Raw genomic sequence first — 144179 nt, 5'->3', positions numbered from 1 at the left:
ATTTTTGAGGATTTGAAAAAAATTCAAAAAACATGGGTTATAGCCCATCGTTTTTTTAATTTTTGAAAAATATGTTATCCTCGTTTTTCATCATTTTTGAACATGGGCTATAGCCCCTACCGTACGGAATACTATAGCACGCCGTTTTTCATCATTTTTGAGGATTTGAAAAAAAATCCAAAATTCAAAAACATGGGTTATAGCCCATCGTTTTTTGAATTTTTGAAAAAAATGTTATCCTCGTTTTTCATAATCTTTTAACATGGGCTATAGCCCCTACCGTACGGCATACTATAGCACGCCGTTTTTCATCATTTTTGAGGATTTGAAAAAAAATAAAAAATTCAAAAACATGGGTTATAGCCCATCGTTTTTTTTAATTTTTGAAAAAAATGTTATCCTCGTTTTTCATCATTTTTGAACATGGGCTATAGCCCCTACCGTACGGCATACTATAGCACGCCGTTTTTCATCATTTGTAAGGATTTTTAAGGATTTGAAAAAAAATTGAAAATTCAAAAAACATGGGTTATAGCCCATCGTGTTTTGAATAAAAAAAGAAATTACCTAGTTTTTCATCATTTTTGATGATCTTCACCAGTATAAATGACCTTGACCAGTATGCGGTCCGTGACGATGGCCTTTTGCTTCTCCTTGATTTTCACCTTTTTCACAATGATAAAGAATCGCGCACTATAGCGCGCCGCTCAAATACAACACATTGAGCAGGGCACTGCAGGGAGTTGAACCCCGTTCCGGTAAACCAGAAGTCCGACACCAGTGCCTTAGTTTTTGTGTTGTTGTTCATTTACAGGTCCAGGTGTGCATACGCATGTGCGCCTGTGCGTGTGTAGGTGTGTGCATGTGTGTGTGCACGCTTCAATGACCACTGTTGGACCTCATGGGGATCAAGGACCTCAGGGAGCCACCCATAATTCACAACGGTCACAGTGTACTCTGTTGCACCACAACTGGTAGCCAACAGTCGTAACCAACACCGCCACCGACCCACAGGAGCATACCATCGCACAGTGGTATCAGACCAACCACAATCAGTCAGCCCTCAAACCAAACCCTTCGACCTAGAAGAACTCGAAACTGCAATGGGAAAGTTGAAACCCGGAAAAGCAGCAGGGATTGATGACATACTGGCAGAAATTATACAGCACCTGGGACCTAACGCAAAGACCTGGCTCGTGGGGATGCTGAATACATGCATGGCACAGAAAACCATCCCTTCTGTCTGGAGAAAGGCCAAAGTGGTTGCAATCCCCAAACCTGGCAAAAATCCATCATCCCCAAAGAGCTACCGACCCATTTCCCTCCTCTGCATCACCTACAAGAGAGGCTGCTACTCCAACGCCTCATGCCACTCATAGACACCAAGCTGACTAAAGACCAAGCTGGTTTCTGTCCCGGCCGCTCCTGTGCTGGACAGAGCTCAACCTCACCCAACACATTGAGGATGGGTTTGAGGGAAAACAAATAACTGGAGCAGCAACTGGAGGGCGAAGCAAGCACGCAGGCAGCTTGTGCCTGCCTGCGTGCCTGCGTGCCTTCCTGCCTGCCTTCCTCATGTGGAAGCTGCATAGTTGAGTTTGTGTGTGTCTTTCTTTTTCTGTCTTTCTTTCTTAGGACGAAGATCAAAGTAGACGCCGTTGGAAGGCTCAACACAAGCCGATGCCCCTAGAGATCCATCCCAAAGCTTCCCTCAGGGAGCCCAGCAAGCCAGCTAGCCAGCAAGCCCGCCCAGTCAGCCAACGCAGCCAGCCAGCACCGCCAGTCAGCCAGTGTAGAAAGTCAGGCTGCCAAGCCCGCGCACATCAGCCGTTGCAGTCAACCATTGTAGCCATACCAGCCTTGCTCAGTCAGCTCAGCCAGGCCTCTCTCGAGGCCTGGCTCTCTGTCTGCCTGGCCCGGTCTGCCCCGCCCTGTCTTGCAGCAACAGAACCAGCCTTGCTGGCAAGCCACCCAGCTCAGAATACGAGCTCAGCAAGCCAGCACAGCTGGCAAGCACGCAGTTAGTCTAAACCAGTTTCAGACAGGCAGGCCAGGGCAGACAGACAGGAAGACCGAGGCGCCTAGGCAGGCAGACAGGCCAGGAAGGCAACAAAGTGCAGGCAGGGGGACTATCCGGCCTAAGGCTGCGCTGCAAGGGTTGGAGCCTGGCTTGCTCCTGCTGGTCTGGGCTGAGTGGCTGTGGCTGCACAGTAAGGCTGCAGTAACCTAGTCTGGGCTTGTTGCTGCACTGGCTTGCTCAGCTCGCATTCTGAGCTGGCTGGCTTGCCAGAAAGGCTGGTTCTGTTGCTGCAAGGCAGGGCAGAGCAGACCAGGCCAGGCAGACAGAGAGCCAGGCCTCGAGAGAGGCCTGGCTGAGCTGACTGAGCAAGGCTGGTATGGCTGCAATGGCTGACTGCAAGGGCTGATATGCTCTGGCTTGGCAGCCTGACTTTCTACACTGGCTGACTGGTGGAGCTGACTGGCTGCGTTGGCTGACTGGGCGGGCTTGCTGGCTAGCTGGCTTGCTGTGCTCCCTGAGGGAAGCTTTGGGTTGGATCTCTAGGGGCATCGGCTTGTGTTGAGCCTTCCAACGGCGTCTACCTTGATCTCTGTCCTAAGAAAGAAAGACAGAAAAAGAAAGACACACACAAACCCAACTATGCAGCTTCCACCTGAGGAACCGAGACGTGAAAAAAGAACTGAGCATCACTTGGGATGGTCACAAACTCTCCAACCATACCCACCCCATGTATCTTGGAGTTAAACTGGACAGGACACTCTTCTTCAAAAAACACCTGGAGAACACAAAAGCCACGGTCAACACCCACAATAACATCCTGTGAAAACTAGTGAACTCCAAGTGGGGGTCAGACCCACAAACAATCCGTGCAACTGCCATGGCCCTGTCTTTCTCTACAGCAGAGTATGCCTGCTCAAGCTGGAGCCGATCACGTCACACCAAATTGGTCGACACAGCCCTAAATTACACCTGTCGCATCATCATGGGATGCGTCAAGTCAAGCACGGGACAGGCACCTGTCCCGTGCCTTTATGCGCTAGCCGGCACCTCCCCCCGCACATCAGACGACAAGATCGTGCAAGATGAATGGAGAACACAGGAGATAGACAGTGAAGTTGGGGATGAACGAAGGAAAGTCTGGAATGAAATGATAGAGAACACCTCACACACACATAGTTTGGTTGGTCTGATACCACTGTGCGATGGTATTCTATGTGGGTCGGTGGTTGTTGGTCACGACTGTTGGCCACCAGTTGTGACCAACACCGCCACCGACCCACAGGAGAATACCATCGCACAGTGGTATCAGACCAACCTTAATCAGCAAGCCCTCAAACCAAACCCTTCGACCTAGAAGAACTCGAAACTGCAATGGGAAAGTTGAAACCCGGAAAAGAAGCAGGGATTGATGACATACTGGCAGAAATGATACAGCACCTGGGACCTAACGCAAAGACCTGGCTCGTGGGGATGCTGAATACATGCATGGCACAGAAAAACCATCCCTTCTGTCTGGAGAAAGGCCAAAGTGGTTGCAATATCCAAACCTGGCAAAGACCCATCATCCCCAAAGAGCTACCGACCCATTTCCCTCCTCTGCATCACCTACAAGAGAGGCTGCTACTCCAACACCTCATGCCACTCATAGATACCAAGCTGACTAAAGACCAAGCTGGTTTCCGTCCCGGCCGCTCCTGTGCTGGACAGAGCTCAACCTCACCCAACACATTGAGGATGGGTTTGAGGGAAAACAAATAACTGGAGCAGCATTCAGAGATCTCTCTGCTGCCTACGACACTGTCCAACACTGCACAATGGTCAGGAAAAGCCTCCTCAACAACAGGCGCTTCTATGTCCAGTTAAATGACCAGAGGAGTAAATGGAAAGCCCAAAAGAACGGCCTCCCACAAGGTAGCGTGCTCGCCCCCCTCCTTTTCAATATCTACACAAACGACCAGCCACTACCCAATGCCTAATGCCAGCGTTTCATCTACGCCGACGACCTCTGCATTACCACCCAACAAGCAGACTTCCAGAAGATTGAGTCTGTCCTTGAAAGTGCCCTCCAAGAAATGTCAAGCTACTACAATACAACCACCTGAAACCCAACCCATCAAAAACCCAACTATGCAGCTTCCACCTGAGGAACTGAGGCGCAAAAAAAGAACTGAGCATCACAAACTCTCAAACCATACCTACCCCATGTATCTTGGAGTTACACTGGACAGGACACTCTTCTTCAAAAAACACCTGGAGAACACAAAAGCCACGGTCAACACCCACAATAACATCCTGTGAAAACTAGTGAACTGGGGCGCAGACCCACAAACAATCCGTGCAACTGCCATGGCCATGTCTTTCTCTACAGCAGAGTATGCCTGCTCAAGCTGGAGCCGATCACGTCACACCAAATTGGTCGACACAGCCCTAAATGACACCTGTCGCATCATCACGGGATGCGTCAAGACAACACCTGTCCCGTGCCTTTATGCGCTAGCCGGCACCTCCCCCCGCACATCAGACGACTGTGTATCGCTCAAGATGAATGGAGAACACAGGAGATAGACAGTGAAGTTGGGGATGAACGAAGGAAAGTCTGGAATGAAATGATAGAGAACACCTCACAAACACATAGTTTCCTTTCATGGCTGTTTACATTCGAGGGTCGCCGGTCCTCTCGAACGGAACAGTTTAACGTCATGCCCAGGACGAAAAGATATAGAGAACACCAACATGACAAATAACAGGAGGAAGGCATGAGCCACAATCCACCGTCTTGGCAAAGACCACACCACCCATAATTCACAACTGTCACAGCAAACTCTATTGCATCACAACTGGTGTAGAAATTGGATGGAGCCCGCACACGACCAAATCGTGAAAAACAACATACTATAGTATGCCCTCCGTGACCATGGACTTTAGCCTTTCGCTTTTCTGCGATTTAACCTTTTTTGAAATCCTCAACAATAATGAAGAATCGCGCACTATAGCGTGCCACTTAAGGACCTTGACCAATATCAATGACCTTGAGCAGTGTAATTGACTTTCAGTAAGACTAGTAAATGACCTTGACCAGTATAAATGACCTTGACAAGTACAAATGACCTTGACCAGTATAAATGACCTTCACCAGTATAAATGACGTGACCAGTATATGACTGTGACCAGTATAAATTACCTTCATGAGACTAGTAAATGACCTTGACCAGTATAAATGACCTTCATAAGACTAGTAAATGATCTTCACCAGTATAAATGACCGTGACCAGTATGCAGTCCGTGACCATGGACTATAGCCTTTTGCTTTTCCTTGATTTTCACCTTTTTTTTAAATCCTCAACAATGATGAAGAATCGCGCACTATAGAGCGTCGCAGTCCCTCCCCCTTTCAGAACGACGAGTGGCCCAGGAAATGAAATGCAATGCATTTCTCCCATAGGATTTTCTTTAAGTATTTGTTTAAAGACGGTTACGCCGCGGACAAAGCCAACTCGGATCGTGACAAATCATGACAATGAACACAATGTTTTGGGCCGATCAAATAATTTATAAGAAGAAAAACAAAACAAATAGTGTTGTCTCCTGCCTTTATTTTCTTATTTCTAATGATTTGATCGGCCCAAAATATTGTGTTCATTGTCATGATTTGTCACGATCCGAGTTGGCTTTGTCCGCGGCGTTTCATTTCCTGGGCCACTCGTCGTTCTGAAAGGGGAGGGACTGCGATGCTCTATAGCGCGCCGCTCAATGACCTGAGACCATGGACCAATGAACCATGTAAATACAACACATTGAGCAGGGCACTGCAGGGAGTTGAACCCCGTTCCGGTAAACCAGAAGTCCGACACCAGTGCCTTAGTTTTTGTGTTGTTGTTCATTTACAGGTCCAGGTGTGCGCCTGTGCGTGTGTAGGTGTGTGCATGTGTGTGTGCACGCTTCAATGACCACTGTTGGACCTCATGGGGATCAAGGACCTCAGGGAGCCACCCATAATTCACAACGGTCACAGTGAATGAGTGAACTCTGTTGCATCACAACTGGTGGCCAACAGTCGTAACCAACACCGCCGCCGACCCACAGGAGAATACCAGACCAACCACAATCAGTCAGCCCTCAAACCAAACCCTTCGACCTAGAAGAACTCGAAACTGCAATGGGAAAGTTGAAACCCGGAAAAGCAGCAGGGATTGATGACATACTGGCAGAAATTATACAGCACCTGGAACCTAACGCAAAGACCTGGCTCGTGGGGATGCTGAATACATGCATGGCACAGAAAACCATCCCTTCTGTCTGGAGAAAGGCCAAAGTGGTTGCAATCCCCAAACCTGGCAAAGACCCATCATCCCCAAAGAGCTACCGACCCATTTCCCTCCTCTGCATCACCTACAAGAGAGGCTGCTACTCCAACGCTTCATGCCACTCATAGACACCAAGCTGACTAAAGACCAAGCTGGTTTCCGTACCAGCCGCTCCTGTGCTGGACAGAGCTCAACCTCAACCAACACATTGAGGATGGGTTTGAGGGAAAACAAATAACTGGAGCAGCATTCAGAGATCTCTCTGCTGCCTACGACACTGTCCAACACTGCACAATGGTCAGGAAAAGCCTCCTCAACAACAGGAGCTTCTATGTCCAGTTAAATGACCAGAGGAGTAAATGGAAAGCCCAAAAGAACAGCCTCCCACAAGGTAGCGTGCTCGCCCCCCTCCTTTTAAATATATACACAAACGACCAGCCACTACCCAATGCTTAATGCCAGCGTTTCATCTACGGCGACGACCTCTGCATTACGACCCCACAAGCAGACTTCCAGAAGATTGAGTCTGTCCTTGAAAGTGCCCTCCAAGAAATGTCAAGCTACTACAATACAACCACCTGAAACCCAACCCATCAAAAACCCAACTATGCAGCTTCCACCTGAGGAACCGAGACGGGGAAAAAGAACTGAGCGTCACTTGGGATGGTCACAAACTCTCCAACCATACCCACCCCATGTAACTTGGAGTTACACTGGACAGGACACTCTCCTTTAAAAAATATCTGGAGAACACAAAAGCCAAGGTCAACACCCACACCCGTGAAATAAATGTTTACACACCTCATTCAAGTTGCAGGCAGGCTAGCTGTCTACCTTGATCTCCGTCCTAAGAAAGAAAGACAGAAAAAGAAACACACACATTTAGAACGACTTAAACCCTCTATATTTAATAAAACAATTCTGGACAGGAATCCTGTATTGCAGGGGTGCCCAAATTTACATTGTGATCTACCAGTAGATCACAAAGGCTGTGCAGGTAGACCACATGGCATGCCCCTGTATATAATCTATCACTTGAATTAAGGTGACTTGATTGATTGACATAAAAAGGCCTGTCAGCTCAAATATTGCACACAAACATCAGTAGCATTACAAAGTTATTGTGACAGTAATAATTGCTATAGTGTGTGTTCAGTAACAGTGTTAAGTAACAGGAATATGGCCCAGGCCGTAGCGTAACGGTCTGGGCACCGGACTGGTAATCCAGTCGCAGTGTGCCGCGGGTTCGACTCCCGGACCCGACACGGCCTTTACTGCATGTCATCCCCCCATCTCTCTCCCGTTTCCTGTCAGCCTACTGTCTGTCCCTTCAAAAATCAATAAAAGGCGTAAGCCGCAAAAAAAAAAAAAAAAAAAAAAAAGTAACAGGAATATTCCTGTCTCTCCAGCTCTTTAATAAATAGAAAGGTTTTTTTTTAAAGAATCAGGTATGTGACACATTTTCAGCCAATCAGGAGAAAGTAGCTATTTATGAGCTTAATGTTCCAGTTCTATTTGTGTCTGTTACATTACAATTCCACTTGTTTAATCTGTATCCTGACTGCGTTCCTGATTGGATAAAATTGCAGTTTCAGAAAAAGCTTTTTCTGTTTAACAAAAAGCTGGAGGGACCGGGAGACCTCTGTTACTGAACAAACACTATAGCAATGATTACTGTCACAATATAGAGCTATTTAACACTGTTACTGAACACACACTCTAGCAATGATTACTGTCACACTATAGAATTATTTAACACTGTTACTGAACACACACTCTATAGCAATGATTACTGTCACACTATAGAGCTATTTAACACTGTTACTGAACACACTCTATAGCAATGATTACTGTCACACTATAGAGCTATTTAACACTGTTACTGAACACACACTCTAGCAATGATTACTGTCACACTATAGAATTATTTATCACTGTTACTGAACACACACTCTATAGCAATGATTACTGTCACACTATAGAGCTATTTAACACTGTTACTGAACACACACTCTATAGCAATGATTACTGTCACACTATAGAGCTATTTAACACTGTTACTGAACACACTCTAGCAATGATTACTGTCACACTATAGAATTATTTAACACTGTTACTGAACACACACTCTATAGAGTCTATAGTAATGATTACTGTCACACTATAGAGCTATTTAACACTGCTACTGAACACACACTCTATAGCAATGATTACTGTCACAATACAGAGCAATTTAATTTAGGTAAACAAATGTACTCCAATAGTAGATCTTTACACTCTCAATAGTTTAATTGTTGTTAAGCATCTGCTTCATTTCCCAAAAAAACCCACAATCAGAGAATGTAGAAGATTGCTTTTAATCCTTTGTTTGTACCATGTTGATGTTTTGTATGTATTACTGTAGGAGAGCGGTTAGTGACTGTGCCTTATTAACATGCGTGATCGTTTCCCGCCAATTTCAAAGAATGTTTGTTTGCTTCCCGAAGATTTACCAGAATGTTTGTGCTTTTACCAACCAAACAATACTCTTTTCACCTCTAGTCGATTATTTATTCAGCATTTGAGCCACACCACCATTTGAGGCCATATAATATATGAATAGAGAGAAGGCACCCAGAGGAAACCCTGAGGTGAAATGGACATAGTGGCCGAATGAAGGTATTGCAGCCTGGCCCCAAACATGAACGCGCTGGTCCGCATCAGTGTGCACGTTCACAACGGCAGCGCGTTCATGTGTTTGGGGCCAATCCATCCCAGAATGCTCTGTTCCTACTGTGTTGTGTTTATATATGTTACTACAACTTTATAAAACGCTGATCCAGTAGCCGAATGGTTACAGTCAATGGTTTGAGTAGCCCCTTTCGGGACCCTACATAAAGCTTTTCTGAAATTTGGACGAGTTTTATGTTGGGTCCCTGGTCATGACTATATTTTCGTATGGGAATTCCGGAACGCGGAAGTAAACATGCTCTCTAAGATCCAATCTGCGGCGTGTGACGGCTTTTTTTTGCTTGAGTTATTCTGAATTCGGGAACTTTAAGTACCTATACTTCCCGCTGCGAATATCTCCTGTGGCGCGGAAGCCGTTAAGTATTTTTAATCTTTGTTTGACCGATTTGGTCGCTTTATTTCTTCTTGTTTGTTTACCGTTTATTGTACCGCCTCCCGGTGTGCGGTTGGCTTGTGCGGCTACATCCCTGCCCTGCTCTGTCATAGCTATAGCGCCACTAGCTAGCCAGATAGGCGGTACAATGAGGTGTCAATAAACAAGGAAGGAAGAGAAGAATCAAAGCGACCAAATCGGTCAAACAAAGATTAAAAATACTTAACGGCTTCCGCGCCACAGGAGATATTCGCAGCGGCACGTATGGGTACTTATACTTCACATATTCAGAAACACTCACACGAAAACATTTCGTCAAAGAGCGCAGTCAGGCCATAAACACGGTGTTTATGTTTTATGTAGTCTGCGTACCAGGTGGCACTGTACTGATGCAACAGGACGCAATGCTCTGTGTCGTCAAAAGTCAGAAACTTCAGTAGCATTTGGGTTCTGCTTGGAGGGCTATGGTTTGAGAACATCGGGGCCCGGGTTCTCCTCCCAGTCGAAGATAGCCCTCCAAGCAGAACCCAAATGCTACTGAAGTTTCTGACATTTTGACGACCCAGATAGCATTGGGTCCTGTTGCACTACTACCATGCCACCTGGTACACAGCCATTCTTAAACATAAACAACATGTTTAGCGCCTCTCCGCGCTCGGTGACGACATATTTCAGTGTGAGGCTTTCTGAATATGTAAAGTATAAGTACCCATACATCCCGCTGCGAATATCTCCTGTGGCGTGGAAGCCGTTAAGTATTTTTAATATATGTTTGCCCGATTTGGAAGCTTGGATTCTTCTCTTCCTTCCTTGTTTATTGACACCTCATTGTACCGCCTATCTGGCTAGCTAGTGGCGCTATAGCTATGACACAGCAGATCAGAGGCAGGGACATAGCCGCACAAGCCAACCGCACACCGGGAGGCGGTACAATAAACGGTAAACAAACAAGAAGAAATAAAGCGACCAAATCGGTCAAACAAAGATTAAAAATACTTAACGGCTTCCGCGCCACAGGAGATATTCGCAGCGGGATGTATAGGTACTTAAAGTTACCGAATTCAGAATAACAAAGGCAAAAAAATGCCGTCACATGGCGCAGCTTCTATTTTAGAGAGAATGATTACTTCCGCGTTCTGGAATTTCCATACGAAAATATAGTTCTGACCAGGGACCCAACATAAAACTCATCAAAATTTCAGAAAAGCTTTATGTAGGATCCCGAGAGGGACTAAGTCGAAGACTGAGTTTGTTTTCTTCTTAACAAACAAACAATGTTTTTGCATCCAGTCGAGGTCCTTTATTCATTCAGTATCTGAGCCACGGACCACCATTTTGAGGCTCAAATACAGAATGAATAATGGACCTCGTCCAAGGAAGCAAACTCTCAGTCCTCGATGGCCGGGGACCAGAACCCGGGCCTTTTGTTTACTAACCACCGACAGTAACCATTCGACTACTGGAACACGGTTTCACAGAGTAGTACACACATAATATATAAACATCGCAATTAAGTAACATAAGTGATAACATGTTTGAACAACAACAACGTTAAGTATTAAATAACAGTTCATTGTTTACCTGCTGCGGACAGATGCGTGATGTGGCACTATCAAACAAACACTGACCAAACCCCCCTCCACGCGTCTGTGCCGTATTTGAGGGGGGGTTACTTCCTTCCGGTGTGAGGCCACGCCCGCGAGTTTTTTGCCGCGATTGTCTTGTAGTCATGCATATTGTAGTCCTCCTACGTTACATCCGGGTCCCGCCCGCTTCTCATTGTAAATACTAAATAGCTACATATCAACATATGGACGCGTGAATCCTTTTTTTCTTTTCTTTTTTACAATAACGTTATTTTTCAGAAAGGAAGCCATTGAGGGTTAAAATGGGTCTTAATGCTTCCAACTCGAGTAGAATTATTAATGTAACGGTAAAGTGTCACTGATGTCCATAAGCCGTTGATACGCTGTCCAAGAGAGGGACGGCGTATCAACGTCGTATGCACGGCGTGTCAGCGTAGTTCATTTTCAGTTCACTTTCAACTGTCTAGTCTGTCTGAAATCTCTTAAAACGGTCCAAAACAGTCCGACGTTAATATTATACGCCGTCCAAGTGGTTCGCCTCCCGGCCGAGGCTATATCTATGACAGAGTGTTTCTTTCTACATTGATTCCATAATTGCATTTTTGATCCTTTAACTAAACTCATTAAAATAAATTGAGTATTTACTATTTTTCCCACCACGTGGAATCAAACCAATGATCTCTCACACTTAAAGACGGGAGACCACTGTTAATGAGAGTTCAACGTCAAGGTTTAAGTTAAATGTTATCTATTTCTTTGCCTAACAACAACGTAACTATACAGGCTAAAACGACAGAAACATCTGCCATCTGAACACTGGCCACCTCTTGTACAGGGACTCGGAGTGGTAGGCCTACATAAGAAATGCATTTATTTTGATCCCTGAGATTAAATCTGGTGAACATAGAAGAACATATTGTCTAGTCACAAGGGGGCGCTCTGTACCAAGACGATCTGACTACGAGTATAAAAACTGGAAGAAATTAATGCGCGTGCGTGTGTGTTCGGGTCCTGCTGATGACCAGGAGGAGTAAGGACATTCATCCATGTTGGGCAGGTGAGAAGGAGGCAGCAGCCATGGCGTCACATTCACACAGCTGTAATAAAGCTGTGAATGTGTCAATGTGACACCAATGCCTACACAGTACACACTGGTCATACTGGCTGTAATATTTATGACATCAGGGATCTGCATATATGGGATTAACTGCGACAGGGTCTCCACTGATCTCCAGAGCCTGCTGATCTCCATCCCTGATGATGTCACATGATGTCACGAGACCTGGGCACCATGTATGGTGCACACGGGAAATGCACTATTCCATAGTTATAACTGCGACCTTCGTTTTTTTTTGTATATATATTAGTCCAAATATCATGCAAATCAGTACACGTGATCTTTATAGTCATGTGACACAAGACGGATCCGTTTGATCCATCTATGAGCACTCTAACAATTAATGCACTGACCTGGTGGAGGTCTGTGCTCCGAAGAGCACTTTTTCTAGTTTTTAGTTGATGTTCTAGTTGTTAGTTAACTTAAAATTACAATTATTCATAACGACCCATGGTGAACAAATGTTGCATTACGAAGCAAAAATGAACTCATCTTGAAAGTACATTCAGTGTCAATTTATTTTTCTACAGCCAGAAAAATAGAAAAAAGTAAAACAAAGAACATTCATAACTTGTGTAATTTCTCATGCTTGCACATGTACAGTACGTCTCGATCGGATACAAAGTGTCTTTGAATTTAACATATCGCCACAGTATATTTACAAAAATAACATTAAAACCGCAGTCTCTTTAAAGCCGATCTTTTGAAACATTCATAAAAATAAAGCTTTCTCTGGCACATTTGCTCAAAATGCTCCTATTTACAGTGAAAGACAGAGATGAGTCCTGTCAAGCTACAGCACAGGAATACAGCCGTAGGACACCATGTTGCTTTGCATTCGAATTCGAAGTTTCAGATATTTTATGTCCGTTATGCTTAAACATAAAATGAGGGAAGAAAAAGTAGACAATAGAATCCTAATCATCTTTCAATATAGGAGAAATGAAACTCCTGAACTAGCATATTTCTTGGCTGACAGAGACTTTATATTGTTAAGTCACTTAAATATAATAATCCACTTGCCTTTACAATGTTTGTGTCACAAAATGATTTCAAAATGTATTTATTACTGACTATTTCTTGAACTCGAATAACCCAACGCATAATTGTATTTATTTTGTTTTATTTTATTTGTTATTTATATTGTTTTTGTTATCTGTGCTTAAATTATTATTTTTGTATCCTGTTTATATCATATGTCTGTATGTATGTTTGTTTTTGTATGTCTGTACTACTAAATTATTAATGTTATTTTTTATATTGTTTTGATGATGACGATAACTGGGGGGAGGGATGGGGTGAGGGAGAAAAAAAAAATGGTATGTTCAAACTGTACTAAATTGTTGAAAAACCTATTACCAATAAACATATATTTAAAAAAAAATGTATTTATTGGAGGAATCTGAAGTGGAACATAAGATTCTAGGATTTTCTGTATAGATGTGAAGAAAAACCTTTTGATCAGTTGGGTTTCATGTCACGAGGTACATAGAATGCTCTGGATATAGATATCTAAATGTTTGCAGTATTTTACTTCATATTTGCCCATTGACTGGTTTTAAAATAAAACCAGATTAAACAGTCTTATATTTTGGCTGTCTGATACAAAGCTACTATGGGATGAGAAACTTAATAAATAAACGAGAATAAATAATTATGACTGATTTAAAAGAAAAATACAGTCCAAAATGAATTACTGGTCTAACTCATGCGGTTCTGAGCAGCAGGAAATAAATGTTTCTGAAAAGAGTATTGTGCAGGAAATCTAAATTAACAAACAGATGAAAACATATTTCTCAGTATTTCAACATTCAATGTTCTTCAAAAAGAAAATCCAAAAAGAACATACAAATACAGTAAATGCACTTTGGAATCATTTTTGGCACAACTAAAACCTTGTTTAGTGTGAGGACAAGCAAAAGGCACAAATAAGTAAATATTGAGCAAGATTGCTTCAATGTTGCTGGCTAAAAGATGAACAACATTGATGAAATTACCATATTCTGTATGAAGAAAAATTATAAATGTATTTTCAAGGAAGGTTGGGTTCTCACCAAGCACTGAGACATTGTCAGTTTCCCTGACTGTGATGATACAGTAGGAGGTCAATCAATGTAGAATGTTTACCTTGGTATGAGTCATGCTACAAAGAGTAGTTTGGCACTGCTGAAAAGCAAATGACAGAGCAGCATGATACAGGAACACAACCCAATACACCAAGGACCTATTTTATCATTAAAAGTCCTCCAACAGATCAATTCAGCAGGGCAGATGAACTGAGGAGAATGTGCCTCTGTATCTATTTATGAGAGTGTGTGTGTGTGTGTCTGAGCAGAACATTGAAACAAAAACAGTTCTAGTCAGACAGCCGATGCTCCAGTGTAGGAGCTTCACTTCCACTTAGGCATCTAGCTCTTTGGTTTCCAAGCCTTTATAGTGCATCAGCGGTGGGCGGCTCTGCGACTCTCAGACTGGCCTTGCGCAGCCTAGAGCTGTGATCCCCGCTTCGAACCCAAGATTCTCCCACTGTGTCTCCAGTTCTGGTGACGCATCCTCCCTCTCACTCTGTCAGGTTATCCTCTCTGCAGGCATCTTGACCAGAGGAGACAGGATGAACAAACAGCAAATTAGGACACAAGAAAGGCAAGCCACATGACAAAACACAGCTGTGGTTATCACTGCTTAAGGGAGGAGGAGTTGGGCTGGTTGTGGTTGATGTGTCACATTTCAGTCACATCACAGGTTATGTTTCCTTTGATGAGGTTATGGCCCAAGCGTACAGCAATCAATCTCAGACATGGCAATGATTCAGTAGTGACATTGAGTGAATCTCTGACATCATTCAGTTACAAGCAGGTTGACACAATAAATCAGGTTGTCAATGACAAAACACAAGCACGATGACAACCTTCTGAGACAGGGTTCATAATCATCATACACATGAAACATGTTAATCTGTCATGACATGCACAGTAGTACCAGTAGCAGGCAGATGCTTAGCACATGTATTTCAAAGCTCAGAGCAGACTTTTTTTTCTCCTTTTCTTTATTGAGTAACCAAATATGTGTACCTTTTTTCTCCCCACTTTAGTCATTATGCCAATTATTTCCTCCCCCCCCCCCCCCCACACACACACACACACACTTGTGTTGTCACTTGTTGCTATACCCTACTAATTCACCTGTCAGTGAGGAGCCCCAAACGGGAGGACATAGCACCTCAGTCCTACTCCAGTAACTCCACCCACCCAACAACACTCTCCACTGACAGGTGACACCCCCAGCCAGTTGGAGTACATTCGGTGACAAATATCCCCCTCCCTGCCGGGCTTCCCTCCCGAGAACACGGGCCAATTTTGTTCGTACAGACGCTTGACAAAGCTGGATGCGCCGCAGTGGATTCGAAACGTTGTGGTGGGCAGCCAGGCACTTTACCACATGCGTCACCCGAGCGCCTAGCTGTCTCCACTCTCCACCTTGATTTATCAAAATGAAAGGAGTCTATTCTACACTACATCACACTGCTGGCATCTAGCAGGGCAATCAGACAGACTGGCAACAGCCTCACACCAGGTGGTTGACCAGAGCCAGGGCAAAATGCCCGTTTCCTACCTGATACAGGTTTTACAGTGCAGGGTGGGGGAGAAGAGCTCAGAGTCCAGGAGGGGAGGGTGAGTGTGGGGTTAGCAATGCTGGGCATCTATACCTGCTGGGCTGAGAACCAGAGCCTGAAGGATGTCCGACAGGGAGATGATACCCTCGATACTGGAACGTTCATCTACTACCACCAACCTATGGACCTAGAGACAGACAGACACACACACACACACACACACAATGAAGCCCCCCCTCAATATATATATTTTAAAGCATTTTTAAGCATTCAGCTGTTGAATGTTCTCCAGTGTCCAACCTGTAGTGCTGTACATAGATTTCATACACACCATTTGACAAATAATTTAATCCTGTGGGTGCAATTAAAAGTTGTCAAATCAATGTTCTACTACATGAAAGGTGGGCAACCACCTCTTTTTGATCGACCAGGTGATTAGACTGGACTTATATTTGGGGGTTTCATTTCATACTGGAATCCATACTTTGGAATACCTGCTTTGATTATTTTATAGCCATTGCAATATATGTATTATGTGATGTTAAACATAACGTAATAACTTTATTTTATAATGTTGAATTTTAACACCACAGTCTTTTGTAATGTTGAATGTATATGCCATCGTAGGTATTTTAAAATGTGCATCAATTATTTCTTCAGTACAGTTTGACATTCTTTAACCAGAATTCATCTTACCTAAATTATTGTCTTATTCTTTAAGTTTAGGTTAGGTTTCTGATTAAATTACCAATTTATTATTCCATGCTTGTATCATTATAATTGGCAGCGACCTACAAGCTCGCGCTACGAGCTTGTAGGTCCGCTATTTTTGAAAAATCGAAATTTTCAGAAAACTGTCAGGATGTAGGAAGACAAGAAGTGATCTTGCACCCTAAAAGGTTGCCCATGTCTACTTGACAGGTGAAGGTGGAGGAGAGTAAACCATGCTCTTGGAAACCTTTGCTTCCACTTCACATTACCTTCGCGTCAATCAACCTAATCTGCCTGCCCTGGTGAATGATGTACTGTACAATTTCGAAACCACCGCCATACATGGTTTGGTAAGAAAATGTGCGGTAAATTGACAAATGTCATAGCTGGAGGGTTATGCAAGGGTGCTCTCACTTCAGCTCTAACTATCCGGTCCACTATTGTCTCCAGTGTCTCCAGCTTATGGCACTTCATGACTCCCTCGAAGTACTGCAGCGATGCTTCAGAGCCTTTGTGACGGTAATGTCCAGGTTGTTGTACGTCTTCTCAGCAGCCAGGTTCTACACACACACACACACACACACACACACACACACACACACACACACACACACACACACACACACACACACACACACACACACACACACACACACACACACACACACACACACACACACAGTTTAACTGACATCAACTACACTAAAGTAAAAAAATGTATAAAACATTTTACACTGATTACACTCAGTTTGAGCAGAACATAAAACATAGACTTACTATGACGTCAAATTTGGAGTAAATATCCACAACTTTGCCTGCAAGGAGAAAATATATTTGGGCACAGGAAAAGTGTCAAGAGTGCATTCATCTTATGTCATACACACTGTGTATAATCATACATAGAGCTTCAACATGCAAGAGTTCTTGTATGTACCCGATTCATCAACCACAGGCAGAGCAGACACCCTCCTCTCCACAAAGATATTTAGGGCTTTGATGATGGGCGTGTCAGGGTGGATGAAAGCAATATTGTTGTATGTACCGATCCCCAGTTCGCCAAGGGTTTGTTTCATGAAAGCTGTTTGGGCATTTCACACACCTGGGAACATATGCACAACAATTGGAAGTAAACCATCATTGTGCAGTTACTTGCCTAAACCTGCAGACATTCTAGTCATGGCCCCAATGAACACTAGGTGGCAGCAGATATGACATGAATGAGAGGCAAAAGCACAATTCATTTTCATACAATTCCAGGATTGACCAGAACAATTTAACCACATTAACCCTGTAGTTCCTATTTTGAATGTTCAGAAACGTTCCAAGATATTTTCTCTCTCTCTCTCTCTCTCTCATCTCTCTCTCTCTCTCTCCTCTCTCTCTCCTCTCTCTCTCTCTCTCTCTCTCTCTCTCTCTCTCTCTCTCTCTCTCTCTCTCTCTCTCTCTCTCTCTCTCTCTCTCTCTCTCTCTCTCTCTCTCTCTCTCTCTCTCTCTCTCTCTCTCTCTCTCTCTCTCTCTCTCTCTCTCTCTCTCTCTCTCTCTCTCTAAGATAATGAAACAGATTAAAGGGCTTAAGTAGTTAATCATCTATCATAGTATTGAATACCATGTGGCTTAAACACTAATGAATCAATAACTCCGGAACTCACAAAGAGCTGCAGGAACTTGAGGATCCTCTTGTGTGTGAGAATATAAAGTGCGTTTCCTGTGACAGGGTCGATGACAGGCAGTCGGTGGATTTTGTTTTTGATGAGAGTGTATACCGCTTCAAAAAGACTACAAAAACGAAAACAGAGCCGTTAATGACCAAATACACAGTCAGACGCACACGTCAAAAACAGAGAATTAATTAATTATCTACGACGATCAAACAATGTACCTTGCATCAGGTGATATGTTCACAAGAGGCTTAAATGTCGCTTGCAGGTAAACCTCTGTGGAGTATCAGAAGGGAGAGAATGGATTCAATTCTGTGTACATTGTATAAAAACAGCACTGAAAACCGTCACAGAATGCGAAACAAACAGCAAAACAGGCAATACACCACTATAAACAAGCTTCTAACCTCTCCATGTCTCAAGCTTATGTTCCTCTAACTCGTATATTTGCACCTGCGAACAAGAGACGCCAATCAGTTCAGAAAGCACACAGATCCTCGATGGGATAAGCAAGTCTCATGCAGACATCAGCTCCTCTTAGGGAGACCTACCATTGGTGACTTGTAGTATCTGTGTAGTATGATGATGAAGTCTGTGATTGTCAGCATTCCTGAAATAGGTTGCACAGTCAACAAGCCTTGCAATACACAATCCACTACATTTGTTAAGTTTGAGACCAGCCAGTGTCCACTAATTTAAATAGCCCATCTACAAGCTCACACCATGTCACGATGTAACGTTGTTGTGAGCTCGTACATCTATTTTTCATAAATACGTAAAAATGTGTCAGGAATGCCAGGTTAAAAAATACTGGCAGGTTAGAGTAAATAAGACATGCTTCCTGTCTCAACGTCACACACACACACACACACACACACACACACACACACACACACACACACACACACACACACACACACACACACACACACACACACACACACACACACACACACACACACACACACACACACACACACTTCACTTCACTTCACTTTGTCTTTCCACAGCTTTTGAGTGTTTTGTATCAATATAAGTGCATCACCCTATAGCTTTCAATATTAAGCACGGGCTGACTTGCATTAAATCTTGGCCAGACACATCATGACTCAGCCAATCCAGAACACATCATCATGAGTCATGACGCCAGTGGGCATCAATATATTGTTATATATATTATTTTACATTTTAACCCATTAAAACCAGAAAAGCATCTGTTTTTTTTTTATATTAAAAAATAGCAGATATACAGGCTTGAAAATCTTGAAAGTGTGAGAACTACTGATTTAGAAGGCATTTGTAGAATGCCTTAATGGGTTAATGAGTTCTTAATGGGTCAAATGCCCAGACACTATAGATTATATAATTCAAACCTGATTATTGGGAACCAATTAAGGTTCTTATGAAACACCATGCTTTGTTGACTGGTGTCCCCCAGGGGTCTACTATAGTTGGTCCCCTCCTTTTCCCCAGTCTTTGCCGGAAAAGAATAATCTACAAGCCAGATCGTGTAGATCTGCTACTTTTACTGATAATTTCCCCTATCATGACAACCTCAGAATAGGGATTCTGGGGTTCGTATGGTTAATGAAACTGATAGATAGAAATTGGTAGAATATCTTTGTTATTTTCCTTGAATATAAGTAATAACTTCTTCAGATAGGCTATAGGTCATTGAATGAGTAACAGATATCTTAACCTTTCAATAGTTATTGCAGTGCCTAATGGCGCATGGAAATACTAAATGACTTTAGCTCAAAACAACGTTATACGCCACAGGCAAAAAAACAACTCTTGCAGGTTCAAAACACATTCAGGCCCGTTTCAGAGAAGCACAATAGCACTTTGCAACTGATGCACCCTTTTAATTCTCTACACAATAGTTATAATTCCTTGAGGCATTCATTAAGACATGCAGAGAATTAATAGGCATTTGTGACATTTTCCTTATCTGCTTAATAGTTTTCAGGGCGCTTACCCACAAAGCTTTGTTTCTCTGTATCCCATAGTGGAGCTGCACGTACACCGTTGGCTACCAAAGCAAAGAATGCTTTCTTACCTATCAAGGACATTGACAAAAACAATTACTAAAGAGCTTAAATGGAAACGGCTGAATAAAGATTTAGCAGTTTTTTCAATATCCCCCAATTATTGGCATGTTTGTTGTACAGTATAATGTGTTTTTGATCAATGGGGCGCTGTTGTGCCAGAAACAGAGAGAGAGAGTGCTGCACTGTTGCCTGCTAATGAGAGAGAGAGAGAGAGAGAGAGAGAGAGAGGGAGGGAGAGCGAGTTGCACACTCAGTTCACAGTGGTGGATTTTTAATTCCTGGTGGATTTGTTTTGACCTTAGCATTTCCCTTTCGTTCAGATAAGGCTGGATGTAGTGAGTACACATCAAAGAGCTTAAACAGCCCCAAGATTACTGGTTAACAGCCTTATGCCAATTTCACAACCATCTTAAAACAAAATTCTCCATGGCCATTGTGGCCAAATGCTACAGAATTCCTGTGGAACATTAACTTCACTTTATGGCACAGTGGGAAATGTCAATATCACATACTGAATACTGAAACTGCCCACTATGCATAACATTGTGTTTGTGTCTACGTTCACTTGTTCACAAAGGTGTGCTCATCAGTGTGTGTGCTCATCAGCGTGTGTGTGTGTGTGTGTGTGTGTGTGTGTGTGTGTGTGCATGTGTCATCAGAAACAGTGAGAGTGTACAGCTGCACAAGAAGGGATCAGCACTTACTTGCAGTGCCGTGTCAAACACAACCAGCTTTGAGCTAGTGGGGACAATGTCGTAGCACTTGTGCGACTTCATAAAGCGCATGTAAATATCACTCTCCGGTTCAGCAGCTGCAAGGAACAGCAGGAGAGAGAAAAACATTTAGAAGAAGAGGGAGTGAACCGACAGCTCCTGTGATGCTGGATTTCCTCCCAGAGTCTATACTACTATAGAACCATTACTTGCACCACTCAGGGCCACTTAAAGAGTAAATGGCTGCTCCACCTGACAGAGTCAGACTAGCACTCGAAACAACCATAAAGCACCTGCAATGGAGGCATGTCGAAAACATGACAGACAGAATATGATCTGGACCTATAGGGGTTGTAAACTTGAATTCATAGTGTGTATAGATGCCAACAAAGTTTATATTTAATATATTAAACAAACATATAAATGCTGCACTGTAATAATAATAATGCATAGGTGCATATAGGCACATGCCAGCATTTAAGTTGGTCCAAAATAGCCTACTCTCAGTCATAGGACAAAATATATAATTTTGTTTAACCATTTGCTATTATGAAAAGAGTGCCTGTTGGAATGCTGCAGGAAGTGCGACTTTCACTGCATAGTGCATTGCATTGCATTAAGACATCTGTTGTGGTTCAATGTGTAAACATTTACTCGTAAAAGGTCGCTCACGATAGACATTTAAAAGATCAATAGGCTACAATATAGTAATACGATGACAGACAATGAACGGACGAAGTGCACTGTAGAGGGAATCCCTCGATTTGTGACAGAATGCTGCCATGACAGAGGATGGATCCCCTGGCTGATCTCACTGGAGAGGATTTTGCAGACGTGCGCTGCATTAATAATGGGGCTCTTTAAAACAGGTCTGATCCGTTTTTAAACCCATCGAAATGTAGCTATTTGGCTATTCTGCATCTGTTGTCATACGCTTATCCAGACATGAGTCATGTGGGACAATAATAGATCAGAGCCATCTAGCAGTGAAAGGAAACTCGAGTAAAAATAGAAAATTGCCCTATAGAAATAAATAATGCACTTACCATCATCGTCTAATTCAAGTTTCTCCAGCATGCCTTCGAATAAACCGTAGACCTGCAATAGGAAGCAGAAGTTTCAGTCAGTCAGTCAGTCACTCAGGGGGACCTCGTCTGCCTGTAGCAAAGACCTCACGACGCGCACGCTTTGAACGCACGACAAAGTTTGCTGTAAATTATAAGCAGGGTGCAGCGACTTTCCCCAACGTCCACTCCCTCTAGTCTCCCACACAGCAGCGCAAGCCCCCAATATACCGTCACCACGTCCCACGTGCGGTCTTCTTCAATGCGACGCACTTCACTCACGTGGAAGCGATAGAAATTGATTGTCTATACAAACCTTGCCGCTGTGAACTTTATTGCTACAAAATGTATTAGGGCGATGCACAGCACACCCCCACAACACCAAGTGGATCGGTCCAAAATCCATTTGCTGCAGTGTGGGCCCGCAACCATGCCTACACACTGGTCATACTAACAACTACAGAGGTGTGTGTTGTGGGTCTGTGGGAGCGTAATGTTTCAGTAAGAAAACAATCCAGTTCATAAACACGATCCAGCAATGTTCTGCATCTCCCAGCGTATTTGGCTGTAAGTTATACGCATTGGGAGAAATAATATTATCCCCGTTTTGTCACAGAGGCTGACTGGCATGTAACCGACTGAGAGAGAACGCAGCCACCATCATGCGCTGCCTGCGCTGAGTAAAGACACACCCCTCCATGCAGAACCAGCTAGGTCGCTTCACCATATTAGGACATTCCTTGTTACCTAGTAGTAGCAACAAGCTACACACACATCCTGTACACATGTACAGTGTACATCCATGATGATACCTTCATCATGGTTTTTCCAACAGGAGGAAAACTATTATGCAGTATATTTAAATAGTACTAGGCCTATGAAGTGACGTAGAAGACTGTCCAGCTTAAACAACAAACACCCATCTCATTTCCCCTATAGTTTATTATACAAAAGAAGTAGGCCTGAGCACAACAAAAACAGCTAAACAAAAAAACATGCCGAGTCATCTTGTGTCGTTTCTTGTTCGCATACAAAACCAGCATTCATGTTGAAACCTTTTTTCTGTGCCTGGCCTTTATTTCATGAACCCACAGTATATATACATAAAGTATATAACGTCTTATAAGCCTCCTCTGGGATTCCCCATTGTTGCCATGAGTCACCCAGACAATGGTGACACAGCACTTATCCAGCCAGAAGTACTGCACCTTCAAAAATCTTTCATTGCTGCATCACAGTTGGGATACATCCTGCCCTGCTGTCACAGGGAACACCCCCAACATGCACACCGTACATAGCTTTAAGTAAGGGTAACTTAATTAATCCACTGGATTGGATTTAAAATTATAGCAGTTTATCGAGTGAGACCTGTATTTATTGTGGAATGCAGGGAGGGTTTTAGAGAACATCCTTCTATGAAGAGGGAAAAGAGAGAGAGAGATTGAGAGCGAGAGAGAGAGACGCATGGCTCCCATACACAGCCTTGAGTGTAAGTATCAACAAAAAGACGAGGTTGGTGATGAAATATTGATTTGCCCTTTCAGGGCACGATTGCTCAAAGTGAGCAGTCTGAGACCAGAGTTGACGCAATCATTCTTCATGAGACCACACGTCACCACAGTACATTGCACAGTAATTGCTTGGACAGCACACATATAGTATCACATAGCCCTGAAACATGACTGTCCTAATCCTGACAGTCATGACGCAACTGAAGCCAGTTCATACGCGATCGCTACATTTACACAGAAAACGTGTACATAAACAATCAGATTTCAAATATAAAGTCCGGTGCCACGGGTGTTAGGACTTTGCTGGGACAGCGATTATCATTGCTGCATCCCACGTTGTTTAATAAAAATCACACCTGTGTGAACCGAGTGGTGCAACTCCCCTCTCTCTCCCCCCCCCCCCCCCTCCTCCTCTCTCTCTCTCTCTCTCTCGCATTAGCAGGCAACAGTACAGCACTATCTCTCTCTCTGTTTGGCACAACAGTGTCCCTACTGGTACTAATAGTCATACTCGTGCTCATACATAGGTGAACACATACATAGGTGAACAACATGGACATTGCTGTTCTTTGGAGTGGTACTTTTCTCAAACGGGGTTCATTTTGAAAATTCACAGTTGCACACTGGGAGCGAACTCGCCTATTAGTCTGTATTGGCAGTGCGTTAAGTGTGCCAATGGCAAAAAAAACAGCTTGGATAAAAATGCCTTTTATTAAACAATGCGGGATGCAGCAATGCTACATCGCTGTCCCAGTACATTTGTGTACCCACGTGGTGAGTACTGTATATTTGAAATCTGAATGTTTATGTACAGTATGAGCGTCATGTGAACCATGGCTAAGTATCACACAGCTCCCCAGCTGCAGAGATGCATTCTAAACAATATCATTGCTGATGAAGAAGTCTCAAAGCCAAATAAAATGCAACCTAGATCTAGGGCTGATTCAGCTAATTTTATTGAGGGCAATGCAGAAACAATATTTTCACACACTGTTTAGAGTCTAAACTTTAGACAGACAGATGTTGTGAATACGCTCTTGTTGACAACTTGACACACAATTGGAAAAGCATCAGATCTCAAATCAAAAGAATTATAGCCACATTCAGCCTTTGGTTTCCCCAAAATTCACATTATTGTGAGTAATTATTCAGAATAAAGTAGCACATGACATCTTGGATGATGAAATTGTTATTAATAATAGCCATTTCAACAGTTGCACTGCCTGTGTAAATTTGATAAACTATTAGCCTCGGAGACCACAGGCAAATAAACCAGTAAAAGGCGGTTACAAAGATGAGAGTAGAGCATATGACTCACGTGTTGTGAGGTAGTGTTGGCTGGGACAGGGCGAGGGCTGGTGGAGGGAATAGGGGGTTTGGCAGAGGGGAGGCTGAGTTGCTGTCCTGTGTCGGGGGGAGACGAGAGCGAGCGAGAACGGGAGCGAGAAGAGGAATCCAGGCGTTGGAGGGCAGGTGCACTCTGCTGGGCCTCCAGGGCGAACAGAGGGGTGCTGCTGGGGGCCTGGGTGGGCGTGGTGGGAGTAGAGGTGAGTCCAGAGGCTGTGGAAAGATGAAGATCAAGGATGAGTTGCAAAAGTTAGCACGTTCTTCTCTTCTCTTAACTTCAGATGGTCAAACTTGCAGCTTTCGACTTCTGCATTAGCCTTCAAACTGGTGCGGCTCATTATGTTCAACTGAACTAAATCAGTGTACTGTGAAAGGTAACTGAAATTGGCTCGTTTGGAAAAACCTTTACTGTAGTCTGTGTACTGTATTGTGTACAAACATTATTTTCCTCTCTTGCGCATGATCTGCATCTATGCCCCTCCAGTCTGCGAACAACAGGCAATTATTGGTGTATTAAAACCAACCAGGTCTAGTGAACAGCTGTCTATGAAACAGGACCTCGTGCAGGCTCTGGCAGTGTCAGGTTGAGGGCGCCAGACACATGACAGCCCTCACATGCCCCTAAGCATGAACGTCATGGCGTTACGCAGGGTGACATGAGATACTCCCGCCCCCCATATCAGTCTGTGAGAGATCACAATCCTGATCTGCATGTGTTTCAAAAACACAATGCTGTTTGAGCAAAGGGAGTCTACGAGCCTGAGGCGCGTGCCTCAAGCCTGAAACGGCTAGTCCGGTACATCACAGGAAGAGGGGACAGTTCTGCAACAGTTGCAGAAGGAAAAGACGCTGGAGAAGCTCAGACAATTCAAGCCTTAAGTAATTTATTTTTATATTAGCACCTAAATAAAAGGCTTGAATTGTCCGAGCTGCTCCAAACAATACCATTTGTACTGTTAATGTGCCTACGGGAACACTGTAAGGTAGTGTTCACTGGTTCAACATATAGTCTGGGGACTGTCAGGGGTTCCCCAGCTAAATGATTGATAGTTACCAAATGGACCCTGATGGGTCTGTAACTCCAAAAGCGCATAAATGGAACCAATGCCATATGGATCACTATGGGTCCATTTAGTTCCATTTGTACACTCCCAGAGTTAAATAACACTGATGGTCACATGAATGGTCATAAAAGAAGCTAGTGAATTCGTAATGGTATAACTAACACTTAACTCGTCTGCAGGTTCCAGAATTCTAAACCATAATATTTAAAATCCTCCATTGGGTCAACACACTTAGTTTCCTAATAGGTCACACATTAGTACAGTAATACTAAGTACAGTATTAAGTAAGTCTAGACAGTTCACTGGCTGTGCCCAAAGTGGGCCTCATTTGATCCTTGTGTGCAGTGGACCTTGAGTTATTAGGCCTAACTTTATTCTAAAAATGTGCAGTAGCAGTTACTGCAGTCCCTGCTGCTCTCTTTTCAATTTTTTGTTTTACACCTTGGTAAAACATCCATTCTTTTTGGGTCCAAACCTTCCAATATGCAAATGCAAATGACTTCAAGGGTAAAGTTGACATTATAGTAATCTCTACGTTACCCATTTGGCTTGTATTCTTGACAACAAACTGACAGGTGAAAAAATGGCATCAAAAGCTGTTAAAAGAAAAGTCTGACTAACGGGATGTCGGACTAATGCACGTCAGACTAATGTGTGCCCCCTTGAAACAATCCCTTAAAAAATGTGGATCACTGGCGTCTTTCAAAACCATATACTGTATGGGGAGACTGAAAGGGAAGATAAGTACAGTTTCCAATAGAAAGGAATTAAGTGTCATTCAGTACTGCCTATGAATATTGTTTTTTTTCTCCTTTGCACAGTGTGTTTGTATGTTGTTGATATGTATAATTGTGTTATTTTTATGCTATGTTGATTGAATACATACGACCACAATGGAAACAAGTCCCCACGACTTGTTTCCGTTATGCTTTTAGCCTAAATGTCTGACTGTACCTCTGCGGTTTACATTTTTGATTAATACAGTATTCAATCAATCTCTCTAAATTCTATTGTTCTTTGAAATGACAATGGAGTCTGTAGTTTCAGCTACAAACAGCATTTTCATAAAGGAGGACTAATGTGATTGTGAACAGTGATTTGTCTCGCATCGTGGAAGCTTGTTCGCGACTCTCGAGTCTCCACTCTCCACTATCTCTTGACATTTAGCTGGCTCATACCAGCCCTCTTTGGCCTGCTTTGCTTCTGCCGTGTTGCCTTCTTATTTTAGCCACGCTGTTGTGGCACATTCCACAGTAGATAACCTCCACCCCCCCCACCCCGGCCGCCCTCAGCTTGGTGGGGGCAAAATGGGGCAGGCTAGAAATGGCAGGGTAACAGGAAAAGGATGCATCTTCAATATACCCATATAATCAACTTGCTTCATGAGTGGTAATCAGATATCTAGTGCATACCGTATATACTGTACATAGAGAAATACAACACTCTGTATGACGTATTAAGGCAGAGCATTGAAAGCCTGTCCAACAACATACCAATGTACTGTACATAGGTTGAGCAGATGCATTGAATATCTGTGCAAGGCAAGTATAAAGGGCACCCCTGAATAATGATTAGTGTCTCTCCTGTGTAACACTGGCATATTTGGTTCAATCCCAAACAAGCAGAGCTAGTCTAGAGCGGCAAATCATGCCAAGGACCTCCAAATAATTATAAACAATAACATTATTGTTCATCTACAAGCTGACAATGCATTGCATCGTGATGCGTTTTGAGCTTGTAGATCTGCTATTTTTGAGAACCTTGGAAAATATTTTGACAATGACATGCCCAAAATGAGGATGAAAGCGGTATACTAGCGCAATAGTATTCATGAATTTGAATTTAAATTAAATGTTCTTTAATGTCCCCCTCGTTTTCAATTGACCCCCCCCCCCCTTGGCAAACCCTGTTGGCCCCCCAAATGATGTAGATTCTATCTAGACTAGGGTTGTGCTGCCGTGTGACGACTGGGTACTCCCCTGAGGAGCATCAGGGCTGAGGGTGTTGTCAGCCACGTGGGGGCTGTAATGACTCCGAGAGCAACGTGATCCTCGCTGGTTGACGTCAGAGCAATAGCCACCGCATATCCTCCAGGGTAGACATCGCTGGCCAAGTGTGTGTTTATAGGTGTCGTTTGTGGCTTTGCAGCAATGAGCAGCACGACCTGCCATGACCCCAATTAGTAACTTAAGAATATCAATGCCATTTCCTACTATCCAATATTATACAACAGGTCATTTCAATGAAGCAATCTGATTTAGTTGAAATGCTTCGAACGAGCATGATGGAACCGCTAATTAAAACATACAAATCAGCTGTGCTGTGTCTCGCTGCTCTCCCAGAGAGGGTTGCTAGGCTACCTAGGCGACATTTCCGGTCGTGGTAGCTACATCTGTCATTAAATAATTATTTAGCGAATATCTTAGTTATAATGAAATTGAGTTGACGTGTTTTTTGAGGGGCACTAGCCCCTCCTATGCTCAGCTTTCCAGGTCTGTGTGAACACAAACATTAGCTGATGAGTGGCTGATCGCCCCATAGCGATGATTTGATTGGCTGAGCAAAGTACATATTGAAGATAAAAGTGAGGGCGGAAAAGTGAAGACAGCAAACGTGATTGGCCGGAATGACATTTGTGATGATTTGATTGGCTGAGCACGGAATGTGATGTATGATGATAAGAGCGCCCCATAACGGGTGTGATTTCTTTTAAAGGGTAACTGTTGTATAATTGCAATATTACACTCGAGCGTCGTGCTTTACAGTCATTAAACGGCACGTCTGCGCTGCCTACGGAACTTGCCTATCTGCTCGTTCCAGCTGCAACCCAGGCGTGCAATGACGCTAAAGCACACCCTCTCGCGTAATATTGCTTAATTGACTTCCTGTGAAGAGAAAGCGTCTTCCTAGAAACTAGGTATAATTTCTTTATTTCATAAAAGGACAGGGCTTAAATGTATTTGGAATACATATTTCAATAACCTTTGAGTATTTATCATTTCTATTTCACTTTTGAGAATGAAATTAATCAATTTTGGGCGGGAACCCCTTTTGGTGTTTTAACTAAGCATTACGTTATAGTTTAGCTATTGGAAATCTTTTGAATATAATATATATTCTTTCAGGAGACTTTTTTATTTATTTCGACGTCAGGCCTAAATGGGTTAAAATGTAGTTTTAAAATTAATCTATACGACTGGTTCTCAATGTGGGGTCTGGGGGGGGGGACCCTCGGGGGTCCTTGAAGGGCTTCCATGGTATGGGAACTGCAACGGCCTCAAACGGAAAGCCCTACAGAGAGAGAGAGAGAGAGAGAGCGGTGCAGATGGCCCGGTGCATCGTGGGAGGTGAGCTAGCTTCCCTCCCTCCAGGAATGATGTGAGAAATCAAGGCTCAGTGAATCGTTAAGGACACTCACCACCCCGTCCACAATCTGTTCTACCTTTGTATCAGGAGATGCATAGTGCATACCACCAGATTCCTGGACCGTTATCTCCTGGCTAGCAACCGAATGTTGTGCCGAGCCGGTCAGGTGGCCCTGACAACAGTTCTTATTAAAACTCACCTTTTCTCTCTGTCTTTTAATGCCATCTGATTTTAATTGGTTACATATTCTTGTTGTTTATGTCTCTTCCTTGTACAGTATACAGTACGTCCTGTCTTATCTGTTTTTCTTTTTTTCATTTGCTTGATGAAATTTTACCATGTTTACTTTTTCTACTGTAAAGCACTTTGGTCAATTTCAGTTGTGTGTGAAATGTGCTATATAAATATTGATTTGATTTCTGTATAGTATAGACGTTAGAGGTGCTCTGCTGCTGCTGTATTCAAACATCATTATGTTTACAATGACATGCCTGATATATGCGGCTAAATTATGCCTCACCTGCACATGAGCCTACTGTACAGCCTACACACACACAAAGGTCTATGTTCTCCATCTTTTACTATTATATTGCTGCACCTTGTGTATATACTGTTACTGTATCTGCTCGGAAACCTTGTATCTTCATACTTCAACTTACACGTAGATTTTTTTAAATTAAGGCCTTACTTCATTATACAAGAGTGCCATATTGAAGTAGTGAAAATAGTCCATCTACAAGCTAGCTCGTATTTTATTTTAAAAACTATTTAAAAAAAGTAAAAGAAATACTTGACAAAAGTTATAAATGACTTGACAAAATAATTTTAGTTTCCACTCGACAGCAACAATATTTTATTCAGCTGCTATTTTAACTGCCTCATACGTAAATTATATATATCTGACCTACTTGTAAGTACAGTATACCTGACCTGTTCTCTTGTTCCTCTTTTCCATTTCTATTCCCTTTCCTGAAAACTAGAAATTATGGGAGCTTGACTGCTTGACTGCTTCAGATGGGGATGATAACATGGGGGTCTGTGGCCTAGGTCTACTCTACATGTCACCTATATGTTACCTTCAGATGGGGATGATAACATGGGGGTCTGTGGCCTAGGTCTACTCTACATGTCACCTATATGTTACCTTCAGATGGGGATGATAACATGGGGGTCTGTGGCCTAGGTCTACTCTACATGTCACCTATATGTTACCTTCAGATGGGGATGATAACATGGGGGTCTGTGGCCTAGGTCTACTCTACATGTCACCTATATGCACCCAGATGTCAACATTGACAGACACAGTGTCAATCCATCCTTTTCTCTTCTCTTCTATGTTACCACAGAACAGTTTACCTTTCTTTCAAAAACTGCCCCTCCAGAGCATGGAAGAGCAATAGTGGACGATGGGAAAAGAAGCACTGTCACCATGGGCACTCCCTTTTTTCTAGACCAGCTTTACAAGGGAAGCTGTTATAATTTTTGAGTGGTGCAAGTGCAACCACTCCAAGGAACAGCAATGTCCATGTTCACCTATGTGTTGTTTTATATTTTAGGGGCAAGTATTTTGTAATACATTTTGATTTATTTTGCCCATCTCTGCTAACATACAGTATAAGGGTGAATTTGAAATAATTGATTTAATGTATTAAATAAAATAAGAGCTACAACTGATGCAACCCATTGTGAGTGAGCTTGGTATTTTTGTATGACACCGCCGTACGACATAGTATTAAAAAAAAAGCTTAAGTGGTTAATCAGACTAATCAAATAAGTCAAGTTTATTGATGTATTAAAAAATGCCGTGATTTTATTCCACCCTAAAACATGATCATCAGGTCTTATTGTTATATAAGGAGGTATAATCTTTTCAAAAAAGTGTACAGTATTTGTTGTAAAATGTTGTTTTTATGTGGGCACGCCCACCAGTTCATTAAGTATGCCTGGTTTGCCTGGTGGGTGGTGATGGATGGTGATCCACCTGAACTGAAGCCGCACCCACAGCTGTAGTTGTATGATAAAGGGGGAGGGGTTAGGGGAGGGGCTGATAGTGTGATGTCACTATATTACTGTTTATTTCATTGGCCCGTTTGACTGTCAAGGGTTCAGCCTCCAGGAAGAAGAAACGACTCCAGGGTGTCTAAAGAAGTACTGTCACCTCATAGACACATAGGAAAAATAAAAAAATTGTGGCACAAAGACTCGGATGATTAAATTAATCGCAAAAGTAATGAATAGAATCCCTCTCTCTCTCTCTAGGACTAGGTCCTCCTCAGACGAGCCTTCCATCATCGCTTCTAGTCATCCCGGTTCTCCATACATCTGGCCAGTTCGTTATGAATAGAATAGTCTCAAAGAAAATAATAATGCAGTGACTCCTTATGCAGTAAATACGTCTTTCTAGATGGGTACACACTACACAGTGTTCTCCCTGGCCTGTACTGTAACATAAGACCATTTTTTGTGTTCTTTCTTGATACTCATACTGTATCACAGAGCCCTATATAACACCACGCCTGGAACTGTCATGGAGTAATCTTGGCGACGAGGGTTCAAGGACTGGTGGGCCAAGCTGAAGGTGTCATAATGATAAAATACAACACTATGCCTTGTATGTCTTTATTTTTATTTATTTTAATTTTTTATCCAACGATTTTGTAACCCAGTTTTCTTTCCACCCAGTGCCAATTATCTAATCCTGGGTGCTACACTTCCTCTGCCAACCTGGGGGGGCAGCGGACTGACCTCATGCCTTCTTCTATGCATGAGGAGTCCAAGCTGCTTCTTTTCACCTGACAGAGGGGAATTTCCCCGGCCGGACGTAGCGCGTGGAAGGGACACGTTATTCCGACCAGTTCCTTTCCCCTCCATCAGGCGCCCCGGCTGGCCAGGGGGAGGTAGTTTTAGAGACCAGGATTACGGCATGTTTTTGTGAGGGTATCTACCCTAGGGGACACGGGGAGAACATGCAAACTCCACACAGAAAGGCCCTATCGCCAACCCCCGCCTCGGGTATGGGCACTGATGACGCGGAGGAGGGAACACGCCGCCAGTGCCCACAGCGTCCCCAGCGGGAATCGAACCCAGGACCTTCTAGCTGTGAGGCGACAGCACTACCAACTGTGCCACCGTGCCCCTTGTATGTCTTTATGATGAACAGCACATACTGCACCACATGGCCGTACATCACTGTGACAGCACTCTGGCCCCTCACCTTAGAGTATATAAGTATATATACTTAGAGTATATAAGTATATATACTCTAAGCCCCTCACGCACTCACTGGACGTCAGCCAGGGTCTGAATCAGGAACTGTGAAGTTCATGGTTCACGCTTTGAGTCGAGTGGTTGATTGGTGTCACATTGAGGGTGTTACCGTTAACTCGTGAATTTGATTGATTTCTTTCTGTGAAAGGTTATATGGTGTAGTGGGTGAGAGAAGGGGGTGGGTTGGATGGGGCCAGGGGGGGGGGGGTTAAATTATTTCTACATTTATGATTAAAATGTTTAGCTTTTAAATATTGTGGACGCCAGGAAGAGTATATGGTGCATTTATATAGCATCTTTACTAAGATGACCACTGCTGTCATGACATGTGTTATGTCTGAGTTGCCCTGATGAGGCTCAGATGTGTGCTGTCTATTTGAATGAAGTTTGACGTTTTCAAAATAGAGCAGCTATTCCAAAGGGACTGAGTGATGTGGGCCAGGAACAATGACAATGGATTAACACTTTATCCGTGCAGAGTGGCACATCTATGTACGTATACAGTATAAATCTTTTGCTGATATATTCCATAATAAAACTACAGTATTAATTAAATAGACTGCATGTAGCACTGAGCTGTACTGTATGTGTCATAGATATAAATGTAGAAAATCTACTACCTCTGGCCAGTGGCCACAGCTAATGCTTCTCAGAGCTCTTCCAATTTGCCCTTTGTCCTTCAAATGCACAGTATGTGAATGCATTGCATGCGTTTGTGAAACAAGAGACAGTTCAACAAAGTGCCCAGTACCCGAACTATGAGCACCTCAGGCCACTGGTAAAGCCCGATTTATATTTGGTTAGCCGATCTACAAGCTCACAACACACCGCGCTGCGACACGCTGTGCGCTTGTAGATCGTCTATTTTCGGTGCAAGACACTGGCACACAACTAAGTATAAACCAGGTGTCACATTCCTCAGCGCCCTCAAATACTGTATATACACTGCTTATAGTTTTACCTGCTTCCTTTCTTCACCAGATTAACGGGGAAGAGGGCGGTCTGTAGGTGATAAATCTGCACTTTCTACAAGGTCCCAACACGCAGTGAGGCTCAACTTTAAAATCTGTGTCTTGCACTAATGAATACTACATTAAATCAATCTGTGCCCATTCTCTCAATATGCCCAGACCGTCCACGAACAGAAGGTGTCCTCAGAAAGCCTCGCTGCATGTAACTAGATGTGCCTAAAGGCGCATAATGAATATTATGGGAGTTTTTATGGTCGTGTACTGTAGAGATCTGAATTATGTGAAAATAGGTCACTGGATGTAGTCACATGGACCTTGTGCAGTAGTCAGAGGACAGTTTTACTGTGGATAATAAGCAACACAGTAAAATCCAGGATGTTAATATAACTAACTTCAGAGTGTCAGAGTTAAATGAACACTCCAGATTTTGCACACAGGCATCATGTGAACTAAGAGCGCAGGACATTACCCGACAGACAAGAGGTTTCAGACTGATGTCTCCCTCCAAGCCCATCTTGCTCCTTGCGCTTCTTGCTCCTCCTCAGGCTGCCAAACCTCTTCATGGAAAGTAGCGGCTTGCAGATTCAAAACTTAATTTGACCATGACCGTCCGGGGTCACAACAGGGGCTCAGTGATGGCCCAAAACAGAGAGTCAAACGAGAGTTATTCCATCTGTCCCGAGTTTACACAACAAGGCGAATCGAGGAAACTTAGCTGACACAGCTGTATCCTAACCAAGGTGAGCACAGATTGCAATCGTTTGGGGTTTGTGGACAGGGCTGGTCCTGTCGGGGCGTCGGTCCTCTTCAGTTCAACGGACAGAGAAGACGGTCTGACGTTTTCTTCTGGCTTCATATACAGTAGCAGCTAAAACAATCTGAACAATCTTCCATGAAGAGGGTCATTGATTCAGATAACGTCTTTCTTCAAGCCGGTAATCCTAGTTAGGAACAGACAATGATAAATTACAGTGCGTCACAAAATGCAGTCCAAGTTTACTTATCCAAAGTCCTACAGAGCCAAGGAGGACCATGCAATGTGCGATGTCTGTATCAGCTCATACGCAGCTCGATTGAGAAGGCATGGAAGCTGGAAATTCTACACGTCCTCTGTGAAAGGTCCCTCTCTCCAGTGATGCAAATAACACCATGAGAGAACCTCCCACCCACTGCCCCCCCCCCCCCTCCCTCCCTCCCCCCCAAGAGCGTTGCTCGAACTATAGTGGCGTCAGTGCTGTAAATTGTCAGGTGCAGCTGTGGGCGGTGTCTCTTTAATATAGCAAGCATGTCGGCAGCCTGTAAAAGGAGGCCAGCCTGTGACAGATGGCCAACGATTGGCTCTGCCATGTCCAGCGCCCCCATGCTGCCCTCCCCTCCTCTGACGGAGCAAAATCAGCACAGGGCACATCTGTCTCATTTTGTCTTCACAAAAGAGTAACACAGCAAGTGAGCCGCCCTCAGGATCATAAATCCTAAATCTCTCTAAGATCCAAATCTCCATAAGCACGAACGAGTCTAGAGAGCTCTGGCAGAACAGTCAGATGAATTACAAACAGCCGCGAACATTGTGGTGTTTCTCTGTACGCCAGTTTTAAGAGTCAACCATCTCCATGTTGTAACTTTGAGAGCCTGACCTTTAATATCGCTGAGAGCAGGCCACCTTGGCTGGCAGCAGGGGGGGCATCCCAGATCCTGTCAGCTGATCCGAAGGCTTCCATTATTCAATACCAATACCCCTTCTCAGCAGATCACCCACTTAGAGGTTGCAGTATCGAATATATGTCCAGTGCTGGTCTCACCTGACATGTTATGCAACTACTGTACTCAGTCAGGATGTCAGTGAGGTGTCCAACACCCCGTCCAATTGTTTTCCTAGTAAAATGTATTTGCATAATTCTGTAGCGCTGAAGATGCAAATTAGTACATCTAAGCTGGGGTGTATTCAGACACTACAAAGTATTTTTAGGTTGGAATAAAACATACTTGAACATTTACGATGGACATAAAAGCAAATGCTCAACCTGCATTAGTACTTTGCACATGATTCTGCCCTTTTAAGGATTGTTTTCTTTGAGCTGGGGAAATCAAAGCGGCCCAGTTCTTTTATTTACTGACAACATACAGTGGCAACAGAGAAACAGAGAAACAGAGAGAGAGACAGAGAGACAGAGAGAGAGAGAGAGAGAGAGAGAGAGGCCATGAAAGAGCTGCAGATGTCTACAGCAGTGAGAGACTGACAATATCCAGTCAGGCAATGATGTTTGGTAAATGCATATTTAGCATAGCTGTAAATAGGATACATCATATATATCAATCAATCTGATCATATTTGCATACATACAGATAACAGTATGTGTACATTTTGCCCTCATGCCTTTATAAGTCAATGTAACATAATAATAATATATACACCTAAAATAATGATTTAGAGGTCCTTTTGATCAACAGCGACGTCAGTTTGTATAATTATTATTAGATTTGTTTGAACTGCAAGTGCATGTGAGATCCATCAGCATCAACATGGTAATTAGCACACCCTGGTGGTGAAAGTGGGAGGCCTCCCAAAACAATCAAAGCTCATAACATTCAAAGATGTGATACAGAAACAACAAAATGTCTGTATCCTTAACCACCACAACACGGAAGGTATGACGCAATACTTCACTTATGTCAGCCATTCCCTCTGATCCTAGAAATCAGCCTATATTCCAGTGGAGTCCTGGGAAATTGGGTGAATGTAGATATATGTGGTGTGCGGGCTCCATTCATCATCTGCTGAAGTATCTTTAGCCCAGGACCCAGCCTGTCCATGTGCATATTCTACGTCCGCCCTGAATGTAGATAATGTGTCGGTGAATGTGTTTTGGTGCATTTTAGCATTAGTTACCATCAATGACCATTTCCAGAGGAAACAAAAGCATGCCCAGCCCACTTCTGTGGACTGGACCTGGCAGTGTTCCACCAATTGCTGCCAAGCCGACCCTCTGCGAGGAAGCAGAGAAGAATGTGTGTGTGTGTGTGTGTGTGTGTGTGTGTGTGTTTTGATTTGTGAGCCAAGGAATATGACTAACCTTTTAGGTGTCTCAATCTCCTTCCTGCAGTAGTGTTTCCATGCAAGTGTATTAGGCCCATGATTATAGAGTGCATAAGAGCTATTATAGAAATTAGTTTGCTCTTTGCCATAACACAGAACATTATTCCTGCTAAATACCTTTTCATTAAGAGGGCTTACTTTCTCTCCCATTTTCTTCACAGTTGTGCACGCTACACATTCTCATTATGATATCTCTGGGGCATAATTTTATTAAGCTGATGTGAAAAGCTGTTATAGCAGGATCAGTGCTTCTAGTCGGCCAGGGCACGTAACTTTGCAGTGCACGACCCAAATCCACAAATGCTGAACTAAACTATATATTGTTGAAAAAAACAATATGCAAGTGCAAGTGAGTTCTGTAGTGTGGAAGTATACACTTTTCATGCCTTACTGTCTGAGAAACTTAATGTACAAATGTATGTGTCGGCTCAATGAGTCTCACAACTGTATAATTATGCTGCTATGTAACCCCAGCTTCAGTAGCACTAGGTCTGCTTTTTGGAAGCACTGGTATGAATGTTTATTGTAAAATGTATGTTTTTATGGGTTAGGGGTGTTTCTTTTCTGTAGTGTTTTATGTTATGTTATGTTTTTATTGGACCCTGAACTACAGGAAGTTGTTGACACAAAGTACACCACATGACAAGTAGTTAAGTCAATCCTGCAATAATGTAGGATCTGGTCATGACTACACAGATGTAAAGGAGCAACTTGGACACTCAGGCATGAAGGAAGCATGAGTTCAAGTCCGTTGCTCTCCCCTGCTCTCCCCTTGTCCCCCATATATGGAGACTAGGTTGGTGGAGGGTGTGTATAGCCCAGGATCACATTAGATGATTGACACAGGGGTGAAAAATGGGTTACAAAATCGTGGGATAAAATGTATATATATATATATATATATATATAAAAAATGACTACACAGATCGAATGTTGTTTCCTGGGTGACACTCGGTGGTAGCATTTTTGTTGACTGTGTCTGATCGAATTGTGCTTTGTTTTAGTTTCGCTGCAGGTGCAAATAATAAAAATAAAGTAAATAAATAAATAAAGTAAGTAAATATGATGGAGAGAGAGAGAGAGAGAGAGAGAGAGAGAGAGAGAGAGAGAGCCATGAGACTAACCTGCAAAAATGCATCCAAGAACATGTCAAGTCACATTGTTGGGAAAAGGAACACCCCCAAATAGATTTCTTGTTGCTTTGGTTACCACATACTGTAGTTTGTTGCCTCACTTCAGTCCTGAAAAGGGTTTTTGTTCTACCATCAAACAATGACTAGCTCATAGGAAATGTACACAGTGCTAATGAGAATGGCTGATGACTGACTTTTCAATTTTTTGTATGCATCGAGCATAGTGTTGTCTTCCTTATTTTTGTTGACATTTTTAAAATGCAATTAGTTTCACATAAACATCTTCAGGGTGCAAGACATTCTAAACGGTGTGTGTAATAATAGGGGCTTACCTTTCCGGGCTCTAGAAAAGAGCTTGATGCTAGCCGGCGTTGAGCCTGATGAATTGCGGAAGATACCACTGAAACTTAGCCGGCGGGGGGACTTGGGTGGGGAGTCCTGCTGGGAGGGATACGGGAAGATGCTTTTGGGTGAGCCTGGACTGGTCTTGGATTGCACCGGGGCAGACATGGGACAAGATGGCACGCTTGTGCTGGCAGGAGGACTCCTTGTGAAAATGGCTTTGTTGGGGCTGCTGGAACGGACACAGGGCCCTCCCTGAGAGAGAGAAGAAAGAGGCAGTTTAATTTCATTGCAATCCTGTAAATGGTTCAAATTAGGGGTGTAACGATATAGTAACTGCATCGAAAACATCGATTTTAATTTCAAGAATCGAAGTATATCGAAATGAAAACAGTTTCGTATCGTAGTTTGCAATGGAAATAATCGTTATCGAATTATTTTGCTATGCAATTAATCGATTGTGCGTGGTATTTGGCAATTTCTTGAAGAAAAATGAAAAATAGGGGTTTAAAATAAAAAAATAATGTCAATGTATTTTAAATAGTTACTGTATCGTTTTCAAATCATTGAATCGTATCGTATCGGATCGCCATAATGAACCAATATCGTCCATGTATCGTATCGTCAACCATGTATCGTGATACGTTTCGTATCGCTGTTAAAAAGTATTGTTACACCCCTAGTTCAAATACAAAGCCAAAGTGTTCCTATAGTGTTGTACTATGAGACAGAGAGGGAATACAGAAGTTGGGAAATATAGGGAATATTCAAACATAAAACCTACACTGAATTATCAATCACGGAGGTTTATCTTTAAATGATTGACTGGGCAGCAATAACTGCATGTTCTCTGCGGTCACTTCTCCTTCTCATCACATTAGTTCACGAGACCTCATGCAAACAACAACAGCACTACAAAATTAGTATCACATGCACAGCTGCCTGCTACAGGGCAAATTGATGATGTTCAGAATCTTGTGGTTGCCGTTAAACAGAAGACACAAACCTGCATAGAAATATCTCCATCATTTCAGCTGTATCTGTCTACAGCACAAGAGTGTAGCATGTATAACTAGATAAAGTGCCCCTATGGGCACAGGTCTCTACCAGGCCAGGTCAGGTTGTGGCCTCCTGGTGGCGCTATAATAGGCCAATGTGAAAAGGATGCCATTTCTTCTTATGCCTTGGATGGCAATTGGATGATGTGTTTTGCAAAAATCCACCTGTTGGTGGTGCTATAACAGGCCAATGTGAAAAGGGTGGGATATATTCACGTAAATGGCACGCTGAGTTCATGTTCTTTTGAGGCTTTTTGTTACAACGAGCCGATCCGTCTTGAACACATGACTATAGAGATATCTGGAGGAGTCACAGCAAAAAAAAGTGTTTTCCTCCTGGTGGCGTTATAACAGGTCGTTCTGGAAAGTTGGGACAGAGGTTCGCCGTTGGCATCCAGGGAGTGTGCGTGCAAAATTTGGCATCGACTGGGTTAACGGTGCCAGAGATTAGCTGGTAACAGACGGAAGGACGGACGGAGAGTGCAAAACATACTCTCTCCCCATGCCTTCGGCCTGGTGGAGAAAATAAATAATGCATTTTGATTCAAGGGCATACAGAATGGCCTAATCTCAGATAGAGGTTAATAACCACAGCACAGGACTCCCTTATCATATGCATGATAAATAGAAGAAATCGGGGACAATGAATCAGCACTTCTCTAATTAAATAATAGCAGCAAAATATACAACAGTGTGACGCAGATCATGTTTACGATCTTGACCTTCCTCGGTATCACATCAAAATACTCAGAACCTCCCACTCGTTCCATGCACAGCAACCAAAACAAAACATGATAGCAAGGACAGCCAATCTATCTCGCTAGAGACAACATGAGCTTCCTCCAACTAGTGACTAATACCTACAGCGCCAACATTTTAACTGTTTGTGAAGGTAATGCAAGAGTGAACAGCGAAGGAACACAGTGATCCACCATATACAGAAATAGCATTTACAGAAAACACAGTAAAATGTACTTGGAGTGTTTTGATAACAGAATATGTGGACATGAGCCTGTATAATCAGCAATATGTACAAAATAGGAGATAAAGCTACATAGTGACATGGGAGGCAAAGACAACTATTACTGCTCTCTAAGGAAACAAACAACAGGTAGCCTACGCTACATCTCTAAGCTTCACCATAGTCCTCAAGCCAAAATGAGGTACAGTCAATGTTTTCATCTAGAGTCTAGACTCCTCTGCAAATGGCTCAGGGTAGTATTAGCTTGAACTTAAATACCTACATGTATACAATCAGGGGCTCCACCCAGAAATAATTATGTTAAATTCTGGCAACCGTTTCTGTCCTATTTTGAGGTATTTTCTATGGCTCCCCTCTTTCCCCCATTTTATCCCAGTTATAGTTGATTCTCTTTCTCTCCATCTATTCTACAGTTTTTGGTTTTTGACATTTCATTTTATTTGTGTATGTTGAGTACTGGTCTCTGCTGTTTTGTATAGTTTGTCTGTGTTTATTTGTATAGTTGTTGAAAATTAAATAAAAATATTTGAATAATTATAGGGGAGTATTTGCTTAAGGCTGGCACAACTCCATGCAGACATTTCTTTTGAACCAATCCAATGGCAAATGTGTGGGAGTGAAAGCACACGCCCATCCCCTCTATTTGCCAACAACACACTCGTCCTTCCCTCTCCCTCCTATTGTGCAAGAGCGTGTCAAGGCAAGTGAGACACATGACAATGCAAAGCACTCTTTCTATGTACCATCAACCTTGAAATACTGTAAATATTTCTATTGTAGACAAAACTTTGTCTTCATTTATGACATTTGCCACCAAGTCAGATTAGATTAGAGGCAGTAGTAGAAAGAGGATGCTGTTTTCGCTGCCCTTGCATGGATCAATTTCCTGTACATGATCCGACCAAGTGCCAGGCACACAGAGGCAGAACGCTGCAGTCTGCTCTTCAGGGTTGGTCGTGAAGACAAAACATGTCTGTTATGTCACTTGCTGAACACCATAAATGAACCAATAAAATGTTTTCAAATCGGAGACACTAGAGCGTATAGTGTATTATGTAATGGAAGAAGTATAACTCACCCAAATATTGAAAAAAGATATATATAAAAAGAAAAAAATATATAATTTATTTATTTATATATATTAATTGACCTGAAACACACTTTACCTTCTGAGCGCCATCTTTGGTTGAATCACTGGTCTGACTGTCCACTTGTGGGGACGTAAATGCACTGAAGTCCTGAACATAGAAGAGGATTAGGAGTAGTTTAAAATATTATTATTTGAGCAAACTGACAAACATATTCATGGTGGTGAGCATATACGTAGGCCTAATGTATATTCTACAGTACAGATGTACTGTATATGTAGGGGCTTAAATCTCAACAACAAATCTAACGAAGAGGCGTGTAATCACAGGATTAATCCCCAACTGGATCCCAGCTGAGAAGCGAGTTTGAGTCAAATCTAAAAGGAAAAAGTGTGCTTGCCAGCCTGCCTGGCAGCCCCACCATTTTGCTGATTTGGGTGAAAGGCAACCCAGCCTGCTCAAGGTTTCCAGTGTTTGAAAGAAGAGAAACATGTCGAACCACACCTGAAGCATGAAGAAGATGCGGCAGGACACGACCTTGCCTTACCTTCCTCATACCAAACAGGTTATTCATTCCACCTACAGAGTAACAGAAACACAGACAGTGCAGTGGGGCTGTACTGTAGGCTGTAGATCTGTCTGTGCCATTTTTTTTGGGTTGTTCTTGGATGCAATCCATAAATACATACATGCCTATGAGCTAAAGCTACGTTACGTACATGAATGTAACAAACATCTGCAGTGAAGACTGAACATTTAAGTAGGTACTCTTGTAGCCCAAGGGATGATTTGTAGATTCAATGCAGCATGAGGGCACATGGCACAACAAGTACATAGCCTCAAATACATGTCTGCATTATGTAACGAATGATGATTTGTGGATGGGACAGTCAGGGGCAAGGTTAATGTAAGAGAAGACAGACTAATGAAATTTGCAGTCTCCCCCTAGAACCAGAACCACTACACATAATGAATGATGACTCATATTTTTTTTGGTTTGGAGCCCTGCTCCTGCCAAATGTATTTCTGACTATACTTTTCCAGTTTTCCACCAACATTTCTAAACAATGTTACATTTCTTCTCAAACCTCCATTTACATTTTTAAGCTTATATTTCTTCAAGTTTTCCACGTCTTGTTGCAATGAAGAACAAGAGACAATGAATTAATTTCCACTAGTGGGGAAAAGTAGTGTGGTTTTAAATGTAAATAAAATAATCCATAAAGTTTTATGGACATCAATGTAGGGCAAGGGCATCATGGACACTGCCTGCACGGGCCATATTAAAGCACCAATGCCAATATATTTAAAGCAGGGGTTATCTACAGTCAATATGAGTTAGAGTACACATACAGTAAATTCATTTTCTTATCGTCAGACTCATTATTATAATTAATACTAGTAGGCTATCATATATAATAATCATTATAATGTCAAATCACAATTTCAATCAATGCAAACGACATTATCTGAAAGACACGGAGCTGTCACTCTTGCACGCTTCAGTCGCGCGTGCGTGTGAAGAACATGATGTGTGGAGGAATAAAAATAAACTTGAAAGCTGCACGCCCTCCTCCTGCAATCTACAATAACACACACAAGCACACATAATACTACTCAAACCATGCGTCATGATGCGTGCGATCTATGACAATTATAAGTCAAACACTTCACCAACTCACGGGCATGTTTATCCGCAGACTTCTCTTTTTCTTCGGCATTTTCTTTGAGCTGTCCTTACTGGACTCCATCACCGTACTTCCCATTTTCTTCCTGGATGATGGTCCAGTTTTCTACAAAACGAGCGACAAATAAAACGCGCTTTGCGCAAGAAAGAGCGATGTTACTGTTATGATGATGGTCGAGGTTTACAATCCAAGTGGCACCTCTGATTCAGTTTCCTCTGCTGATCCACGGCCACCAGGAAGTAGGCTTGGCCACCGTCAGCAAACACCCATGAAACATCATACACACACCGCACGCACACGCGCGCGAGCATATACACACACATACACACACACACACCCGCGCAGTCGCGCGCGCGCGCCCACACACACACGCACACACACACACACACACACACGCAAGGTAACAAGGTAAGGCAACAACTCGTAACAGCACCTATAGATGTCGCTATAACGCTGCTTGGGCCAAGATCCAATGGTAAATCTCACATATCGGATTCGGTACATCTGGGTATGATAACTCTTCTGACTCTATATCTGGGTGGGCAAATAATTATATTCTAGTTGTGATTTGTTTCCCTAGATTAAGTTTTGATATGATAGTAAGTAGACCTTCCTTCATTTTCCTCTCCAAGCCACGAGACCTACTATAATTTGTCGAATTACATTATTACACACAGGCCTATGTACAGTATGTAAAGTATTCTTTAGTTACTCATGACACCATCACGACACTGACCTCATTAAACCTGGATAGCCATACATGGAGAAGACTGGATCAAGATCTGCATATATGGAGCCGGCCAGCAACTCTACATCTGACCACAAACCTTAAACCCTTAGATCTCCATATATGGAGCTGACCTGTTCTGACATTCCATATGTTGATACTTCCTCACCTCCAAGTGGAGGAGGTGCTGATAGTAGGCAAGATATGATAAGCAAACCAGAGAAGAACTCCATCCATCCCTCTTCAACTGCTTCTCCGTAGTCTGGTCGCAGGGGTAACAGCTCCACCAGAGCTCCAGACATTCCTCTCCAGAGCCACATTAGTAACTTCCTCCTGGGAGATCCCGAGGCGTTCCAAGGCCAGTGAGTCGATGTAATCCCTCCATCTGCGCTTTGGTCTGGCCCGGGGTCTCCTCCCAGTGGGACGTGCACCGAGGACCTCCCTATAGGGAGACGCCGAGAGGCATCCTAACCAGATGTCCGAACCACCTAAGCTGGCTCATTTCCAGGCGAAGAAGCAACGTCTCTACTCCGAGTCTCTCTCGCGTGACTGAACTTCTCACCCTGTCTCTAAGGGAGATGCCAGCTTGTATTCGCAACCTTACCAAATAACTTCCCTCAGAAAGGGACCGGGATATATATATAATTTATAAATTATTTATTACAAAAATAGGAAATAAATTAATGTTACAATAAATTAATTACAATTACATATATTATATTTTTTAAATTGTCACTGAAGTCCTGCAGTTTACAATTACATAGGCCTATATTATATTTTTTAAATTGTCACTGAAGTCCTGCAGTTTGGGACTAGGCCTATCCACAGCTGGGGTGAGAATGTTGTGGTCTTCACATCTGATTGTTGCCAGACAACTCATGCCATGGCCACTCAGAATCCAGCAGATATCCTCTTCACTGGACTGGAGGAGCCATATGGTACTGGGGTCATGTCAATAAACTACCCCGTCTGACAAAGTTCCTTAAAAAAAAAACATGAAAAAGAAGAAGAAGAAAATAACTGATGCTATCCAAGATGCCATCATGTGTGTTGAGCAAAGTTCCCTGGACTGTTTGGCCTATAATGATCATGTATCCCTGTCATCATGGCTACAATGTTGTGCAAGATGGTGATGACAGTGGCACACTCTAGCATAAGCCACAGTCATTGCAGCGTAATGGTCATTAATCCTTTCCCATTTATTTATTAACATTTGGGCAATATTACATTACTGTCTATATGTTCCAGTAATAACCATACAGGTAGGCCTATATGTGCAACTTCCATCATATACTATATAAGATTGAATTAAATAGCATTATCAGGTAAGTCTCAATAACTGTAATACATATTTGTAGAAATGTGGTCACAAGAACATCTTTATAACGGATTTAGAAGTTATACAAAAGTTGTGTGTATAGCATGCCACTTTTTATAACACAAAATAAATAAATAATAATAAAGTAAAATACCATAACCTTAACTGAACTGTGGTGGATAACTGTGGTTTGTCCAGTAGGTGTCTCCAGTGGGTAGTGAGTAGAGATGCTGATATTTCACATTTCCGGACCCAAAGACTATAAATCATGGATTAAATATAGTTATAAAAACAGTATCACATCCAACCATCTAAAGCATAAGTTAATCTTTGGCACCGTTTGAATGTAAGCTCTATGCCAGTATATTTTAATTGATTAAATACAAGGAAATGGGCTCCACAAGATAATTAACCTTAAAGCAATGCATGCATACAAATCTTTACTTTACAAGGAAAGTTCTAGACAGGATGAATAAATTAAGCTTTGGAGAAATTACTCTAATTTAACTATAAGAAACTTGAAATGAAGAATGTTTTGCACACAGCATAAGATGTAAAATAGTTTATTTTTGTAAATGTTTCTAAATTCAATTCCACAAACTCCAAACCTCATATTACTCTGTACACTTCAAAAGGCATTTTTCAAAAAAACATTTCAGACTACTTTACAGGACCAAGAAAAATGTAGCACAAACACACTGGCAGGATGATGTACTATCATACAAGAGAAGAAAAATATCCAAGAAACAATTTTGTTACAACCATTCATTGAGAAAATATATACAATTGAGTCTTCAGAAAGTTAAAAAAATACATGCCATATACATTACAAGTTCTAAGACTGTCTCCAAAATTTTACAGTCAACTTGAAATTGTGCACGCAAAACTCTTCCATTTCTAAGCATGTGACTTGTGAAGTGTCAGTATATGAAAGATGTTTGATAAAGTACAATGCCATTCTCCATCTAAAAAGGTAGCACCACCCACTGTTCCAAATTCCCACATGATTCTTCTTTGCACATTAGTTTCGTCTAACTGGCAAATCATTAGACGTTTGCACCTATTTGTCATTTTATTATTCCCCCCCCCCCCCCCCCCCCACCCCCCCAATGTAAAAACAAACAAACAAACAAACAAATGGGAAACATGGTGGTGGTTCCTATGCCTACTGGTGTTAAAAAGTTAAAAGCAGTTTTGGGTGGCTTAAAACCTAATTCACAGTTCTTTAAATCAAACCTGATTAACAGCAAAACAGATCAGAGTAATATCCTACCATCTGAAGAGTTCGTTTGATTCTGTAACCGATAACTCGTTACCACGTTAGTCAACAAAAATATTTCTTTTTGAGTGGTCAAAGTACGTGTAAGTCACAAAACACTACGCTACAATACCTTACTTTTCATACAACAAAAATACTTTGTGAATTATTGTGGTTATTTTACAAATTCTGTACAGAATAATCATAATATATACTCTCAAACTCAAATCATAATGTCCATCTTAAATAAATTTCAACAACAGAACAAAAAAAACAAAAACAATTTAAAACACCCAAACATCACGAAGGTTAAGGTAGTATTTGGTCGGTTATTCCTATAATTTTCTGTATGTACATTTTGTACAAAAGTAACAGCATGTCTTCAATCTTCAAAAACAATAGCAGTCTAGCCTTCTTTAACTGTCTCATCATTTTGAGAATAAAATTCATTCACTCAGTAATAAATACAAAACGTCCTCTCGAATTCCACACAAATCACATGACAGAAACCTATGATAAAACTGACTCATGGAATCAAGTATCTTAAAAGTTTTTTTTTGTGTGTGTTTGTTTCTTTTTTAGTGCAAGTTAATATTCCCTTCGCGGTATTCATTGCTGTACATTCCCCATTCAGTGATGTCTACATTGAGTCATACGGTATACATTGACGGCATGAAACAAAAGGGCCTGCCCTTAGTAAGCAATAAGGCCGCACACTGCACAGTGCTCTCTCCCATCATTCGCTGGTGGATTTTGCGCCTTATGTATACCCAACAACACACGGATACATATAGACAGACAGAGGACATCCAATAATACAGAGCCTCTCACATAATTATGGCACGAGTCACATCCTGCTACTGCCCTGCGTATTATTATCTATTCCTCCACCCATCCCTCTCTCTCTCTCTCTCTCTCTCTCAACTAGCCAACATGGGATTTCATTCACCTGTCTAAGGGATCAGGCCTTCTGCTCATTCATATAATTACTTAAAAGTGTGAAATGCTCATCTCTGTACAGAGATCAGGGCATCCACACAGTATGGCAAGAATGCATTTGTGGTTTTTATTCCGATGTTTTAGTTTTGCTCAGTTGATCCACTTTCTGCATTCAGGAGCTCCACAGTGGCAGGCCATCTTGTGCTGACCGTCCACAGTGTCAAACTGGTAGTCAAAGCACAGCTGCAAAACAGGGCAAAAGGCAACGTGAGCATGAATGTAAACCGTGTACAGAACAAGTAAATATTTTGATTGATGGACAAGCAACCCACCTCCTCTCCTTTCTCAATCCTGCGATTGCAACTGATGATGATTTTGTAACCCCTTTCGAACGTCACCACCTCAGCGACACAGTTTGGGGCACAAGAGTGGTTGATATACCTTTGTAACGGAACCACATCAGGACATGGCATGATTACACTTCATTCATTATGATTCATCAGACTCATAACATTATACATATCATTGAGATGCTGTCAGGTTATAGCCTGAGATTTTTCACAATGTCTACTGTCAATCACAAATAAGAGTAACAAGTGAAATCCTACACTACCTTGCTAGCCCCCCTGTTCGAGTGGCATCAACGACATGTTCGCTGTCAATCCGAAACATGAACACACCTCGATTCTGTAAGGGAGTGAATAAATATTAATAAGCTGAATCTTTAACTAAAGACTAATATATATATATATATATATATATATATATTAAAAAAAGGATAACATACCTGAGATCTATAGAGCTTTTCTTTACTGATGGCAACCTCATTGCGGAGGACAGTTCCATTGTACTCGATCATCATGGTTTGTTTTTCAATGTCCTTAGCAGAAAACAGCCCCAGGCCCTGTGAACAAACAACACATTGAGTTAGTTCATTCAGTCTACAGGAACCTTATTAGAACCGGTCTCACATGTAGGACAAAACTCACATGGATGCGGGATCGGCCGAGATAGACATTGGCTCTCCACTCGCTCTTCATCCAACGATACTGGGAGGACCTGGGATGCACTACCGGAGGCTTGCTGTGAGGGGCGCCACCTTCTCCTTGAGCCACATTCTGGTTGGACTTGGCGCTGTTGTTGGTAACAGCCTGGGGCTGCGGCCTGTTTTAACAAAGGAAGACGTTTGAGTGATCAGCCATCCTGGAGTCCAATCTTGCAACGGTAACGTTATGTACACGTATACAAGGGTCATCTTAGAGTTACCTTATCACTAGTGCTCTGGAGGGGTTGTTGATTCGTGGTTGGGAGCGGGCACTGCCAGCAGGATTGAACATGAGAGGCAACTCCATCAGAGGGTTGCGTCCATAGCGGAAGGAGTACTGCTCACATGCTTCCACTCCAGGGAGCTGGAACGGAACGGGGCAAGGTTATATTCTACAGCCTCGATAAGAACCTGGCAAATCATTCTACCGATTTTATTTCAATTTTTTAGATGTTTTCTGCATTTCCGCTTTATTTCGACACACAGTGAGCAGAGAGACAGAACATGCAGGAGAGAGATAGAGAGAGGGGGGATGACATGCAGCAAAGAGCCTCAGGGCGTATTCTAACCCAGGCCAGCTGCAGGAAGGATTTAGCCTAATTTACAGTACTAGACCGGCTCCCAACTCGAGAACGATGGACGTCCAAAACGATGCAAGTCGGAAATGCATGCTCCATCTACAGTAGTTACACAATACCTGTTGAACCCGTGTTAGCCACAATACTACGAGGTCTAATATCCGATTTTGTACTGTACAAGATGGATAGCATGTAGACATTTTACAATCAAATGGATGCCATCAAAGTAAAACATAGTCGTAACTAGCGTGACACTGGATAGCCTTTGCTCTGTTGAAACTGCAGCCCAAACAGAACACATCTACTGTACAAGCCAACAACGCCTCGCATCGCAGCCCTTTATTAGCCATTAGGGCAGGATCTATAATAAGATCAATAAGACCAGGGACGTGCAGAGAGTGTTGGAGAGGCAGGGGCTGAAATCCCGTAAGAGGGCACGTTTGGACAAAAATAGTGAAAATAGCAGATCTACAAGCTCACAACACGTTGCACTGCAACATGTTGAGCTTGTAGATCAGCTATTTTCAGGGCGCAACCCAGCACTTTTTATCTACTGGAGATGCAGTGTACGACAGATTTTGAAACTGCGTTCAAGTTCAGGAGACTTCGGGAAAAAAAGCAATTCTTCTGAATGCTGCCTGTATGCGGTATGGCATGGAAAGGAGTGGCATTTGCATTTCTTTCACCATAGTAAATGCTGCATTCATGGTCTGGAAAGGGCAGTTGTGTTTTACAGACGGGTAAAAGGGCAGGGGCTCAAGCCCCCTTTGAGGTCTGTGTGTGAACGTGCCTGAATAAGACGGCACTGAGGACCCTAGCTGGAGCACTCAGTCTTTTTTCCCCTTTTTTATGTAATTTCTTTTATGGAGGGACAGACAGTAGGTTGACAGGAAATGGGGAGAGAGATGGGGGGAAGACATGCAGTAAAGGGTCGAACCCGCTGCACACTGCCAGACTGGACTACCAGCCAAGGTGCCTGGACCGCTGAACCACGGCCCAGGCCCATACAGTCATTTTGACTATGGACCTCATGGTACTCTAGAACCTCAGCTCAGTGGCATTAAAAACAAAGCTACAGACCTCTCAAAACAAACCATTACTAGATCTCACTCCCCAGCTCACTTTACTAGGCTGGGACAAAGTACAGGATCTTGCAATGGGCCTTACTCCGGGGATCAGTGCCCATGTTATCTGTCAAAGTACTTCACTAAAGTGAGAAACGGCCATGGACAACACCAGAAGGAGCTCCACTGATCTCGTACCGATCTCGTACGGTATTGATGATAATTTGTATTGAACATACCGCACACTGCTTACTAGTTAACCGTCTTCCTGCCATTGCCGAAGCCCTTCGGCAATTGAAGCATTAATTTGATATTAACGCTTGCTGCCATTGCCGAAGCCCTTCGGCAATTGCCCTTTATTAGTGCATATGATTGATCAAGCCATAATGCTACTCACGTTAGCCGGTTAGCTAGCACTGTTGTTAGCACTGCACTGGATCGTTCATATTAATTCACCGTCGCCATAAGAATCCATTCTATCCGTTTCTTTCAATCGCCTGTATCTCCTATTCCTTGTCCCAGATGGCATTTTTGGTCAAAACAGCGTTTCTTTGACGGCACGAGCCGACGTTGTGGAGTGCAAAAATGTACCGGCATTTTTCGATCATGTAAACAAAGGTTGTCTTGGCAACGTAAAGCTGGCAGGGATAAGCTCACTTCCGGTTGAGGCAAAATGTGGCTTTTCAAAATAAGAGCTCAAATTAAAAAAATGCTGGCATGAATTAGGTCCTAATTTCTCAATAAATGGCAGCAGTAAAAGGGTTAATTCAAATTTGACGTTTTCTATAAAATCACAAAAAAGCAGATACAAACCGATTCAGTGATTTTGGTGACAGCGGAGACTGTGAGCCCAAAAAGGTCCTCTCCTTTTAGGTACACAGGGAAAAGTTGTAGAGTGCCGGTTTCAGATCTTTTCTCAGCAACTGGGCCGAGAACTTTATCCCATACTCCTAGTGGCACAATAAAAACAAGCAAGAATGTTATAAACCATATCATCTGATTAGATTGCTGGGATACATGGACGAATGACATTATTTAATTGACGGAAGGAGTGATCGATCGGAGGCATACCTTTAGCAGTATGGTCAGTCAGTAGCAGTTCTTGGTAGCCCTGTTCAATGACCCGGATGCTGAACTCTGGCCGATCGTCCCTTTCCTCCACAGAGCACACGTAGCGGCAGCGCCGGTTGCCATGGCGCATGCTCCAGTAGATTCGACAGGCCTCGTAGCCAACTGGGAAGATGGTGGTGGCCGAGTGGAAGGCGGCCATCTGCTGGGGTGTGAGTTGTCCGATGGCGTGCAGCACCAGGCTGCCCACGCGCAGGGTGTAGCCCAGCTCGGGCTGCCGTATGGCGGCCGCCATCTGACGCACCTCGTCCCTCTGGACGTAGACGCGGCGAAAGACAGCGAAGCAGCGCAGCTCGTGGTCCAGTGCCTGGCCGGTGGCGCCGCGGGGCCTGTGGGCGTGACACAGCATGGTTTTGTCCTTGAAGAAAGTGCAGTGAGCCTGCAGGGCGCAGGTGAAGTGGTAGACGTTGGTGCAACGCAGGCGGTGGCAGCCGCTGGTGGCGCCCATCTGCTGGCAGTAGGCGCAGCGGACCGACTGGCCGCGTCGCAGCGCCATCTCCACGTTGATGAGGGCGCCCGCCTGGGTCTCGTACACCTCGGTGGACCACAGGGCACAGTTGAGGTGGACCCACACGTCCAGGTCGAGGTTGAGGAGCCTGGCGGGGCCGTCCGTGATGCCGTCTCCCAGCTGGTGGCAGAAGCAGCAGCGCCGCTGGTCGCGGAGCGAGGCGGCCGGCCGGAGGGAGGCGCCCAGCTTCTTCAGGAGCTCGTCGACCTTATCGTCGTCCGGGAGGAGGGAGCTCCCCCTGTGCACCACCACTTGGATCGTCCACTTCCTCCAGCGCAGGCCCTTGTGTCTCTTCCCCTGGTGCCAGCCGTCGTGGTGGGCCCTCGGCCGGGTCTTCAACTTCACTGTTACTTTGATGGTGTCAGTTTTGGTCTCTGTCTTTGGTGTCACGCCGGCCGTGGGGAAGGGGATGGGAGGGGTGGAGGGGGGAGACTGCTTGGGCTGGAGCTGGGCCAGGCAATGGACGTCCAGAGAGGACATGTTGTTGCTGTACTGGTGCTGGGCTTTGGAGAGGCTCTCCTTCTCCTCAGAGTCTGGCAGAAGGGTCAACGTTTCCTGGAAAGACCGGATGAGAACATGATGTACAACAACAGACACAAAACTATTATATTCTCTGCCTGTTTAGATTGTCATGTTAATGCAAGGTACGCTATCATACAAACCTTAGATTCTGTATTTGATCCGGTTTGTGAGGATGAAGACGGGGAAGAGGAATAGAGAAGGAAGCAGCTGTGACTGCAAAAGACCAAGTTCCCCTCGGAATTCAACTGACCTTCAGCCTCCTGGAGAGAAGTTGGAGTCGCAGTATGAGGAGATACGATAAATGATTCAGTAATGAATTAAAGTCTGATCAACATGCCCCACTGAAGTTAAATTGGAATAGAAATGTAGTTATGAAATAAACATCAAAAGGCTACGGTATTCAAATAAGCGAGGCATTCCCAGTCAGAGAGGGGGGGGGGCACACTGTTTAACCCACTAATTGCCCTGGGCGGGATTGCACTTCAACGGGGAGGATTTGCATAATCAGAGGATATGTGTTACTATGCGTATGTGGGCGTGTCTGTGGTTGAGTGTGGACATAAAGTATAGATGTGTAAGCGCGCGCGCGCGCGCGCGCGCGCGCGCGCGTGCGTGTGTGTGTGTGTGTGTGTGTGTGCGTGCGTGGACCTCCAGGCTGAATGTGGATTAATGTAACCTTTGAAGTGAGGTCTGGGCCTCTGGTCATGACCCGTCTATACAGTGAGGTCTGGGCCCGTCTGGGAATAGCTACCACTATTATAAGCCATGGCCTACAAGCATGCCCGTCTGCCTTAGACGGCTTTCAATGATACATTTCATAATGATTCAGACATAACCATTAACTAACCTGTTGGGGATGGTTATGAATTTATGTAATATGGGAGGTACTGGACAGAAATGTCAGTGTTTACATAATTACTCATTAGGTTTGCAGGATGTTTCCTTTTTTTTCTTGTCTGGATTAAGGTGGTTTAAGATCACGTACACATTAACCCATTTCCACCGAGACCGATTCTACAAAATGTCTTCTACATCATGACAGTTTTCTGAAAAACCCATGTTTCTAGGTCAGTGGTTCTCAAACATTTTCATGTCAAGAACCCCCAAAAATATATGAAATTGGCGGCCGACTCCCATCTGAAAATATTTTGTTCCAGGGACCCCCCCAGAAGCAAAGATTTTAGTTAAAAACGTTCACTCTGAAAGAATATGTTCAAAGATTTGCACAAAAAGGACTGCCAACCTGACCATGTCTTTTTACTGCTAAAGATTCTTCACAGTAAACATTACGAGAAATATAAGTCGTAGTCATGCATTTTGGAATTGAATTACAGTGTTTGTCCCACACTCCTCCTGATGTTGTAATGCAACTCTGTTATGCTTCAAAGCCTTGAAGTGATCAAGTCTTCCCAGGATGGCATAAGAAGAGGAACCATGGATACTAGACATGCCAAACTATGCATCTGGAGATCACTAACAGTACCTGTTTGTGGGCAGGGATGTCTTTGGTGGATTTCTGCACTCCATTTCCAAGAACCACCACCTTGCAGTGACAGCACCACTTAGGCTTGGTTCCTGGGCTTCCCGGGGTTTTGTGTTCAGATCCTCTGACAACTGAGGCTGGAACAGACACACAATTTAGAACAATTTAAATTAGAGTCTAGACACAACCAACTACTCATGTATGCCCTAGAAGCACGCCCATTAGGATCATCGGTCATGTTTTTCTACAATGTCATGAATTCAACAAAGACTGACGGATGAAGATAAGGGGGACAGTGTTTCACAACATGCAATGTCACAATGATTTTACTCACAGTATGTTCAATAGTAAAACCAAACAAAAATTGGTTTGGAAGATAAGCACCCAATTAAATACCTAAAAGTATCTATGCTAGAGCTGGATAATAGAAACAAATGCCTGCATCCGTACGGCCATGATGAGGTGTCCACTTTCTCATCTATAAAAAGGTGCCCACATTCATTATACCCTGTGCCTGATGTGCTTGACAGTTTGTGAGCCTATGTGCTCCAAGGATCATTACTCTGTTTCATTAGCTGAGAGGATCACCGTCTGGAATCAATGAGGATGCCTGTCAGCACCTGGCTAGAGCCAGACACAGCCTTTAAGCCCCAGATGGATAATGATGTGCAAGACAAGACAGCCATTTGTAAACATTGTTAAAAGAGCTAATTACATCTAAGTATGGCTGTGAAGGACACCATTGCATATTGAGCCTTAGCGTTTTGAGGGAGATCTATTTTTATTCAGGTTATACGGGTAGCTCAGTCGGTAGAGCTCTCGCCTTTTAGACCACAAGTTCATGGGTTCGATCCCGGGCAACCGCCGACTCAGCGTATGAGTAGCACAGCTTGGTGCAGCGAGTCGTGTGGGGAGTACTGGGAGCTGATGGTAGGTGTGGGCACTCCACCTCGGCCGATACAGACAATAAGGCCACCCCCGACCTACTAGTGTTTTGTGGGAGATCTACTTTTATTCAGGTTATACAATATGTGACCAAATTTGACTGAGGGACTGCCATTGGATTTTTTTGAATTTTCGCTTTTTCATGTCATGTGAAAGCAGGGAATCATAGCTTCAAATGTACATATTGGTTGTTCAGTTTGACCCACCAGTTTTGGAGATATGGCTTATAGAGTAATGTCTTGCAGAAAACAGCGAGTTGAGAAAACAGGCTTGAAAGGTTCACTTCTGTGGTCTCTAACATTACACCTACACTTAGCTACATGTTTAAGCCTTTATTTCATATTTACATGTCGATTTCAGCTCTGACACTTATTTCAGACATGCTCTAGTATGTGAAGAGTCTGCCTGTGCTATTAACTACCGTAATTTCCGGACTATATCCGCTACTTTTTTCCCATGCTTTGAACCCTGCGGCCTATACAACGGTGCGGCTAATCTATGGATGTTTACAGCTAACGGCCACTAGGGGACCTTCTAAATCTATCTCTATGGCCGGTCCACACAACACCTGCGGTTTATAGTCCAGTGCGGATTGTATATGTACACATTTGTTTTCTTCCCTAAATTTAGCTGGTGTGGCTTATAATCAGGTGCGCTTTATAGTCCGGAAATTACGGTAATAATAAAAAAATAAAAGGTTTCTCCTCTGGTGAAAAGCTGGTATTTGCGCGATGGCAGGCTCTCATTCAAATCTGGTCCCAATGATCTCACCTGGGCCCTCGGGTTGGAAACGGAGGGGCTGCTGGTGGTGCTGCTGCATAACGCTCTGTGCTGCTCCGCCGGGCCTCATCAGCTGGCCGTGGCCGCCGTGTGCAGCTCCGCCGTCAGCGCGGCCCTGGAAGAGCATCGGGGAGCGATGGTCCAGGCCCACCCTCAGCCCGCTGAGCATGGCCAGGGGACCCCTGTCTGGGGTGCTGCTGACCTCGTAGCTGCTAGGGATCTTCACACAGAGGAGGTCGGAGATGGCTGCCACCACACCTGTGATGTTCTGAAACCAAGCCACATGAAGAGTCTTAGTCTCGCACTAAAAAACATATAGGGTTGTGATGTGAATTTTATATTATCGATCGTCACCACTAGGTAATTGAATCGATCGGGATAATCGTCTCGTCTTGTGGGGGTAGGTGAAAGACAAAATCACGTGAAGTGGGGGGCGCTCTTATCATCATTCATCATCACATTCCATCCAATCACAATTGGCGTCCTCACTTTTTATCCTCAATATGTACATTGCTCAGTCAATCAAATAATCGCTATGGGGTGCTCAACCAATCAAATCATCGCTATGGGGTATACACAAACACACAACGCTGGGTATAGAAGGGAATAGCGCTCCTCAAAAATTTAATCAAATGAATGATGTCGTGTCGTAACTGGTGACCCACTGGACCATAGAGAGGGGCTGGAATTAAATTATTAATTAATTGAATTAGAGTAAACAAAGTTATGTCAGCTGCCTCTGTGGACATATTGCGGCAGAGTCGACACATAATCCCATGTTTGATGACAGAAATCCTCAAGTGTTGGGCACATGCAGTTGAAGGAGTTCAGACATGGAATAATGGAAGCCTAGCCCCGCTAGTCAAGTAAGGCTAGCTGGTAGCGTAGCCCCTTTAGCTAATAACCGGTAGGCTAACGTCATGAAGGGTACCGGCTATGTGCAAGATTCCTGGAGACAGAATGGACAGTCATAGAAGGACAGTTCAGAGAATGTCAGGACATCAAGGATGCCATGGATATTTATAGGAACTGTAGATTATTTTGAAAAAGAATATATTTTTGAAAAACATTAACAAATGCAGATTATGACCGATTCTTTGTGTATTGATGACTGTCAATCACAATAGACTACATGTAAAAGCGTAAAGAATTTGAGTTCTCTCACCTCAGCTGCTTGTGGCCTCAGAGTGATGGCCACAGACACCAGGCCCTGTTTGGAATCATTAGAACTGAAGGGAGAGCCGAAGAACATTCCAGAAGGCTCCGTCTTCACGTCCTGCAACTTGATCTCTGACCCTGCAGTAGTAGGGAGGACATTAGTATAATAGATAAGGGTACTGAATAGGATTAATAATCTGCCATTTAGATGTCATGTCATACTGGGCCAAGTATGACGGAAGAGAAAAAGGTCTTCTGTGTAGGCCTGTCCCGATTACAAATTTAAGTTGATGATTAATTGTAATTGTGATTAACGATTTAATTGTGGGTTTTTTGCATTGAACATTGGAACATTACAATTTGTATTTCTGTTTGACTTTTAGGCTTCGTACTCACAAATTAACAGGGCAGATATTGACAAATAACTTAAAAATACAAAGAAATCACTGACACATTGAATATTTTTGTATAATTGTTTTTCTTTCCCAAAAATGTACAAAATAGCGGAAATAGTTGATCTACAAGCTTACAACACGTCAGCTTGTATATCTCTAAATTATCTGAAAATGTTTGAAAATGTATGGACATTTTAACATGGAAACGATTGACGATTATGCAAAAATAATTGCGATTATCTAAAATAATTGAGATTAGGCGATTATGTGATAATTGTGAATAGTGTGTGTGGGGTGTAACGATACATTTTAAAGGGATTGTGACATAAAAAAAAAGGTTTTGGAATTGTTCTTATTTTTTTTAGGTTTTCTAATCTCAATTGCACCCAAAAAACATGAACTTTTAACATTCAGTAGATTTTCTGTGATCTGAGGTTTTCTGGCTCAAACAGGTGCTCTGATTTGCCGGCAGTAAGTGACATAACTTACTGCAAATCCCATATATGTCAATGGGATTTGCCAGCAGATGTCACTGTTTCAATGTGTTGCCTGTTTTCATTGTAGCTCAATAGGCCCAAAAAACCCCAAAGAAAACTTCAGACCACAGAAAATCCACTGAATGTTCAAAGTTCAGGGTTTTTTGGGTGTAATTGAGGTCATAAAACCTAAAATAAAAAATAAAAATAAAAATAAATGAAAATGAATGTCATAAAACCTTTAACAGCGATAATGATACATATCACGACACATGGTCGAGGATTCGATACATGGACGATATTGGTTCATTGGTTCGATTCGATAGCGATTATTTCCCTTGCAAAACGATACGATACAAAGTCAAACGATAGGATATTTGCTGTTTCCATATGGATATTACTACATTGTTACACCCTAGTGTGTATTGTACCTTTCCCACCAGGTGCAGGGAGCATGGGGAGGATGGGAGACAGGCAGGGGGAGCGGGGCTCCTCCTTCACCCGCGACAGGTCTGGGTAGCGACTTATCTCCATGCCGACCACACTTTCGGGAGACGAGGATGGGACAAAGCTGTCTGGTGTTTCCCTGTCTTTGCAAGGCTCCTGCCCCCTGTTACTGTTAAAGCCAAGACAGACAATTTATGATGACTTTCAACATTATCGCTTACACATTTGTTGGAGTGCTAATGTTGGATTCGATGATTTACCCTCACTGGTGACTGTGATATTGTACTTGAAAATAGCCGATCCACAATGCTTTATTTGCACTGTAAATTGGATATTTTTGCCAATATATTCACCTATTAACGCATAATGTTTGCTTATTATGACATGCCCAGAATAGGGATGCTAGGGTTCATGTAGTTGAGCGATGTTGTGACAGCCAACTGTACAAACACAGCTGTAAATCACTAGCAGCATCAGGCAGCGTTACCTGAGCTCTTCCTGGTTGTTGTGAGGGGGGGTGGGAAGTGAGGCTGGAACGTCCACCGTTTTGGGTCCCTGGGCGATAGCTCGGGCCAGCAGGTCTTCCTCGGTCCTGAATGGGACATGGAGCGGCTTCGGAACAAGGCCTTTGGAAACTGGTGTGGAAGAGGAGCACATTCAAAAGTTATTTTTCCCACCTCGTGGCATTGCACAGTGCACACAGTGAATTATAACATGCCTTAAACTGCACACTGCAAACTTCTAGAACATCTTTTGACGAGCGGAGTGTCAGGATTTTCACCTCACTCAATGTTCTAAAATGTCAGGGGTTTACATATTTGGGAAATGGAAAGGGGAATTGGAATTCTAAAACATGAAAGATATATTTATTCATCCGTCACAAAAACGTAGCCTCACTCTCTCTCTCTCTCTCCCTGAATGCTCACCTATGACAGCGGCTTTGCCTGCCAGCTCTTCCGTTGTGGCAAAACCGTTGATCATCTTCTGTCGGTTCACAGGTGGCGGAGTGGGAGGGAGAGATGCCGGTGGTGTGGGCGGGTTGCTCAGGTTACTCTGCTGTGAGAGGCCAGACACAATATGATCAAAACAGAGGGTTAGCGGACATCCAGTTCGTTGCTGGTGCTGGACACAAAGTGACGTTTCAAAAGAATAAAAAGCCACACAACAGCATTGCTAAGTTTTAGTTTACTTTAGGAAAAAAAATACATTGTACGTTTCGGCCACAGTTGGCCTTCATGTCATCACACCATGCTGCTGCTACTGTTGCTTCCCTTGAGAGTCAATGGTATGAACGAGACTCACCTTGTAGGTCAGCTGGGAATAATAGTCAGAGACTCCGTCTAGCGACGCACTGCCAAAGTTCCCAGACAGAAGGCTCTCTCCGTTCAGCTGTCCACTGCCATAGGGAGCGAAATGGGCAAAGTTGACCGCGATGAGTGGCTCCATTAGGGGAAGCAGGGAGAGCTGCTATAGTGGGGGGGAGAGAGAGAGAGAGAGAAAGTGTCATATAGTGTCAGCGACACAAGTCTGCAAAGTAAAAGCCCAATTAAAGTGTTAGGGAATGTTCAAGCTTCAACTGTCTAAAGCAGTCGTTCTCAAACATTGGCATGGGGGGGGGGAATTGTGCAAGTCACTTTCATAAGAGGATATGCGTGTAAAACATTATCCAACATTACGTTACATTGCGAGCTTGTATCTTCTTTTTGAGGGTAACTCCTCCTATGCTCAGATGTGTGTCTGTGTGTACCCCATAGCGATGATTTGATAGGCTGAGCATGTGTGTTCCCCATAGTGATGATTTGATAGGCTGAGCATGTGTGTAACTCATAGCGATGATTTGATTGGCTGAGCATGTGTGTTCCCCATAGCCATGATTTGATTGGCTGAGCATGTGTGTTCCCCATAGCGATGATTTGATAGGCTGAGCATGTGTGTACCCCATAGCGATGATTTGATTGGCTGAGCATGTGTGTTCCCCATAGCGATGATTTGATTGGCTGAGCATGTGTGTTCCCCATAGCAATGATTTGATTGGCTGAGCACGGAATGTGATGTATGATTATGTATGATAAGAGCGCCCCTCACGTCACATGAGTGTGATTCTTTTTATGAATACCATAGCCGAAGTATAAAATAGGGTTCAAGTTAAGCAATTTATCTTTAATCATACTGTGTTAGATGTGATGTACATTCTATTACAGTACACCTCTGAGGGAAAGTGATGCTGCTAAAACCAAAAGGGGGGGGCGGGGGAGGGATCTTAAATCAATAACCAGCCCACAGGAGGGTTAGCATAATGATAATTCTCCTTCCATTCTCCTGAAGAATAATAAACGCTACTAATGCCTGGGTGCTTAAGTGTCACCCGGCAATATCATTTTCAAGTACATAATTGCTGTAATATGCTTACGATACATGAAATAGTGCCTTCACGCCCAGTGGAAACAGTGTTGTAATTCAGCTCTAATTAGCACTGCAATCGACTGAAGGCGGCGTGATGATTCCATGCAAGGCTCTCCTATAATGAAGGACGTCCCCCCGGCTTCTTTTGAGGTGCTAAAAGGATTACGGTGGTGTGTCTCCCCTCCACTGTCAACGGGGATAAGATCACGACGTCACATTTCACCTACCTGTTTAATCTGGGTCATTATGGTGTCGGTGCCAGAGTGCATCAGATGCTTCTCATCCCCTTCCTTTTTCCTCTTCTTATACCTGGAGGCTGGCTTCTCCCCACCTTTGGGCGCTCTTTTGTTCCTCCCTTTCTTCTTTTCCTGCTCGGGAAGCAGAGGTCCCGGGAAGTCAGCCATGCCATCAGAGTACGCCTGTGGGTGAGAGGGAAGACGTCACTTCCTATTTTAAGTCTGCTCAGTCAAGAGCATATCCTAAAACATAGTTGTCTTTGAGCAGTAACATTATTATCAGAGAAACCGGCATTTTGGAAGCTATTAGAGTGACTCAGCTATGACTCATAGCAGTGTAACCCTGTGATATACATCCAATTTGAGTCACTTTGGTGCGGCTACGGCCCATGCTGTCAATCACTTTCAGCTGTAAGCTTTCATGAAAATGCAGACTCACCCCATTGCTGTCCATGGAGCACTGCCTCAGCAGGGCCTTGCAGTCTATTGCCTCTTCCTCCTCGGAGCGCATGCTCTCGTCTGACCTCTGGTGAGGCAGTCCCTGTGGAGGCGTGCTCTTGTTCTTCAGGAGGTGTTTCAGGAGTTCGTTGCCGGCCTCACCCTTGCCGGGAGGACTCTGCCCTGTGGGGAAGGGGGACATGCCCCCTTTGCTGCCCTCTTCTTTCACAGAGCCAAATTCAGAGCTCACGTGGCTGTCCCTGGGCCCGCCGTGGCACTCACTGGCCTCGATGTGCTCCAGTTTGATGTTGCTGAGGATCCGCTCTTGTTCCAGTGCCTGGGCCCTCGCCGCCTCTGAGGGGAGACCTGGCTGTGACCCATGGCCACCAGACAGCTGCCTCTCCAGCTCAGAGTGGCTGGGAGTTGAAGAGCCCTGCAGGAGCGGGGATCTGGAAAGGTCCTGGTCTCCGAAGAGATGGGTGTTCCTAGTCGGCGTGGAGGACGTGTCCGATACGCACGGCGTGAGAGGAGCGGTGAGGTCAGAATGCGGCGTAGAGGGCGTCTTGACCGAATCTGCGTCGTCGTCTTTCTTCTTTTTGCGATTTCTCTTCTTTTTCCCTTTCTCGTCCGGGATTATGTTGGAGTAGAGCTGAATTAGAGACTGTCCTGATCCGGGGAAGTTGGAGGGCAGAGGTGTGGAAGCCTCACCCCCAAATGCAGGACAGTCACCTGCCATCTGAGGCATCATTCCTGGCCCGCTGAACCGACGATTCCTCGGTTGACCCTGTGGAAAGTTATCAGGCCCAAAACCAGGCCCCATGTCCTGGGGCATCATCCCATTGCCCATCATGGCCCTCCTGTCACCTTGCATAAATGTCCCTGGAGGAGAGCCCATGCCCTGCTGCTGGGGAAACATTGGACCAAGTTGTTGCTGCGGAGGCCGCTGAGGCTGCATGAAGTCCTGAGGCAGATCGGCATTAAAAAATGGCATCTGAGAGAGTGGCCCGTCCGGCCCCACCATGCCTTGCTGCTCCATCTCCATGCGCTGTTTGAGTGCCTTCTGTCGCTCCACCTCTTGCATCAGCTGCACCCGCTGCCTCTCCTGCTGCTCCCTCAGCCTCTCCCGCCTCTCGCGTTCCTGGAAACCCTCGCTGAACGGGTTGTTGTCGTCAAACTTCAGACCCGACTGCGCAGGTTTTACGCCTCCGCCCGGTGGAGCCTGTGGTGGTTGGGGTTCCACTGGCATTTGGGGGTGCGGAGGTAGGTTTCCTATTGGCATCTGATGAGGCTGGCCCGGATTGCCCAAGGGCACCTGCGGTGGCATGATGGGCGGCATGCGAGGACCCGGCATGGGTATGCCGGGGCCCGCCATGGGCATCCCGGGGCCGGCCATGGGCATGGGAGCTCCGGGGTGCCAGCCTGGCGGTGCACTGGGCATGCGCGGAGGGGCATTTGGCTGTCCTGGGTGAAGTTGCATTTGCATCATTGGGTTCATAGAGGGTTGCAGCATTGGTCGTCCACCGGGCACCATGCCAGCAGGACCACCTGGGACCATGGCAGCAGGACCCCCTGGGACCATGCCAGCAGGACCCCCTGGGACCATGCCCGCAGGACCACCTGGCACCATGCCAGGAGGACCCCCTGGCACCATGCCAGCAGGACCCCCTGGCACCATGCCAGCAGGACCAGCTGGGACCATGCCAGCAGGACCAGCTGGGACCATGCCAGCGGGACCCTGTATAGGTGGCATCCCGGGCATCATGGGTGGCATGTTGTTTTGCTGCTGTTTGACTCTGTACTCCTCAATCAGCTCAGCGTGCTCCTTCTGCTGTTTACGGATCTAACACCACAGAGACGAAACATATAATTAGGATGTAATTCAACGCACTTGATTGCAGAGCCTAGCAGCTGCTGTATATAGTCAAACATTCTTTTCCATTTAAATCAAATAAACAGAGTTGCGATGCTAGGTTCACCGTTTACCCGGTATCCTAATTTATTTGTAGCGCTACTACATTGCTCTCTATGCACTCTACTTGATTTGTCCATTTGCCCTGTTTGTTTGGTTCTGATCTCGTCCCTCTTGACAAGAGCGTCTACAAAATGCCTAAATTGTATGACAAGACACCTACACGTACTTCACAGAGGAAAGATGTATAAAAGATGACGTCTATTCAAAGCTAAAGCTAAGGTGAGATGACTTTGTCCTAGCTCGGGGGCAGCCAGCCACCCTGCACGCTTCAGAGAGTTTGACTTCTGACAGGCCAAGCGTTTACCTGCTCCAGTTGTTTCTGCACTACACCCTGCTGCTCCGTGACATGTTTGAGCTGCTCGGCGTCCTCCTCTGGGAACTCCCGTCCGGCCTTCTTCGCCGTCCTCTGCTTGGCTGACAGGGCCTTCTTGGATTTCCTGTGAGCTCCGATCTTCTCTTCCAGAAACTTCTGCTGCATCTGAAGTAGTTGCTGCGTTTCCTGGAGCCACTCCTCGTACTGAGCCCTCTGAGCGTTGTCTAAAAAATAAGAGACAAAGGCTCCTTTGTTATTGAGCTTGACAGTATAAAAGAAAATGAAGAAACATTCAGACATCACCAGCCCTGACATATGGTACTTAAAACTAAAAAAGGAGAGGGGGGAAAAAAGAGCTAAGGAGGCACATAATTGAAGGACTTACTGACAAAACCGGGTCCAAAGTTAGGAGGATTGGGCCTCGATACTTGTGTCAGTTTGCCATCCTGTGTTTAAAAGTGGACACAAGTTGTTAGATGCTGTGTTCATTCTTCTTGTGATTTGGTGTATATGAAAATGTAATAACATGCAGGTGGACAAAGGCTTTAATTACCTGTCCAACCACTTGTGGGGGTAGGGGAGCACTTTCAGGACATGGTGCTACAGGACCTTGAGGAGGAAACCTGTGAAAAGACACAAAAGCTCACTTTAAAAGGGCATTTCTTTGTACTGTACAGCTCATTCAACACTCCAAAACAAACGGTTTTTAAACATGTATTAGATCACACAATGAGGAAATGTTGCTGTTCCGTTTTGTTGTTTTATTGTTTATTGCTTTGATTCTTTTTGTATTATGTTGTACTATATCTCTACAGTATTTCTACAGTTAGAATAGGCTATCTTTTAATACTCTTGTGTTGTCCTGTTTTCATAAATTCACTGTTTTTAGTAATACTGTGCATGATCATTACACTAGAGGTTCCATTAACGGGCAGCTTGCGTTACCTCGCCCCAAAATATAAATTTCGAAAGAGATCATTTATTTATAGATCATTGTCACTTTGGAATAACCTGCCTCAAAACCTCTGTTGCATTTACAGTAAATTAACATTTAAAAAGCATCTAAAATTCCATTTGATACAGTAAAGTGTTTTGTGTTTTTCCGCTCTCACTTGTAATTTTAGCAATTTCTATTTGCTTTCATCCGAACTAATGTGTGTTGAATACTGACAAATGTGTACTTGTAATTGTATGTGTACTGGAATGTTTATTCTTATGTGGACCCCAGGAAGACTTAATAGAATATCAAATCAAATCAAAATCAATCAAATCGACGACACTGCAAATGAGGGAAACCTCAATGTCTCTCGAGAATAAATAAAGGTTTGAATGAATGAATGAATGAAACGATGCTATTATTGAAACTAGCTGAATCATGCAGTAGAGCAGTATAGCAGTGGACTTGGTTGTCTGGACCCACTGAAAAACCGGCCATTAATCTTTCCCCATAGAGATTTACAAAAAGCCTAGAATCCAGCCATCCAGGACCCAGGTGTGTCAAGAGCATAAAACCTTTGATTCTATATAACCTGCAAGTCCATAGTCTGCTACACCATATAAACACACAACCAAACACCAATAATGTATTTTACCTGTTCATGACCATTGGTGTCATTCCCATGTTGTTCTGGACCATTACTTTATTGATGCCTTTCAGTGCAACCATCTTGGCCTTCATAATCGGGTCAGTGATGGCATCAAAGTCTGCAATTGACAAAAGAAAATGTACAGTGGCTTTTCAGAGAGAATTACTGATGATAATGTGCCAATTGTGCTGCGTTTACATTACATTTTAAAGGAGAATTCCATGCTAGAATGCTTTCTTATCTTTCTTTGTAGTTACGTCCCCACCAAAGAGGTCCAGGTGTTTTTTTGTGCAAAAACTCCTTATTGGCTATTTTCCCTACCATAAGCCCTCAATGAATTGCATTGCATTGAATGGGAATTGTATGGGGCTATGGGGTGTTATGCTAGTTTGCTTATTTCCATCGATAGAAGTAGTAAAGTGTGCCGCTTGGGATATTATTTACATTATGAAGAGAGGATATATACAAAGAAATTATAATTTTGAGCGATGGAAATAAGCGAATTAGCACAACACCCCATAGCCCCATTCAATTCCCATTCAATTCATTTAGGGCTTATGGTAGGGGAAATAGCCAATAAGGAGCTTTTGCACAAAATAACACCTGGACCTCTTTGGTGGGGACGTAACAACTACAAAGAAAGGTAAGAAAGCCTTTAGTATGGAATTCTCCTTTAACACAAACACTTCACATTACGACTGGCCGATAATAACCAGAATCACTATTATTGCTCACTATTATTATCCCATTTTGGGCGGGAATCCCTTTTGGTGTTAGCATTATGATATGCTTTAGCTATTGAAAAATAGCAGATCTACAAGCTCATAGCGCGCCACTCACGAGCTTGTAGGTCTGCTATTTTTTTTAAATCGAAGAACGACTGACATAGAAATATAGCTTTTTCAGAAAACTGTCAGGATGTAGAAGACATTTTTAGAATCTGATCACAGGTCAAAATGGGTTATTCACTATTATCGCTCTGAGTATCAGCATAAAATGTACCGATGTTGGGGAAGAAGGAGTCACTGGAGCGCTGTCGTATCATGGCCTGCATCTGTCTCTGCTGCTGCTGCTCCTGTCTCTCCTGGTCCAGGAGGTCCTGTAAGAGCAGCGGCTGCTCCTCCAGGAGCAGCGGCCGGTGCAGTTGGCCCTGCTGGCTCATGGCCGAGTTCAGCATGGCCTGCTGTGCTTGGGTCAGAGGGCCCTGGTCCACTCCGGGGGAGGACAGCCCCAGCTGATGTTCCGACACAAACCCGGCCATCGGCGCTTCCCCCGAGGCGGCGGTGGCGGGGTCGGCTGTGGCTTGGCCCATTGCGTGTCCGGAGGAATGCTGAGCGTCAATGGCCTGGTTCTGCTGGGGCATGAGGTTGTTGCCCTGAGTGACAGATTCACCCATTGGGTTTAATAAGTGGTCTTCCGGCTGCTGCTTAATGAGTAAACTAGAGAGGACCGGGGTGGAGTCAGGTAACGCTCCCTGCTGGTTGGCAGTTATGTTGCTTCCGGCCGCTCGCTGGTCTGTCACCTCTGCAGCATTCTGACCATCTTTTGCCTCGGTTTTGATCTCCAGCCTGGGTACCACAGGAGCCGAGCCATAACACCCGCTATGTTCTTGTTTGACTTCAGAAGAGTGCTCATCTGAGTCCTCTGACTTTGCCATTACCGACATTGAAGTAGACGAGCTCCCAGAGTTTGTGTGTTTCTTCTCAGACAGAGCCTTCTGGATGTCTGTGGTATCGTTGTTATCGTCCATCGGGTCACTCAGATCCAACTCCTCGTTGAACAGGTCTTTCTTGATGTCATCGAGGTCAGGGTCCGTGTAGGCAATGATGTCGAACTTGCCAGATGTAAGGAAGTCATCGAGGTGTAGGTCGTTCGTTTCCAGGTCTAAGTCTTTGCCATCCTCTGCATCCAGATTAAGGTTATCCAAGTCAGCATCAACCAAGTCTTTCACCTCTACGTCCTCCAGATCTTTGACTGCAGACTCCTCCGTGTCCAGTTTCTCTTCCACGCCCTCACAACCCGACTCAGAGTGCCCTGTAGAGGGAGTATGCAGCATCATTGATGCCATATGGGACTCACTTGTAACTGGCTGACTCATCGATCTCATCAGTAGAGATTGTTTAGGCATGTTGCTCCCTGGTATTTGGGGCTGTTGGTGTAAATTGTCCATGCTGGCCGACAGGTGGAGCTGGTTGCCCATTGGGTCCATCATCCGTTGCGCTTGGTTGGAAGGAAACCTAAACTCGGGTCCACCCATGAAGCCAGGGGGGGGTCTATGTGCCAGCATGTTGGGGTCCATGTTGTTCCCTTGCATACCACCGGGGGCGAAGGGCATGCGAAGCCTGTTCTCTGCAGCCCTGTGCCGTAGCTCGATGAAAGGCTGGCCCATTATGTTGTGCTGCTGCACGGGCATCCCGCGAGGAGGGAAGTGCTGCGGCAGCCCAGCGGGGTTCCCTCCCATAGGCCGGGCCATGTCCATAGGCATGGGCCGTCTCATCTGAAGGGGGACATCTTGCATCGGATGAGGACCTCGAGCAAAGAATTCCTGGCTGCCATGTGGTACTGGACCACTGGGTGGAAATGCAAACCTGAAAGTAAATAAAAAAGTATGATTATTTCTTAAAGGGCTGGGTATTCACAAAGATCTTCTGATTCGATCTGATTTGATTCAATATATACACACTGCAATAGACAAGCGGTGTGTGTGTGTCCATCTGCGGTGTGGACACTAAAATAAAAACTATGCCCAGTTCAAAAGGTGACACGGACAAGTGAAGAATGCGTCTGGCGTGCCTGCAAGGTTCAAATGTCCAGGTATGTGCATCATTCGTGCATGAGAGCGATTTAGCTTTGAAGTAGAAGTCAATATTCTTCTTATACAAACTAAAATTCTTCATATTCAAGCTATCACAGGGTGAATATATGATAGGAAAGTAATTATTTGGTTTAACTACTCCTTCAATCAGCATGAGGAATGAGTGAATTTCTTTATCCATAATCGATCTGACACCCTTCATCTACGCTCTCCATATGCCTACCTTTTATTAGCTAACCACTCATAATAAATTGTCTGCTGCCCCACATTTATCAAGGTCCATGATAAATGGCACTAATACAAGACCGTCTTACTACAACTTTCCATTTGAAACAACGTTTGACAAGGCAGAGGATGTAAGTTAATTGAAGACCCCCCTGTGGGCATTACTGAAGACTGTGGAGCCACTGCAAATGGCCCCTGATGATGTAATAGAAAACTGTTCGCACTGAATAATTGGCCATGGCGCATGGGTAAACACTTAGCCGGCTGACCAATGGCATAATGTCAGTAAGTCAACAGACTTTCACATTTATAGGGCTGGCATGGCATCTGCTCTTGCAGTCCAGCCTTCCTTTGTACAACGAAACATGATTACGGTACACAAAAGATCTTTAGTATTCGATAAATCAATCTCAATCTTATTAATTTGAAAGTTTATTCTCTTACCCAGCCCGATTCTCTATTACATAAACAGTAGCTCATTCAAAATGTGTTACCTAAAAGAAGTGAATTAATATGAGAACAAAATGACCAACCTTGGCCCCTGATGTCTCAGTGCAGGGTCTCCAGGATGAGGAGCCCTGGAATTGGGCCCCTCGATAGGGAAAGGGCCACGTTGGTCACCAGGGAAAGGCCCAGGGAACCTCATGGGGCCCCTCATGGGTCCCTGTCCAGGATAGGGTGGAGGGGGCCTACTGAACATGTCACTCTGCTGCCCAGGGCCCTCCTGGGGCCAGGGCCGAGGTGTTCCTGGGGCCATGCCACTGGCGGGGTCCTGGGGGAGTCTCTCCTGGCGGAGGACGCTCCTCTGTTGTTGCTGCTTCAGGAGCAGCTCTCGAATTCGCTGCCGCTACAAGATGCAAAGCGACGTGTCAATTTGTAAGTGCAAGCAATTTATCGAAAGCTTGTTGAAAAACTGCAATACATTATTATTATTATTGTGTTTTCCCCTACAATAAAACCTAATTTATAATGAATGTTTCTTTTCTTACAACTTGATTAATGCACTTTTTTTAATTTTCAAATTTGACTGCTGGAAAATCGACTGCTGGACTAAACAATACTATGACGGCTCAATATACACTATGTAAACTTAAAAGGACCCCTGGCTAATGAGCCAAATATTATTTAATTCGTTATAATTGACCACTATAAGTATAAATGTAAATTTAAAAACACCTTAAATATTTGACAAATAGTCAAGTTGACGATGTTATTTGTCCATGTGCCGTCCAGCCCTATGGAATGTTATTAGCATGTCCTAATGAAAACAATATAATACCTCCGACGGTCAATATGAACATGAAAACAATGATCTTGCTGCGATCAGTCCGAACAAGCAAGTTGAACACAAAATGCAACGTGCACGTACCTGTCTGAGTCTTTCCTCGCTGTCAGCCAAGGGAACACTCTGAACCTCAGAGGACGGGCCTGGCATCGAGGGGTTGTTTGACAACTGGCCAGGGTCTTGCAGGGCATTGCCGCCGTTACCCATGCCCGACTGATCCTTCATTTCCATTTTCTCAGCCGCCTGCGGCCGAGGTGTCATGGGGGCCTGTTCATAAGGGTCATGGACTGGCGTCTGATTGGGTCTCCTGGAAGGAGACTGCGTAAATCCATCTTCTGGCATGCCAGGGTGTTTTGGTGTCTGTGAGCCGGTATGAGGGTAGGGCTCCTGTAGCCTGACTTGAGGTGGAGAGAATGGATCCTGGTTCCCCATTGGCCCTGGTCTCGGCCCTTGCCTGTTGAGTCCATCGGGCCCCATACCGGGCCTGGGGGTCCCTGGCGGCTGGGCATAGGGATCGTTGAGCATCGGTCTGGGAGCCCCTGGTTGAAACATGTCACCACTCCCTGGCCTCTGTGACCCGGAAGCATTGCTATATGGGTCCATGGGCACCCTTTGGCTACCTGGAGACTTGGAGAACCTTTCACCAACAGCTGGCCGCGGGGTGTTGGGTTGCTGGGCGTAGGGGTCCACCGAGTGGGACGGTGACATTCTTTGACCACCGTGAGAGGGATGACTGAACTGATTCATGACACCGGGGCGAGGAGTCGAAGGGGCCTGCGAGTAAGGGTCTGAAGAGGGACTAGGGGTGTTCGACTGCTGTCCGTAGTTGTCATGTGGGCGCGGGGTGCCGGGCGGTCGGGCATAGGTCTCAAAGAACGGCCGTGATTGGCTACTTGCCTCATTCATGGGCCGAGGGGTTCCGGGAGCTTGAGCGTAGGGGTCCGAGGCAGGCTTGGTGGGTCCAGAAGGTTGGGCGAAGGGGTCATAGGTATAGTGGTCAGGTCTTGGGGTAGAAGGTGCGTGAGCATAAGGATTTCTGGACATCTGTGTCATTGGTCCTGGCTGAGCGAATGGGTTGCCCTGAGGGTGATGCTGGCCCATTCTGGGAGGACTGGTGAAGCTGTCATTCCCAGACGGCCTAGGGGTGTGAGGCTGCTGAGCGTAGGGGTCATTCTGTTGACTCTGGGAGAACCTGTCAGTGCCATGCGGCCCTGGTCGGTTAAAGGGGTCCTGAGCCTGGGGAGGGGGCATGGGGGTTTTAAAAAGAGGGACCGAGCCGGACTCGTTGCTACCAGGGATAGGAGCTAGTAAAGGCCGAGAGTAAGGGTCAGACAGGATCATTCTGTTCTGAGCCATGCGCTGATAGACTTCGTTTCTGATCATAGGTCTAGAGTAAGGGTCTCTATTCGGGGAACCCATTGGAGGTCTCCCCTGGGCAGCTTGACTCGACCGGGGGGGGCCCATGGGTTTCAAGAAAGGGTCCATCTCACCAACTGGTCTCGGGGTGTCGGGAGGCTTGGCATAAGGGTCACTGCTCATGGATGTGGGTGAGCCAAAGGACTCATGAGCAGGAGAAGGTCTCCCTCGGTCCTGTTGCTCCATCATGGAGGTGGGAGATTTGCCAGACTCCATAGATATTCTGCGACATGCATTCGGCACTAGAGCCGGCGGTCTTGGCGTGCCCACCATTTTAGCATACGGGTCCCATGGTGAGGAGGGTCTCGAGCCGGAGGAACCAGGGGAGAAGACCTGAGGGGACTGGGGCTGGGAGGAGAGGCCTGATGGAGGTGGAGGAGGGGGCCGCAAGAACACATCCTCGGGGGGCCCTGAAGTGGGAGTCCCAGGAAGCTGTGGCCTGGCGAAGCCCTCCTTGCCTCCTGTCCCAGCATGTCCCATGGGGGACATGCTGCCATTGCTAGGCTGGGAGGCGGGGCTCTGGTTCCCACTGTTGTTGCCGTCTCCATCAGACAAGCTGCCTGACTGCTGTTGCAGCTGGAGCTGCTCATTCTTTACTTGCTCCAGTTTCTGTGTGGCTTCAATCTTCGCCTGCTGTTTGCTCTTCTGCCGCATTTGCTGGTGAAGGACCACAATGAAAAGGAGGTAGGTATTAGACTTCAAAAGGAATGCAAACAATGCTTTCAGTCCAACATCCTAACCAGACAAACTGGACAGACTATGTAGGGGACGGTGCAGTTGTCTCTGGGGGGGGCCTTTCTGAAGCACCTTTCTGTCGTCTTAACACTAGCAAACCTGCCGCTGCATTCCCTGACTTCACTACATACTCTCTTACCTGTCTAAACTTCCACTCTTGTTCATGCTCTGACTCTTTGGGTTTCAAAGGGTCCTTAAAGAGCAGTTCTGTGTCTAGTGGTATGTTGGGGTCAAACACCTCAGGGGTCTGCTGCTGTGGTGGGTGCCTCTTGACCGTCTCGTTGGACATCTGGACTTTGTTGATGCGCAGGGCAGCTCGGTTATCCCTTGCCTTTTGCTGCAGAACAAAATTATAGATGCACACAAAGGCAATACAGAAACACATCCCACGCACACACACACACACACAGGCACGCCACAGAAACAAGAGGAAGGCAGACACAAAAAAAAGATTATCAGTCGGGGCCGGCCAAAGTCACCTTAGGAAGAACTAAAGCAGGGTAGATTTAATCAAGAATAAGTCTTTAAAACATGGCTACTGCCAGATAAAATTACTTCTCTCGTGAACTTAATTACAGAGACCGCAGTGAGCTCTAACACTGAGCACTGCTTCCTCTTTTAATTGGTTCATCTGTAAAAAGCTGGATTTCAGATTGCATTGGCAAGAGGCAAGGGGGCCAGTCTGCCTTTTGCATAATAATAAAGTGGCAGGATAAACACCAGTCACAGTTTGAGGTTTGTTATGTTTCTAGTTAATTCAGACTTGGAGATGACAAGCAATCTCAGACATATTATAATGATCTTACTTACCACATATGGGGCCCTGTCTTGTGAACTTGCTTTCCTCCATAGTTTAGCAATTTGCTTGACTCTTGTAGACCAGTCTGTTGAGAAAAAAAAGAAGAAGGGTTGTCAAGGCCAACAGAGAAGTCTTTATGAAGAAAAGTGTCTAATCTTGTGTAATAGCACAGCAGATATGCTTGGAATAATACTCAAGCATCGTCAAAAAGGAAAAACTGTATGATCTGGAACATGGAATGAAAATGTAGATTTTAGGGGGCCTATCTGGGTAAAAAACAATTAACTCACCAGGGAATTCTTCCTTGAGATTGGGGAAGTTGACGTTGGTATACAGGACTGGTGCTACGGTTGCAAGCTCTCCCAGAGTTTCCTCCTTTTCCCATTTCAGTGTACTTCTCTGGGCATTGGACATGGCTTCGGTCTCCCCCTCGGCTAGAGAACCAGGAGGGGTGGGGCCTGAGCCATGGGTGGGAGAGGGCCATGGACTGACCTGATTGAACTTCCTGTCCCTGCAAAAGATGAGGAGTCCAACTTTTATGTTCTGCTGAAATCACTATGCTCAGCAAAACTTAAATCTGAGGGAAATGCAGCATACATCATTTCATTATTATATAATAATTTACAAGAACACAGAGGTGGAATTACCTTGGATTGTCAGTGAAAGGCATACGGTGGAGGGGGGAGAAATTTTCTGAGATGCATGGCCCTGCTCCTGAATTCGGAGTGAACCGTTGGTTTTGTCCCATCATGCCGTTAGGCATTCTTGGAAACATGGGATTCCCTACAAGAAAGAAACAGATTTACAGCTTGAGCATCGGTTTATGCTTCACACCTTTGTTTGTTTGGCCCATGTTTTGGTCAGTAGGTGGCGTGCATTGTTTGCCCCATGTTTTCGTCGGTGTGCGTATGCACTACTATACAGTGGCAGCACACCGCATACAGTACACAGAACTCACCAGTCGCCAAGTAGCAAGGAGGACACTTCACCTGTGTTTTTTCTACAGTCTTTTCCATGCCATACCGTGACAGTTGTGGCATGAACAAAAAATAATTTGCATTGTGGAAGACGCAAGCATCGTGTCCTTCAACGCTTGACACATGATCAGTATTTCAATTCCTTTTTTAGTGGGGAAACTCTTTAGTTTGATATAAAAACAACTCAAGATGTCTGTGGAATTTAATATAAGTCATATTGTATAGCTATTGAGATAATTGGCATTTTATCAAGGTATGTTCATATCTCATATTAATATGAATGGTAATTACAATTTTACCTATCAGAATTTACCTTTCGGGAAAGTGGGCATGGCCTTTGGGCAAGTGGGCATGACCTTTGGGCAAGTAGAACATGACCTATACTAACATGACCTATGCCTCTATGTATATGCGTGCACGCGTCCGCACACGGGGCTCATCTGTGCGGCGTGTTGTGCCAAATATAGCATAGCTTTTCTGTTTGGTCAATTCATATGTAGCCATGTGCAAGATTACGCTACCTAAAAACTGTTGTAATAGTAGGCTACTTCTTCATAAGGATGGAAAAGGAGGACCCCCCCTTCCGTTTTTTTTAATATATTTTTGGGGGCTTATTGCCTATATTGATATATGTAGTAGGTAGAAGGGAAACGGGGAGAGAGATGGGGGGGTAGACACACAGTAAAGTTCGTCGGGATCGGGACTCGAACCCAAATAAACATCTAGTGGACATTCCTCACCTATGCTCGTCTGACTCTGAACAAACCATTTAACGCCTCCAAAGTCTCAGTAGCTAGTAGTAGTTTGTGTCCGGATCACTTAACAGTACCTTATATAACATGACCTTCCCAAAGTGTCAATAGCAACTGTAAGGGCCAAATGACCACTAATGTCAAACACAGTTATGTAACCTTGGGGTGGCGCTGTTGTTAACATAAGCGTCAAGTTCACGGGCATGGTGAGGGAGGATTGAACCGGAAGGACAAATGGCTTTGACCGCAGGTACGTCAGCACATTCAAATACTGGGAGGCGAAATGTTTGTCAGGGTATAGTCTGACAATATCTGTTTCTGTAATCTATTCTAATTATACTTTTTGCTTCTGAAATTGCAGATCTGATGCTGTACCTGTACTCACTGAATGGTGGAATAAAATGTCAAACGCATGAAGAGCTTGCATGTGTGTGTTATTGATGCTGACACACACACAGTGAACCAACAGTACGGCATTAGCATAGCGTGTCAGCCAGGTCCAGCTACGGATCAATCCAAGAGAGATCCGTATGAGACGGAGGCTCTAATAGCAACAATATTAAAACTGATCAAGTTTAATCAAAACCTGATTATCATGATTAATTGTGCAGCCCTACCCCGGCACTGATGGACAGTTTTACCTGTGTTGGGGTGAGGCATGCTGGTGCCTGGTGTTGCAGAGAGGGACCCTGGGCCATGGGGGTGAGGCACCTGCGGTGGTGGGTGGTTGGTGCTGGGGCTCAGGACTGCTGTGAAGAGATCTTCTACATCCTTACCCTCCAACTCTGCAAAAGACGATCAATTAAGTCAGCACCAGATCATTATAGATCGATTTTCCCCTTCATCTAGGGCAGTGATTCCCAAACTCTTTAGCTCGAGACCCAAGAACCCAATCTAGTGAAAATAGCCAATTTAATATTTTCACTACTTCTTATTAGTTTTCAAATTTATGGAAATTAACTATGAACTTTATTTTTATTGTTTATGTTTTGAAACAATAATTAAGGAATAATAATAATTAGGAAACAAAAAATAAGGGGACCCATAACAAAGTGTCTGCGACACACAAATGGGTGCCGACCCAGTGTTTGCGAACCACTGATCTAGGGTGTAACTATACAGATGGAAAGTACAGATGATTTAACTGTACCGGTAATTGCAGGCCATTAGGGAAAAAATGTGAAATAGATGGTTAGATTTTATATAGGGTTAAAAAAAAAGAAACAAGGTAAGATTTGGCATTTTATTTCCATAATGGACTTAAATTTGTAGTCAAAAGCTGAGCCATACTATGGGTGGGAATCACCAGGGACCTCATAATTCAATTGTATCACGACTCTTGGGCCACAATTGGATTACAATTTTTGTGATCGTGTTGAGATTTATTACAATCTATTTATACATTTAAGCCGGGAACAAGTTGTGCATGCACATTTCGGCCGCAGATCAGTTGGGCAAGTCCTAGACCGTGACGCATGCAGAGTACGCAGAAGTGCTTTGGGAATTGTCGGTGTGATACGTCTTGACTGTCTTAATCTTAACCTCTGCGTTTGTTTTTGTTGCTTTCGCCTTTATTTTATAGAGGGACAGACAGTAGGCTCACAGGAAATGGGGGCAAGAGATGGGGGAGTGACATGCAGTAAAGGCCGTCGGGATCGGGAGTCGAACCCGCGGCACACTGCCAGACTCGGGCTACCGGCCAAGGTGCCTGGACCACTGAGCCACGGCCCAGGCCTAACCTCTGCATTTTCAACTTAACGCGTCACCCCGCCCACAGCGGGGCTTTCACAACCCAGCGGCTCGAGAATATACACGGACAGCGGATACACAACAACAACACGGAACAACACAACACAACCCGGCCCAGCACGGAAAGCACAGTGGGCACAGATAAAGTGTGTGTGTGTGTGTCTCTCACTCGGATCGCACTGCGACACAGATTTGTGGCGTTAGATCGAGACCCGGTCGAGCTTCTAGTTTGTATACATTTCAGATCATTGTTTCGGGATCAAAGTTAGGTGACCACACCAAGATGGACAAGTACCGGGGCACCAGCTTGAGATCACTAGTCACCAAGACAGCTAACCGGATGATCCTCCACCGTCTTCGACCCTCTACTGAGATACTCACTGAATGGCTTTCACCCTGAGTGCACAACAGTCGGGCAGATAGTGGCTCTGAGGAGTGTTAACACTTTCCAGTACACAGGAGGTAGAAAGTGTCAGCGTCGTTCACATTGATTTCCAAAAAGCTTGACACATACACTCATGAACATTCTCCGGGCCTGTGGTGTTTCTGAGATGATGATGCAGATGATTGTGGAAAGCTGTGGTCTTGACTTTAACCAATATTCAGACCATGCGGTTGTCCTACTTTCTCTTTATCGTGGCAATGGACCATGCCCTGAGACTGTCAGTCACAGGGAGGAGACACTGGAGTTCATGCTGGTCCCATGGCAGACTAAGCAAGGACATTGCCCTAATCTCGGACACAGCAGAGAAAGGGAGGGAACTGGAGTGCAGGATCTGCCTCAAGCTCAATGCCAAGAAAACAACACTAATGGCATTTAACACAAAGGACAGAACGATTGCTACTGTCAGGTAGCAAACGAGGTAGACGAGGACTTGGTCCCTGGTCTAAGTCGCCCTCGACAGAACTGGAACTGAAGGTCCAGAGCGCACGTTCCTGGAATTCCTTGTATGGAATGCCGAAATCTGAGATGGGATTCATCTCAAGAGGCGGCAGTTTCTGGCTCAGTAGAATCAGTACTGCTGTACGGGGCAGAGTCATGGATGCTCACAGTACAGCAGGGGAGGGCCCTTTTCCAGGTACGCAACCTGGCACCTGGCAATTGGGCAGACCATATCAGAAACCTGGACCTTTACAGAGGCCTCTCGCAGGATAAAGACAAGGTTATGGAGAGAAGGATGAGGGTGGCTAGGCACTGTGTCACACACCTGGAACTGGTGACGAGCAAACTGAAACTGGGGGAACCAGGAGGAGGTTAAAGAGGCACACCACCTACGTAGACACACTGCCGTGTGACAGAGGAGCTAGCAACACTGCAGAGCGTCAGACATTTATGCTGGATAGGATTTAACGTGAGAAAGATCCAACATGGATCAAAACGTTGCATTCTTTCTTTTATCAGAGCATTTAAAATGAGTTGCAAGGCCTTCCTTTGAATTGTTCTTCTGTACTTTGCAGTTTGGCTCAGCATAAGGGAAAGACATATGTCATATAACAATACGGTTTTAGGGCAGTACATGCTCTTTGCGTTTCACAAGATCAGATGAAAATGCAAAATGTTGATAGAAAAGCATTAAAACACAAACCTGGAATTTTGTAGAGTTTGCTGAGAATTGATTCTGAAACAAGCAATGAAAGGAATGGGAGAGACAGAACAGATCATTATTAAGTAATCATCATGTAATTCATAGTAACTCATCAAAGGGCAAGCCAGTGGGATTTTCAGCACTTCAAGATGATTTGATAAGTGCCTTGTCCCAGACTAACCATCAGTGACCATCTTGTCCAGCTCTGGGCTGAGGATGCCGTCCAGAGGTTCCTCTTGGAGGCCACGAGGTGTTCGTCGGCCAGAATGAGACTGGTGAAGCACTGGGGATCCGTCTCCCATGTGCCCAATGTCAAGCCCAGCTGTGGAAACAAACACACAGACGCACGGAAAAAACAACAACAACACATGCACACACAGGCACCGGTCAACAACGTGTAAAAATAGGCCTAAAATGAGAACACGTTTAATTGTCTAATCTAGACTGTGGAATGCAATCATAACAGCACATTCTAAATCACGGCTCCTAAGGGGTCCCGGCATCATATATAATAAGAGAGCTCTGGGAACAATGAAGAGGCAGACAGGTCATATTAATTCTGAGCAAAGATACATAAACACTTGAACGCTTGTAGAGAAAAACATTGTTCTGCCCCCTCAATTACGTTGCTCTCTCCTACCAACAGCCGTTACACTCCTTAAACATGCAACCTTCAGCAAATTTAGAAGAATGAATTCAACTAATAGGAGGTAAAACCCATTTGAAAATATGTATAAATGCACTGCCAGCTGATTAAATAAAGATGAACAATGTAGCAAGCTTCTTCGAGATGCCTATCACTGGAGAACTATTTAGACTCTTTCTACAGTGGCTGGCTTCTAATTCTCTCCTGCACTTCAAAAACACAAACACTGAACAACGACAACGACAGCTGTTAGTTCCCCAACACTTGTATTGAGGCAAAAACATACAGTATCAACCTAGACTACATTTAAGTTACACAAAGTACTAGTTACAAAGAGCCAAAGACACAAATTGGCCTCAGTGGAATTGCGCAGCTTTTCTCTGCCAAATTGCAAAAAGTCTAGAGAAATTGAAAAAAGTCTACTTAGGCCTCTCGTTCTCTAAATTGCATATTTCTTTGAGTTTGAATGGGAGTGTGTCCTTGAGGGTCTGTTTCTGTAAACATCTCTCAGGCATCTCTGGTTGGTCAGACATGAATTTGTACTAAAATCACTGGTTTGAGCACAAATTCCTAATACATTGCTCTCGTAATGTATTAGGAAGTATACAGTGCCTGTGTGCAAAGATTAGTAGGAAGCGGCTCAGGACATAATGCATACTACTCAACTGCACGCACACACGTGCACACACAGTAAGAGAGGAAGAATGCAGTAAAGCAAGGGATGAGTAGGCCATGGCACCCTTACCAAAAGGAGGAGGTGAGCTGTCAACCTGGAAGGGGCAAAAATCAAGACCTACAAAAACCCAAAAACCAGATATAAATGAGTGAAAAAAGAGTGGAGACAGAACAGGCAAAAATCACGCTTCAGACAATGCAAAAATTAAGATAAACCAAAAAGTGAACGAGAAGGGAAAACCCACATAACAGTCAAAAGAATGTGACATTCAAAACTACAAATGTGGTGAAAAGAAAAGGAATTAGCTGTCTGAGGAAGTTTTCGCCCCGCTAGATGTGTAGAAGCTAAGCATTTCTTGCCACTGTGACTGCCCGTGAGATTATACTTTGTTTGTTGACCAGTGTCCTCCAGGGGTCTATACTAAACCCCCTACTTTCCACCCTTTATACCAAATCTTTTTTGCCATAAATAGCTACAAGCTCACAACGTATCATTCATGTTGCAACGCGTTGTGAGCTTGTAGATCTGCTATTTTCACCCCGAAGAATAGGGGCGCTAGAGTTCATGTGGATTTGACGCACCAGAGTCACTGCTCGCCTTCCCCAGCATTCCCAAGATGTCTGCGTCAGTGTTCAGAACATCACACAGATCAACTAATGGTTCCTCAGAAGTCTCTGTAGATGGAGAAGATAACATGAAGCAATCAAAAATCATATTCAATGGTAAATGATAAATGGACATGAGGTTAGAGTTGGCACCACTCATTCAGAAAGAAAAAAAACAAGTGTGTATTTGCATCTGTAGTATGGCTCAGTCTAGATATTCACTGCCTAAAATCTGCTTCTCCGGAAATGATACTCTCCGGAAGTATCTGCATATTAAGACTTTATTGGTTGTTGGTTACAATTGGTTTACAAAGAAAGCAAAAGCGTTGAATTGTCCCCTTGAACAATGATCTATACTACACTGAGCCTATTGCTGCTAACCCACAGTGTTGCATTATGACCACACACATGGAGTTTTGCCGGGAGAGTGTAACGTGTGTGGAGGCTGGAGGACCACGCTATCCCTCCCAACTCCTCGCTGAACAGTCGCCACAATCAATTTTACTTGTAGAAAAAGTCCCCAGTGCAACAACAAAGAACACATTCCCCAGTTGGCTTCACCCCCGTGAACATGGCCAAATGTGTTTGTTGGAGTGCACGGCCAAACCGGAGGCACCATGACCCCAGTCTCCATGGTATTTTAATTCTGTGCCACCTTGATGCCCATAAAATAGAGTGTGTTGACAAAGCTAACCTTTGAGTTGATTCCTATACTGGCAGTTTGGCTTGTTTAGGCCTTTGACCTACAGTAAAGGTTTAAAATTTTCTTTAAAAAAAAAGCAGTGACAGTAAACAAATCATAGTTGTCATACTTAGACGTTGTGCAGTCAGTGAGGGGCGCTAAAACAGCAGAAATGTAGAAAGAAGTGAAGGCAGAAAAAACCCTGCTAATTCTCTAATTGGTAGATTAAAGATGCGATTTCTAAGTTATATACAAAGTTGTATTTCAAACTGTTTTGAGCATGTAATCATAGTGGATCATAGCCACGAGACAACCATGGAGAGAGAGCGAGTGCATTTTCTGGCAGCGGCATCAGCAGCGGAGTCTCCGCCAATTGCCGACAACCCCCGCGGCAGCTGGCAGTGTTTCTCGCGGCATCTGGAGCGGCGGACGCCGAACGTGCCGACACTGCCGCGAAACGGAGCGGCGGTGGAGTGTCATAATCCCCCCCACCTTCCCCGGCAGCTGCCGCCCCTCCCCTGTCTGATTGTGACTGCCGGATAATGCACTCACTCCTTCTGCAACCATGAGACAAGCTTACTAAGGGTTTAGTGCAATCAGATCGCAGCTCATTCCTTAACAGCCTGAGTCAGAGCCCATCGATGACTAGGATATTTCACATGCCAACCAGGTTCTCTCCCAGCTAGTAGTTTAACCATACTGTATTTTAGTCAATAACTGCATCTTGGGGAAATAAATAAATAATTCAGTCCCTGATGACTGCAAAAATCCAGTAACTCATAGTATAGTATAATAATAATTACATTGTATTAAATAACAAGGAATCAGACTACGTTTATGTACTGTATGTACTGTGAATAGACAATGATATGTATTGATGGGGTATGGTCCTTCGAACATGCCAGCGGGACCATGTCTCTTAACTGCAATGGTTGTCAGGAGTAATTAAGCAGCGTCCGTGTACATACGTGCTACCGCAGGTCTAGCAGAGAGGGGAGTGGCTGAGGCGCTGAGCAGGGGGTCCGACGAGGGGTCAAGGAAGCGGGTGGTGGGGTGCTTCCTGTCTGCCTGGTCCCGTCCTTCCTCCAATAAGCCGGAATTGGCTGCCTGCTGCCTGCTCTGCTTGCTCTTGTCCAACAGGTCCTTCCCGAAGAACGCCTCCTGTCCATGACAACACACAACACGGGTCACTTCTATTCCCTGGATTGACACCGTACCACAGGAGCTGTCAACCTGTCATCCATGACACTCCCCCGTGAGACTTCACTTGGGAAAGCACACCACTCCTCTCTGGTAGAGGCCTAGGGTTTAAATATTCACACGCACAAGGCGAGGGCCCATGAGAAATGACCAAAGTGACAGGGAGAAGCATCGAGACCAACAGGGTCACTGTTGTCCCCACTTGTCTCAGCAACCTCGCCCCACCCCCCAACTGCGTGTATCCGCCAGTCGCCTACATTGCTCAAACCCAGACACGTGACTGCAGCTCCCTACTGTGCCGAGACATTAAAAGCCTAACGCGCCGCCGTTTCAATAATTAATCAAATGCGCTTCTCTGCTGTGGACCCTTTCGTTTAGACTGAACAAACCCTTCTTCCTCCGCCCCCTACCGCAGTGGGACACAGACCAACACTGACAGCTGCCTGTGTCTTAATGCTACTCACATATCTCCATGTTTTAGCCAAAAGAAGGTGACATTGAGATGCTGACTTGGAGAAAGGGAGTCTCAAAGTCATCTCCAGTTTAGCTCTCATACGTCAATTGGCAAGCAAGATAGGAGCCGTTTGAAGAAGACGATCGGTGCACAGTATACTCAGTGGAAAAGCTCCATACCATTCCCCTCTTTGTTCAGTACACAGAAGGGGTTTCCCTGCACCAAAGGTCTATCTTTAAGTGGTTGCCAGGCAATGTATTCCATATTCTGAACCTCCCCTTGCCATGGGAGGGATTATGTGGCAGATCATCAGTGTATATGGATGGGTAGATTACATGATTATAATTATATATATATATATATTTAAAAAAAATACTCTTCTGACTTTTAATTCTAATTTTATGTTTACATATTTTTCCTATTTTACTAAGCTGCAGCAACATAGTTATTGTTAAAGACCTCCCGAGATCACCTTTATGCATGGTCAAGTTGGTCAACTGGTCATAGAGGAAATAAAGTTAGCTACAGCTGTTCAGCTAGACTTGTATCAGCTATTGCTGTTCAGGTGACAGACCTGCAAGTATGCGGGAAAAGCCTCCTCTAATTTGGTCTTCTTTTTCCGGTAGCGTTTCTTGATCTTCTCTGGGACCTCTGGTCCAGGAGGGATCTCATCGACGGGTGTATCAGGCAGTGCCTCTGTCCACGCTTTACACAAATAAAAAAAACATTAAAAAGTACACATTTATTTTGAAAAGAAAAACAAATTACCAATTCCTGTGTCGTCTCTTTCTTAAAGCTCACAAAGCTTAATAATCTAAAGTCAAGTAGAGCGTTTTACAGAGAGAAGTGTAACTATTATGTATAACGTGTTCACTGACCCTCGTCCTTTCCTGTAGGGTTCTCCGATACAGAGCCAGAAGAATCCTTCCTGCACAGGGATCGCTTGGCCTTGCCGGGACCCTGTCCTGGACGACTCCTCTGGCGCACCATGAAACCTCCAATACCTGAGTGAAGGTTATTTATTCATTTAAAATAATACTCACAAGGTTCATTTTAGGAGCTGAAAAGACCAACATCATCTAGAGTTGCGTAACTGTTTCCCTCCTCTCCTCCCCGACACCCCATCCCTCTATCTATCAGAAAGATTCATACATCCACAAACATCAACAGCACCCAAAGCATTATAAATATAGTGCACTACAGACAGCCTCAGTCTTTGTCATGTCAAGTGAAGAGGCACTGTATGCATCTATCAATTCAATTGGTTATACTTGGGCAGTTAGAGGGCGTCTTGCACATGAAAATATGACATAACTGCAGTAAAAAATACAAAAAAACAAGTGTCTAAAAAGGGTTGAGCAGGTTTTAAAGCTTGGGGAAGGAATAAGGAGTGTTATGGGGAGATAAAAGTGACATTAGAAGTTTCACGGTTGAGAAGCACTGGCGAACATGTCCCCAACCCCTATTGCTAGTATACTCAATAATACTGTATCCTCCACGTCCACATACATCTTTTATGACGCCCACTCAACTAAGATGCAGAGCTACAGTAGCTCGCAGGCTCAACAACAAGGCTCAAGGAACAACAACTTAACCAACAGCAAAGTTGTAACAATATTCTAAACTACAGGATTTGTTTTAGACCAGTGCGTTCCTCCACATGCTCTTGGTACGTATGTGTGAAGGCTGCTCACTGGCAGATTGAGGCAGTATAGCAGCATCAACAGGCCTTAAGACACCTAAATGTATGGGGAATTCAGAAATTGGCATAATGATTACATTGGGAGAAACACGAGTAGCAATGAAATACGAGTTTCACAAGTTAACAGCTTCCCCCTCAATCACGAGTTCCACAAGTTATGTTTTCATTGTTTAATTCGCCGTTTTTAATACGTTTTAAAGGAGAATTTCGGACTAGAAGGTTTTCTTACTTTGATTTGTAGTCCCCACCAAAGAGGTCTAGATGTTATTTTGTGCAAAAACTCATTATTGGCTATTTCCCCTACCATAAGCAGACAATGGGGCGTTGGGTTTTAGTGCCAATTCGCTTATTTCAATCGCTCGAAAATCTTTTTTTAAATATATCCTCTCTTCATAATGTAAATAGTATCCCATGCGGCACACTTTACTACTTATTTCGATGAAAATAAGCAAATTAGCACTAAAACCCAACGCCCCATTGAGGGCTCCTTTAAGATTTACGGGGTTTCCATCGGTCAGAGTGGGATAGGTGGCACGTTCCGATGACGTCGCCGGTAAAAGATCAGTCGCACTGGCTTGCTAAGGCTTCTGGGAAATTGGTGGCGTGCAACGGGAGCATTACTCTTTCGCTCTTTGTTGTAGCACTTTGGATTATTTTTCAACACGACGACAACATTTTGAGGCAGATTTTCATGAAACAGAACGATGATGGTGGCCGGGTGGTTCTTCAAAGATTAGTGAAAAACTAGGCAGTCAGACGGGAATCCCGCAGTCACACTGTTAAATAAATGGAAAAAGATAAGAAAAAATAAACAGTAACTTAAAGGTCGCAATGGCTATGAGGTTGCCGTACTGGCCGCAATCTTAATCAACCATATGATTTGGAACAACTGCTGTGAGGGGCATGAGAGAGAACAAGGTGAAAGTTCTACTTGGCGGCCTGTGCACACCACACTGGGGGAAGGCTCAACATTGCATTTTTCTTGCACTGACTGCAGTGCTCAAAAAGTACTCCTCCTTACAGAGTATACTACCACCTTGATGGCATGGATTTTGAAGACATGCTCTCTCTCTATATATATATATAAATATCACATGCGCAAGTCAACAGTCCGTCTTTAACATGGCCATGTCTTAAAATATACCCTATTGTGCTGAATATAAGACTACGTTTTGTTCAAATAGAAATATCCTAATTAAAAAACGGGGTCGTATTATAATCGGTGATTAGACTATTTGACATTCAATGTTCATTTTCCACAAATTAGTCTTGAAAAACAAGGGGTTCGTCTTATAATCAGAGTCGTCTCATATATTCGGGCACAATACGGTATTAATTGAATTACCAGCTTAACCCATTTTGGGTGGGAACCCCTTTTGGCGTTTTAAACATTACGTTATAATTTAGCTATTGAAAAATAGCAGATCTAAAAGCTCATAGTGTGCCGAGTGGCGCGCTACCAGCTTGTAGGTCTGCTATTTATTTATTTATTTAATTTCGAGGTCAGGCCTAAATGGGTTAAACAATGATATGACTGAAGCGGGGTAGCGACCACTGCTTTCATCATGAGGACATGCTTAAGAAAACACTAGATAGAGCCCTCTGTACGTCAGAGGCCCTGAAATGGCTGTGCTGTGCTTGGCTGCAGCTAGAGCGCTGGGCACGTACTGCACCATTTTACGCTTCACAGGAGCTGTCTCCTTCAATCAGGTGCCCTACCCGGCCGGTACGGCTTCCTCTTCCTCTTCTTGCTGCCGTCGGCCCCCTTGGAGTCGTCCTCCGCTGGCTCTCTCTCCAGGCTCGAATCAGACTTCCCCTCGCAGTCCAGGAGCTCTGCCTCTGTGACAGGGAGACAGAAACACGGGGCAATGAGACAGTCCTGCAGCAGCACAGACCACGCTGGCTGGCGCCCGACAACACAAACAAACACAGCGCCTGGGTCAGTTCTATCTCTACACCGCTCAGCGGTGGAGCACATTAGGCACATGCCATGGACTCCCCTATTTGATATCAAATTTTTATCTCTGGGACAACAAACGACTCTACACTGTAAAATCTTCAGACAAAAGTTCCCGAGTTACAGACCCCGTAAGTGACCATTTGGTTCCCAACTCTCATTAATTTAGGTGGGGACGCCCTGTAACCCCCTCAAGGATTCGGCAGAACTCACGTTGAGAACTAGTGCATTACACTGACTGAAATTAAGTTTAGAATTCGTTTTACTAATATTTCCTTGTTTCTTTGGTCGTCTTGATCTATGTTGTTTTCTTGTTTGTGTTGTTGTTTCTTACTTTTGTTACTTTGTTTATGTGGCTGTCAATTTATTTCTGATTTTGTAAAAAAAACACTTAAAAAATTCAATATACAGAACATTTAAATAAAATGTTTTACGAAAATACGAGTCAACGTATGCAACGTAACGGACCCTAACTAGGGAACGCATGGTCGCGTTTTTCTTTTAGCAGAAACACAGGAATCTCCATATATGGGCATAAAAGGGACAAGGACTACCAGATAGATACTAGCGTGGCGCTACTAATATCACTGCGTGGATATTAGTCTCGTCCCTCTCAGTATTCTATTTTTGAGTGGTGCTAGCCCCTCCTATCGACAGCTATGTGTGTCCATCTGTCCATATGACTGTCCCTGTGTCTGTCAAGAGTACGGAAATAGCGTTTGTTGACCACCAAGTGTCACAGTTGCGCAGCCTAACACACACACACACACACACACACACACACACACACACACACACACACACACACACACACACACAGAGGCCAGCACGAGTACAGTACAGCACCACTCAGTTCAGACGGGTCTGATTTTTTCTGCAATGTCCTGCCCCATATTTGCATACCGGGCCCAGGTTGGTTATAGCCTGGTTCCAAACGAATCTGGTTGACTCGTCACTACTTTGGCCGTGAAGTCCTCCCACAATTGAGGGGGGCCAGACTTAATCTGCCTGGGGCAATATGCATTGCAAAGGCAGCTGAAGGCTGGCTACGCGAGGCTAGACAGATACACAGGTGTCCCTTAGCATAGCAGTCGGATCGGCGGTGCGACTCACATCTAGTTACCCCGTAGGCAACTAGATGTGAGGGCCTTATATCGGCCCCCGAACCCCTAGTATGAGTAAACCGCGGAAATGTCTTGATTCTAGTGACATTCCATGCGTATTGCATATTTATAAGTAAACTACAGAAGTTTCTCCCCTGCAGCTCCATAAGCTGAGCCACCGAGGGTGTAACACTGCTCTCTGGACCAGGCTACGCAGAGAATAGCAAACGCTGAACCGGAGACGCGTCAGTGAAGGCCGGCCCATCTCTCCTGATCCAAACAGCGGAACTGTTCGACTTGGTTAGACGCTCGGCAGAGCGGCTGGAGATTGCCTGCCCCGAGTCGAGCAGACAACCAGGCCCATGACCCAGGCTGCATAAGGGATTTTTACTGCACCACCCCTTCGGGTGTGAGTTCCTGACAAGGTGGTAACCTGACAAGTCAGAACTAGAAATACGTTTCTGGCCAAAACGGGACTTCACATCACATCACATCTACCATAAGCGAGACCATTGAGTTAACTGGTTCAATGCCACACCAGTGCAGTGGCGCTACAAACCTAACCCTGTTTATTTCAGAATTACGAACGAGATATCCAGCCATAACACCCTCCTTGCATGGTAAGCGAAGAAGGATCTTGAATAACGCGGCGGGCCACGGCAGTCGTTATGTAGCACAAAGGGGAGGGTTGGTACCCTGCTGACGTGGTAAAAGAAAAAAAGAAAACAAGACGTTCCTACAGAGCCTCACCTAGACTTCTAAAGAAAACACACTAGGCAAAAAGCTGACTAAAGTCTAAACCCAGAATGGGTGGGAAATCTCTATGACTCGCTGTGGTTCTGTGTCTTCATTGCTACTCTGAAACAATATTAATTAATTACTCTGAAGGCCTCCGTTAGCCCCATCACAAGATGAAAGAAAGCTGTAGTGATTATACAAGTGTTTCTTTCCCCAAGCAGCAGCTAGTGTTGGGAGACGGCCGGCTTACCTCTGTTATCCTCCATGTCTTCGTCACGGGAGTGCTCCGACAGCGGGTCTACGGGGGCCTGGAGGACCGCCACGCTGTTCTGGTTGATGATCTTCAGCTTCAGCTTGGGCTTGGGCTTCCTGCGCCGCGATGCGGTGGCAGATAAGCTCTGGAGCTGGCACAGCCCGGACTCTGTCAGACACACTCCGTCCTGCGTGTAGGTCCTCGCCAAGTCTGTGTAAACCATGGAACGGAGCAAGATAAAAATATCAAAGGCTGAAAATGTAATGATGATGTTTTAGGTATTTTCGTTCTAAATATAAAGCCATTGTTGCTGCGGTTCTACATAACAGCCAACCGGCTGAAGAAATCACAGATTTGAGTCATTAACTTCTTTGCTTTTATGGCATTTTTGAGACCATTCATGTTTCTGGAAGATGCTTCTAAACTTGTATTCTATTCCTAGTTTGATCACTTCAAATTATACCCTTTCATCTTCAAATAAATGAAGAACAAAAGGCGATCTACAAGCTCAATCAGTCGTGGCAACTGACATTTTAATCCATGTGAAACACAGTTACAAAATGAAAAAAAAGGTTGAGGGTTATGACCACTAAAGCCTTATTTCCAAACATTTTCAAAATATTTTCCCCACAAGTTTGCGTCACAAGTTGCTACGTGTTGGGAGTTTGTAGATCTGCTATTTTCACCTATAATGGACATGCCCCAAATAGTGACGTAGGGGTTAATAACAATTTGGAAAACAAAAAAATAGGAGAGGCTTATTATGAATTAGGAGCTAAAAGTCACTGGTTGGAAAATATTTGGCATTTCCGTTGTTATTTATGCGTCAGTGTTAAAGCTGCAGTCTTACCCATTTCTTTACCCTTCGAGACGATGTGCGTCATAACTGGAGCCTCAATGGAGTCTCTGGCCTTGGCCGTTACTGCAGCAAAACAGGAGACACAAAAGGCAGTGAAAAGAAGACAGTGTAAAAAGCAAAAAAAGAGAAAAGTGTTATAATAATGACGGTAACTAAGTTTGGTGAATGAATGACGCAGTCCATACCCCTAGTGGCCTTGAAAGCTCGACACATTGTGCAGTCAAAGCTGGTATCTGCAGCTTTCTCCACATCCTCCTCCGAATGGAGCCCCTGACAGGAGGCATGGAGCCATCTACAGAGAAGAGAGACCCTTAGCTACTTGGTAATTACAACAGAATTATGACTATAGAGATAGACCCACCACACAGGACCCTATTTTCGTCGTTTAGGACCCTTATCCTTAAACGTCTTTGCCTTTTTTACTATTTTGAAAAACATTAAAAAATTGTCCAACAAGTCAATCGACATAGACACGTTGCAAGCTTGTAAATCAGCTATTTGAACTATTCAAAAAAAATCAAAATAGTAAAACAGGCAAAGAAGTTTAGGGATAAGGGGTATGGCAGCGATGAAAATAGAGCCCATACTGTACATACACACACACACACACGCGCGCGCACGCACACACACATGCACAAACACACATGCACACACACACAGTTGACAAGAGACGTGCTGAAATATCTGGCTCTCTTGGAAGCGGGGCACGCACCTGTCACATTGGCGACACTGAACAATGACAGTGCCCTCGGAGTAGTCCAGCATACAGATGGGGCAGGTTGCCAGGCTGGCACAGGGGGCACACCGAGTGTAATTATTCTGCCACTCACACCTCAGGCCAGGGGAGGTGGCACCACACTGGGTGCAGGCCACACACCTGCGGGAACACAGAGAGGGACAGAGGTCACTGCAGTCCAGTGAGTCCACTGACAAAGACCAGGCCCATTTAAACCATACAGAACTGTGACACCTCGACAGAACTCCTCGGGAACGGAAAAAAGTTAAAACGAGTGATCTATTGGGCGGGAATGGTAACTGCCACAGAGGAAGTGAAGTCTCAAACTGAGACGAAAATTGTGGTTGCCATACCATTTGCACTTCCAGCTTTCCTTGGGCACGTTCTGCAGCGGAGGCTCCAGGCAGTAGGTGTGATAACTGATGTCACAGTCGTCACACAGCAGCAGTCGCCCAGGGTCTGTGGCCTGGCCACACGCCTCACACACTGTGCACTCCAGGCACCGCCAACCTTTACTCAGCACCACCTTGGTGATCTGGGGACAACGGCAATGACAAGTTAAAATGTAACTGTAACAATATTCTGTAAGTAGTGCTGCACAATTAATCGAAAAAAGATCCTCATTTCTAAATTTGAGCAAGAACCTGCAGCACTAGTTGGCTGTCCAATTAATTTGAGTTACAATATTGCTACAATAAAAAGACTAAGATAAAGAGAATAAGAGGTTTAAGTCAAGCACTTTGATGTTGTCTGTTAACTCTGTTTAAAGCTATAGTAGTTGGCTCCAGGTGTTACATTCTGAATGTAGTAATGTTCATCAACTAGTACAGACTAAGGACAATATATATTTTCATGGAAATGAGAATTGTGTGAGAATCGTGATCTCAATTCTTGTGGAGGAAAATCGAGATTCACATTTGAGCAAGAAACGTGCAGCACTATTTGTAAGCACATCATATTTCACTTTGTGTATACGATATGACTTATTGTAGAGTATGCAGACACCCAGAACATGCTTACCTTTAGACCAACGCAGAAGGGATGGTAGCACTGTCCACACTGAGCACACGCCAGGAGGCGACCTTCCGCGCCCTGCCCAAAGCTTCCACAGACCACACACATGTCCTGGAAGAAAGGAGGTAGAACATCATCAGGTGTCTCGTCCAAGGGAGGCTGTTTTAGATTCTAAAGCCAACACTGCAGCTCAAACGCCAACTCGACAGAATCGTATTTATAGCAGTTCTACTTATTCCAGAAGAAGTTTCGTTTGCTGAGTTGTGCATCTGAGACAAGCTGGCTGTCGTTAGCTCCTGCCTGTCAGGAGAGAATAGTTTGGCTGCTGCTTAACTTTCTGGCACAGCCACTCGTCAATCACATGCTACCGCTGCTACTACACCGCTGGTGCTGCAAATTGCAATTACTTCACTGCGTGGCTGGCTTGCCATTTGAACACACTGTGTCTGTGGCAAAGGAAATAATTATTTCTCCTGTCACCAGTCCAAATTCCTAATTAAAATACTGTATATCATGTATGTTTAGGTTCCTGAAATAAATTACAGGCCAATAGAAAAACACTTTCCGATTGTCTAATAAAGACAATTTTGTCAACTTCTCCTCGCTCCTAACAGTAAATTTTCTTAAATTAACATAACATCTTCTGGTGTTTGATGCCGTTTGCATGTTCATAACTGTGATGGGATGCACTACACCCCCAGCCCCAAACCCCAAAAAAGCCACAGTGTACCGTAATTATTATTACAGCTCTTCTGCGACTCTGGCCTAACCACCTTCCAGGCTCTCTTGAGAAACCTTATGTTCAGCTTTAAAAGCAGACTTGATGGGTCACTTAATAACGTGATTAAGGTGTTGACCAATCCTAGGTTTAGCACTGTTAGATACCGCTCTTTTATGTGGAAACATTGGTATGAGTGCCTCTTATTGTTTTTTTGTTTTTGTTTTATGAACTAACTGTTTTGTATGTTTTTAATTGGTGTATGTCTTCTAGTACAGCCTTACAGTATAGCCTCAGTACAGTAGCCATGGATGCGCACATACATTGTGAAAGACACGATCCACGATGCAAGTCCCACGGTCACTTTTAAGTGCAATAAATACTAGACTTGCAGCTGTCAAGACAAATCACCGTTGGTATATGCATCTACTAGAGTTATAGTAGACAGACCATTAATTAATTATGATTTGTTCCATAAAAGAAACAACTGATGCAGCCTATTGTCTGGATTGTTTGCTAGAATTCAAAGCCAAAGAATCATGAATCCCATATCTTCTGTTGGGGGGAAATATGCATCATCTACAACACAGTAGGTCAGGACACCTCTACATTTAGCAACATTATCTATTGAACAGACAGAAGAAGGCCAATGTTAAATATCCAACATGACCCAGTCTTATAAAACATTAATGAAGTGTCTGTGCTGCTGGTCGGCAGGTTAGGCTGGAAGACCCCCAATGGAAACAATATTTGCCCGGGAGCACAGATCTACAAGCTCACAAACAATGTCACTTTGCACCATGTTGTGAGTTTGTAGATTGGCTATTTTCACTACTTCTTAAACATTTAGTTTTCTAATTTATGGAATTTCTTTGATATTTATTTTATTTAGTCATGAAATTACTTAATTTTTTTTCTCTTGCGCTTTTTTGGGAATGTTTTTTTTAAATTGTCCTTTTTTAAATAATTAAAAACAATGTAGGAAATAAAAACTAAAGGGGCCCATAACATTTTGTCCGTGACCCACAAATGGGTCCAGACCTAACGTTTGGGAACCAGTGATTTAACTTATCAGGGTGTTTACTGTTTACATGAAAGGCAGAGGTCTCTAAAAATAATGTACACATACCCCTATAGCAATACATTGTAAAATAAAACATACCTGCTTCAATGTGAAACTGTCATTGCTGGAGAATATGACCACTGTGTTATGCATGGCATTCTCCTCCTCTTCCTTGATTGGGTATTGTGTTTCTATTGTTGTGAGCTGCAAATTAGATAAACAAACAAACGAATAATTGAAACAATCTCAATCACTGAGTCATCCTTAATTATTGAAGAAGTAACCCCCAGAACAACTGATGTGTCATTATCATAATTACTGCTTTCAAAGCGTCAATCCAAGCATTCACTTTCCAGTGAAAACAAACAATGTTGCATGTCAGGTTGTCAGTTGAGTTTATTGGGTATCTGGTGGTAACGATGTGATCGGTGACACATACCCCCGGATTGATGGATGGACACACTCCGTTCTTGCCCCTGGCTCGGCCCCGCCCCCCTCTACCTGACAGCCCCGCCCCTCTGGGTCTCCTCCTGCCTGGGAAGCCTGAGCCTCGACCCTGCAGAGGGAAGGAAGGAGAACACAACGTTATGGCGCTGGACCTCAGCCTCGTGCCCGCACGCACGCACCATGCTGTCATCACTGGACCTCAGCCTCGTGCACGCACGCACCATGCTGCCATCACTGGACCTCAGCCTCGTGCACGCAGGCACCATGCTGCCATCACTGGACCTCAGCCTCGTGCACGCAGGCACCATGCTGCCATCACTGGACCTCAGCCTCGTGCACGCAGGCACCATGCTGTCATCATCGAACGTGAGAAGCACACGAAGACGTATAAGCTTTATACGGTCTCTCGAGTACATATGCATTGCACACAAAGAATTCCAAGTCCTGAAGTAGAATCTAAAGTAGGTTTCGTAAAGGAAAACAAGAACTTACTACCTGCCCATGGTGGAGCACTGAGGTCAGTATCCACCTTTTAATACCATAAAAAAGGAACAGCAGTTCTCAACTCAGTTAATGGCACTTCCCCTCTGGTAGTGTTTGTATGGGAAGTGAGGTGTCACTTCAAGCAAAGCCTGAATGACGAGTAAGTGATTTGATCAACACAGTAAAATAAACATACAAATAAATAATAAACACATACAAATATACGTAGAAGTAGGGAAAACTCGTCGTTGCTATAGCTTTGAAGAGCAAAGTAAATGGGCCCAACAGGAAAACTTAGCAGTGGCACTAGGTGTGCTAATGAGTGGTGTATGCTCAAACTGCTCTCCACACTGCAACAAAAATAACTATTATTGCTTAGGAACATTTAAGCATGACTCTTACAAGTATTTGTAAACTTGTACATTTTAATAATGACGCTGTTCGGTAGAAATGATCAATTCTGTGGTCTTGTCTGAGAAAATAGATCAGAATTTAACCACCGCCAAGACAGTATAAAAGAACACCCCAGCCACGGTAGCAGACACTCAAAATGAAAATGAATTTTCATTTTGTATTCACTTCATTATTCGTAGCCAAGGTATCACATATTCAACTGAGGCTGCCGTAGAGTCACCAGACCTGAATCGGCCAGAACATATATTTTGTAATGGGCGTGGCTAGCGATTCAGGCTACAGCCACGGAGCTCCCCGGCTCTCCATTTTGTTGTTTGGTCAGGGATAAAAGATGGGGAGAGGATGATGACTATGTATTATATCAATCTTTTCAACCTCTCTTCATTTAATTGGTCCTCACTAATGTTCATGATAAAATAGCACAATTACTTTCTACTCGGTCTGCGTCTCATAGGAGGGCTGTGGGCAGTTCAGAAACCCGCAATAATACAAATCTGCCTAACAAAGTGCTATTTTATCATGACCATTAGTGAGGACTGAGGACCTATTATATGAAGATAGGTTTGTATAGTGTGTGAAGTGGTGAAGTCGCCTTTTAAAGTATGTTCAGGTGTTTAATAAAATACATCATAAATTATAATGTCTTGATTGAGATAGCTTTTCCATGCTGTATATTGATTGCATTATATTAGATATTGGCATCGAGTCCGATAAACAAATGCCATACAGTCCAGCTTCTCAATACAACAACAAAATACATGTGAGCTACACCTCTGGGCGTAATAGTGTTTTTCCTGTATGCCTTTGGGAAAAGAACATCATTTACAAACAACAAGCTAACACCAGATGATGCACTACATTGTTAGATTGTAGATCTGTTATTTTTGGCATGAGACACCGTTGTACAACAGAATATAAATTATTATTTGTTGATTTTCTTTACAGGACATTTTTCTATATTCTGGTATCAAAGTAGTTCAGTCGGTTGCCACCCAGCCCTTGTGCAGGGAACAGCAAAACACTCGTTTTTTTGGGGAGGTCATTGTCAAGCATTGTCCAGTATTTAATTGACAATACTTGATTTGAAACTAGACAGAGTCTGGATCACAAGAGATATATATTTTTAATTAATTTCTGAACTTCCTGATATTTTGATCCCTCTATGTAAGAACTAGTACCGTAATTTTAGTGGTAGCCCACCAGCCAGAATGCCCTTCTGACTTTACACTTTTACAGCGAGCACTGGGGCTCTCGGAAGGCTGTTAAAAGCCTGTTGTTTCTTGTGAGCCGGTCTCCACTGTGCTGTCAGCACATTTCCGGTGAGAGGCCTCTGTCTAATCGCAACTGTCAATGGCAGTCTACTTCCAAGAAACCCCGAGCCGTGCCCCCAAATCCCTTCCCATTTACGCAGCATTTGGCTCTGGTCCCAACATCTCCTCCCCTCCCTCCCCCCCCTCCCTGATCCTCATAACTGACAGTTTAACCTGGGTTGGCCTCCTGCCACAATGGGCCAATTAACGCAGAGTGTGACGACAAAGTCACCATGGCAACAGATTGCGGCATACATTTATTCCACTAAGTGCCCGCATTTTGCTGCTACTCTCACGCACTCAACGCTCTACCCACTCAGAAAAAATATGAAAACAATACAAGAATCGCAAATCAAGTCGCATAGTAAACAGACACTTTGGTTAAATTAAAGCGCAGGACAAACAAACAAACAAACCAACCAACAGCGCCGGGCTACAAACGAGCACATAGACCACAACACGTTCATTCATTAGTGTTGATTATTAGTCAATCACTTGTGGGCGCTGTGGGATGCGGTATAACCGTACGCCTACAGCTTGATTTCCTCTTTTCTGTTTACACTAATTAAACAACATAGCTTAACTTAGCTAAACTTCTTCTACTTGGCCTTCTGTAGCACTTTTCTCTGGCCGTTACTACATTACAGTGACCACAGGTCTCTGAGTAGTACTGCTTGTGTTTTAATGTGCATAAGTAATTGTGAGAGTGCAGACTACCATTCATCACAATGACATTCAGCGACACAGCCTGCCAGTGCATAGTGCCTGGCCTATGGTAAACAGAGGGCTAACGGAGGGCAGCTGCTGCCTGGGCGTCTCTTGATGAGCCATGGTATTTACCACTCTGATGCTCCAGCCGGGGCTGCCGGAGGGCTGCCTGGTCTTTAGGACGTCCCACCCCTCTGGCTGGTCTGGGGACCAGGATGAGGGGGAGCTCACACTGCTATGGGGGCTCCATGCGCCCTAAGGTAAGGAGGGGCGAGTGAGAGAGAGAGAGAGGAAGGAAGGGTGACAAAATGCAGCAACTTAAAAACAAAGCCAGCGAAGGAACAAAAACATATAAGAGACAGATGTTAGAGAGATGCAGTGAGTTGTCTAATGTAGCTTGCTTGGGAACTGTTCGACAGACCCCAACTAAAATAAGGTGACAGCGTAGGAATCTGGATACGCTATAATACGAGCAGGACAGGTTTTGCGTAATTTACATGCATATGAGTTGAGGCTTGTTCATCGCGACTACTAGATAGATAGATACTTTGGCGCAGGCAAGAATTGGAGAGCAGAATCGTGTTAGTCGCACAGCAATCTCACACTGCAGAGCTTGCCAAGGCATCACAGCACCATGCATGCAGCAGGAGAGAGAGAGGCCCTGCAACCTCTCGTCATGGCAACTGCGTGTCTCTCTGGCATGTTGACAAAACAAGGAAGGGGATTGCGTCAGCACGACAGCACGTGACTCTACTATACAAAGTGTGCCGGACCAAAATGGGAGCTACATTCAAATCTCTGAAAGCTAGATTTCCCCGGGCCTAGTCTAACAAATTAGTCTGAACCTAGTAGTGTTTGTTTAAGCAATAGGATATATCTGGGGAAGAAATAACAGTTTGCACGCTAAATTAGTCTATGCTCAGCAGCATCATTCATAATATATAATAGCCATGGGTGTGCTTCAACTCCCTCTTATTTGTCTGCAATAGGCCTCCTACAGTATAGTATGTCTATGATCGTCCCTACTGTAAAGTCAGGAATGAGACACTGAAACGAGGAGATGAATAATAACTTTGCTGTGGTCAAAAAAAGAGTCATGTACAGCTACCTCATGGGGGTATTACGGAGAATACTAGGAGAGCCAGTCATGGACACACAGTGAATTGGTGAATGTTCCTGATGTATAGGCTTGAAAGATGTTGTTTGTGACATGGCATCAACATTGACCGATGATATGGCGAATGCCACTGAGGTGAGGAATGGTAAGGAATCCGTCTTTACTTCAAAGAAACAGAACCGCTACAAGGCAAACTTCCATGGAGCTCTTTATGAATCTAGTGCCAGTAACTAGTCACGTGGAACGCAAATGGAGGGGGAGGGGAACGGGAGAGCCAGCCTCCATCTCCACACTGCCTCTTCCCCATTACATCCATGCAGCCCGCTGCTGCAAGCTGCGACATGACTGAATTATGGAAGCAGTAGGTCCTGAAGCCTGCAAGCTGCTTAAAGCAACCCACAGGGATAACACAATCCACCTTCATTGAGCAGAGACCACAGGTCACTGACCAATGCTTCATATCAAAGTATGTAACATACTGGATGATCATCACCAAACAGTGTTTAGGCCTGCACGCCACAGATTTAACACATACAACCGGCGTATGTCCTGAAGGGAGAAAAAAAAAGAGAAGGAGAAGATAAATTACACTTCTTCAGAAATGTAAACGTTCACAGTGCCTACCTGTTTCACTCTCGGCCTTCCGGGGGAGAACTTCCTCTTGGAGATGGCCGGCTTTCCCATGCCAATCTTCGGGGTGAGTGGTATGAGTGTGGTAGCGGGCACCATACTGGTATGATCCCCTACAGGGGGGAGAGTGTGGGACTGGGGAGGCTCTCTGGGAGACGTTCCTCTCGCCAGAGGGGAAGAGTGGGTGGGGGAGGCAGCCATCTCGGCCAGTCTGTCCAAGGACGCCGTATGAGGTTTATCCTCAGTAGACGGGCTAAAACACGAGAGGCTGGGCTTGCTCTCGGGGGTAGTGTCCATCTCCTCTGAGGTGGTGGACGCTGCCGAGTGGGCAGACTCCTCCAGCTTCCAGTGGATGGAACCCTCTCCTCTCTCCTTGCAAAGTTCTGTTGGGGTGGTTTCCATTTGATCCCCACCCGAAGGCTCTGATGGTAAGACCTCAATGGGTTCCTCCTTGATGGTTACTGATGCAGTACTTGGTTCTTTGGTGGGTGAGATGATGGCCTTAACATCCTTTGTGCTGGGTTCAACCATGTCCTTCTCGGGGCAGGCCTCCGACTTTGCTGGCTTGGTTGATAGTGTAACATCCGGTGACTGTTCTGCCTCCAAAGACAGCTGGACCGGGAGCGACTCGGTCTCTTGCCGGGCAATCCTTGGAGACTCGGGACTCTGTGACGACATGATCTGGGTCATTGGGGTCTCTGCTGGTTTTATTTCTGTAAGTGCAATAGTAAAGAATGTTAACGTGTTTATGAACCGACAGCATCTAACTGGAGACCAAAAGTGGGCTCCAATGATTACATGGTCTTTGCATTTACGTGTGAAGTAAATGCAACATGAGTGAAAGGATCTTCTTCTCAGTGGCTTTGCCCATAAGCCTGACATTACTCCTAATAACTAAAGAGCGGAACATAGCGGTAACACACTTTTCCCCCCGATGAAAGTAGAGACTCTTTTTTTATACATTTGTATTTCATTTTTAGATGAAAGGCACAGGTACAGGCATACCAAAAAAATGCACATAAAACATAATTAAAATAATATTCTGTGAGTCTTCAAAGATTAGTAGAAACTCTGTCAGTTAATAGGTTTCCCTACTGTTGAACTTGAAAGTGGAACATAATCATTTAGCGATATTGTTGACAATTTCAGAGACCTAACCAGAGCTAGAAGAGATTTGGAGTGGGATAGTATTGGGATAAAACAAAAGGTGGATTGAATGACTGTTTAAGTGGATAACTACTTGTGATGATGCAAATTCTACGGAAAATAATTAATTCAGATTTATTGTAATGTTCATGGAAAAGAAAAGGAGGTGCATGATGCTGATTAGACTGAATCAAAAAGCCAGGGAACAAACCTTGTTTGATCTCCGTCAGGATTTTGTTGCCAGGTGAGTCTACCTGCTGCTCAACAATGTCATTTTCCACTGAGACTTCTGGGGGGGAAAAATATAATAATGCATGATTGTCTGCATAAATATGGAGAGAATTTATGGCCTGCAACTAATTGACAGTGAGGAATGTTTTAAAATGTGCCTGCACTATCTCAAAATCCAACCCTGACAAACCAAAAGCAGAGAAAACATAGCCAAGCTCTCATGTGTAGCCTGTGAATCCTTCTCCCTCTGGGGAGGGAAATACAGCACGTGGTCAATAATACATTATTAACTCAGTCTTTCAAATCAACTACAAAGTTCTTAATGTCAGACAGTTCACACCAATTCCTATGAAAAGGGGATTTCAATTTTCAGTATCGACACTATTTAACATACCTGGCTAGGAATGTTATGAAATAAACTTAAAATTTGATTGATAAGCCTTTACAAATGCTTTAAAAAAATCACACCTGTGTGAAGTAAGGGGCACTAATATATTAAAGTCTAACTCATGTTTATTAGGTGATGTAATGGCGATGTAAAACAAACAGTGTCAAAACAAACATTAAATTCTCTTTATTGTTAATGGCATTTAATGTTTGTGTTAGGGACAAGATGACGTAAATTTTCCCTTCATTGTCAATGGCGTTTTTAAAACAAACATTGAACTAAAAACAAACATTAAACCTGTATGTAGGGGGAAAAAAACACATGAACAAAAATGTTATAGATCCATTACTGATCCTGGTGGTCATCAACTATTGGATGCAGTCACACTGCACAACAGGCAGACCAGCCAATCATATATAGGTTACATTTCGGTATGAATCCAATGCCTTTATTCTGCCCTTTCGCACTCCATTTTGTGCCGTATCAAAGCCAGCTCTGCGTGGCATCAGTCCGGTATGAATAGAACTAGTCATTCCTGGCTATCAGGCATCCTCACAACCACCCAATATTCGGCCAGACAGCCTCTGACAGTACAGATAGTCTAGTCTTAACGAGGCACCCACCATTTCAATCCACACGTTCCCATGTCACCCTACTCCCGACACACGCATGCACCTGCTAAGCATCTCTGCCAGGGAAGGGAGTAACCATGACAACCAACATCCCAGTTTCTGTGCACTCTGTGGGCTCATGACTGTGCAGCTTGCAGGTGCACATCCGGTGGCGATGCCAGAAGAGTCAACTAGGAGGCAGGCGTAAAACCATTTGACCAAAACCCAACACATGTTCTCATTCACATAAAAAACCCTACTTCCTATATCTTGAGCACTGAATGGGGTGATGGTAAAGATAAACTCACAAGGCTCCGATTAACCACATTTAACCTAGCATCCCCATGTCATTATAGCTGAAAATTCTCAAACTACAATAAAATCACACTCGTGTGAAGTGAGGGGCGCTCTTTACGTCATACATGCATTGTCAATGGGACACTTTGTGTAGGACAAAAATACAGATTTGCTCAGACACATATGATGTAAATTCTCCATTCATTGTCAATGGCATTTAATGTTTGTGTTAGGACGAAAGAGCTAGCGCCCCTCAAAACAAATGGCACAAAAACATCTACAAGCTGGAGCTCGTCGATCAGCTATTTTCGCCGCCTGGCACCTTATGAAATAGGGCACCGTATGAAATAGGGCTTAAGTGGTTAATGTAGGTAAGGTCCTACGTCGGGTGTGATTTGCGCTCCCGGGTTAGTCGAACGTCTCTCGGGTGACTCATGATAAGCATGCTGTTAAGCCCCGAGCAGAGGAGGATCCTAGCAGGTGACAACAGCTCTGTTTAATGACAGTAATTATGTTACATAGGCAGGCAGTAAGTGGTGGCAGTTTCAGATCTCATGATGAAGCCAAAACCAATACATGCACCGGACGGAACAAAAGTTCAATATACGGTATATCAATTAGGCTGTTCAGGCTGTTCATTGTAAATAATACTTTTTATTACCTCCTCAGAGTTTGAAGGCAAGGACTAGACTAGAGAGGATTCGATTCAAAATCCTCATCGCTATTTGAGGGGGCAGAGACGAAGGAGCATCATGATTCATGCATTGGCAGCATTTGGCACGCTGGTAAGCTCTGCTCAGTCCAATTCTGGAGAGCAGGGTACAAACCTCTGATGGCTTCCCTCAAATCAATACACAGATCAGAGTCGGTAGGCCACTGCTAAACGGTTATTTACAACCACAGCGGGGGAGACGCAACCTTATCAGTTAAATCTATGATGCAGGCAGCACCTCGTGGCCTGGGCTGGCACGAAAAACAACTTCTTCCAACACACCCACTGATCATTATTACAGGACTCGCACTCCGCAGTGTGGAGCCAGAGGAGTGAGAGAGTGAATGCTGCTACTGTGAGGCGTGTGTGTGTGCAGTGTGCACGGGCAGGTCTCCGTGAGCAGTCATGAATGAGCCTGCTTAGCTCCGAGGCAGGTTGCAAACTTGCAGGCATAGGGATCTGTCATCATCACCATGATGCCAGTCCAATCCATTTCTCTCCTGCCTGTGGAGTCGTCTGTCTAGACAAGAGTGTGGGCAGTGTGGCTGGATCCAATATGCCCAGCCCCACCGCTGATTCCCCTGCTTCCAGGGGTCTACTGCTGGCAGCCAAGTGCCACAGATCAGAGTGGAGATGGAGTCCTTTGCTTCCTAAGTTTCTGGCGGCAGTGTCAAGCAATTCACAATGTTGATGCTGCTTATAAGGTCCGCGAGGGAAGAAGGAAAGGAGGTTCTTGTGTTATGTAGTTATTGTGAAAGTGGGGCCAGGGCACAGTGATGCTACAGCGTGGCCTAGAGCTGTAATGCATAGTCTAAAGGCTAATTTATACTCAACCGACCATGTCATACAACAGAAATACAACAAACTTTCAACGAAAACGCTCTAGTGGACATTATGCTGTTTAAAAAAAGATATGATATATTTTAAGGTCCTTACAAAAGCGTACGGTTATATTGTTTATGTTTTGTATAAAATATTGGTGGTCCTTACATTTTTGGTGGGCAGGCATTGACACTAAGGGTTGCCCATCTGCCCCTGGCAGGTAAATTAAACTTTCTGAGTTTTCGTTCAGGTCCAAGTGCTCATTTGAGAGGGGATGCAACCTAATCTATTATAAACACAACACCTGAACTGAACATGACCAGAGCGCTCTGTCTTCTTGTCTGTGGAATGTAAAATAAAGAGCACTGTTTACCTATAATGTGCTGTTTTCACATATAAAAGTGTGATCCCATAGCCACCATAGTCATATTCATAGCTATGTAGTAGGGGTGTAATGATACATTTTAACAGCGATAAGATACGCATCACGATAAATGGTTGACAATGCGATACATGGACGATATTGGTTCATTATGGCGATACGATAGGATTCAATGATTTGAAATCGATACAGTAACTACTACTACTACCAAATACATTAAATATGTGTGAAACTTGTGGATAGTGCAGGTTTTTTAAGGGAAAGATTTATAATTATGGATATAAATAAGTAAACACAGTGATTCTCTGGAAAATAGATGGACAAACCCACACCTTGACATGAACACAGAGAATACACACATTTATCGATAGCTATATGGAGCTTTTTTCTTCTTAAAATCGCTAAATACAATGCACAAATTCTTAGTATTGATAAAAAATATATATATTTCCATTGCAAAACAACTCGATACCGATTATTTCCATTGCAAAACGATACGATACAAAGTCAAACGATACTTGCTGTTTACATATCGATATACTCTTGATTCTTTTAAATTGATATTTCTATACAATTACTATATCGTTACACCCTTACTATGTAGGTATTTGGCATAAAAAAATGAGCCATGACATTTTAGCATTATATAATATGCGATTTACTTTTCAGGCAAGTGAGCATGACCTTTGGGCAAGTAGAACATGACCTGTACTTGCCCTACAGGCAAGTTGCTCTGAGCTGACCTGACCCCTCTGTGCTGCAAAAGTTTAGCCGATGCTCCTGCATTTTTAAATAGGAGCACCAGTGCTACCAAGTTAAAAAAGGGTCATTTCGAGCCCTGGTGTGGAGCTGCATGTGTGCACTCTGCACGCGAGCCCTGGTGTGGACTCTGTGGAGCGGCATGTCTGCACTCTGCACGCGGACTCTCAGAGCCCTGACAGGTCAAACCACAGACGTTACATTTGTTTCGGCCCGATGCTTCCGGCGAGACCATTTAATTTTGAACAGACTTCTGGGAATCATAGAAGTAATATATTGTTGTATTGACTTTGTAGCTACCACTGGTGTCACCAAAAATACTACAAAGATTTAAGTTACACACAGTATTAACGGCTTACTTCATGACCTAATCTGAAACCTAAAGCCTGAAAATAGCAGAAGCTCACAACGTGAGTTTGTTGTAGATGTATCATTTTCAACTACCCCTGATAATTGACAGTCAGTCAGAGGCCCCTTGAGTCATCAAGTTGGTTTCACCTACTCAGCAGTAGGAGTGTTTGACTTTGAAGTAGGTAGACCTCAAAATAAAACCTGGGTTCACTAAACATATCAATACAATAAAATATCGATAATCCAGTTTTCAGAGGATCTTGATGCTGGTCAGAAGTAAACAAGACAACGGACATTTAAAGGCAACATTTGGGCAAAACTTCATACATTGACGATATGAAAACCATGAGCTTATGACCTACACAAGCGAGCTCCATAGGCGAGTCATTTTATCTCATGCTGGCTACAGTTGCATTGTGCTACATAACTGTACTACAGACAATGTGCACTCTGATGCATTGTCGTAAAATGAACCTTCTGTCGTCATATACTGTATACTATAGTGGATTTATTGCACAAAATGCAATCAATGAACAAAACATTTACCTATGGCCATGTATAGCATATGTTGCACTTGGCATGCAGTAACATGGTCTAAACATTTAGACTAAATCTTCAGAGTCGAGTACAGCGCTAATATGTGTCGTTTTTTTCTGCATAGTTTTTTCTACTGATAGCTCAACTTTCCCCCTCTTATTTTGCGGTGCAGTAATCTGAGGTCAGTCTACACATCATACTTCATGCTTTTCTCTACTGATCAGTGCTGAGTATGGCTGTTTTCAGATCCACTCGGGTATCACAAATCATCATAATACAGAGCCAGGAATTTGAACCAACCCAGCCTGACTTTGACAACAATACGGACACGAACCTGTACAGGTCAGTATTTTCAGTTCAGATGGACCCGTGAAGACCGCTAAGTAAGAGTTAATCCAAGTGACATTAAACTGTTCCACAATTCTTTTGGGAAACCCCTCGGAACCGCTCCACTTTGAGAACCACTGTGGTAGAGAACTTACATCAAGGGTAGCTAATATAACATGAATACAGCGATTCCACTCTCCCCAGAACTAAGTAGTACATACGTATAACAGAATCCACTTAAAGATGAAATATTAGCATGTTTACATCATGCCCAGGTAGCTTCACTGTATACAACACTGGGACAGGGTTCTACAAAAGTTCAACAGTGCAGTAAAGTCAGGCAAGTATAAACTAGCAGATGATGGGAGCCTAACTTGAATGTACACTTAAGTACATAAGCACATAGACACAGCACAGCTTGCACTGTTGGCTGGACAAACATGAATGATCAAACCAGTTAGCTATGTTTATGACCATTTTAAACTAAATTTAAAAAAACAGGCTCATTTACATTTTTTACCAAGTGAACATGACCCTCGGGCAGTGAAACATAACCCGTCTTGAGACCTCGGTGTCAACCCGTGCAGCCAAAGCTCTTCTTCCAAGAAACAGCAGGGGGAAGCAAAAGTGCTTTTTAATTTCACAATGAAAAAACTATGAACTGCGGTTACAGTACAATATCTGCTTATGGAAAGAATTAAGAGTGCGAGTGTGGTTGTCTCTGATCTTCATACAAACTCCAGTCCCTTCATCTGCCACAACAGAGGGTTTTTTTTTTTTACTTGAGATACTAATCAACCTGGAGCTGGTCCACACACCTGCATCTGACAGAGGCAGAGACAAAGAATTCTCAACTGTGGAATTTAGTGCCTTTACTGACCCAACAGCCTATTGTGTATGATTCTAGATCATGGTGGCACTTTTGTAATACTGAGAGGTAATAAGCCAGGCGACAAACAATCCACTCTTGCTCTGATGACTGCAGTGCACCCGCCAAGTCAAGTAGGGAGTCTAGGGACACTAGGGTATGCAGGGGAAATAAGAGATTTGCAGGAAAAACACAGTGGCATTTCAGGGGCAAAAAAAGTCCCTGTCCCTGAGACTGTATTCCTGAAGTGAGTACAGTCTAGTGCGCTGTTGGAACAAAAGGACTCACCAGGCGTTTGGGCCGACGTGGCGAGGATCTCCTCCTGAACAGCGGCTTGGACTTGGACCGGCTCCCTGTCCGAGTGCAATGGAACGGTGAGTAATTCCGGTTCTGGGTCATTGTGCATTTCAGCAGGCGGTTCAGTGCCAGGTTCTGAGTCCGTGTGCGTTCGAGCCAGCGGTAGGCCGGCCTCCGAGTCTGTGTGCATTGAGGCCGACTGAGGGCTAAGCTCCGGCCCGGTGTCCATATCCTCCTCCGTCTGCAAGGCCTGCTCCGGAGCAGGAGACCTGCAGTTGGAGCAAACATAGTCTTCCCTGGGGTGGATGTCTGCTTGGCCTGAGTTCTGACGCTCGCACTCCAGGTGCAGCCATCTGAAAGCAAGCGAAAGAGAAAGGGATTTATCGGATGACACGACAAGAGATTTCTATGCAGTGTTTTGCCTTTGTGTCTCCCCACACACAAACACATTTTACAAGGGACAACCGACTTCCCCAGAGGAAAGAATTAGGCAGCTTCCTTTTTTTACCAGCAAGGCTCCGTCAATGGTGGGTAGACCAGACCTCAGGATTTCTCATTCAGAGGTCATAAGCCTGATGAAGCGGATTATGATACTCTACCTTTTGCAGCTGTGGCAGGAGAGCAGGTCTTTGTGGTGCTCAGGATCAAGGATGCAGGCACACAGAGGGCAGCAAAGAGTGGGGTCCTGATGTTGGACACAGTTCTCACACAGCAGGCTGGTGTGGTGCCACTGGCCGCCGGTTCTTGTCCCACATTGGATACATATTCTGCAGTTCTGTGAAAGCGAAAGGATGGAGGTCCCATTAGCAAGATGATTGGCAAAGCCTCAGCATACCACACACACACACACACACACACACACACACACACACACACACACACACACACACACACACACACACACACAGTATCACATTAAGCAGAGCAGTGGTGAAAGAGACACGTTTCACCACCATGGATGTGATGATGTGGCATGAATCATTTTTCTGCAACAAAGGTTCAGCCTTTTTATTGTATTTCTTACTGCAAGAGAACGTACAAAAAGAAAAAGGAAAACACCAAACACCAGCGCTCATGTGATAATCGGTTGTGGAAGTATATACAGGCTTTCTCTTGCTTGCTCTCCATTTCCATTATGTAGGGGGTGGTTGCCTATTCCAGCAGCCAGCAGAGGCAGCAGTAGCTTTCTAACAGTTAGCTGCCTAGACAAACAGTGGCATGCACAGATAGACACTAGGTGGTGCTAAAGCATCTGCCCTTTGCCCTCTGGACAGCAATGTGCCCTTAAAAAAAGTTTTTTTTTTGTTAGTTTTTTTGTTGTACAGTATGTGGACCATGGTGACATTGAACAATTCAAAATCTATAAATCTCACACTATTAAGGCAACCGGCCGGTTCCACGCGCTGCACAAGGTGCCCTTTTTTCACTTGAGCACCTGCCCCTCTAAATGTCTGTGCACGCCACTGTAGACGGACATAAAAGACAAACGAGGAAAAATACATTGCGGGTCCACAGTACTAGCGTTTATAAAAACATTGTGTGAATAAATGCATCATGCTTTAGAAAATTATAAAACAAACCCATGTGAAACTTGAGAAGAACTTGAGTATCAAATCGATCAGTATGATCAATTATTTTTCCCCAATTCTCCCGCCTTGCTCAGGTGCTATATGTCTAACCTTACAAATAAGGGTAATGCTCCTCGTGTGTCACAGTCACAGAGTTGTTGTAATATTTCCTTAATTTCCTAGTGTGACTGTCTAAGAAAGAAACCGGAATAAAAGTTTGAGTGGTAGATCAAGGACAACTCCGCAAGCAACTAAGTGCTTGTCAGACTCCACCTGCAGATACACCGTAAACAAACAGCGAAAAGGTCTACGAGGGACGAAGCTCAGACAATCCAGCTGGCTGGAGGAACACGCCAGAGAGCTGAAACTGGAGCAATGATTCATTTTTCATTCATTTCCAAGACATGGAGATGCACATGGCTGCACTCAGAACAAAACTGCCTTGGGGGTGGGGGTGGAGGGGAGGGGTGAATGGAAAGCAAGCACCAGAGTATGCTGGGGGGGGTGGGAGGGTGGTGGGGCTGTAAGACTGCGTTCCTGTGCTGCCGTGCTGAGTCAGACAGAGATGTTAAGTGTGTAGATGTTCCACCAGCTGGTTCCTCCTCTACTGCTGTGGTTGTCTATGCGCACCTTGGCCTGACGACCGCCGCAGCTGATTGGGCAATGTGCTAGCCAGCTGCCTGGGTTGACAGACGTGCCACCTGCACTGCCAGAAGCCTGCAATGGTGGGAGGCATGTGCTTCCGTTGCACACACACACACACACACACACGTGATTGTGCAGTGCATGCGCTATATCCGTTAGTCCCATGTGTATGCAGCCGTACACATGCACGCATGTAAATAAGCGCATGCACAGAAAGAACCACACACACAATCACACACACATACAGAGTTATCTTGCGGAGCTGAGGTTTAACGGCAGCATTCAAAAGATCAGCCAGCTCGATTAATTTCTTAACCACAGGAAGCAGAGACGCAAACCACCAAAAAAAAAAGAGGTAATTATTCTCTTCTGTGGTGGACACTTTCCTATGCATTAGGACAAAGGCTAATGTGCAGGAAGAAGAATGTAGTTATGAGTAGTGAAACTGGGTAGGACATAGAGCTGCACAATTAAAAGAAAGTCATCAAAGACAAAGATTTTGTATTGTTAAATGACTCAATTGTGAAAGGGTTGATAACCAAACACTGCACAGCCCATTTCAACACTCACAGAGGCACATTAAATGAACACAGGTTCATTATATACCATTTGACCTACGATATCACACCAATCAGGGCTGCACAATTACACAACACACCTTTGCAGACCTAAATAAGGTTTTTATTCACCTCAGTGCATCGATAGAAGCAAAATATTAAGTCTCTCACTCCGTTCATTGTACCTGCATGATGGATGTGCATAAAACTTGTTGACTCTTTGAGTAACATTGGCTGGTAAAGGCACAGCTCCATAAAATGTAACACTGTGCTTCCTGCACAGTGTGTGCAGACTGTTTTCACCCACAATTGACCCATTTTGGGTGGGAACCCCTTTTGGTGTTAGCATTATGTCATGCTTTAGCTATTGAAAAATAGCAGATCTACAAGCTCATAGCGTGCCACCGAGTGGCACGCTATGAGCTTGTAGATCTTGAGCTTGTAGATCTTTTTCAGAAAACTGTCCGGATGCAGAAGACATTTTTAGAATCTGATCTCAGGTCAGAATGGGTTAAAAGAAATAGTCACAAGGCGTGTCATTTCAGCCACAATAATAAACCAGCACTGGTAGGACAATACCAGACTACGGCTAATGCCACCAAGGAAAATCTTATATGGTGCATCAAGAATGTTGTGCTGCAGTTATCCATCTGACATTACATTACCATTAACACCGATACCAAAACATCACGTGCTCTAGGTAGTACATACTATAGGCTTGAAGCATCGCTGCAACCCAATATCTATTACCTTATCTTGTTCTTTGTTGCAAACCTATCAGATTGCCTTGCGACCCACTTTTGGGCCCTGACCCACGAGAAACACTGCCTGCCATTGCTAGGTATAGAAGCCAACTCTGTGTGGCATTTGACATTTTGTACCCACCTTGCATCTCCAGCCGTTGGTGGGGAGAGTCTCCATGGCAGGTTGTAGGCAGAAGGTGTGGTAGCCTTTGTCGCACATGTCACACACCAACATCTTGGTGTCCTCTCCTGGGTTTCTGCGTACCGGGGGAAAGCCAAACGGAAGGAAAATGACATTTGGTCGAACGTATACACTGAAGCGTAAAATTCAAACTGAATGACACCACAGTCAGAGACGGCATAGCAGGTTTGTCTTGTGACTACTAGACCAGTGGCTCTCAAAGTGGGGTCCAGGGACCCCTTGGGGGGGTCCAGGTGGTCCTCAGCCAAATGTGTTAACACAGCATCATAATCATTATGAGCACTTTAACCATAGGTTATTAAAAAAAAGTTGCAAGCTGATGTTGAAATATAAAAAAAAAATGTTGAATAGAAAATGTTGAATAGTTTTGCATATTTTAACTAAAATCTTCTGTGAGTTCCTGCTTTGAAATCATGAGAAGAGCCACGGGGGGCCTTCAATTGGTTACCCTCAGTCAAACTAAACTTTGAATCAACACTTTTCCTCCATACCTCTACCCTTGCAGCTCAGCTACTTGGAGAGTTCAAGAGTTCAAGTTCAAATAACAAACTAAAACGATTGAGACAGCTGGAGCTGGATGAGACAAGGGCAATGGCAATAAATGGTGTCAAGGCTGGCAAGTAGTCAAAAAGTGGTCACCGTTCAAGGATTCATTGATTTTCTGAACGTGATTTTATTTTGAGGATAGTTTGAGGATCTGTAAAGGGCTGTTAAACCATTAAACTTTGAATCAGATTAATAATGTTTCATGATTAATTCCCATGCGTATCTATGCCTATTGTCTCTGTATATTTTTGTGGGAACGGAAAGATAAATTACACTCTCTAGCTGCACTAGTTGTCACTATCTGATAGGGCCAAGAACATGTTCTCATCTTGTTTGGATCTATCGGGGAAACAGTTGGTTAGTGCAAGAAAATGAGCGCAATATAAGTACTGTAGGCAGCAGCTCAAATCACAGAGCGAGAGACAGAGAGAGCGAGTCATTTATCTTTCCGTTCCCACAAATGTATACAGAGAAAATTGGCATATTTTGAGCATAGTTGACAATACATCATGGTTAATGAATGATTTATCTGATATTAGTTTAGTTTCAACGTCAGACTAGGTCGACCGTTGGGGTGAGCCAGGCACGTTCTGATTCCCAGACAGCGTCTCAACACATTCAGCAAGGCCGCCCTTTAGACCTCATACATGATTACCGGTACTAATTTCACACAGCCCAAACCCTCAGGCAGTTTTTCCTCGAAAACAGTCTCGTTGTTATATAACAGGGATATCTGGACTCGGAGTGTCAAAATAACGTTGAAGACCTTAGGATTAGGAACTCCTAATGCTCCATCTGTGTGTGTGTGTGTGTGTGTGAGAGAATTAGGTGAGAATTCAATTAAAGATTTCTATCTTTTCTCTCTCTTTTCTGGGATTTTCAACCACGTCACTTCCTTTTCCCTATGTTGTCAAAGCCTTGCATTCACAATTGTAAGCATGAGCTCTACTAGTGAGTCTGATTCTTTCAATTTGCAGTCAGCCAATCGGGCGATTGACTCATTGTTTTTAATACTACTGGCCCTCAATCGGTCATAATCTTTTCAGAATAAATGTTAAGTAATCCACCTCCTACTCAACCCCAGCTCCACCTTGCAATGTCTCCATTGTCATTGTCCATTGAGTTCACCAACAGCGTCTTGGCTTGTCATATGTATGTGTTATGTTAATGGAATCTAATCGCTAAAACTTGTAACTTTATTATTTCAATCAATCAATCAATCTTTATTTATATAGCACATTTTTCAGGCAGCGAGTGCAGTTCATATGTATGCATGTATATATATATATATATACATATACATATACATATACATATACATATACATATACATATACATATACATATACATATACATATACATATAGATATACATATACATACACATATATGTCAATAAATTTGTTTCGCTTGAACTTTCTTAATTGAATTGCCCGTCACCAACCAGACTGGGACGGATCAATTCCTGCATGGTGCCTCCAGCACCAACAACTGGCTGTGTTCGCCAATTGGGAAGCCAGCAGGAAGAGTGCAATTTCTGACACTGCACTAGTGACTCCTACAGATTGGGGTGCCTGACCTGTTCAGAAGAGAGAATGTAAGGCGTGTGTATGCGCCAAGAAGCGTCAAGAAAACGCCTAGACCAGGCGTCTCTTCCGGGTTTTTGAACAGCTGGTGGATGGAAATGATGCTCGTGTGAGACTTCAACTTGCAGCGTAATTTCCATCCACCAGCTGTTTAAGAACCCAGAAGAGATGCCTGGGATAGGCGTTTCTTGCGGCTTAAGTGTGCTTACACCATTAGAGGCATAGTATGTGCCACTGGAGTGGACGGACGCTTACTTCCTCCCGGTGAAACTCCTCACTGTCAGGTGAAAACAAGGTGACTGCATGTATATTTGAGGAGACGTGCTTGTCTACAGCCTCCCCAAGACCAACAGGTATGGGTTGGCAGTGACGGGGACTACAATCATGTGGGGGCGTTGGCAATGTGTTCAGCCACATCCGAATGACGAGCAGCTCAGAATATACAGTATATGCTTCTTTTTATTATCGACACAAAATAAAATAATGTTATGCAGGGGGGGGAAATGTGAGAATTGCATAATGAGCACTTGCTAGGCCTGTTTGGCCTTGGAGTAGGGAGCAGGCTATAGTGGATGTCTCCAGGCTGGTATAGCTGTAGCAGCCGTGTTGTTTATAGAGGGTCAAAGTATTAGAGCACTGAGCTTCAGGGCATACCATCCGGTTTGCTCTCCACAAACCACAGAGGAGGTAAACAAACTGACAGGTCTGCTCCATGCCTGGCGGCCGCAGAGAAGGAGTAGGAAGGGGAGTGAAGGTAATAGACAACCTATGAGCGGGCAACATCTTTTAGTGTTGGGGATTAGGATTAGGGCAGATTGAGTGGGCCGGTACAGGCCAAGGTGACTCACTTGCACGTCTGGCAGATTTTGCACTCAGGGCACTGCCACCCTGCCCTTCTTAGAGGGGTCACGGCCATATCCAGGCACATCCCATGGTAATGCTGACCACAGCTGGTGCAGAATAGCTGGTCCATGATGTCACCCGGGCTATCACACAGCGCGCAGTTAACATCATCTGCAACTGAACAGAGGGAGAATAGTTTAAAATAAGATGGCAACTATGTATCTTCACGGGTCCACCGAAGGTACTCCGGCCTAGCCTGATCAGTCTTTAAAAAAAATCCTGGTCCATTCGGATCTCAAACCCAATTTCGGTTTGGTTCCGTCATTTAGAAAAACATAATACAATCGTGTCAGGGGAACAAATTAGAGTTAGGGTCTGTCATTTAATTGTGACCGTGAAAAGCTCTATTGGAAACATTTGGTCATCATGCCGTTGAGCCAATATAACACAGTCTCACTGCTTTTAATTTAAAATTACTACATTAGCCATTTATTTGTGAAATATTCAAAGGAATTAAGTGTATTCAATTCTAGTGGACTTACATCTGTGAATGGCCAATTCAATGTGTTCTGGACAGAGGAGGGAGACACTCCTGACATCCTGAAAAGTCCCCGCTGCCCCCGCACAGGGGAAATGGTAGAGTTGAGTACATCCGTCAGCACAGCACTTAATGGATGCTCCAAGGCGCTTACAGTATGCACAGTGCTATAGGGAGACAAATTGAAAGAGGAATTTGAAATTAAATGAAGCATTCTGTTTTGAATCTTTGAAAGTTTCATCCAGTTCAAAAGCCAGGGCACAGTTCACGTAAAGGGCATTGCTTATATGCTTGACTCTGTTATTATTATTATATATTACTGTTACATTGGAGCGTACTGAAGGCAATGCTCTCTAGACCCTCATGAGGGCATCTTTGCCTTCAAACTTGCTCAGTTCTACAAGCGCACTCTTAATAGCCACTCTGGAGATTAAGTAGAAGACTTGCTGATGGTTGTGCAGACCAGGGGGTGCAAACACAATCAGGGAGCTGTGAGCTGTGCCGCTGTTAACACTAGGAGCTAAGCTGCCATGAGAGCACAGCCCCCGTTGAGTGGCGTGACCTTTTCCATTTCACAGCTGAGAGATCCACGCTGCCAGGGCCGACCTTTACCAGCTAGCCTGATCCATCAGCTTTTCTCTGCATCGCTGAAGCAGACCCTCCCTGCTGCCCCAAAACATTACAGACCATGTTAACTCCTATTAGCCCGTGGATGTACTCCCCTGACTCACCTTTGTGCTCCCTGAGTCAATGGCTCTGTCCACGTTAAGCAACGATTGTCCCTCGCCCTCACACACACCCTCAGACCACAACGCGCAACTCTGATGCGCCCAGCATTGCCCTGCAATTACAAGACAAAAAGAAGCGGTCATGGCCAAGAACTGGAATTAAACATCACAGACAAATGTGTGATTATCTGCAATAAACGCATAATGACAAATCGGTATATTATATACGAACTTTCACGGCAAACACACATTTACAAATATTCCATGGAAGGAGCCAAGCGTCCTCAAAACTGTGAACTATTTGAAAAATCTGCGGCCCTTACCTGACTCAAAAAGAGACTGGACGTCAAGGTCTTGAGGGAGGCCGACATGAGAAAGCTCATCCCAGAACCGACTGGCTGGGTCTGGCTCTTCCCCATGACTCTCAGACCCACTGCAACAAAGAAGAATCAAGAAAAGGAGGTCATCGACGGAAACCAGACACAGAGGAGCCAAGAAAACATGACAGGATGAAAGTAAATGAGAGAACCATGACATGACATGCGCTCATGTCATTTTACAACGATGAGATATGATAACAGAGTGAGTGGGGCGGGTGGGGAGAATGGTAAGAGCGTACAGAAAGATGATTGGAGGAGGAGGAAGGCCATCTTATTTGGCATACACACAAGAGGCTGGCTGTTCTGTCTCATAAACTCTGCTGAAAAGGAAGTGTTTCTCTGAGGCTCTGGCTTGCGCTGCCGAGCTGCAGAGCAATGCGGAAAATGCGGAGGGGAAAAATTTGCATTTAAAAAGAACTCTGCTTCCAGTAAACAAACCAACGGCCAAAACCAAGAGACCAGCTCCTGAGACCACGACGGTGTCGTGGTGACATATGGCCTCGTCATGGCTGTCAATTGCAGCCTTTTTAAAACAGCTATATTAGTTTTAACAGCAACTCCCACCCCCTTACTTCTCCTCTTCCTGAGCCCTCCTGTAATCATCTCTCTACTTCTGGACACCCCCTCCCCCCCCCCCCATACATACTTTCTATTTCTCTGTATGACACAGTCAAGGGCCGGCCTCAGTGACCAATCACAAAGTTCCAACACAACAATGACTGGTTGGCTTGGCACGCTGCCAGACCTGTACTGCTGTCACTGCACATTACGTCACTGGAACCCCAGGGAGATGCTCTATTGGCTCCAAAGAACTGAAACAAATTAGGCTGCTGTCCAAAAGGAGTCCAGGGAGGGTCCTTTTGTTGGCACGGTGTGGTGCAGCACGCACACACGCACACGCACACACACACACACACACACACACACACACACACACACACCCTCACACACACACACACACACACACACACACACACACACACACACACACACCCTCTGCCCTATGTGGCTTTCCTGGGCCTGGGGACCACAGCAGGGATAAGGCTGCTAAGGCAAAATGATAATTTAGCTGCTAATTTAGCCTCCAAGTGTAGATAGCTAATGTGGCCTGTTAAGTCAGGGCAGCCATTTAGCCAGTGCAGAGTGGAAATGCCGGCCTGTGAATGTGTGTGTGGGCGTTAATTCAACGGCAAGGAAAGTTGTGATACATTTAGCCCTTGAGAGTTAAGAATTAATCTATGGAGCCCTAAGGAGAAAGAAAATCACACATTAGCACAATCTAAAATGAAGTGGGAGTTTGAAATGATGTTGCAAATTGGCCTGAGTGAAGCGGTCTATGAAAAGAACCTGGTAAATGGGTACTGGAACAGGAATGTCATCTATTATGGATGTTTTCTTTTTATATTGGTTCTTAAGTATTGAGGGAAAGAGTTTTAAGTGAAGGCACATCCTCATATTAAAACGATTAAAACGGTTAAAAACGATTTTACTTGACAATTGATCAATGGGCTGCCTTTCGAATTCTTTTGAATAAAGCATGATTAACTGGAAGCTATTTATTTTTGTCATTGTGTTTGTCTTATTGTCATTTTTCATCGAAAACTGATTTCAGGCACCTTGATTCAGACAAGCAAAGTATCAAGACAAAAACTCCATAATCCTGTAAAGTAATATTTCTGTAACATCAAAGTTACAAAATCTAAATACATCAAAATATTTGTGTCCAAAAATATTCTCACATTCAATTCAGATTTTAAATGATACAAGCATAACGTGCATTCATTCATCATCTAACACTATGCATCGTGCAGAACACTGTCGAGTATTTTCTAAATTAAAACCAGTTTAACACTTCCCATTCCATTTACATTTCAGTTCATTGTTAATTTCCCTATGTACACTTGACACCTGGATTTCCCCATGGGGATCAAATAAAGGTTCATCTTAGCGTATCTTATCCTATGCCCTGCCTATATGAGGAGGCAGAATATAAACGCAATAAGCATTAAGCCAAGGACATCAAAGCAGTGCCGCTGAGCAAGCTGATTTCATGCAGCTTATTAACTGACCACAGAGGCTATCGCAAATGATTGTACTGATCCAGGCCATCGCCGACGGCCACGACTCCACCCGACCGCCAAGGTAGCACAAGAAGCCAGCCTCACTTACTTTAGCTTGCCCCTCTGTCCTGAGGTGGCCTCGTCTTCGGCCACATTTGGCTGAGTGGTTTTGTCACCGCCGCCGCTGTCGTCGGCGGCCTTGCTGTTGCTCGGTGAATCTCCTTTGGCCGTGTGGCTGAGGAGAGGGCCAAGCTCGGGCCTGATGTCGAACACTTGCAGATCCCCCTGACCCAGCAGGCTGCGGCCGCCGCAGTAACAGAAGGCACACAGACACTCGCTGAAACAGAGCGAGGGAGGGATCTTTAATTATACATACTATACCTACTGGTGACTTGTTACAGTGCCATGCATGTCACAGTGAATTATGTCTAGGGATGCACGATGTGAAGAAAAAATAAATACTAAGTGATATATCCGATATGGCTATAATTTAAAGTGATTTACAGTATATACTGTATATGTATATTATTAACTCATTCAATGGCAAGAATATTTACCCAAAAAGGCCAGAAGTGCCAGATGTCCAATCGGCTAATCGGCACAAATGACCTCACATTACCTCTATGTCCGACTTTTCATATTACATCCTGATTGACAAATATTGGATTCTAACGTTTGCAGGCGTGACCCGTTTTGAACAAAATGCCTCAAATCATGAGCATGCAGCATCACATTACTGTGAAATCCCCACTAGGCCAAGGAATAAATGACAGCCTATATCTTTCGGCCAGATGGTGACGCTATAAGAAGCAGATTTCTGTGAGCTAATCTCTGGCGCCGCTGGACCGATCAGCGTGAAACTTGGAGGCCAAGGAAGAACATGGATCGGTCAGATCATATTGGAGAGTGGCCCGTTTTGAACAAAATGCTGCAAATCATGAACTGGTCATTAGGGATGCGCCGATCCGATACTCGTATCGGAGATCGGCGCCGATCCAGGCTAAAATTCTAGATCGGGAATCGGTGGCAATGGGCCGATCCATTATCCGATCCAGTCAGATGCCGCTCCGTTCTCCCGTTGGAACGTGAGACATGCTCCTTCCCGTGCGCACACACAGTCAAACAGCCCCCTCGCTCCCTCAGCCCTCTCCCTCCTGATCCTCGAGGGAGAGGAGGGGCTCGGGCTGCGCTCAGTCACTGTGCACTACACTAGTCTGTCTCGTTCTGTCACTTCTGTCCCGGGTGTCCCCCCGCTGTGTTCTTAACTTTTTTAGCAGGTCGCTCGTATTTCTTTATGTAAGATAAAGAATCCGATGAACACGGAGAGCCAAAGAAGACAGTTGCCAAAGCCCCCATTCAATTACATCCTACTTGTTGTTGCCGTTCCTCATGTTAGCGATAGCTGCTAAAGCTATCAACAGTAGCCTACCTACACAACATTGCTAGGCTAGCAAGCTAACGTTGCAGCAAAGGGATCGTGTGTGTGTGTGTGTGTGTGTGTGTGTGTGTGTGCGTGTGCGTGTGCGTGCGTGCGTGCGTGCGTGCGGGGATTCCGAATATTAAAATAATAATAGTAGTTTGAGTATGCTGGCCCACAGTAGCTACAGAATGTGCATAGGGAGAGGGAACATATGGGGCTAATGCTGGCAATGATGCATTGAATAATATCTGAATAGAACATTAACTAGAGTTATAAAAGGAATAGAAACCAAAATGATGTGGTTGACTATCGTCAGAAATAAATTAAATTGTGGTTGTGCTTTACAACTTTCCTTTTATGTGTAGGCCTAGCTGGTTTATAATCCATAGTTACTATGTATAATAATAATAATAATATTATACATAGTAACTATGGATTATAAACCTAAAATAATAATAATTATAATAATTATAGGCATAATATTATTATGCATAGTAACTATGGATTATAAACCAAAAATAATAATTATAGGCATAATAATAATAAAACCCCCTAGTGGCCAAAGACGTAATCTGCGTATTAAATCAATAAAAACTATGAAAGTGCATAATACTGCACAGCTTTTATTTGTACTTAGAATGTTAAACCCTCAGAAATCGCCGTGGTTGACCAATATTATTAATCCACGTGTTAATGATATATTATATTATTATATATAATATAATATATATAATAATGTATTAAATACATTACATTATACATTAGACATAGGGTATCGGATCGGTACTCTGTATCGGCAGATACTGGACCCCCATGTATCGAAATCGGTATCGAATGCCAAAAAGCCGGATCGGTGCATCCCTACTGGTCATGACAATCATTGCTGGTCCACATTATGATGAATGATCCTATTAGCACATTTTTCTAGTTTCCCTTTTAAATGGTTCCCCATTTGTAAGGAACGTGCATTTGGGTGATTAGCATTGCAGCCGAGTATGTGGATTGCACCCATGAAAAATGAGACAACTCTTCTCTGCCAATGCGAAATGTTTATTTGAATAAAGCAATTTTAAAAACGATATAAACAAAAACATCATAATAACATGCAGCACCAAAATAATAAAAAAGCATATTCAAAAGGAGTGAGAAGAAGCATACTCCCACCCCCTTTCCATTAATACTAAATATCATTCAATAATCTATTAAAATACTAGTAACTAGTTTATTCTGCTGTTGCTATCGACTCTTGTTTTGAGCTTCCTACCCAAGGTGCCCCCAGGGTAGCTGGGGGGCGCCGTGTCCCCCAATAGAAGGTGCCCCCAGGGTAGCTGGGGGGCGCCGTGTCCCCCCCATAGAAGGTGCCCCCAGGGTAGCTGGGGGGCTCCGTGTCCCCCCCATAGAAGGTGCCCCCAGGGTAGCTGGGGGGCTCCGTGTCCCTCCATAGAAGGTGCCCCCAGGGTAGCTGGGGGACTCCGTGTGTCCCCCCATAGAAGGTGCCCCCAGGGTAGCTGGGGGGCTCTGTGTCCCCCCCATAGAAGGTGCCCCCAGGGTAGCTGGGGGGCTCCGTGTCCCCCCCATAGAAGGTGCCCCCAGGGTAGCTGGGGGGCTCCGTGTCCCCCCATAGAATTAAGTGTTTCCCTATAGGATCCCAGTCTAACAGGTCTGTTGAAGTGGGATCCTATGTTCCCCGTCCCCTCTCTGGAGAAAAACTTCCAAAAATGAAGACCTGTCCCTTGAATAAGATTAGCGGAGTGTCCCCTTAATGACCTAGGGGTCTGATATAGTGGGGAGACATGGAGCAACCAGTTACCCCTTGTACCCCATTTACCCAATGTACCCCATGTACCACATGGGTAGGAAGCTCAAAACAATAGCAACAGCCAAATATGCTGTTAGGCATTGGCGGAGAACACTTTTTCATTGTTTTCCTTGACACAAAGCAAACCAGCACGAATACATTGAAGCCCACAGCGCAGCAGTGTTGTAATTGTATGCCTATTAGTGATGTGCGTGTCAGGTTTTTTTTCATAACCTGCCTGCCCCACCCCGTGACGGGGGTCCAACCCGCCCTGTAAAACAATCTATGAATCAACGACTCGCCCGTCCCACGACCCGCCAAAAGCGGGATTTTCAACACACAAGCAAGTCTTGTAGAGAGCGAGAGAGAACGTGTGTGTGTGAGAGAGAGAGAGAGTGTGTTGTGGACCAATTTTTTAACAACAGTTCATACTAGCCTACATCCACGCAGCATAGCATTCATAATTTCCATTGGAGCCTACTCACTGCAGTCCATGTCGAAATCCAAGATCATTTTCAATCCGATTGCCGTTTCAAATTCCAACGCCATATTGTAGGCCTAGTAGGCATATAGGCTAATCCACAATGAAATGATCGTCCCCACGCAGAGGGGTTATAGACTACTAGTGCATGATCCTAATTGATAAACTAAGCAACACATTGAGCACAAGATCAGATAATTCCAGGAGGAGCGAGAGACATGAGGAGGAGAAATGGAATGACAGACTCAGACAGAATAAGAGAGAGAGAAGGTATTAGGATTCTTTTGGGTGGGTTGTTTGACCCACCTCGCCAACCCAGCGATAATTGCGTCGTAATCTATAATCCGCCCGCCCCGTGGTTTGCCCGGCGGGACCAGCGGGCTACGAGCCAGGCTACGCATCACTAATGCCTATGGTGTCTTGCTGGCCAGCGGCACGGGTAAAATGTTTATGGCTGAAGCACTCAACTGATTAAGACAGAGATGTCACAAGGGCAGTAGCTTCTTGAATCACTGACTGATACTTCACTAAATGAACATGGGAGTCATATTAATTTGAGTTACTTTAAATTCCTCATTTAGTTCTTTGTAGCATTGCAGGAGTTTGTTTGTTGCCTGAGCCTCATTCATTGTAACCACAGTAATTCAGCTCACATCCACTCCCACGTTACAGGAGTTTCTCGAATGCCTTTAACTCCGCTCCTGTAGCGTTCCACTTCCGTGTCCCGCATTTATGAGTTACGACGGACCAAAACAAAAGGAACGCATGGACGGTTTGAAGAAATACAATGAAATAAATAAAGATTTCGCTAACGCACAGCGAAAGGCTCTGTGATTATCAACGGTCAGGGGATCGATCATAGTGGAGATAAATATTCTGTGACTACTTAAAAGGTAACACAAAACTGAATTATTTAATGATTTACTTCGGCAGTGAATTTAATGACTAACCCGATTGGTTAACAACTAATACGAGTGAATCTGACACTATTGGTGTGTGCAATGAGTGTGATTCTCCAGCACCGGTGTGTACAGTAGCTCACTGGCAGAGACGTTTCAGTCACAAAAAAATAGGGTAATGGGAGTATCAAAAAAATAATACAACAACACTTTCCAAAGTGCTCATTCATATATTGTAAATTGAAGACGCATGATGTATATTAAATGTACTAGACCGGTGCTCGGCTGTAGAGCACCGGTGTAGGTAACGATGGAAGTTGGAGATATCCGTTGTACCCGACGTGTCAGAGTACCCGTTCCACCCATCTGTCTGTGTCCCTTTTATGCCCATATATGGAGATTTTCCGGATGCGTCTCTCTGTGTCCCTTTATTCCTATGTATGGAGTTCTGTGTCGGGCATGGGGTGTGGAACGCGTGTGTCGAATTTGAAGTCGGTGGGGCGAACGGTTCTCGAGTTACGTGGATTACAGCCGTACATACGTACGCACATCGAGACATTGCATTTATAGATAGATATTCTATATCTTGTATTTAACCCATTTAGGCCTGACCTCAAAATTAAAAAAATAAATCTTCTAAATCCTTTTCTGAAATAAATAATTTCACGATTTTTCAAAAATAGCAGACCTACAAGCTCGTAGCGCGCCACTCGGTGGCGCGCTATGAGCTTGTAGATCTGCTATTTTTCAATAGCTAAATTATAACATAATTAAAACACCAAAAGGGGTTCCCGCCCAAAATGGGCATTGCGACCATACATACAGGCATAATGCTTTCATTTGTGTCCTTGGTTTACAAAACTGTCAGCACGTACATAACATAGGAATACAAATTGTCATTTTGCTGCTCGGCAGCCATCAAAAAACACCTGCCAAAGTACTAACGGTAAACAAGGCAAAGCAGCCTGGGCACATACTTCAATCAATCAATGAATCAATCCATCAGTCTGCTAGTGCTCTGCACCCATTCCAAACTAGCCATTGGCGCTTGCTATGGAGCGGGGCCAGCGAATGAGAGCAAAGACGGCATGAGGCGCTGGAAAGTTGAGAGAAATAAAGCAGGCAGTAAATATTTATCAGGTTTCTAAGGGAGGAGATGGCCCTGTTAATAAGATCCCTGGAGATGCTGCCGTCCTGCCCTCCATCACCACCGTCGATAGCGCAAGTCAGGACGGGAGATTGATTACAACCTTTAACAGAGTGGCACCTGGGAAGTGTGCGCTACTGCTACCAGCTGATGACTCCATTTTGTTGACACAAACGGGCTGCATCATGCATGAAAGAAGCAAGTTAGGCTTCCAACACGTCCCAAGACATGGAAACACAAATAAGCACGATAATGTGCTTATTCCGTACTGTATGTCCATGTAAAACGCAGCTTCAACAACACAAAGAGTACCGTGCCTGCATCTATTCATTCACACTGCTTCACCAAATCTGGTTCAGGCCAAGTTCAGTAGCTCACTAACCTGCTTTTGACTTCTCTGCTCGCTTGGACAGATGGTCCTGCCGATTCCCCGGCTGGAGGGCTCTGGACCAGAGGGGAAGAGGGCTTGTCTTCTTCTTGTTCCTCGCTATTTCCCAACTCTACCATCTCCACTGGTTGGGTTGGTGTCTCTGATGGTCGGGGAGGATAAAAAATTCAAAATTCATCACAATTAATAAGCCCCAGCCCCCCACCCCCATTTTACCTCCACTGTTCAGAACAGGAATTTTAACAATTAATGGACTATGATTAATTGGTGATAAGAATTTGGGATGCACACGCAGATCTGACACACCAAAGGTCGGACATGCGGAAACAGCGGTCGGACATGCGCTGCTCCCGTGCTTGCGGTTATGGTTCAATTACATTTCAAATTTCTGTTCATACCGTAACGACACTAATTGTACACACTGATTGTGTGTATTTGTTTCTGCATACTGCAGGATACCGTATAGGGTTTATACTGTAGTAAATAGCTGTTTGTGATGCCGTTTCTTATTTTTTACCAGCTGTGAAGCAGAGCTGGTCTATTTTCTCTCCAGTTGGTAGTGGCCACCTATCGTCCTGATTGGCTGCCTCGTCTCTAGGCGACCAGACACTTTTTGCCTCTAGCCGACCTCTCAGCCAATGGGATAGCATTGCAGCCAGCAAGTTGCAACAACAACCCACTAGTTTTTATCACGTTGCGCGCCAATGTTATATCACCAAGGGATTCTAATGTCAAATTTCAGCTACAACACACAAGCTAACCCAGGTAAAGTAAGACGTGTGTGTGTGTGTGTGTGTGTGTGTGTGTGTGTGTGTGTGTGTGTGTGTGTGTGTGTGTGTGTGTGTGTGTGTGTGTGTGTGTGTGTGTGTGTGTGTGTGTGTGTGTGTGTGTGTGTGTGCGCGCGTGTGCGTGCACACACATATTTCCGCTTGCAGAAATAGCCAATCTGCAAGCTCACAACGTGTTGCGGAGGTGACGCGTTCCGAGTGTGAGCTTGTTACGTCTGCTATTTACAACAGAACATCTAACCACGGCTGTGAGGTTAAAAAGGGAGGAGGGGAGGCATATACACAACGGACAGCGCTTGTTTATCACCCTATCCTTGTTCATACATAACCAGCCCTGCACATAACTGGTACGCCAGTGCGCATGCGTCGTCAAAATGTTTGCTGTGTGATTTACCTCCAGCACATGTATGGTTCACTCGGCTTGGTATTGTGGCTGCTTTGGAGAGGTTATCCTTTTAAGATGAATAATCAGTTGGATAAATATGATTCGAAGTGGAACGTGTTCCTCAGTCATGTTGCAGGTCCTTGATGTGATCCATGGTCAGGCAATGCCCTTTTGATTGTTTACTGTATTAGTATACATATGATACGGTTGATGATGCTTCGTGTTTGGTCGTGTAAACTAATTTAAATTAGATTAAATTAGATTTATTTGTATTAGTTTATCTTGTCTATCCTTGTATTATATTATGTTTCTGTGTTCATACATAATGTCCATGCATACGTATTATGTTGTTGTAGCTTGTTTGTTTTTTTCTGTTTTCTGTATTTGTAAAAAATCCAAATAAAGTACTGATCATAAAATAAAAATTATAAAATAAATGTTTTCTGCGCGGTAGATCAAAAGGAGCATTTGCGTACCAACAGTTGAGACAGTTATGTAGAGAATCCTGACTCAAAAGGCACTCAAATGAGATGTTAACGTCCTGTAAGTATACTTAGAAATAAAACTAGTGCTGACTAATCATTACATGAGTGACGTGACTGTTATTTTGAAGAGGAAGTTAGAGCACAGGAAGTCCATTTCAGTTGTAAACAAGCTACCATGACGACACTTTTGAACTGAAAGGGAAAGTTACGGTCTGCTCAGCTGTCAAAGTGCTAGTCACTAAACCACGTGACCAGATTTACAATATGTATGTAAACCATGCATCTGTCACTTGAACAACACTGGAACCTGCAGCAGGTGGTGAGGAATTAATTTTATGACGTTTGTTGTCGTTTCAATGGTTGAGCTGCTAACAAACGTCCTCCTGCTGCTAAACGACTTCCTGCTGCTTAGAACCCATTATGACCTGAGATCAGATTCTAAAAATGTCTTCTACATCCCGACAGTTTTCTATGTCAGTGGTTCTTCGATTTAAAAAAAATAGCTAAAGCATATAACATAATGCTAACACCTAAAGGGGTTCCCGCCCAAAATGGGTTAACGACTACAAATACACTGTCTGTGACTCAGTGTACTAGTGTAGCTTTGCATCTTTGTATCTTTTGCATCTGCCTGTGTGAACACAGCATAACATTGTGGCAAGAGTAGAAACGTCCATATGCCCCCCCCCTCCTACAGAAGGCGCTAGCCACTCGCGAGATGCAAATGTTGCTACGGAAAGACATCACACTGTACACTCTTTCATTTAGAATTTTAGATCAATGCTGCGCCCCACCAATTATTTTCCAGTAGTTCTCAAAGTGGGGTTCCATTTGCCACTGAGATATAGGGTCCTTGAAATTAGAAATGTTGAGAACCACTGTTGTATTATATTATATTGAAAGGTGCAGTCACTAGGGCTACTATTAAAACTAAAAGTGATAAAATAATTGTGCCCCATCCTGGAGATACACCATGCGTGTACATGTGCAGAGTGCATGCGTGGAAAGTGTGGTTTATTTACTGGTCACGCTTTGGTGGTCATGATATATAACTATATTCAGTAGGTTTCCTATAAATGAGATGCTGTATTGTATGAGAGGTGAATATCTTTAGGGTTTTTTTTCTCCCCTTTTTCTCCCCAATTTAGTTGTTACGCCAATTGATTCTTCCCCACACACACATTTCTGTTTGGTCACTGCTGTTGTATCCTACTGGCTCACCTGCCAGTGAGGAGCTCCGACCAGGAGGACGTAGAGCCTTCGTCCTGCTCCTCCCGCCTAACACTCCCCACTGACATGTGCCGCCCCAGCCCGTAGGATTAGATGTTATCACCCTGCCCGCCTGGCTTCTCGCCCACGAACACAGGCCATTTGTGTTCGTAGATAGTACCCGACAAAGCCGGTTGCACCAACGGTGGACTCGAAGCCACAACCTCCATGGTGAAGACGTTGAAGTTTCTTTCAGGACAAAAGCTTTCAGCATTGCCTCTATCTCATGTTCTATTAATATATGCAGTTATCATTTTGAGACGCAGAACATTTGATGGCGATCAATATAAGATAAGAAAAGAAAGATTGCTTTTCATATATTGTAATATGACTTTTAAGACATATTGCCTGGTGTTAGTTTCAGTTCGCTTCAGGTCAAAAACACAGCCTTTGTTAGCGAGATGGATGGTAAAAATATGGGGACCATATGCGCAAGCACTGATTACAGTAAACCCACAGGGGACCCAGAGGCACATAACAGCAATAACAATGGAGGCAGAAAAAACATCACCCATGCACGTAATAAGGAGCCCGTCTTAGACCACAATGTATTGTGCAAAATACTCACCAGAATAAAATTGGGGGAGGACAATATTTTATCTAGCATGTATAATACATTTTATATATTTTTAACCCTGCCTGTGGTCTTTGGGTGAATAGATATTTGGTTATGATGTTATTTATTTATATATCTTTTTTGAGTGGTGCAACCACTCCTACGTCCGTGTACCTGTGTGTGTACCTGTATGTATGTATGTATGTATAAGTGAGCACGAGTATGTTACATATTTATACCAGTAGGGGGCACCAGAGATACAGAGAAGAAATTGGAACGATACAGAGAAGAAATTGGAACGATACAGAGAAGAAATTGGACGATACAAATTGGAATGATACAGAGAACCAATAGACGGGAGTTGCACCACTCGGTTCACACTGGTGTGATTTTTTAAGTTCCCAGGAGAGGTTCCATTCACTCTTTCTTTATTCACTGGACTGAAATTGGGCCAACAACTACGGGTGCGTATCATGTGAAATTTGCAAATTCCAATTCTACTGAAGATCCTTTGGATTCTACTGGAGTTTGGAGACATCTCTGATCCTGTAGTTTGAGTTGGTTAACGATGGACAAGTGAATGGATCCCAGGAATAATGACTAACCTATAGGTAAGTCAGTCTTATGTGTGCTTCCAAGATTTTTCACAGTCAGTTTGATGGATTTTAAAAGTCTTCCAGTGGTAAGTCAGTCTTATGTGTGCTTCCAAGATTTTTCACAGTCACTTCGTTGGATTTTAAAAGTCTTCCAGTGTGTTCGTTGCCGTCATCTTTCCCTTGAGTAAAATACACCCAAATTTAGAACTCGCTCAGCATTCTTGTCAGCTCGGCAGCTCAAACTATCACCACCACAGCATAGGGAATATGTGTGTGTGGGCACTGTCTGGCAGACAGGAATAACAGCTCATAGTAGGCTACAGTGAGCACGTGCAGTGTTTGAAAATGGGGAATTGAAATGCTCAAAATAATTTGGTTATGGTATACAACCTGAACTTTAGTTTATATACCATAACCAAATTATTTTGAGCATTTCTATTCCATTATGTTGTTGTGTTTCGTGTGTTTAGGTCCTAACTCCTAAACACGGATTCCTAAAAGTAATTGATGGACCAACAAAGCCTGCCATTTACACGGTATTCGAACGCAGCGTTTTCAAGGCAAGCTAGGTGCTTTGGCAATCTGAAGTCTGGATTATGGCATACATCTGTGGCTTTCGGTTTTGATTTGGTGTTTATGAACATTTAATAAACATGCCACCATACTGTGAATATTAGGGGTTAAATCAACAATTATACGTGACAAAGTTCTTCCCAGTATTTGAGGAAACCCTTGCAGAGGCCTTCATAAAGCAGTTCCTCGATTATTGTCCTGGGCTGTAGACTGCAAGACTGTATTCAGTTCTGTATTCAATACAGTATCTATTGTTGGATTATCCCATTCTGGGCGGGAACCCCTTTTGGTGTTTTAAGCATTAGGCCTATGTTATACTTTAGCTATTGAAAAACAGCAGATCTACAAGCTTGTAGGTCTGCTATTTTTGAAAAATCGTGAAAATGTGCCTCAAATCTTTGAATATTCTTTCAGAGTTTCAGTTTTTAACTAAAATCTTTGCTTCTGGAGAGGTCCCCTGGAACAACATATTTTCAGATGGGGGTCGGAGGCTTATTACATATAATTGTTGGGTTCCTTGACATGAAATATTGAGAACCACTGATATAGAAACATGAGGTTTTTCAGAAAAAAAGGCATTTTAAAAAGACATTTTTAAAATGTCGATGTCAGGCCTAAATGGGTTATTTTATCCCTCAAAAAGAAGCTTAGTTGCTCTAAGGTAAACTGGAGCTTAGAAAAACAAAAGCTGCCCACTGGTGACACCCCCCACACACACACACACACACACTCTATTCCCACCGCCGCACCATGACAGCACCGAGATCTATGGGAATGGGCGGTGCAGTCACGTGACACGATGTACACATAAAAAAGCACATAAATGGGTCTGGGGAGAGTGACGGGATTTTAAAAAGCTTTTAGAGGGCATTAGCCTTGGGCTCTTTCCTGTTGCACCTCAATGCCAATCTCAGTGCTGGAGGAGGAGGAGAGAGGGAGGGAGGCAGAGGGAGCGAAAAAAGAAGGGGGAGAAAAATACACCCCTCTGCAGCTTCACAGCTCAAGCTAAACCCTTTCAATTACAGCCCAGAAGTAGAAGCATGGGGTGCCAAGAAAAAGCTCTCATCCATCCCTCTCCAGGAGGGGAGTCTCTCCTCTGCCTCTTCCTGAAATACCCTCCGAGGCGCTGCCTGTGAGAGGCTGCCTGCATGTGCAGCGGGTTCAACTTTGAGTTCACTCTCTCCCGCCAGCGTTCACCCCCGTGGTAACATGGTGGATGGAAGGTAGTGCCGTGCGGACTCACCTGTGTCCTGAGGGCCTACGGACTCTGTTATCTCAGTCCCGTCCATGCTGTCCTCCTCGTCCACAACAAGCCTCCCTCTGGTGCGACCCCTGAGGGAGAGGAGAAACACAGAAAGGAGGTAGATGAGAAGCCATTCAAAGAAGCAGCAAGAAACGAGAGAGAGATAGCAATAGAGGGGGAGAGGGAGGGGGGTATTCATGAATAAGTTAAATATAGTCACAGCTGCCACTGATTTTTAATGGAGGCACTCAGGCCGCTGGGCAAGGCGACAGCATAGAGGAGGGTGGCGGTGGTAGAGTCTACAGATGGGGGTGTATAAAGCTGGGACCCGTAGTGGCAGGCAGGCATGTGCTGGACTCCAGGGACGGGGCTTTCTCTGCTTTGATAGGTGAAGCTTTAAAGATTGGGAATTCAACCAGATGTTTCCCAAGAGGGCTGGGGGCACTTCTTGAACTCCAAATGTTATGTAGGCTGCATGTGTAGCCGGTGTGCTACATGTCTTCATTGTAGAGGTGTGCAGTGCATTGGGCACTGCCCTCACAATTCAATTACATTGCAATTCACCAGGTAACGATTAAATTCGATTTAATTCTACGATGCATTGCAAATACATCACACTTTTCTATATTACTGCACAACATGGCAACATTTTCATCAGTCAATACAAGCAGTCAGATATAATAAACATATTTTATTTACAGTATTATAATGATATTATAATTAATAATAATAATAATAATAATAATATCATTAATATCGATTATGTCACATTGCTGCATTGCAATGCTGCACGGCCGAATTGTGATTGCTGAATCAATTATTTTTGACACCAATACTTTGCACATTGGTAAGTTTTTCTACCAATGACTCATTCTTGCTCACACATTCTTGCTCACACATCAAATTTGAGTTACATGTGTTTATTTTCAGAGACAAAAAAACATTGCCAAGCTAGTCTCATCATTTCCAGCCTCCACCCCCTTGGGAGGACAACTCATTACTGTCTAATTGAAGTGCCAGTGCTAAACATGTGCTAGTTGATTTCCAACCCGGAATACGGGCCAAGCCTATTAGGTGACACCAAAAAACGTACGGTCATCATAATTCATAAACACACATCTCATCAGCTATCTATAATGCACCACGTCTGTGTGTACGTCTGTAATCCACATTAACTCGAGAACCGTTTTCCCCACCGACTTCAAATTCGACAAACGCGTTCCACAGCACCACAGGGAGTGCAGTGCCTGGCCTTGAGTCGGTCGGACCCACTGTTGTCCAGAAACAGCACAAAGGCCTCTGCCCAGGTTCTGGACAGGGTCCAAATTAGCCAATTGATCACACCTGATCAACCCTAGATCTCCATATATGGCCTGTTTGCCTGTTCTGACATCACAATGATGTTCTGACATCTGCATAGACTCCATATTTGGGCATGCCTGACAAAGAACTCCATATATGGGCATAAAGGGGACAGAGACATAATAACTGGGTGGGGCATGTATTTCCAACTTGCATCGTTCCAAGTAGGCCAGTGCCCAACGGGCACTGGCCTAGTGAAAATGAATGATTAATACTTTCTTGGTATCTGGCAATGACTATAACAATATAAATAAGTAAAATTATTGTGTTTAAATGTTGGGATATCATTATTTACTGGAATATTCAAATAAGGTTTTACTTCACATTGGCTCAATTTGCATGATTTGCAGTTAATATTTTGAAATCATTTTGGTATTGCAACTACAGTTCAGTGATGATGTTAGGTATGCATCACTCCGACGTATTCAAATCAGAAATAACACATTCAATTCACTATTGATGCATCTAGGGGACGCACAGTTTTTAATGCTAAATTGGACTACATTTTTACTACCTCTAATAGCGGCCGTACTGGACACTTTTTCGTGATTGGCTGCCTCGTCTCTAGGTTGCCTCTAAGCCAATGGGAGTCTTACCCATAAAACCCATAGTCTCTGAATGGCATAAAACCCATACTCTGAATGGTGCCATGTGAAGCTGTGAGCTGAGGCAGAGGCTGCATCACATCAAACTGATTATACAGTAGATGTTCATAAACGAGAGCCTTCTGCAGCTGGCAGTTATGACGGATATAGCGGACACAGAGCGCCCTGTGCAATACAAAGTAATACACGAGTGCGCCCCCGGTTGCGCATATCCGAATTCACCGATTGAGTTAAGGCCACTATGCGACCCTCACACCTACGGCGCTTTTACGCCCATACTATATGGAGCCGCTGATCATCAGTATGTTCCCATGTACTGTATGGGCATGCCCTGTGTGAAAAAAAAATCTTATTTTCCAAGCTTAATATTTATTTATTAATGTTTGTTTATTTAGTTAGTGTGGAAATAAGAAAAAGGTTCTTCCATTCTGTGCTCAAGTATACGGTGGATGTATTCTTTGGCCCACCCTCTCGCAGTCTAGAACAGGTAATTTAAACTCCGACTGAAACAGTGCGGCTTGAATATAAAATGAAGACTTATTTGAGCGCTGTGTGTGCTACGTTTTGTAAAACTGAATATATAGTTATGTTTTGTGAAATAATCATATGCCACTATATAAACTACTAAGATTTACTTTGACAGCGAATATTCATTCTTTTGTGTGGACATACCGAAGTAGGGAAATCATCCGTGACGTAAATACTTGAATTATTAATGCGATGAGCGAATGTGACAACGTGCTGCCGACACTCTGGCGCCTTATTGGAAGGCTCTGGCCGTTCATTTAGAAAGGTCGCCACGTTACTGTCACGGAGGAGTTTCTTACTCTCGCCTCCGTGCGAAGGAAAGAATGTTCTTAGTAGTTTATAATGGCACATGGTTATTACATGTACCGGTATATATTTTGTTTCACACAAGACATGGCATGTAACCAAATAAACCTGAATTGGCTGAAAAGGCTTTAACGTCGTCTTCATTTTAGATCCACGAGCCGCCCGGTCTCAGTCGGGGATGGAATTCACCATTCTAGACCGCGTGTGCGAGGCTGCCTAGAGGGCGGGTCAAGAGTACATCCACCATACGAATACGTGCAATCTGCTCTAAGGTAAGTTAATGACATCGTTTAATGTTGAAAAGGGTGGTACTCCCCTTTAAATTGTCAGAAGTGTGAAAGCCTGTGACATTTAAGTCTTTCCAAGAACATGCACAATTGCACAATAAAATCTTCAGTGTCCATTTAACTCAGAGATAATGTTGTCACGTCTTCTGCTAACAATGTCTCGTCAGTCCATTGGAAGGTTTTTGGATTTCTAGTTGCCATGGCAATCTGATTCTGTGGAGTCATAGAATGCAATAGGTCACCAATTTCAGTGCAACGCTGTCTACGTATGTACCGATGCTCGCCAAAGTGATTAAAACCTCAGATTCAGGCCTGGGCCGTGGCTCAGCGGTCCAGGTACCTTGGCCGTTAGCCCAAGTCTGGCAGTGTGCCGCGGGTGCGACGCCCGATCACGACGGCCTTTACTGCATGTCACCCCCCCCCCCCCCCCCATCTCTCTCCCCATTTCCTGTCAGCCTACTGTCTGTCCCTCTGTAAAGAAAATGTATAAAATAAAGGCGAAAGCCACAAAAAAACATAAAAAAAAAAAGAAAACTCAGATACAATGAGAATTGCCATTTTTTCATGGTTTACAGATATTACAAGCAAGCTGGAGTTAGCAAGTAGTATCAATTGTTTATAGCCGGTCTTCGTGTGTCAAATTGTGAGGTATTGTCCATCAGTCCATGTTTATAATATACAGGCAATATTTCAATTCAGACAAATAAACCTTCTACTGCAGTATTGCCCACCATTCCAAAATACTTGGCAGAGAGCCACTGTATTTTATTTGTTTTCTGATCACATGATGGATGGACATACTTTGATCCAAATCACCATTATCTCCCTCCTGATGAGTAGTCCCCAACAGTGCCATCACAAAACCCCAAGCAACAATGGCCTTCTCTTCACATGCCCCGTTCTGCATCCCTTTGAAGATAGGCTGACTAATATATATTGCACAAAAAAGTAAGATATTACCGAGGCTGTGTAGCCCTTGTCAAATCTCATGGAAACTGCCCAGTCAGCAGAGAAAACATGCCTCAATATATGCGCCCATACGCCTGTATGCACACAGGCGAATGGATGTGTGCACATGTGCAAAGACTAGCATGCGCTTGCCGCTTGCACACGCACGTGCGCGTGTGTGTGTGTGTGTGTGTGTGTGTGTGTGTGTGTGTGCATGGCACATGCACGCACAGTCGCACATGCACACACACACACACACACACACACACACACACACACACATCTATCACTGTCGGCACCCTCCAATGGGAGCTCGGTTAACCCAATCTTGGAAGCGCCATGTGTAGGGGATAATTGTCATGGATACAAATTAAACAGCAACATCCATCGTGAGTGTGCTAAGTGAGGAGCGAGACAGAGCCCAAATGAGAGCAGCGTGTCTCAGGGGTGCAGCGGAGGATGCAGGGGGTGGGAAGCACAGGGGGGTAATTTTCGGTGCCACTGGAGAGAGAAATCACTATCGGCTGGAAGCCAAATCAACCCCTCCCTCCAAATGACTTCCATGTCTAGATAAGGAACAAGTTACAACCCTAAAAACCTAAAATGATAGAAAGGAACTCTGCATGGGCAAACATTTTTTTCAAACTCAACAGCATGAATGAAGTATGAGGACTTGCCACTGCAGTAGACTTGAATCATTTTGACAACCACAAATAAATAAATAAAAATGAAAGCGAAAGCCTAGATGTGCACTTGAAAACATGGATTTTTTTCTTTTTTTCTTTTTGCAATAATCTGTTGGCCAAATTAAATATCGTGAAAATAAATGTTTTGGATAAATAAATCACTCCTTTGTAACAACTTATAAACCAATCTTACCTATCACCTTATAGACTAGAGTTCTGGCCTATGCTAAGAACTGAGTCACGCATCCTCACAGCACTGGTATATGCCCTATGACAACCGTGGGAGATGTGTCTACAGACATCTAGGTTCAAAACGCAACTTCGATGTCGAACTCTATAAATGTGTTTATGCGTTTTATACTGGAGATTTCCAGTATTGTGGATAGACATAGATGACAGCGCCTAGGAAACCATTTCAATTGCAGGCACTTTTCTTTGGTAACGAATCATATTCAAAAGGCACACATAAATGCAGACTGTATGACATTTTCATCCAAGACTGCAATCATGTGAGCAAACACAATATTGTGTGCTTGGTGACGTATTCACATGGGCTGCCTGCTACACAGCACACCATCAAAAGCATCAAGTTTCAGCATTGAGACAGCCTTTTATTTCAGTGACAAACCTCAAGACTAGCGTCCAACCCCCATACCCTGCCCCATACCCTGCGCAACTTATCCCCCACAATCCAACTAACAGGAGAGAGAGAGGGGGGGAAGAGAGAGAGAGAGAGAGAGAGAGAGAGAGAGAGAGAGAGAGAGAGAGAGAGAGAGAGAGAGAAAAAAAGAGGGTGAAAATAATGCTGTGGTAAGTAGTCCCAGCTCTAAAAAAGCAGACTGGAAAAACAGACATGGATCGAGCAGGAGTGGAATGGACAAGAGAGTATTGGGGAACCAAATTAACTGCAACAGGGTCCACAAGAGCTATGGCTCAAAGGTGCTGCTTAATACCAATTTACATTTATAGGTTTATAATATATATAATATATATATATATTTGAGTAGAAATGTTAGGGTTTATCACAGGCTATGCAAGAGTTGAATGAACTTGTTCCATGCCAGTGTATGTCCATTTGTTTCACTATTATAACAACGAAAAACATGTCACCAGTCATTTATAACTCCGGCCACAGCTACTTTTAATTTATCAGGGTCCATTTCTTAAGGAAAAGATCCAATTTCAACTTCCCCATCTTGGCATACTAATACAGCACTTGTAACGTGTATATATAGCCCTGGTTCCAGTTTATCATTTAGGCTACACCATTTATCAGTTATCACTCAATCTTTACAATATGAACAGCAAATTTAGAAAACCTCATTCAGCCCGAGGAAGCCATATGAAAAAACCACCGCTCAAGTAACAGTATGCTTATCTGAATAAAGCAAATATAATTAATTCTGCATCCTTCTTAGATTTGTTAGTGTGTACTAAGTCGATATGTATTTTTTTTATCTCTATAATGCAAGCCTCAATATAGTTGAACCAAGCAATCATTACTATGATCAGTGTCAATACCAACATTGACACCACCAGTTATCACCAGCATTAACTATGGCTGCGCAATATATTGATATCCAACACGTATATGATTGGATATGGATTTTGGTTATCTTAATATCATCGTGTTGTCTTTTCTTGGATTTAATAACTTAACGCTTTTTTTGATAATTAGTTTTTTTCTTGTAATGGCTAAACAAAATGTTGTGATATTTGTCCATGGATATAGCCCAGTCCTAGTAATAACATAAACCAAGTTTGTCACAGGTCATCCTAAAGACAAACTGCTCCAATGCAACTCCTTGCAACAAGGACAACCACACCAATGCTACTCCTTGCAACAAGGTCAACCACACCAATGCAACTCCTTGCAACAAGGTCAACCACACCAATGCAACTCCTTGAAACAAGGTCAACCACACCAATGCAACTCCTTGCAACAAGGTCAACCACACCAATGCAACTCCTTGCAACAAGGACAACCACACCAATGCAACTACTTGCAATTGCCATTGGGGATAATGGTTGCAAGTAGTTGCATGTTGCAAGGAGTTGCACAGCAAATCATTGGTGTGGAGTGGGCTTTAAGACTGTGGCATTACCACATCATCTGGATGCTTAGAGATTAAACGATCCATTGGGAGTTTGGTATTAAGACTGATTGAGGAGACAGAGTAAGGAGAGAGTTAAGAACCATGCAGGCATTATATTACACAGCAGCTCTAAGCTGCATTATGTGTTGCTATGGAAATAACAAAGAAGCCATGCACTTTGTACAATAAAAGATTGGGAAGGTTTTGTGCTGGTGTTACCTGAATTCATCTGGCTGTTTAGCCAAATCATGAATATTAGTACACACCCCTGGGTAAAATAAGTCTTCTAAATAAGATTACAACCGGAATAACCCCCACCCACAGTAAAAAGGTAGCCATTTGGTATCTTGAGCTCGGCTGACCAGGGACTCACTCTCTGACCAACTTGTTTTGATCAGCTTGAAAAATGTAATTACTTGGATATCATGACTGCTAAGTTTCTATAAACCAGGGCTACTCAACTAATGATGGCTCAGGGGCCACTCAGCAAAATTCCAAAAGTCCAAGGGGCGCAAGCTAAAGAATCAAGATTTCAGTATTATTTAAAAACGTTTACAATTTCATTTTGTAACAGACTACACAACTAGTCTAAAAAAGAAGGAAAGACACAGTAAAAACAAAGGACATCTACAAGGTCAAACCGCAATGAACAAAAACATTGTGACTAATGATGAAGTTACAAAATGAGGCTTCATTCACAAAATGTGAAGAGAACATATAATGAACAGATTATCACAGGTGAATAAATATGTAAGTGGTTAATACTCAGCTGACATCAGGCCATGCATGTCACATTATCTTGGAACAAACACTACAATACCTACAATCTTGTTCAAAACAATAAGAATATCTAATTATATTTTTATTGGCACAACCATGAAGGGCCGCAGATGCTTTAAGCAGGGGCTATAAAACACTGAAAGTTGTCTCAGAACTGCAGTTAACACTAGATTTGCCAGAGAATTCTTCAAAATAATGGCGCTAGAGTGCCAGCAGATGAGGCAGATTTTACTCTGAAAAACCCTGTTACCCCCCCAAAGGGAGTCATAATCTACACCTAAAGTCTCTCTAGAAGCGTTTATATTCCAAATGAGAGTACACTGCAGAAGGAAAGGCCAACCAAAACGTATATTATATATCAGTAAAATGACCTAATTTTACAACAATTTTAATATGGATATAAATATCCACATTAAATATGTCTAATGGGAGGAGAGGCCGGTGGGCGGACCCCGTCATCATGCTCATGTCACTCTCAGCCATAACCATATAAGGAGTGCAACCAATGCAGCTAGGCGCCGCCCAAATATGGAGTGAGTTGTATCAGGCACAAACAAATCAGTCAGCTCCGTACTCCGTACGCGAGTACAAAATGGAGCATGCCCATATGCTTTGTGTGTATCCCATATCGATGATTTGATTGGCTGAGCACGGAATGTGAGGATAAAAAGTGAGGACAGAAAAGTGAGGACGCCAAAAGTGATTGGCCGGAATGTGATGATGTATGAAAATACATCATACATATAAATGAATAAATAAATGCGCCCCTCACTTCACATTGATTTTTAATAAGGTCGCGGATACAAGCGGCCAAATGAGTTTTCTCTGACGCGTGGCTGGCATCCCTTAGAGATATGGTGAGAAGTTCAGTCACACGAGAGAGACTCAGAATAGAGTCTTCTTCGCTTGGAAAGGAGCCAGGTTAGGTGGTTTGGACATCTGGTTAAGATGCCTCTCGAGCGTCTCCCTAGGGAGGTCCTTGATGCACTTCCCACTGGGAGGAGACCCCGGGGAAGACCAAGGACCAGATGGCCTGGGAACGCCTCGGGATCCCCCAGAAGGAAGTTACTAATGTTGCTCTGGAGAGGGAAGTCTGGAGCTCTCTGGCGTAGCTGTTGCCCCATGCGACTCGACTAGCGGTTGAAGATGGATGGATGATTGGATGTTTGTGGATTTGGTTATTTTAATTAGGGGGAAATTTGGATCAACGGATCCAGATCTTCAATTTTGGCAGAATCAGCTTTATCTATTGATTGTGCACAGATTTGAGTGTGCGAAGCTTCCATTTATTTTTATATTATACTTCTGTGACTCCAGCACCTCACTTAAGTTTTTTCAGCAGATGAGCTCCGTTTTTGTTTTGTTTTTTACATTTTTGGTAGAATCAGCTTTGCAATAGTGTGTGTGCTGAAGAGGTAGAGAGCCCGCATGGGAAGCAGAAGGTCCCAGGTTTGATTCCCAGCCCCAGCAATGTGTCTCTGAGCTTGACACTTAACCCCCAACTACTTGGACTTACTTGAGAAGCACTCAGCTGGGTGAAGCTGAAAACAGAATTTCCTCTGTGGGATCAAATGGGTCTTATTATTATTACTTTGAGAGCTGTTTATGTAAGTCACCGAGGACCTCTACCAAAGTGTCCTATTTATTTAGACGACTTTGCCATCGTCTAAAATAAGTATAAGTAAATGTATTCCAAGAAAATTGCAACGTCCAAAAAAATTGTTCTCACTTAACATTAAACCCAATATAAAAGTGTGTACAGTAGATAGGGCATCTGCAAATTTCTGAAGTTACAATTGTATTACTTTTAATACCAAATTTGCCAAATATTACATAAGAAAGACACAAAGATTGTGAAAATAGCCTATTTACAACGCCTGTGAGCACATAGATCAGAAATGTGTTCCCCTCTCTTTAAGACAATTAACTTACCCTCTGCGATTTGGAAATTATAGTAGTTAAGCTGATACTGCTAAATGTATTATTGTTCAATTATAAAATCTGAACATTTTATTTCTTCTTAATAATTTTATTAACGTTTCTATCTTTATTAACTTTGGTTAAATTAAGCTTCAAAAGACTCCTTCAGTTCCCACCTGGGATTAATGAAGTATCTATCAACCTATTGGTTTTGTGTTTGTCTTAATGGCCAAGAGCTCATTGGAGACATGTAAATCACATGATGTGGCATTGAAAGAGAGGCTATCAATAGAGGCACTGCGGGGCACGGTGGCACAGTCGGTAGTGCTGTCGCCTCACAGCTAGAAGGTCCTGGGTTCGATGCTGTGGGCGCTGGGGGTGTGTTCTCTCCCCCGCGTCATCAGTGCCCATACCCGAGGCGGGGTTGGCAAAAGGGCCTTTCTGTGTGGAGTTTGCATGTTCTCCCCGTGTCACGTAGGAAGTGTATCGCCCAGGATTACATTAGATAATTGACGCGTCCGAAACGGTCGAGAAATGACAGTTACCGTGTGGGGGTCCCCGGAACCTCCAGGAACGCACCCAGGGGGCCGGCCCGGTTCCGGCGAGCCGTCCCGTGTCCGAAATGGTTGAGAAATGACAGAGTTACTGTGTGGGGTTCCCTCTACTGTAACACCCCAAGTGTGAGTGTGAGTGTGAGTGTGAGTGTGAGTGTGAGTGAGAGAGAGAGAGAGAGACTGCACAACAGTGACACTTGGTTGTGAAAACCAACCAGAAGCTATTTTCGTGCTCGGACACAGCCAGCCAGCCAGGGACAGACCCAGGGACCCATGTGGACACACATAGCTGTCTATAGGAGTGATTGCACCACTCAAAAAAACAATAGAGGCACTGCCTGATATATCTACAGATGCAGATGACAAAGATGGGAGTGAGAGTATGACATAAGACGTAGAGCATGACTGAGATGCTGACAACCACAATAATGTCTATTGTTTACACAGACAAATATCTATGCAAAAACAGAAGATATAGCTGATGACTAGCGCTCCACTGTCTGCTATGTACAGTACAGGACTTCTGTTTAAAGTTAAAACTTGCATATCTATCAGTCAATTTGCAAATTTAGATTTACAGTAAATGTCCATGAGATCATTCAGTGTCCCCCTGCTCAGCACTCAGCAGCATGATTTCATTTTTGACTGGCTATAAATTAAAAGAAATGGAGAACTACAACTTTTGTTTTGGTCATCACAATATTTGTCCACAAAGATACAAGCACCGGACTTTAAAGCAAATTACTTCCCGTGTGTTCACAAGATAATTTATGCAGTATTGCACGAATGGATGACATGTAAACATACTTCTTCCTGGTTTTGGATGTGGACGAGGATAACGCCTGGGATGGGATAGTGGCAGCATCCTTGCGTGGCCTTCCACGAGGTCGCTTGTCTGCGTGGGCAGGGCTTCCTGTGGACGTGCCCCCTGCACTGCTGGAGGGCGGTGAGGGTCCATGGTCAGAGGGCTCCACAGTCTTATCCTCTGATGACATTCTAAACAAGACCAGAGAAGATACACAGTTACACACACACACACACATACACACAATCATGCCCTGTTAAAATGGCAGCCAAAATAAACCAGTTCTGGAGCAATCAAATATCGCCGCATGATCATCTCTAATCAACTTTTTTCTAATTGAGTGGAGAACTTTGAATAGAATATTTGCCCCAGTAGTTTATCTCGCACTTCTACCAGGTCCGTGTGCTCTTATATGTCAGGAACAAACACATTGTTTGTAGTGAGGCAGGTGTCTGCATGTGCGTGCATGTGTGTGACACTTAATTAATTCTAGTGCATATTCACAAAACATTAGAAAGATCTAAAGGTTCCCGGTTCAATCCCACGGACTAGGAGAAAGAAATCTGGGTGGGGAAGTAGTGAATGGCCACAATTTATCCCTCCGCCCCTTTAGCAAAGCACTGAACCCTGCAACTGGGGGCTCAGTACTGTGGTTGTACTAGGCAGCTCCCAGGTTTGTGTGAGTGTGTGCATGTGCGAGAGCTAGAGAGAGAAAAAAACAGGGTATTGCTGAAAAAGAGGATTTATGCTCAGCAACCTCCCCTGGGTTTAAAAAAAGAAAACCCAGTTGTTTTGTTTGGGCTGCCTGGTTCAAAGTTTTTCTGTCCATATCTCAAATATATTATATTTTTAAATGGCATAGACTAGAGGAAAGAAATACATAATTTCCTGGAGTATCAGTTAATCTTAGTTATTTTAAAAGGTATACACTCTTTAATAGTATAGCTGCTGGCTCTATCGGGTCATGTTCAAGTTATCCCTCTATGCGTGCCGTTATGTTGAAAATGTAGTGTAGCAGAAAAAATATATTGAAAAGAGTGTAGGGATGACATACAACAAAGGCTGTAAGCCTAATTGTAACCCAAACCAACACAAGTCCATGGTGTGCACCTTTGTTCACTTTAGCCACAGGACACCGTTTGCCTTCCTCTCATGAAACCTGCTACCCCTCACCCTCCATTTAAGGTCACTTTTGGTGGAAATTAAGTAGAATAAAACTTTTTAGTACTGCAGACAGCATTTTGAAAGTGGCTCACAGGCCTGCCCTGCAGCCTGCACCACACAATGTTAAGCTACTTGGATCTCACATTAGCAATAATGGTTTGACAATCACCAGTGGAGAAATTTTAATTTGTTCAATATGAATGACAGCACTTCAATTGCTCTTTAAGTTGCTTAATATGTGGGCGCAATGTCGAATTACATAGTACATTAACCAAATGCATAATTTGGGGTAACTATTTAAAACATGCTTGCCTATGGTTAAAACAAAATTAGGAGGTTTGTGTGGCTTGAATTAAGATATAAACCATAAATGTTTACACTGATCAATGACAGAATGCATTGATCAGTACTGTAAACATGTATGGTTCTGTAGTGTTGTTTCACTGTCCAGTGTCCAGTTCATCAGATGGCGTTGTGTGTTGTTTTGTGAAAATTGTGACGCTCACTTTATTCTTTCAGCATGGACGGGTTAACCACTTACCCCAGCATCCGTATTGTGGGGAAAACTTTGCAGAAAAATAGCAGATCTACAAGCTGACAATACGCAACACATTGTGAGCTTGTAGATTGGCCATTTTCAGTATAGATATGTAATGTAGAGCAAAGAAAAACAGAAAGGTAACTACTACAGAGCCCTGGGGGACTCCGGTGAGGTCAACCAATAGGGGTTAAGTTGTTAAACAAGAGCTGACTGTTTGGGGTGTAACCTCAAAGAACTTGTGCACCTCAGGTACACTACAACCAAGTTTGAATTGGCAAACACGACTATAAACAATACATGGTTAAAATTCCAACAATGTCGATTACATTGTTATTTTAGTAACAAAGTGTAGTAGTGTCGTGAGGCCTTTAAATGTAAATGCACTAGAGGACAACCGATTGAACCTCAATTGCAACCTACTAGGTCTGTCCCTTTAATAACATAGCACTTAATAAACCATTATAACCATTATTTGTAAACTGTTAGCCAAACACAATCAGACGTAGTACAGAGAGATGCTAACGTTAGCTTTTGTTAACTCAAGCTTGAGCACAAAGCAATTGCGTGCTCTTAAAAAAAATCAGCTAACGTTAGCTGTCTTTGCTAACCCGTTGTTTATAAACTGACGTATTCCTTCCTTGCTCAACGACCAGAGACGCGACTGTTGTTGCACACAATTTATCAGTAAATACGATGTGTAAATATCATGATTAGTGCAGCAGCCAGATCGCAACAATGGAGTGCTGTCCATCTACATTCACGTTAGCCAGCCATACAACTTTGAAACTGGCAAGATAGCAAACAGGTTAGCAAACGAAACGTTGACCAACTCCGTCTGATTACTAGTATAACGTTGCCATTGTTTTAATGTCGGTGTTTGTAACTGATAATAACGATGCTGCTCCACAGGTACAGTCCACCATGGTGATGTTACCGACTGTGCTATCTGTTAGCCTACTGGGGAAACAACTGGCTGCTAGGCAATGAAAAGAAACATTTGGGCCACACACACACACGTAGAGGGAGAGAGAGGGGTCGGGCTACTTGCTGAAACCTAGCAGCTCATCTATAAGTTATACTTTTGTCCTGCTAGACGAAAATGACATCTTTTCAACTGGAAACGAGTGCTGAAAACACGTCATTTGTGTCGTAATGGCGCAAGGGTCGCCGCGACCAACTGTAAATAAAATGAAGCCTGAACGTTTCCCCGTGGAAGTGGACTCTACTGTACACACACACACAAGTACAGTAGACAGTGTATGGTGGACTTTCAAGTGAGCTCCAATTATCATTATTATTTTTGTATTCTTCCGCCAATCCGTTGTGTAGAAGTGGACCCCTTTGTTTTGATATGCTAATGTAATGTAACGTGCATTCGTGTTATTACAGTGTTGGTACTAAGGAACGCATGAGCCGTTCCATTCCGTGCAATAGTCTGAGTCATGAAAAGCAGTAAGGCGGCGACAGAAAAAAACAACAACACCACATCAACACTGTAGCAGCAGCAGCACAAAAACGTTTGCTCATGTCAACGCCATACACATCTTAATAAATAATAATCTTCCAGGTTTATATCTTACCTTCCAACCCTATGAATAGCGAATTATTCTCTTCATGTCCAGAATACTGGGGAGTGGGGGGGGGGGGTAGTAAAACGTCACACTTTTTTTTATCACTCAGCCAGCTAGCTAGCTAAGCAGGGCTAACTGAGCTAGCTCGCTTCTCTTCTCCAATGAAGGAACACCGCAGTTCTCACAAACGCATCCCGCAGAAAACAGCCGTGATCCTGGATCGCTGGAACTGGAAGAACGTTATTCCTGACTGCGCCCATTTGATGGCGAATCCAACGGAAAGAACCTTCATTGGCACCGCCGCCACCACCAGCAGCATTTGATGATGGATCACTTTCCTTTCTCCAATGACAGCTGTCGTCGCAACCCCAACCAAATGTTAGTTAGTCGACCAGTTCGGCTGCTATAATAACCGAGCCAGTTCAGATATCCACCCCAAAAAGACCACGGTTCGACCACGGGGACATCGGAGAACAGTTTAGTAAACACGGGAATCCCAAAGCCAGACAGACGCGAGCCTCACAACTCCAATGAATGTATTAATGTTGTATTTCTGGATGAGATGCTCCTTTTCTTCAGCTGCGACAAGCCTGCCTCCTAGTTCCCCGAGACTCTCTCAGCCACAGCCAGCCCAGCCTGCCCAGCCTGCGTGCCACGCACCGTGCGCCGACGACCCAAAAAAAACAAAAAACACTCGCAACCACGCACTGAAAACCCGCCCGGTTGAAGCACAAGCGCGCACACGGCCTAGTATGTCCGCGAATTTGTACAAAAATCCTTAAGTTTTAGGCAACGCTTCGGTGTACTCCGCGACGGTGGCCATGTCTAGCGTTAAGTGGCACCGAAGCACCGCCCTCCATCGACGGATTCCCCACGAAAATATAGATCCGACAACACGACCGTGCGCGTTGCGAACGACGCTCCCGAGAGTTACGGCCCGGAGAGACGGTAACGTGTCCGAACGACCTCGGTTCTTTGGAAAACACCGCGGGGTAATATAACGACGCAAGTCATGCATAACCCTATTAGACAATTTCTTCAAAATACTCCCTGACCCTGCGGAGGGATATGGGCATTTAGTAAATAAAATAATGAATAGGGGAGGTCGGAAAACACGGATTACTCTGGACGGTGACACTGGATTGGAGCGGATTAATCTGTCAGCCAGTGAGGCGCTGAGGCTCTGTCTGTGGTGCCAGTGACACACAGAGACCTCCAGCATGTTGTTGTACTTAAAATTGCATCAACTTTAACAACTGCAGTGACGGAATCATCTGACGAGCTTTGTGTGTCCTTTCAAGTCAAGTATCTAGTCAAATCACCACCGAATAGCTCCCATGATGCTGCTCAAAGCCCCTGAGCCCTCCCTCTCCCTGTCCCATGCACGCACTTTCTCCACACAATCATCATGCAGGCAGCTGAGGCAGGTCTGTGCTGTGTGCTTTCATATTGGTTGGGCTGTTACGTAGCCAACAACATGCTGTGCATGCATGCTTGCAGGCAGGGGTTAAACTTGAGAGAGCCCCCAGGGGTCGGGTTCTAGCAGCTACCCATTTAGGTCTGATCGGAGTGGCGGAAGGTGCTAGATACTAGAAATATATAGATATTTAACTATGCATCTCTTTCAAACTTGAGTTGACTGTTGGCTCTCTATTATTCCCCAATCACTGGATTTTGCTCTGCGCCGGAAACCAGACAATTCCTTGCGAAATACCGTATGAGCATTGAGCACAGAGCACTGTGCAGTGCCTTTCAGTAAACTAGACTAGAGCACAGTTCTCCGTTCTCCCTGGACTATGAGCGCCCTCTGCTGTGCCAGACACAGCACCCAGATATTTTCCCCTTTATTCACTGCCACTGGGAAATATTATGTAGTTATTTTTATTTTTTAAATTGAGCTCTGGAAAGAACATCTCAGAGTTATTATATTATATTTATAGCAGTAGTCGTTGCGCCCGTAGGTCTCAGATTACTATTAAAACCTGTCTGTCCGTCATTCAGGTCATGCCTCCATATATGTGACACGCGACACGCTCCATATATGGCCGTCTATATATGAAGATCACAACACTGACCCCATCAAACCCTGGATAGCCATACATGGAGAAGACTGGATCAAGATCTGAATATATCGAGCCGGCCTGCAGCAACTCTACATCTGACCTCAAACCCATCTTGCTTCTCGCCCTCAGGCGTCTTACTGGTTATTATTAGTTTATTTTTGTGTGACAGACAGACAGTACAGTAGTATAGTGGGAGGCGGTCTTTTTTTGTGTGGTGTTGGTAGTAGTAGCCTAGTAGTATTCTGTAGTAGTATAGTAGACTATAGTAGTAATAGGCCTAGAAGTCGAAGAGAGATTTTTTTCAGTAGACATCACGCTGTTTTTATGGTGTTACCTACATGTTTGAAATTATTATCAGGAATACAATACATAGCTATTTCTATTTCTTTGCATGGAATGTCAGAACAGGTTCTGACATTCCATATGTTGATCCTTCCCCATCCATCCTTCCTCTTCGATGTCTCACTTTTGACTGATACCTGTCCATTCAAACTCTAGACGGGCCTGCCCCAAAGTTATTAGTGCAGCCATGCCCGGCAGCCGACGAAAAGAGTTCTCAACAGGCCCAAAAATTAAGGCCCAGCCCTCATCAAACCCTGTACACTCAATGTCCCAGCTACCACCCTTAGATCACCATATATGGAGCTGACCTGTTCTAACATTCCATATATTGATCTGACCTCCCTGTACTCTCAAGACATGCTCCTTATATGGCCAGTACAGAATTCATTCCGTGTTGATCTGACCCCCCATGCCAAAGCGCCAGCGCTCGCCCAGCAGCCTGCCGTCAACGAGACGGATGCGTGCACATGACCTCGCACGCTTCTCGTCCTTAGACGTCTTACTGGTGTATATTAACTTTTGTAAATTAGTGATTCCATTTATGTAACCAGATCCCAGTGTAAACCCACCACATCTTGCGTCTCACCTTACAACCCTGGTAGGCTAATGATGTTTTATGATTGTGTAAAGACAAGTGTCTTGTTCAGTAGTGTTGCCTGACATCACTGAAGTGTTGGACACCTGTTGTCCAGGTGTCACTTTCTAAAATATGACCTTTGGGCTGGTGTACATTTACACCTCAGCCACCATTGCCCTAATTACCTAGATGCTATACTGTGCAGTCATGTAGAAAGAATATGTTTGAGACTGAGCCAAATTAATATGTTGAAACCTTGTTACCACACCAAATTATTTTGTTTCCCTAATGCCTACTATTTTGTGCAATTGAATACATTTTCACTTAGACATTTGTTATACCCGAGCTTTGACGACAGAGAGCCATGCATGTTATTTTGAGGCATTCAATATTTATATACCGTAGTAGTATAATATCAGTGATATTATTTTGTATTAAAGATTAATTTCCCTCCCGGAGTGGATAAAA

General features: G+C 44.0%; 1 protein-coding gene and 1 pseudogene across 5 annotated transcripts; both read right to left on the bottom strand.

The window, feature by feature from the left end:
* Window positions 1-12630: 12630 nt before the first annotated feature.
* On the bottom strand, window positions 12631-43066 carry LOC310870937 (5'-AMP-activated protein kinase subunit gamma-1-like; annotated as a pseudogene). The gene is made up of 16 exons (XR_014571081.1): window positions 42846-43066; window positions 41242-41313; window positions 38026-38290; window positions 24770-25011; window positions 21923-21974; window positions 20864-20974; window positions 20091-20171; window positions 18664-18722; window positions 18520-18565; window positions 18334-18388; window positions 18104-18230; window positions 17389-17553; window positions 17232-17269; window positions 16869-17014; window positions 15837-15930; window positions 12631-14722 (listed from the first exon to the last, which is right to left on the bottom strand). The product of XR_014571081.1 is annotated as a 5'-AMP-activated protein kinase subunit gamma-1-like (transcript).
* A 2953-nt stretch (window positions 43067-46019) lies between these two features.
* Window positions 46020-141553, bottom strand: LOC310870404 (histone-lysine N-methyltransferase 2C-like). 4 transcript variants are annotated; one of them, XM_083781610.1, is made up of 61 exons: window positions 140739-141553; window positions 137456-137644; window positions 126577-126665; window positions 120676-120823; window positions 114658-114885; window positions 112432-112541; window positions 112112-112221; window positions 111385-111547; window positions 110848-111019; window positions 107808-107922; window positions 104752-104927; window positions 104144-104505; window positions 97782-97859; window positions 96419-97137; window positions 94810-94932; window positions 91755-91871; window positions 91415-91519; window positions 89541-89645; window positions 88874-89055; window positions 88497-88661; window positions 87970-88076; window positions 87776-87847; window positions 86923-87135; window positions 84594-84713; window positions 82051-82176; window positions 81747-81877; window positions 80487-80679; window positions 78813-78905; window positions 78301-78348; window positions 77091-77231; window positions 76910-76942; window positions 74216-74359; window positions 72493-72628; window positions 72136-72356; window positions 71857-71930; window positions 71186-71383; window positions 68980-70968; window positions 68144-68457; window positions 65573-67158; window positions 64577-64688; window positions 63538-63607; window positions 63370-63430; window positions 62976-63208; window positions 60701-62539; window positions 60253-60444; window positions 58925-59089; window positions 58549-58678; window positions 58110-58257; window positions 57607-57791; window positions 56312-56442; window positions 55138-55414; window positions 53422-53558; window positions 52079-52198; window positions 50852-51971; window positions 50594-50730; window positions 48360-48502; window positions 48083-48257; window positions 47881-47997; window positions 47707-47780; window positions 47426-47534; window positions 46020-47336 (listed from the first exon to the last, which is right to left on the bottom strand). In XM_083781610.1, the coding sequence occupies exons 2-61, from the start codon at window positions 137641-137643 to the stop codon at window positions 47244-47246; spliced, it is 15162 nt and encodes a 5053-aa protein (XP_083637736.1). In that variant the 5' UTR covers window position 137644; window positions 140739-141553; the 3' UTR covers window positions 46020-47243. The 4 variants fall into 4 exon arrangements, with proteins under 4 accessions (XP_083637736.1, XP_083637738.1, XP_083637737.1 ...); XM_083781612.1 differs by having other exon boundaries at window positions 71285-71383; XM_083781611.1 differs by lacking the exon at window positions 78301-78348.
* Between the last annotated feature and the right edge of the window lie 2626 nt (window positions 141554-144179).

Source organism: Protomyctophum parallelum (genome assembly GCF_964188405.1).
Source record: "Protomyctophum parallelum genome assembly, chromosome: 14".
NCBI classification, from domain to species: domain Eukaryota; kingdom Metazoa; phylum Chordata; class Actinopteri; order Myctophiformes; family Myctophidae; genus Protomyctophum; species Protomyctophum parallelum.
The sequence above is the reverse complement of the archived record's forward strand: the minus strand, read 5'-3'. Positions and strand labels throughout refer to the sequence as shown.

Bases quoted from the DNA above. Each gene is read 5' to 3' on its own strand.
- LOC310870404 (XM_083781610.1), bottom strand. From the start codon at position 137,643: ATGTCATCAGAGGATAAGACTGTGGAGCCCTCTGACCATGGACCCTCA. The intron at 88,077-88,496 runs GTGCGTGCCCCG...TCTTCTCTGTAG, and splicing joins CAGTGTCGCCAATGTGACAG to ATGGCTCCATGCCTCCTGTC. The intron at 71,931-72,135 runs GTGAGTTAATTG...TTTTCTCAACAG, and splicing joins TCTCAAGGAAGAATTCCCTG to ACTGGTCTACAAGAGTCAAG.